The sequence below is a fragment of the Cryptomeria japonica genome, chromosome 5 (genome assembly GCF_030272615.1).
Source record: "Cryptomeria japonica chromosome 5, Sugi_1.0, whole genome shotgun sequence".
NCBI lineage: Eukaryota > Viridiplantae > Streptophyta > Pinopsida > Cupressales > Cupressaceae > Cryptomeria > Cryptomeria japonica.
The window spans coordinates 77625640-77756362 of NC_081409.1; the positions used below are offsets into that span (position 1 = coordinate 77625640).

At 36.5% G+C, this 130723-nt stretch overlaps 1 long non-coding RNA gene across 6 annotated transcripts; it reads left to right on the forward strand.

Moving 5' to 3' along the window:
• The first annotated feature begins 1472 nt into the window (after positions 1 to 1472).
• LOC131032752 (uncharacterized) lies at positions 1473 to 48069 on the forward strand. Of its 6 annotated transcripts, none has more exons than XR_009372529.1 (3): positions 1473 to 1734; positions 4803 to 4868; positions 47931 to 48069. It is a non-coding gene; the product is annotated as an uncharacterized LOC131032752 (long non-coding RNA). The 6 variants fall into 6 exon arrangements; XR_009372527.1 differs by lacking the exon at positions 47931 to 48069 and adding an exon at positions 46935 to 47483; XR_009372530.1 differs by lacking the exon at positions 47931 to 48069 and adding an exon at positions 30935 to 31271.
• Positions 48070 to 130723: the final 82654 nt, after the last annotated feature.

The window sequence follows — 130723 nt, forward strand, 5'->3', positions numbered from 1 at the left end:
CCACTGGTCACTCACTTTAAGTTTAACTCATTTTTCTATAACTTCATAATTATCTCAATATAATATTATTAATTATGGGAGATTGAAAGTGTCTCTATACTAGTATACCTATACTAGTATACCTATTTTTAGAGAAATATAGATAAAGTATGCTGAAAGATATCATATTTGTTCATTATTTCACTTAAAAATTATTATATTATAGTTAATATTATTATTAGTAGTATTTACTATGTTTTAGTTTTCTTTTCAAACTATTTTGAATCTCTAGGTATATAATTATATATTTAAGTTACAGTTTAAGATTTAAAAATAAATTGTTCTTAGTATTTAATACATTTTATTAATAATAATTAATCACCAAACCCTCTAAATATTGAATAAAATATCACTATCACATATTATCAAAATTATAATTACTCAAATGCATATTTTTCTTATTAATATAACTTTGAAATAATAAAAAATTTAAACTATGTAAAATTAATTCAATAAATATATCTAATTTAATGTTAACTATAAATGTAATTGAATCCTAAATTCAATTAATCCTAATTATTATTATATTATTATTATATTTATTTTCTCATCTAATAATATAAAGGATGTGATAATATAATAATAATAATTAGTCTTAATAGATTAGAGTTTAATAGAAATATAAAAAATATAGTAATATCTTAATAAAAATTTAATATTGGTTACAATATCATAATATAATAATAATTTAATATTAATTATAATATAATAATATAAAGGATGGAGATAGATTAAACTCTTAAAAAATCTATTAAGACTACTACTACTTATCATATTATTAATATGATGGAGATATAATAATAGTTTAATATGAATAGAATATCATAATATTATAATAATTTAATATTAATTATTATATAATAAAATTTTAAGTAGAAAAATGAACAGATATGATATTTTTAATCCATTTTACTTATATTCCAAAAAAAAAAATGGTAATTTATTATATTTAATTAATTTTGCATAATATTTAAAAGAAATGGTAATTTATTATATTTAATTAATTTTGCATAATATTTAAAAAAAAAGCTAATTTATTATATTTAATTAATTTTGCATAATATTTAAAAAAAAAGCTAATTCATTATATTTAATTAATTTTGCATAATATTTTTTAAAAAAAGCTAGTTTATTATATTTAATTAATTTTGCATAATATTAAAAAAAAAAATGCTAATTTATTATATTTAATTAATTTTGCATAATATTAAAAAAAAAAAGCTAATTTATTATATTTAATTAATTTTGTATAATATTTTTCAATGGGGAAGTAACTTAGGTAACTAGTGATCATTTTTTATAGAATGACATGCACATGGTGCATGTGAATGCTCTGTAGACCCGGCCAAGATAATTGAATCTTTTCTATTTTTATTCTGAAAAAATGTAATTAAAGCAGAGATTAGCACGTTCCCTATTATCCGGCAGTTAGGTCCTCAAGGTGGATGCCTTAAACACGAAGTTCTCAACCCTAAATTCCACTAAACATCAGTATATTTTAAAATGAAAAAGTACCATCGGCTTATCACAATTTTTTTCGGTAACTGTTTGCAGCCCCATAAAATCTAGATCTGGTTTGGTATGGATCCAATAGAAGTCTTTGCTGAATGTGATCTTTCTCAGAATCCGTATAGATGACATCGGCTTGCTTTTTCTGGAAATGGTCCTGCACAAGTCATGCTAGTTTCCATTCAGGTAAATAGAACTACCCAATATTATTTGGATTTTCCTTTTTAATGATGATGATGATTGACGACTGGAGGCTCTTTCCGGTATTATTTCTACATATAACTCTAATTGAAGGTCTCTTTAAGGTGGGTAAAGCACATGAAGCTCTTGGGTTAGGTGGCAGCTCAGTTATATTTCTTCTGAAATGCCCATATTTCATTTACTTTACCCACCTTGCAGAGACCATTAATTAGTTTTACATAGAGTCACAGCGAAAATAATATCAGGCGGTCGTTTTCTCAATACCCATGTCCTCATTTCATAGATTTCGAAGGGCTAAGGAATGAACGAAAGCTACAAAATTATATGATTGTTTTCCATACCCATGGCTGCAATGGCTTTTGTAAGGCCAAACTAATTAGATGAAGCCCATAGGCATAATCTATTGTTCTTGAAGGAGGGGACTATTGATGTGGACAAATTACTATCAGGAATATATCACTATAATATCGGAGGTGGGGAAGTTGCTGATACATCGGTAAGGGGCTTTTTTTGCAGCCAAAAACAAGCAAGGTGAGTATCAAAACGTTTTCTTTGGGCTGATTGATCATGCAGTGTGAACAGGAAGTCAATATCAAAATTTGAAATAGTGTCCTCAAATTTTGTTTTATTACTAAGAAAGGGAGTAGCAATGTATAATAGAATACAGTCATAAGTATATGCAACTGTACTACACGAGGGGGGAGGATGCTCATACATTGCCCAAGTGACTTGATGTCTACTTACAGAAAAGAGGAGAGTATTGATACAACTTTTTATTGTAAGCAAATGACATTGTAGTACTTGAGAGAGGTAGGATGCTAATACATTATTCAAGGGACTTGACTTGCTTGCAGTGCAGATTGGCAAAGCCTTGGTGTGCATGAAGTTATAACAGGAGAGTGGAGGGGATGCGAAGTCATACTGGGCCCTGGGGACCTGGTCCTGAAAACCTAGTTCTGACCATGCAAGAGGGAGGATGAGGCACACAAACCTTTAACTTGCAACCCAAAGCCAACTTTCGGAGTGGCAAGGCTTTCGGTTTGGTTAATGCTTAATAAATCACCCGTTGCTCACAATTGCCATCTCTATAGGAAGTTTTAAATTGGTGAAATGAAGATATAAGGCCCCCCTGCGCCTCAAAAACCACTGCAGAAACTGACACAGTGTGCAGGAAAATAGATAATAGATATCTTTCTGTTAAGGGATATAATCTGAGTACATAATGGTCTCATACTAGCTACCCACAACCTATATACTCAAGCTGGAAACTAACGTTACTGAAAAACAAACTAGACAACTAAAAACAAGCCTGAAGGCATACATGAGATCTTCTGATATACAAAGTGAGGCTAGCAGTTGTAAAGTTTTAAAAAATATTATTGAACATATCAGTTGTACTATAAAACTAAATACAATGTCCTAAGAGGGCTCCTCCTCAGCAGCCATCCTTTGGGCTCCCCTCAGCACCATTGGGGCCATTAAATCTGAGCCTGCCTCATGATGCTGCACCTGCAGTTGTAGCTCAGCCTGTTTCCCATCTCAAACACCAGCACTACTTTCAAGCTCAGAAAAGGAAAGGCCTTACTTCTTGTTCCAATCTTTCTAATTATCTCTGGTTCTTGAAGACATCTTGGATTTTATCCAGAATTGCTTTAGGTAGATTATGCAACCTTTTCAATTCTACTCACAGCTTTACAGGTACGCTCAGAATCACACTTAGGTCCTTGAGATTTAAATTACCAGCATCACCCTCAACATCATCAATTTAATCTTTCTAGTCCATCTCAAAGGTTTGCTTGACGTTTACTTTACACCATTTGTCCAACCCCTAACAACAGATAGTTAAACAGTTGAGTACGGGATGGGCAAAGACTCAGTGCTCAGTAGCTCAGGAGCATGATCAACCATTATAACCTTCAAACCTTTAAATATTCACCAGATTGGTGTACTGCTTTCTTGTTGCCTGAATTGGTCTGTCACTGTACACAAAGGCTTCTGGATGACAGGGACCTCCTTTCTGCGTAGGAAATTGATAGAACATTCCTCCATAGAAGCTTTGTCCTTCAATTTCTTCAACTTTTATATAAATATAATTTCCTTTCTGCAAAGTATCTTTTCTAAGATTGACTCTTAACAGTTGTTCATTAATGACACTCTGGGAAGAGGAAATGTGTCTAGGATGTCTGGCCATCCTCGCGATGGACAGATATGTCTGAGATGTTCCTTGACTGCCCCAGAGTCATGTCCCCCTTTTCTGAATTAAGATAATTAATAATATAATTTAAGTTGGGTTCAGTAATCTCTAAGTTTAAGGCAACCAAATAATATTATTATAATTAAAATAAAAAGTGTTTTTTTAAACATTAATTTTAAAATTCTTAAAAAAAATTAAAAAAGATAGATGAATAAAATAAAAGTTTATTTAAATACTTGGAGGGAAATTTAGGACCCAAGGTCCCAATTTGACAAGGTATATCGAGGAGGCACGAATCTTCACTTGATGATCATTGAAGGTATCATTTGCATACTACTTACAGATTTGAGCAGTTGTTCAATCTAGGGCTTCCAAGGATGAAAACCCTAGGCGTGTTAGAATTCTACAGGACAAAAACCCTTTTGGAATTCATCACATTGGATCAAGGATAAAATCCCTTGTTTCCAATCTGGATTGTTACAGATTCCCAGGTTTCAAGCATATTCCAGCAGTGATCTACTGTGAGTTGCAAACAAAATTCTTTTTGTTTGGTTGTTAAGCTATTCCAGCATTGCAAAACTCATACCAGCAAGAAAGGAGGGCATCAAATAGTCAGATCTGAGCATTTCCATCCTACCATACATTGTCCAAGTGGTTGTGCAACATAGTTGACCAGCACCATACAGTTATAGACAAGGATAAAATCTGAAAACTGCATTTTCTAAGGTTTAAACAGCAGCAAATTTTTTTTAAATTTTTTTCCAGCAACTGTATTGCAGCAGAAAAAATAATATTAATTTTTTCAGCAACTGTATTGCAGCAGAAAATAATATTAATTTTCTCAGCAACTGTATTGCAGCAGGAGCATTCACAGATGTTTATACAACAGAAAAAACTATACCCATAGAGCCATACGACTGCTACGGTGAGTGGTAATTTTGTAAAGTTCAGAAAATTGCATTTTGACATTGTAAACAGTTGTTCTTACTTTTCTAGAATAAAATAAATTATTTTGAAAGGGGTTCCAGCTATTTTCTATTCCTAGGGTTTATTGTAAATTTTCTACAGCACTCAGGGTTTACTCCAAAAATCATAAATTTAATTTCAGAAGCAAAAATAAGTCATTTTGAGAGGTTTCAAGCAAATTTCTGCTTATCTAGGGTTTACTCTTAAGTTTTGCAGTAGTTGGGGTTTAATTTGGAAATCAGAAAATTATATTTTTGAATTAAACACTTACTGTTTCATTCTAGTTTGATGAAAAATCATAAAGGAATAAGAAATTTATATTTTCAGAGTTAAATATTGGTTGGCACATTCCATTTTCATTTGAAAATTTAGAAACAAAAATCAGGGTTTGTCATTAAAATAATTAAGGGACATTGCAGGGATGGCCAGAGATCTTGAATGGCAAACAACATTCTTACATTGTTTAAAAATAAAAAGAGACCTTCATCTTATTAAAAAAGTGTCTGTTTCTTTCTCTTTTTCTTCCTGAAGAATCAGTCCTTTCTCCCATACCGATGGTCATACTCATATCTCCTGGAGCTTTGTTCATATTTATCTATGACTTTAGGGCTGCAGTTGCACTTCCACTTAACAGCGAAAGTGACAGCTGCAGCAGTAAGTTCAAGTTAGGGTCAGTGCCACTGATATTAATATTATTACCTGCATTAGTGTTGCTGTTGCAGTTGTTGGCCTTGCTGTTCATGTTAATATTATTACCGATGGGGTGTGTAAGCTGGTCAAACCAGTCAGCATGGTTGTGCTGGACTGACCATATTGAGGCATTCCCATGGATTCTCTGCCTTGCACTCGATACATACACAGAATTTCAAAATATATGCCCACAGCTATTACAATACTATGTTTCAGCTATATGATAACTTAAACAAAGAATGCCATTTTAGAGTTGCTTCGCTACTACATTTCAAAATAACATTTTTTGTTTTTTGATCGGTAAAATATTGATTTATTTTGTTAGAGATCATGATTTAAGCCTGGCCCAAACCAGGTGGGTTACATCCAGGGAGCCACCTCCCCGAAAAGACAAGGCACCAAAGTGCAAGAACCCATAAACAGGTTTACAGATCAAATCTGTGATTTAAATTTACCCGTCATGTGAACGAAGAAGCATATTGAACGACCCTTCTTCCTTAACTCTTTTGTCCCTCTTCCTCATCGCCACTTGCCAACCTTTCTCCTGATATCCTACTCCCTGCAACACCTCTTTCGATTCTCCCTTGGAAGATCTCTCCCCCACATCCATGCTCTGTGAACAAACTTGTTTGGCCTCTATCTTCTCCGCAGAGCATAAACCTGCACTATTTCTATTTTTACTTCTAGTCTCATCCCCTCTTGAAGCCTTAGTCATTTCCGGCTCCAAACCCTTCTGTACCTGAGTAGCATCTTTTCTTTTTACAACCTTGGAGGTTTCAGCTTCTTTCTCCTTTCCTTTAAGATTCTTTGGTGTTTCTACTTCTTTCTCCATCAAGTAATGATGGAGGGAAACCTCCCTCCACCAAGTTGCCTGTTTGTGCTGCATCCTCTTGGCCCACTTCACCGCCACATGCTCTGTTTGAAAGCAACTTCTGCATCTGAATGGTATTCCTTCGAAGTCTACAGGTTTCAGCCAGCATCCATTTGCAAACCCCAGGGTCTTGCCTGTGGGAGTCTTCTTATCATTGTAGCTTGTATTTATGCAAACGCATTGAGATAAAGTGCCATCATGCATTGTTTACATGGAATCTTGAGACCCCACTTTGATTGGAAAAAAACACAGTCAAACAGCAAAATTGGAAAAAATTATCAACAGGACAAACCTCCCCATAATGCTGAAAAGGGAGAGGGACAGGTACACTTAAAAGAATGGCCAACAAGAACTGCATGATGAAGAACCAGGAACAAGCAGCAACAGATGTAGGCTCTGATACCATGAAGAAGATTTTTTGGAGGGTTTCAAATTTGACAAATTTTATATGGAAATGGGGGTTTTGGGGCGTTCTAAGCTCAACGGTGAGATTCGTTTGAGCCCAAAATGATCAGAAACAAAACAGCTACCCCAGATCCAATAAAAAATTCTGAAAAAGCTGTTGCTGCTTGTTCCTGATTTTTCAGAAGATTTTTTGGAGGAGGGTTTCAAGTTTTTTCAGAATTTTTTATTGAATCTAGGGTAGCTGTTTTGTTTCTGATCATTTTGGGCTCAAACGGACCTCACCGTTGAGCTCAGAAAGCCCCAAAACCCCCATTTCCATATAAAATTTGTCAAATTTGAAACCCTCCTCCAAAAAATCTTCTTCATGGTATCAAAGCCTACATCTTTTGTTGCTTGTTGCTGTTTGACTATTTTTTTCCAGTACAAGAGGTGCAAGATTTCATGTAAACAATGCATGATGGCACTTTATCTCAGTGCGTTTGCATAAATACAAGCTACAATGATAAGAAGACTGGAAATAGAAACGAGAACCAAAATAGAGACATCCTACCTAGAGAAGAGATCCCAGGATCTGAAACAACCAAGATATCCATCAGAGTGCTGAAAAACAAAAAACTGAATAAAATATGCATGGAGCAGAATCTGGAAATAAAACTCATATGGCTGGAAAGTGCACAGAACAATCTTTCCAACGATATAAAGTGTTCAAAACGAAGTTCAGATGCTCATTTTATGGCTCCCGGAGTGCAAAAAAGAGACCCCACTTTGACTGGAAAAAAACACAGTCAAACAGCAAAATTGGAAAAAATTATCAACATGACGAGGTCCGGCTTGGAACCAGCTTTTCGACGCCTATTCGTTTTCAAAAAAACGACTTCGTATGCCCAAGATATGGCCAAAAGAAAAAAAACCTCTTTTTGGGCATAAAAAGGGTAAAAAAAAAAAATTTAATTTTTTTTGTTTTTTTGACGAAAATTTTCTGACGCATTTGCAGGTACGGCGGATTTTTGTGCCTTGTAAATCGTGCCAATGAAAAATTCATGGCATAGATGCACTTGTCATCGAAATAGGCATAAAAAGGGTAAACTTTTTTTTTTTAAAAAAATTATTTTATTTTTTGACGAAAATTTTCTGACGCATTTGCAGGTACAGCCGTACAGATTTTTGTGCCTTGTAAAGCGTGCCAATGAAAAAATCATGGCACAGATGCACTTGTCACCGAAATAGGTCGAATTATATATCAAAATGAATGGAAATGCCCTTCGGAAGCCAACGGTGAGGTCTGTTTTGGCCCAAACTGCTCTGATTTTTTAAAATAATTTTTTTGGACGAATTTCTCGAAATTCGTGCAAAAAAAGAGGGAAAACCAAAGAAAAAATTTCAGAACCCAAATATGACAAATTTTATATGGAAATGGGGGTTTTGGGGCGTTTTGAGCGCGACGGTGAGGCCCATTTGAGCTCAAAATGATCAGAAACAAAACAGCTACCCCAGATCCAATAAAAAATTTTGAAAAAACTTGAAACCCTCCAAAAAATCTTCTTATAAATCAGAAATTGTTTGGAATCACTATCTGGATAATTATTTGATTTAAATAATCAAAAATCTGCTTGGTACGATTCTGATTTGGCTGTGTCTGAACATTTATTTCCAGTACTCTTTTCATGTGTACTTGTTCTTCAATTATTACTTGTTGAAAAACTATCAAAAACACAAAAATAAACAAACCTTCTGCAATTTCTGTCTATTCTCTAAAACCATTAAAGGAAACATAGGAAAATATAGTTTATTAATTTAAAAACTATAGCAGATCAGCAAGGGGATCCATCAGGGATCTTTCAGTGGTATCAGAGCGATTCAAACTTATTTTGTGAATTTGCAAATTTATTATGTTCTAGAGAATTTGCAAATTCATGGTATCAGAGCCTACATCTGTTGCTGCTTGTTCCTGGTTCTTCGTCATGCAGTTCTTGTTGGCCGTTCTTTTAAGTGTACCTGTCCCTCTCCCTTTTCAGCATTATGGGGAGGTTTGTTCTGTTGGTAATTTTTTCCAATTTTGCTGTTTGATTGTGTTTTTTTCCAGTCAAAGTGGGGTCTCAAGATTCCATGTAAACAATGCATGATGGCACTTTATCTTGGTTGAGATGGACATGACGAACACTAGCGGAATTTGATAATTCCGCTAGTGTTCATCATGTCCATCTCAACCAAGATGCGAGTGTAGGTTGTATGAGAGAAATCTAATGTACCCTCATCCACCCCCAGAAATTTGCCTAAAGTATCATCAATAGCTTCAAAACAAGAAACAAACCAGTACTATAACAAGAGATTTGGGAGTCTTACCTGCTAGTGTGCGTTTTATCACCCACCGAACACAAAATAAAATGTCCAAGGACACTCTATCCTCTCTTGATCAAAATCACTACATATGCTAAGATTGCATGAAGATCATACGGCGACTCCAAGGTTTATATGTGCGAACAAGTGGCTTTATGTTGGATATAGCATACTTGGTGATGTTTGCTGAAACTGCAAGGGGACTTATGCTTAACTTATGTGATTCACAAATGAGGATGTAGACATATTTGACAATAGATTTTATCTTTTTTTTTGGAATTTCAATCGTGGATTTCGAAAAAAAACTGAAAAAAGGGGAAGGGTTATGAATATGTTGGGCTACCACATAGAGGTAGAGCTGGAAGAGGGCCCAGAGAGATAAAGGTTTGTGATTCTTATGAAATATTGCACCACCCACCTAAACGACACTATAGACTGGTCAACGATACTTTCACGATGCACATCACCAGGATTCTACAAGGTGGGATCCATCAAAGATTGTCCCTGGAGGCACAAGAACTTGTCAAACAATATGGTGCGTGGTTTATTCAATTTCCCAAATTCACATATATAAGGATCCAAGGATGTCCTTCTCCTCCTTATATGTTGCCACGTTATCCCATAGACAGGATAGTACTTCTCGAAGTGACAAGACAATTGTTAGCATGTACCAGATCCTTGAGGTGCATACATGGAGCTGTCATCACTAATTCCATTTCACTTGGGAATTCAATAGAAGTTTGCCCTTCCCTTCAAATAGCTGAAAGTGTTGAGCTAGAATTATCTCTCTATTTGTTTACACCATTTGCTTCTACAGATAACTTTGATCCCTATGGTATTGTAGAAGAAATGGCTGGAAGGAAGCATAGGCATGTGTTCCAAGTAGAAGATTTTTGGATGAATGCACAAGATGATTTCGAGATAAAGAAGAAGATGCACTCCCGACTGCCTCTTGAGAAGGAAGATAAAGAAATAAAGATTATTGGAATGAAAAGGAAGTCACAGTTATGAGGGAATTAATGAATCAAGTTTTAACTTGCACACGAAGATGGGTAGATATTCAACATCAGAAATTGAAGGAGCAAGATGTGACAATGACAGTCAATTTGGAGACAAGGACAAAAGAAGAAGAAAGTTCAAGTGTCAGTGAAAACACCTCTCATTCCAAAGGATCAAAAAGGAAGAATGAACAAGGAAAGAAGGAGACTTCCAAGAAGAAGCAAAAGACAAATTTTGATTAGCCTCCTAGTGCGCTTCTTCTAGACATGAGAAATAAAATCAAGGCAAAGATCAAAGGAAAGATGAAGGCAGGATTCACGAAGTAGATGAATCAATAGAGTCTACTATACAAAATGACAGAAATGATAGGCAAGATAAAAGAAAAATGCCACAAGAATCATCAAATCGAGCCCTTCATATCCAGATTTGTGATGATGAAGAACAAGGAGACAATAATGAAGTAACTTCCTCCCTAGGAATGAACTATTGCTCGAAGAAGTGCAAGTAAGAGAAGGAAGATATTCTATCTCTGGATGGCTCAAAGAGAGGCTTACCAAAGAAGTAATAGAGGAAGCAGAAGAACAAGCATTTGATTTAGAAAGTCTTCTAAACGGACGTCAAGAAGTCATTGAGAGAAGGAAAGCTCAAAAGATGTCTAAAATAATAAGAGATGATGCAGGCTCTAGAAAGATATAGATTGCCACTCCAGCGGTAGATAAATATGAAGATGAGATTATGGTAGAAGAATATGATTTGGAGACATTTGACTTAGGTCCACTCACTTCTGAGCAAGCCATGGAGGAAGCAACCGACTCAGTGAAGGTGGTCAATGAGAAGTTAAAGGCCGAAATAGAGAAGAACAAAAGGTTAGAAAAGGAGGTGAATGCATGGAGGAACTATGTTCAACAATTTCAGCAACCATTGACACATCAAAGTCCGGCAGCCACACCACCTCCGTTGCTTCTCGTAGAGTCAGTTGATCATATGGAGAAAATGAGGAACTCAACACAAGTTCTAGAGGCATGGATCAGCAAATCCTTCACAATGGCTAATGAGTTTGTAAGAAATATGATGAAAATACTTGGTAGAGCCATTCGAGTTCTTGAGATAGTTCATAACCTCATGGTGACAGTTGATGCCTTCACTGATACTAAGGACGTCACCGTTGCAGTATTGCAAGCAATAAGGAAAGCACCTAGATAGATACTGGCACAAGAAGGGGTAATTAGAAAAGAATCAACTCCTAATCTGTTATAGTGGTCGACATTGCTTCAAATGAAGAAACTCCTCTTTGAAGATGTGAGTAATAGATGTATTCAAGTCGAAGATACCGTTCATCCTTTTCATGACAAGATAATTGAGGTGATATGCATCATTCTTGACAAAAGGGCGGAAATTGAAACAGATGTGGACATTCATGAACTGGAGGGCAGGATAAAAGTTATCTTTCAGGGAGAAGGTGGACCAATCACAGAAAAATAGTTAGATCTTATGCATGCCACTATGTTCCTGTTGTCATTTTATGACACCCTTGGTCCATCAGTGAGAACCGATCAGAGATACTATCCATGGACCAACGCTGCCCCAGTTAATCAAAGAGAAAAGCAATGAAATTATGAAGTGTGAAGTGTTGTTTTGTCTGGAGGAAGTTCCTTAGTCATCAAACTCGGAACTCCGGAACCTCGAAGTTCTCAGGTTGCTAAGCCTCCATCTCTCTTCCCCTGGAACTTCGGAACCCTTCCTTTCCTTTCCTCCTCTTCAGCTCCCTGGAACTTTGGAACCCCAAGGTTCCGAAGTTCCTTTCCCTTGCCTTCTTCTAAACTCTGGAACCCCGAGGTTCCGAAGTTCTTTTCCAAAGTCTCTCGTCCCTCTTCTCCGGAACCCCAAGGTTCCGAAGTTCCTTACTTAGCCTTCCCTTTCTTTTCTCCGGAACTCCTGACCCTGAGGTTCCGAAGTTCCTCCCTTTCCTTAGCCCCTTTTTCCAGTTTTTTGGAACTTCGGAACCCCGAGGTTCCGAAGTTCCTTTGCTAAGTCTCGCCCTTACTTGTTGTCCTTCTTTGTTCTCCGGAACTTCGAGGTTCTGAAGTTCCCTTTCCTTGCCTTCTTCGGAACTCAGGAACCCCAAGGTTCCGAAGTTCCTTTCCCTTAGCCCCTTTCTTTTCTCGGAACTCTGGAACCCTGAGGTTCCGAAGTTCCTTCCTTAGCCTTTTTTCAGTTCCCCAAAACTCTGGAACCCCGAGGTTCCGAAGTTCCTTTGCTAGGTCTCCCCTTTTCCTTTTGCCTAGTCTTTTCTTCCCTTTACAGGAACCTCGAGGTTTCGAAGTTCCTTCCTTGTCTTCCCCACTTCGGGAACCCGAGTTTCTGAAGTCCTCGGACTTCCTTCCGACTTGCAACACTTCCGAATGGCGTGATCAACACTCAAAGCTTTAAATGCTCCGACGACTTTTGTGACTTGTGCACCTTATTTCGTGGAGCTACAAAGGTGCATTTAATGTTTTTGGCATGATTTCCATCAAAAGAGGTACGAGGCCATGCTTGTTGTGGTAACTTATGTCATGTCATGTCTGCATGCACTTCCCTACACTCCTAGACTAACGTTTTCCTGCACACACAAGGGTCATGATCATTCTTGTAACCAATTTTCTATATAAAGGCTGTTAAGCCTCATTGTAAAGGGTTCTCTCCCTGCTGGTTTGAGCTATTCTATGCTCTTTCACTTCTGTTGTATTTATCTTGCATTTTTGCAACTGTAAGTTTGGCCATTGGCCCTATAATGAATTGAAATCACCATTCTTGCCTTCCTTCAACTTATGTATGCTGTGTATGTTTCCTTACCTTCATCATAGGTGTATGTTTTGTGGCTCTTCTCTCATATATGTTGTGTTAATTTATTTCTGAGTGTGACTTGTGGGAGAAACCTTCTCCCCTCTTGACATTCAGCTAATTCTAACCTCCATACATGCATTGGGGTCACTCATACAACTGAAGTTTGTGCATCTCCTGGGTATTTCAGTTGATTCTTTGTGTCATTTCGGGTAGGGAGAGAAACAATCTCTTCTTGGTGCATCACCTCCTTTTATTTTAAGCATTTCTCTCTTCCCTTTTCCTCTGCAAGTTGTTAGGATAGGCTTAGGAGTAAGTTTTGAAGTGTTGGTTGGTTCAACACTTGCACCTGGATTGAGAAGGAAGCCGACCTTCTTCGGAGATTCAACCCCTTGCGCGAGGTCCCACACTTCGGGGTTGTTTCCATGTTTCACAAGGTTGCTGAGTTGATAGCTCAGCAAGGGTGCAAGCTTTTGTGATAACAATTCCTTCTTGCAGGTCACACTTCTTGCAGTCTTTGATGAAGTAATCCACCTAGAAGAACGTATGAAGAATCTATGTGAGATTCCAATTTCTGAAGTGGAAAGCATGGCATCCATATTCATTGACTATGCCAGAAAGGAGAAGGAGAAAGGAAACAAAATTCTAGAAGAAAGTTTGTTATGAGTCCACTTGGCATTTCATTTGGAGGATGCTTCCTCGATTTTTGTGTCAGCACATGTTGTCTTCTTATTGGTTGATTCATGATGATGATTATCTTGATAGGGTTTTCATTTGTATTAAACCCTAATTAGGGTTTAGGTGGGAAGATCTTGGCCCTTGATCTTCATTTGATCTCAGCCCTTCATTGTATTTGGGAGTCTTATATAAGCTCCACTCATTTCATTTGAATAGGTTAATAATAATAGCAATGTTAATGATGTTAGTAATAGCAATAGAGTAGAAGAGAGAGTAATAGTGCTAGAATATTGGCAAGAGAAAGACTTGAAGAATTGTTGTTGTTTGGCTATTGGATTAATGAAACATTGAAGTTATGGTGTTTTTGCTCAATCCTCGAAGCTTATTGCATGGTTCTTTTGTCATCTCAAGTCAATCTTTTATGTTAGTTTTAGTGTTTAGATTACATGACGGAATGTTGCATATGATATATTGTGAAGCTCGTTATCCATACCACTAGCTTTCTTGCTGATTGTAAGCGAGCCTTGTGTGGTCAACTAGAACATTTGAAAATGTTAAAGTTCGATTATTGCTCAATCATTGATATGCATTCAATTGATGGTGTCTATGGTTAGTAGTGATTTGAAAATCTTCAAACATCCTTAGAAGATTGCACTAGTTCTAGTGGAGTTGTTTGTGTATGGCAAAGCTATAACTAGTTGTGTTTCACTTGTGTCATTTCTTCATTCACTCATTTTAGAATAGCTTAGAATTCCTCTAAACCCTCATCTTTTGCCCTTTTTGGGGTAATCATTTAGTAGTCTTAAGAGAAAATCCCATTGCATGCCATCTGCCAATTACTTCATGAGATCTTTTCGAACCATAAATGCCCCTTGATGAAACAACAATCACAACGACCAACTAAGCTTATCCACACGTAGTGACCCTACATTCATGAACCTTGGAGTCGTCTTGAATGATCCTTGAGCTAATCTTCAGCATCCGAGAGATTTTGTTCAAGAGAGGATAAGATACTTAAGGTATTTTATTCTGTGTTCGCATGTGGCTAAAAAACACATCAACAAAATTCCCTAGTCCTTTTGAAGGTGTTGAATACGTTTTCTTATGTGAATCAGGTACAACAAAGATTGTCTTCACCTATCCCTAAGACCTTAGCTGACCATCTGACAAAAGATTTTTGAAACCTCTTCATCCCCAATGAGTACCATATCTTAGAAGAGCAACCCTGAGAAAGAGCCAAGGGCTTCCCATTGTAGTTAGCATTCCACCATATTGATTTGTTTGCCACACACAATGGAGGGGTTGTTCCCAGTGCATTTCCATTTATTACCAAGTATCTGACCTTACACCATGCCTTCCAAAGAGCAGTAAAAACAGTTGAGCCAAAGACCCTAACCTCAAACTGACCGAAAAGGATGTTGTGAATATGTATAGAATCCTAATGTCTACCCTTCTTTAGTTTGGATAGAGCCAAATTATTTCTTATCAACACTTTCCATGGTTCATCTCCATCAAGGGCATTAAAGTTCCATTTTGAGGCGAAAGCTTGACCTTGTATGTTTTATGTCCTTAAGATCCAAGCCTCCCTTATTCTTGGACAAAGAATACCAAGCCCAATTCACAAAATGTGTTTTTTTTAACCTTGCCATTGGACCATAAAAATTCTCTTAGAAGTTTTTACAGCTTATCAAACTGGTAGTTAGCAAAAAGCTAGGATGAGGAGAGATACATTGCATGTGAGGCAATGACCTTTTGTACCACCTACATCCTACTTGCAAGGACATAATGTTGAGCATCAACTGCAATGATAAATAGGGCAAGGGCAATGGGGCAGCCCTGTTTGATAGACCTTTGAAGAAGAATAGGTTCAGAGAGTTGACCATTCACATCCCACTTGGGTTGAAGAATCATTGAATAGAATATTTATCCATTTGTAGAAGTTGTATGGGAAGCCAAAAGCTTTCAACAATTCAAGCACAAAAGGCCATTCAATCCTATCAGAAGCTTTTTTAAAATTGAGGAGAATCATGGCCACGTTCTAATTGTCATGCTTATCCCAATTCATTCCTTCCCAACTTGTTATCAAATTTTCTAATACGTATCTCCCTTTTATTAATCCAGTTTGAGTAATTGAGACCACCCTCCCAAGAATATTTGTCAACCTGCGAGAGAATTTTTGCTAAGATCTTATTGGAGACATTTAACAAGGTGATGGGTCTCTAATTTTTCACCAGAGTTTTATCCCATATTTTTGGTATCAATTTTATAATCCCCCTATTCAAGTTTTGCCGCATTGAATTCTTAAGAAAAATAAAATTGAAAACCTTGAGCAGTTTAGACCCTAGCCACTCAATGCTTGCCTCATAAAATTCAGTAGTTAGCCCATTTGCACAGGAGATTTACCATTTGCAAGTGATATAATGGCGGTTTCAATTTTGGAGAATAAAATATCATTATCAATAATTCTAGCATCATCCTTATTGATCTTCTTGGGAATCATTTTAATGCAAAAGTCTCTAGCCTTGAGAGATTTGTCATTTTCTTCAGAGGAGAAGAGATTCAAAAAGAATGAATGAAAGGCTTGTTTCTTGAAAGATGGATCATCAGAGTTAGTACCATTATCTTCAATCGTTTCTATAGCGTCTTTACTCTGTTTATATTTATTCAAATTGAAGAAATATTTTGAGCCTCTGTCTCCTTCCTTAAGCCAATTCATCTTTAGTTCTAATCCTTTGGCCCTGAAACTTATAGTTTTGCAGCTTTTTGAGCAAAGATTTGGTCCTAATTAGCATGGCTTCCACTTGGATGTTAGGACTAGAGACTTGTAATTGCTCCTCAAGGAGAAACAACGTTTAATGTAACGGGTTATCCAATTTATTCCTATCCAATTTTATTTTTTTTCCAATTATTCCAAACAGATTTCTCCATCTAGACTCAAGAGAGTCCCACCTCTAAATAGGATCAAGATCAATTTTCAAGCTTTTGAAGGGAGAAGTTTCAAGTGACAATTTATGCCATGTAGGTAGTCTCGTCTTTCAACAGGGAGCAATTCAATTTAAAAAGGGAAGATCTGGCTTTTGACTGAGCAAAAGATGGAGGGCCAATAATTATGGTGGATTCAATAGGGGAGTGATCTGACATGGAGGTGGGGTAAACTAAGACCAAAGCACCATCAAAATTACAACTAAAGGAGACACTCTTTGTTTCCATAGAATATGTCAATTCTACAAAAAATCCTTTTATCCAATGTCTGATTGTTACCCCAGGTGAACCATATGGATCTAGAAGCTTCTCCTTGATTCTAGAGGATCAACTAAATTCAATGTCCTCTTCATTTTAGCTTAGGAAAAAAGTTCATCCCATTTCCACAGACTCTTTCCCCCACCTTTTGTCATGTTTGTTCTCTACCATATTAAAATCTCTTGTGCAGTCCCAAGGAATTCTAGGTAGATTTCCTGCCATCCAGTTACATAGTTTTGATCCTTTTGTATAGTCATTTGAAGTGTAGAGGGAGAAAATGCCCAAGAATTGAGAGCCTTGGCTTTAGATGATCCATATCAGTCTATTACAAGGGGATGAATACCATTGAGAAATATTGTCAACCCATTTGAGGTGAATTAAAATAGAGTTCCCCCTTTGCCTTTATCATGATCTGTGATGAATTTTTTTGCATTATTCCATATAAACCTAAGGACATTATCGGCTTGGAACCCAACAACTTTAACCTCTTGTGGGCAAAGAAGAACTAGTTAAGATCTGTTTCTGCAGAAAGCTCTAACCACATATTTCCTATCAGAGGATTCTAATCCCCTAACATTCGATCTGCAGATTTTCAAATTCATTGAGGATTTGGAGGGGGGATTCTTTTGATTCTTGCATAGTCTATTAGAACACTTCGGAATCTTTTCTTCGGAATCTTTGTTAGACACTTTTCTCTTTGAGCTAGAGTCAAAGGTCTTAGGTCTATCATTAAGTTTCCACTTTTTAGTATCCTCCTTCACAGATTTGGGCTTCTGAAGGGGGGCAAATGTATCAATATCAAATCATGAAAACAAGGGGTTAAAATGAGACACCACCAATTTGAGATTAAAGCCACTGACAAAATCTCCTTCTACCACTCTTTGGTCGGAGGAGATCAGATTCTGTCTGACTTTATTTGCTCTAGCTTGAATAGTTTCAAGGGCTAACTGTTGTACATTTTTGGGGCCGGAGGGTGGATTTTCCTTTTGTTTTTTGGCTTTAGTTGAGCTTTGCTTGGGAATAGAGGAATCCAAGGCTTTGATTACCTCTATTTCCCCATCCAAGAAGGGGTTTTCCAATGAAGTGCAAGTGTCATCTACCATATCATTACTAGCTTCATTCCCAGGATTGTAAGACAATACATTAGTCTCCACGTTATTCTTTTTTGCTTCATTTGTGTCCTCTTTCAGATCAAGATTGTCCTCCATGTTTGAAGGATTGGCCTCTCTAGGGCTATCATTCGAGTGGTTGAAGACCCTATTAGGGTTGACTTTGGCTATAGCGAAATTGAGATGCCCATTTCTTTTGCATAGAAAACATGAGTTTAGAGACCTAAGAAGTTCAATTTCACATATAATCATTTTGTTTTCAACTTGTACAAAAATTATCTTAGGAATTTCAGCCTCTGGGGTTAGAAAAATCAGAACTCTAGCATTAAGATGGGGGAGAGTCACGCTTGATTCCTCAATTTGCATAACATCACTAATAGGTTTCAAAATACAGGGGATGGATTTCTAGAGTTGTGGGGGAACATTTTTAATTTCCATCCAGTTAGGCAATGACCTGGCTACAACTTCGAAATTTTCCCTGACCAAGGGAGGGCTCAGAACATTGATTGCCTATGGTTCCAAAATTCTTTCTTTAGTACTCTATTTTGCATATTGTGGTTTTTGAAAAACACCACAAAGAAACCTCTCTGAATCATTCTACAGAAAGAAACATGAATACCCATCTTTTTTCCCCAAATTGAAGAAATCCATTCATCAAAGAATTTGTGGGATGGAAGGAAATTAGAGTCTAAATAGACAAAAAATATTGCAAAATTCTTAAGCCTAGATTCCTCTTCTTTTAGGGATTTTTGTGCATCTTCATTAGGTGAGAGAGAGAGGGCCCTAGGTTTCAGAGACAACTTACCATCTTCTCTTGCTCTGCCATCTCCTCTACCAAGGATGCCTCCATCTCCCAATCCATCTGTGGCGGACCCCAAAAATCCATCTCTTCCCATCTCTGTTGAGTCAGCAGTGTGAATTCCTCCATGTTTGGTCAGGAACACAGCACTAGGCGGACAAAGGTCGTTTGGAGAGTTGAGTTTATAATGTCTTGTTGAGACATTTTCACACATCACGCCATTGCAAATGGGGACCCCCTCTTTTTGCTGAATGAACCAAGCCTTTTGCAGTCTGTGTCATCTCCTGGCCCTAAAGAATGAGTTATAAGGTCTTGTTGGTCTGGATTCTAGCCTTTGCAGGTAATGAAATGACTAAGGAATGGATTCTTAAGGAATATACAACCTAGACAGGATCAGTCTTAATATTGTCATCAAGTCAAGAATTAGGGTTTTGATGTATTGAGAAATGCATTGTGCTTATTGCTCTATCCTTCAAATTGTGCATTTTGCTAACTATGAACTTGATTGATACTTGTACTTCACAATGTTTTCTTGTATTTTTAGGACTGATGCGAGAACAAGACTTTGGATGCCGAGAAGAGGACTTCTTTGAGTGGATGATATCATCGTCCAAGGAAAAGATTGCAATGATTGAACAAGGAATTCACTAGCAGAAGAAATGGAATGATGGATATTTGGCTAAGTGTCAAGATAACCCTAAGGTCTGCACGAAGGACTGAAATTGAATAGCCAAAATTTGGATAAGTATGGGAAAATCCTTCATAGAGATGGATTTGTGCTCATGGAAAATTCCTCCACCTCTAAATTGTGCCCAAGGACCTCCATAGGGTCTTATTTGGACTCAAGGAGGCAGTTTGTGGCAGCATCAAGATTCTCTCCCATTGACAACATTCTTTCTCAGCCTCTAATTTGCGCTCTGAAAGTCAGTGCAAGACAGGAAGCATGAATTTCTTCCAAGGCGAAGAGAATTCTTCAAGGGCCTACTAGTGAAATTTGAACGTTTTTTGAGAACTTACTATATTTAGTAAGTTTCACTATGGCCTCATGTGGCCTAATTTTGAGTTTGGACAAACTTACTATTTTTAGCTATGTCTACTTTTAGTAAGTTTCATTGTGTCCACGTTTCCCCTAATTTTGTGTTTGGAAGAACTTACTATTTTTATTAAGTCTATTTTTGGAAGGTGATACAGCCATAACCGGTAAGAACCCTCAAAAGAGTCAACCGACTTATGCAGCAAGAGAGGCACAACGAAAGCAACAAGGAAACATAACAAATTCACATAAACAGATCAGATTACAGCCTTTAGAACTTCCGGCAATCATCCGGCAATTTTCATATTATCATCAAAGAACATCCGGTAGTTAACTGGTTACATGCAGGCTTCAAGCTAGATACAATCCAACCGGGACTCTAAGAATCAACCGGATCACAACATGTGAAACTCAATCCTTATTCTCAGTTCTACTTCCTCTACCCCTACAAATGATTACATAACATTATATTTATACCCACCGGAACATATCCGAATCGGCCTCAAAGGATTACATTCACCAATGTTGGAAAATGAAACGTGTAATTAGGTTGGCAAGACCCAAGATGGATCCATGCCAAGAATCGTGCTGGTGATGAAGGAAAGCCAACCAGTAAGCACAAAAACTGTCCCGGGAACCCAGAAGCAGCCAACCGGAAGCGATAACTGACCGGAGAAGAACCCAAATGAACTAGAAATCTGGAATCAACCATATAAAACTGCCAGGAAACTATAAACAAGATCTGCCACGAAGAACAAGCAACTACCGGTACATACCGGTAAGAATACAAAAAACTGCACAAGGAACTAAACAATAACAAAACTGAAAGGAAATATTTTTGGTTGATGCAAGATTGCTCATCGACCGGGGATGCTCCTGCATCAGACAACCCAGGTAGAAAAAGATGTTCCATGAGAGGCAACTCATGAACATCTAAAAGGATTTGGAATGAAGATCCCATGCTCATTACTAATCCAAACATCTTTATCTGCCAACCTCTGTTTTAGCTCCTCCGGTGCCTCAACCAGCTTCTCTAACCTCCAATCCTCTTTGTTTCTCTTTCCTTTCTTTTGATCAACACATTGTCTCTTTTTCTGCAACTTTGATTTGGTTCTGCCACAAGACTTCATCCGGTTTGTCACCATCAGCTCTCTGTCGACTAGTTCCCTCTGTCCATCAAACTCATCTGTTAGATCCTTCTGCAAGCTCATGTCACCCTCTGGTATAACCTCTGCCACTAGTTCTTTCAAACCTTTCGGTATAACCTCTGCCACCGGTTCTGTCAAACCTTCCGGTATAACCTCTGCCAGTTTCCTGCAACTCTTCTCAGGACTTAGATTCTTCACCTCCTTCTCTTTCTCCTTCAAAGAAATCAATGTGAACTTCTGCCCATCCTTTTCAATAGTAACTAGGTTTCTTCTACAGTCATAAATAGCTCCTCTATCATACTGCCAAGGTTTCCCCAACAAGACATGACAAACACTCATTGACACAACATCACATAAAACTTCATCTCTGAAAGGCCCAATATTGAAACTCACCAAACACTGCTCCTTTATCTCTATCTTTTGATCATCTTGTAACCAACTTACCTCATAAGGACAAGGATGCTCAAGCCTCTTCAATCCAAGCTTCTCAACCATCTCCTTAGATACTAAATTATCAGTACTTCCACTATCTACAATGATCTTTCAATACTTCCACCTGATTTACATACCGTCCGGAAAAGACTCTTCCTCTGAGTAGATCCGGTATCCTTTCTTCTGAACATAAGGGATTCTCCTTGCTCCGGTGCACAGTCAGATCCGGTACCATCCGGTTCTTCCTTTGCCACACAACTTCTTGCCATTCCTTGCTTACATTCATAGGATCTATGTCCGGTTTCTCCACACTTGAAACATTTGCCAAGAAATTCTCTATCGGTACTGCTGCTACCCTTCCTTGGTGTCTTCTGTTCCGGTTCTTTACTCCACTTAGGTTTTGACTCCTCTTCTTCAACCGGTTTCTTCATACTATCATTCATCTTGAATTTCTCCTTTCCCTTATTCGGTTGTCTTCTTCTCACCTTCTCCTCAACCTTCAAAGCATACTGGTAAGCTTCTTCAACTATTAAAACCTTCAACATACTCATCTCATCTTGAATGTTAAAAGCAAGTCCATTGATGTACCTCGCCACCTTTCCCCTGTCCATCTCTCTATGTCCAGATCTGATTACCACCTTGTAGAATTCCTCAGTATATTCCTTCACAGTCATGTTTCTCTGTTTCAGGTTCTGCAATTTCTTGAACAACTCCAGTTCATAGTTTCCCAGTATGAACTTGGCCTTCAACCTTGCAACCTTCTGTCTCCACCGGGTGATCTTCAATTCACCATTCTCCACTCTGTCTTTCTGCAACTCTTTCCACCATAAGGCAGCATGCCCTTTCAACTTGGTCTGTGCCAACCGGACTCTCTGCGGGTATTTGGCATCCTCAAACTCAAAGTAGTCCTCCAACTCTCCGATCCAATCGATCAGATCCTCCGGGTTCAGCATTCCGAAAAAGTTAGAAACCTCAACTTTATGTACTTTACTTGCTTGCGCCACTGCTCTTAGGAATCTTTCCTCTCTCATCTTCCGGTCCTTCAGCTTCCTCAAGCTCTTCACCGACTTCCTCATACTCATCCTCAGAGTCAGGGTTTCTTCGCAAACCAGCCAAAGCATTCCGGATTTCATTCCTCACTTCATTCTTGAAGTCTTCCATCATCTGTTCTACCCTCTGGAGGTTTGTTCTCCTCAGCGGTATCTCTCCTTCCACTCTGGCAAACTGCCTCAACTCGGCGATCTGACTACTGGTTTCAATTGCCTCCCCTCGGCGATCTATTGAACACACATGCAGCCTGCCTCCAATCGACGATCTGTCCACCTCAAGGAATGCCTCAATGTTCGCAAACGATTCTTCCACCAGTCGGTCCATAACTAGCTCTGATACCAATTGATGCAACCATAACCAGTAAGAACCCTCAAAAGAGTCAACCGGCTTATGCAACAAGAGAGACACAACGAAAGCAATAAGGAAACATAACAAATTAACATAAACAGATCAGATTACAGCCTTAGAACTTCCGACAATCATCTGACAATCTTCATATTATCATCAAAGAACATCAGGTAGTTAACCGGTTACATGTAGGCATCAAGCCAGATACAATCCAACCGAGACTCTAAGATTCAACCGGATCACAACATGCGAATCTCAATCCTTATTCTCAGTTCTACTTCCTCTGCCCCTACAAATGATTACATAACATCATATTTATACCCACAGGAACATATCTGGGTCGGCCTCAAAGGATTACGTTCACCAATGTAGGAAAATGAAACATGTAATTAGGTTGGCCCTAAGATTTAAGAAATCTTTTCGGAAAATAACAACCAAGTGACGCAATTCAGCAAGAAGGTCGGCCACACGCCAAAGAACATTGGACAAGACCCAAGATGGATCCACACACCAAGAATCGCGCTGGTGATGAAGGAAAACCAACCGGTAAGCACAAGAATTGTCCCAGGAACCCAGAAGCAGCCAACTGGAAGCGATAACTGATCGGAGAAGAACCCAAATGAACTAGAAATCTGGAATCAACCATATGAAACTGCCAAGAACTGTAAACAAGATTTGCCACTAAGAACAAGCAACTATTGGTACATGCCGGTAAGAATACAGAAGAATACAGAAAACTGCATAAGGAACTAAACAATAACAAAACTGAAAGGAATTATTTTTGGTTGATGCAAGATTGTTCATCGACCGGGGATGCTCTTGCATCAGAAGGTCTATCCTTGGCAATGGGCGAAGCACCTACTGTAGAAAGATCCTGAGCATCTAGTTATAAATTCAGAAAGGCAAATGAGCAAGCAGGTGATCAAATTTTGACTAAGTTTGGAAATCCTCCTCAAAAAGATTGAGCATGACAAAATCTATTCTTGGGCGCAAATCCCAAGAAGAGGAATTTTCCAAAAATCCAAAAATCCTTCTCTGCCACTCCAATGCACCAAGAAGACCTCCTTGGGTGCAAATTCCAAGGAGAGGAGGAATTTTCCAAAAATCCTTCTTTGCCACTCCAATGTGCCAGGAAGACCTCCTTGGGTGCAAATTCCAAGGAGAGGAGGAATTTTCCGAAAATCCAAAAATCCTTCTCTGCCACTCCAATGCACTAGGAAGACCTCCTTGGGCACAAATTCTAAGGAGGAATTTTCCAAAAATCCTTCTTTGCCACTCCAATGTGCTAGGAAGACCTCCTTGGGTGCAAATTCCAAGGAGAGGAGGAATTTTCCAAAAATCCAAAAATCCTTCTCTACCACTTCAATGCGCTAGGAAGACCTCCTTGGGCGCAAATCACATGAAGTGGAGGAATTTTCCAAAATTCTTTGTCTGCCACTCCAATGCACTAGAAGACCTCCTTGGGTGCAAATTCCAAGTAGAGGAGGAATTTTCCAAAAATCCAAAAATCCTTCTCTGGGTCCAGAATGCGCCCAAGCATGCTAGGAGTCTTGGAAAGTATGAAAAATGGCTAAGTATTTCCTCCTTTGGACTCCAAAGGCACCCAAATCTTGGAAATGGCAAAAATTTGACTATGGGAAAATTCCTTCTTCCCCCTCCAAGTGTGCCCAAGCATTCATGAAGTTATGGAAATTGAAAATTTGGCCGTGTTTGAAAATTCTTCCTCCAGGCCTATTATGCGCTTAAGAATTCCTTGAGGCATGGAAACTCAAAAATTTGATTAAGTATGGAGAAATTCCTTCTCCAAGCTCCAAATGCGCCCATCTCCAAAATGTCAGAAAATGATAAAACACCAAGGATTCGTGTATCCAATCCAAAGGCAACATCAGGATGTCAAGATGCATGGAGGTCAAAGATGAGCAAATCAAGTTTATGACATTCAAGTTCAAGAAGAAATCTAGTCTTAGGAAGTTCATGAAGGAAGAATTCCAATTCCAAACGCCGAGGAGGATATTCAAATTCCAAACATTAAGGCTTCAAGGCAATCTAGGTCATTCCAACCCGATCCATTGATATCATTGTCCTTAGGATTAGAATTAGGTTTCTCTAATCCTTGATGTTACAAGTGCGGTTGTCGTTGCACCAAAAGATCGACTTGTTAATGCCCGATACAACCACTAGACTTATAGAAGTCCACAGGAGTTGGTTAAGCCATGTCACAAACCTGAGCGCTGCACTGCACATCACAAGGAGACCAAGGGTGCACACCTTGCAACAATCCCCCCCCCCCCCCCCCCAACGCAAGCAAGGGGTTTGAACTTTGTGATCAATCTCTGATACCACTTGTTAACTTGTTACAAGTGCGGTTGCCGTTGCACCAAAAGATCGACCTGTTAATGCCCAATACAATCACTAGACTTATACAATCCATAGGAGGTGGTTAAGCCATGTCAAAAACCCGAGTGCTGCGCTGGACAACACAAGGAGACCAAGGGTGCACACTTTGCAACACTTTCCCCTTTTAATTTCAGTTCATCCAGTTCAGTTCATTCGAAGAAAAAGCATCACAGAATCACTATATCCAATGATGAAGTTCCAGCCACAACAAAGAAGTGACAGAATTATCCAAACCTAAGTCCCTTTGTGTTACCAACATCTCACAACGACCATTGAGCTTATCAACATGTCAGAACCTGATAGAGAAGAAACTTGGAGTCACCTATATGATCTTTCACAATCTTAGCATACACGGGATTTTGCTCAAGAGAGGATAAGATACCTTGGTATTTTATTCTGTGTTGGTGTGGTCATAAAACACCCATCAACACATCTTTGTAGGATGACTTGACACAATTATGAGGATTTGGCTCCTTTTCATTAGTTTGCATCTGTGGGTGGTCATTAATTTCATTAATTGCAATACCTTGTTGTGTCTTATCGACTTTTCTCCAATTAGCTAGAAGGCCTAGGAGAGGCAATTGGCTATGGGGAGTACATGAAGACTACATGCTTGCTAAATGCAAAAACAAAGCAATATAAAAACACGGGCTCAAAAGGAATAGGGATGCGAGCCAAAAGCTTGGAGAGGCATATTAAAAATGAAATTTTACATTATCAAAAGAAGCTGAACAATTCATTCAACATTAACATTAACAATTAAACTAAAGAACTGAATCATCCAAGCAACAAAAAAGAACAAAAACTAAACAGGAGGAAATCACGAGGTCGACGAGATCCGAGTGTGGTGAACAACACCAATTTGAGCTCTTTGCAGTGAAAGCAAAGCTCTAGGAAGCAACAATGGCAGGAGACCATTCAACTTCCTCAGAGCTCTACACTCACCTATTTTTTCGTAATAGTTTGGTGACTTGATTTTAATACATGCATACCATATAATAGCAGAGTTAAATGGTGCATGGGAAATGGTAGAAGAAATTTGGAAAATGGATTTGAAACCCTGAACTAACAACATTCATTACAATTGTCAGTAGTCTTTGTTAGCTTGGCAATTTTTCTTGTCCACATGCACTGATGAATAACATGGCAGATGAAGGTTGAGCTCCTTATATGGCTATCTATGAATGTTTGATTAATGGTCATTGCAAGGCTGGTGAAATGAATAAGGATTTGAGTTTTTTCAAAAAATGTAGATGGTTGGTTTGGTATCATACAGATATGGAGATTTATGTAATGCTTATTGACTCTTTTTGCCTGGAAAATAAACTCACATTGCTTTTTCAAAGTTGACGAGACAAGAGCAAAGGACTTGATTCAAAATGTCGTTACTTATAAAATATTTTTTATGCTGCCTCTGCAATAAAGCTGCATTAATAAAAAAGCTTATTTGGTGATGGATCAAATGAAGAAAAAATACTTTGGTTCAGATTTTACAACTGGTTGGCTAGTTGGCAATAGGCTTTTTGAGTCAATGGTTATGCTTTTATGATCTTCTAAGTTCTAATTAAGTACAGTTCTTATACCTGGTTATTGTTAGACATATACATAATTCATGAATATGGATTCACTTATTTTACCAAATAGATTTTAAGTTGACATGTTATAGAGCGGTCACATCAATTTGGAGTCTTTTATAGTTGACACATTATATGTAGATTCTTACTTCTGTTTGTTTTAATACTTTCTACTTTCATAAATGCTTCTCATATATGATAGTTAAGAATGGAGCCTATTTAAATCCTTAATGAGTATTTTCTAAATTGACTGCTGCTCTTGGTAAAGCGTCCCAAAGGCACACAATCCCAGGATCATGAAAATTTAACTAAAAGTCTCACTTACATCATTTTGCATTATTGATATAATGCAATGATGTGCACTACAGTGCAGCTATACTTCTAGATAACTTCTACCATTACTGTTGTTTGATGTTGATCAACATGCAACATGGGGCATGATTTTTTGCAAGTGATTTGTAATTTCATCTAAAAACTTATTACAAACCAAATGTAGATCTTGAAACAATGCTTGCTGTTTCTGCTTTAATTAACTTCAAATGGAATTGATTTGAAGTATTGTTTAGAGTAGTAGATTGTGAATGGTTGATTAAACAATAACAAAATAGTAAATAAGTAATAGGGAATAAGCAAACCATGCAAGGGATTTTACTTTGGGAACCTCAATGTTGGGAAAACCAGTTGGTAGTGTGAATTAATCACAACCTCCTTCAATTATGGGGCTTTTATAAGTCAGTGGAGCATGAAATCTGTGCTGTAATGCTAATTATTCTCTCATCTCTTTTCTACCTCCTTTTCTTCCTTTTGCTTCTTATTTGTGGTCTAAGGCAAGCTCAATGGAGTATTCAATCAGTATCATACTGCTGATTATTTCTCTCAATTCTCTACTTGCTAAATCTCTTACTTATCCATCCCACTGCACTCGATTGCTTAACCTTTAACATTTGCCTTATATAAGTGTTAAGAGGTATCCACTTGTACACCAAAGGAGTCTGGGTTGTGTAGATGTTTGAAGAGACGATGTTTTGCAGTAATTACTGATTTGGATTGTTGCATTCAGGCAGGTCACTGTTGACATTTGCACAATTGCAAGTGACAATTGAGTGATTGCCATGGACAATTGTTCATCATCCGCATTGTGCAGGACCACTGATGACAATAATGCATTTGCATGTTTGCAGAGTAGGACCTTCCTTGGCAGCCCCGTCACTGTATTGACATTTCCCCTGTTTCAGTTAGAAAATGATGATTCAAGTATGACTATTTTTCTGATCCCATACAGATCGACTGAAACAAAAAAGTGAACAAGCAAAATTTAACTCTTTTCCACTTATCTCCTGTTCAACTACAAGCACTTTGAGAAAAGGGTACTTAAACGTCAATGCCACAAATAGATTTAAGCATTATACCACTATCCATTCTCTAAGTTGGGTTCCAAACATGTCAACTAATTAATTGAAATTCCCCATTGAGTTCATAATTTCAATAATGAATGTTTTAGGGCACTTAGGATCAAATTTGGCAGGTAGGAGGACATAGTTCTAAAGTTGATGAGACAAGCTGTACAATTGAAAAGAGTTTGTGACCTTATTTAAGAGGCAATTTCGTTTATAGGGAAGAATGCCAAGAATCCCTATATGTTTGGGCATTCACAAGATTTAAAATTAGAACTAAGAATTTGATCCCATTTGCAATCTAATACAACCCTAACACTGCAGAAATGGAATTACTTAAAGCAAACCACCTGGAACAGATATCTGTTTCTTTCTTCACACCACTTAAATGTGCATGACAAAACCAAAATATTTACGGTGAAAAGACCAATTAAGGCTATCAGCCCTCAACAGACATCACAGATAACATGGCCAGAGTTGGTCTATGATTTGTATCTTCATCATAAGGCTTCATGGTTTGTAACAAATGTGAAAAGAGCTTTTGAAATATTTTTTCATGTCTATTTTATTGGCTCCTAGTTTACTGAAACAGATATAGTCATAATATTTTACAGCCATTACAAAACAAATCCCATTCATGCTACAGTTGGAAATCATCAAAATGTCCCTGTAACATAACATCAGATAACAATGGCAGATTCTTATTAATCTTGGAATCATGGGAAAATGAACTCTATATGATTCAATTACCCACGTCAGAAATACTGACTATTTCGAATGATGTGCAGAGCGAGTTAAGATTTTAGCCATTGATAAACTAATTTGCAGGCCTTAAATTAAATCATTCTGTATAATATCAACTTGTCAAAATGTGAAAAAAAAGTTGAATTCCAACAATTTACATAGTAGTTTAATTTGTTCATTTGTTATACCAATCCAGACCCCAATGTACATATACACTATATACGATGAATATAACATGAAACCTACAAAATGAATTAATCCAAGAAACATACATTGGCCAAAATTGAATTCCAGAGCCTCAAATGAGGTCAATTTGTAGAAAATCAGATTTGGAATGCCTATCAATTACCCAAAAGCCAAAAGAAGATTGGGATCAATATGTGCATCCTCTATTTTCTCAAAAATAAATCTTTAAAAGAATGTAAATTGAAAATCTATATACACAACGAATATATTGAAGTCAACGTGCAATTCCTGTGACACATTTCTACGGAATTATATCTAGTGTTCTGAAGTATTGCATAAAAACCAGAATTTATTCTTTTCTCAGGGCAAAACTCAAAATTTTAGGTAGAAATCTTGTATAGGGTAAAGTTGGAAGGTAGTTTTTCTAATTACAAGGCCAATATGAGGTCCTTATGAGAAACAGATGCCTGTGTATGTGAATTTTAGTAATAAAAGAAATAGAATTGAAATCTCATGGTGATTGGTGAATATGTCAATACTTTATAATATGTGATTTCAAATTGTTAGTGTGTGGGAGAAGGTTATGCAAAACAAGTGGCTAAACAAGTTTAATGATAATCACATCTTCATATGATGAACAGTTTAGATTAGCAATGTAATGGTCTTATAAGATTTTGTGTGATATATCTGAACTAAATTATTTTAAGTCGTGTATATTTTGTTCTATTGTTCAAATTGTTGTAATTAATCTTGGCAAATTGATGCTTTGGCACTTTGTCATGCCCCCTTCTTGACACTGAAGACCTTTAGCTTATTTTTGTAATTTTTTCTGTAGGTTAATGGAATGATAGAAAAAAGGAAAATTTATTAAACAATTGAAGTTGTCAAAAAGTAAAAATTATTAAAGAATATTTGTTAAATAAATTATTACTATTTTATTTTTTTATAAAAATTATAAATAAAAGGAATGATTTCGAAAAAGTTGGTCTTGCTTTTTGGAAACAATCTCATTTTTCAAGAATGGCGTGTTCTTGTTTTCTTCTCAAGGACAAAAACTCTTCAAAAACCAAGTTTTTGAGTACAATTCCAAACAACCATTTTTTAAGTTTTCTTGTTTTCAGTGTGATGTGAGATTTTTATTATTTGTTTTTGATGTGATGTTTCTTGGGAATAATGAAATATTATATGAAGATTTGATTTGAAATCAGTATCGTGTTTGCTGAGTAATGCTTTGCAGGCCGTACCTCTTTTTTGAAAATATTATTGCTGCTATGTTAGTTTCCAGATCGTATTGTATTTGTGGAATTTTGAAACGATGAGTTGCCTTAGGTTTAAGGCTTAGCACTGGATGAACTACCTAAAAATGCAGTTTTGTTCTATTTACCAGACTGTACAAGTTGAATGGAAGGCATTTATGGTAGTCGCTCCCATTGAAAATCAAATTTATCCAGTGTTTTGTACCCTTCTGATATAAATTCATTGAGGAAGTTTGTTATAGTTGCTATGATCAATAATCTTTGTTTGGCATACATCTTATCCAGATAGGTTGTACTATTATTTCTGGGCATGATCCTCCATAGTTTGGGCGTTGGGTATTATTTCATTAATCAAATTTGTTGATGGAAATCACTTCTTATCTGCTTGTATGCAGAAACTTTTGGGTTGTTTGAGCTTAAGTAATACAACCATCCTACCAAATACTCTTACCTGCACTTTTCTAGGAATCTAATCTAATCACAAATTATGTTAATGTTTTATAATCGCACAGCCTTGATGAGGTTGCGTCTTATGCTGGAGATTGATCTCTTCCTTTCACATTGATTGCAGCTTCTAGTTGAAAGTATTCTGGGTTGTGTTAATCTCTTTGGGACTGTATAAGTCTCTTGATCGATAGTTTTTGAATTGTAGCAAACTATTATGATATTTTATGCCCGGTCTACACCTCACACAGGCTTTACGCTTTAGGTGCATTAATTCATAATCGATACTGGAGTATTTGGAAGCCATATCATTTCTTTTAAGAGGGGATCGAATCCTTTCCTTCAGTGATTTTAAGATCAACCATTATTCAGACACTTTCCTTTTTCCTTCATGGGTTCCCATGACAACATTATTAAAGTATTTGCAATGCTTTCTCTAGTCCATTTGGGTTTCAAAATATCCTGCAAGGTATTAGTTTGCTTTCAGTTTTCTAAGCATTGACTAATGCTCTTGGATTTATTGAGCAATCATTTGAAGTTCATTATTTTTTCAAGAGATCAAAATATTGTAATAGTGGATCACTGTTGAAACCTAGTTAATCATTTTAATGATCTTGGTTAGTTTATCAGCTAGATCCCTTCTTATTTTCAATACATTTCGTCTTGGATTACTTTACTTAAGACAGTTGGCTTGAATTTGGTCATAATTTAGCACTTTGGAGGAACAACCAAGACAAGCATTTTGGCTAACACAAGTCCAAGATAAGTGAAGCTTAAGGAGTTTGTAGTAACCCTGACAATTTTTTTTTTTCAATAAGATTACAATGCAAACACAATAACCCGTTAAAGTAAGAGAAATAAGCAAAAACAATTGAAAGAGAACCCTTCCACCTTTTGTTCACCAAGAGCCCAATCTGGGAGGGTGAGAGCATACGGTGTTCTAGGGATTGTTAGCATCATAAACTGAACTGAAATTACAATGCACGGGTGGCAAGCCAGCCCCTTTTGCTTACCCAACAAGGTAGAAACTAAACTTCTTGGCGGTGAACCAGCCAATGAAACAACAAGGAATTTCAACACAATCACTATCTCTACCAGTGAGAGGACAATACATAAAAACTATCTCTCCCGCGTATTTCAACGAGAGGACAATACATAAAAACTATCACTCTACAACATATTTCAACGAGAGGACAATATCACTCAACCACTTACTCAGTGGGGAGGACAAAAATTACAAAAAACTAAATTACAAAAAAAAAAGGCGGCTAAGCCAGCTTCTTCCACTTTGCAGTGGGCAAGCAACACTCTATAAATGGTTAGTAATACTACTACTTAACCTTATAATATATAATAAGAAGATTATAAATGTTGTCCAATACATATTACAATAATAAACAACTATCAATATAACTTCTAGTAAGCCAATATTGTTGAACCAAATCTGAAAGTCAATAATGCACAACTCCAGCTTCAACGAACAACACCAAATTGATCATAACACACTCAAAACTAAATGGAATCACGCCAAATCAAATGCAAATGATAGATAGAATCTGAACGATGGCACAATGATCACAAAATCTGCACTCCAGACACTTCAATACAACAACATGCATCCCAATGCAACAGGGAGGGGGTGCCACAATAGCAAAATTCGACCAGCAAGATAAAATTCATTTCAACACATTACCTCCTGCCCTTTGGAGGAATTCATTGCCCGAGATATAGCCATTGCATCAATACCCACAAAAAGTTATTCAATCAATAGGGAGCAATGAGCAAAAAATTGTTTTAGCCTGGACGCTAAACAACAACCCGATCACACCAAAAAGACTCAAACTAACAACAAACCAACAAAACCACACTCCAAAACACACACTAACAATATTGTGAATCCATAAAAACTACTAGTTACTGTCTCTCAAGTACAAAACTGCTACTTAGCAAGGCAGGCACACTTCGAAGCTCAGATTTTAGTCGTCAAATCGACAACATAACGGTATGTTTTCTCCAAGATAACTAAATGAAAGGCTAAGCACCTCTATTTATAGATTTTTCCCCTGAAATTCAAATGCAAATGGCGTCCAAACTCGTTTGAAACTCACTTCATTTCATATTCATGTCACCTCAAGACATGGCGCCCACTTTACCCAGTCTTCCTAGGCAAAAGTTCAAACTTTTCCTAGGTGAACACTTGCAACATAAAAAAAAATAATGCAACATGAAGTGTTATATTATTATCAACGCCATCGAACTTAGGATATAAGAATATTAACAATAGATATATATCTTTTTCCCTAAGTCACCCACAATAAAATTAATCAGTAATAAAATAATCAAATATTAAACCTTAGGATAAGAAAATAATATTTAATTAAATATCTTATAACTCCAATACAGATTATCATCAAAATCAAGGATGAAACTGAGTAATGAGAACCACTGAACTGAACTAGATCAGAGCCCTGCCCAAGTTTGCCAAAAATAGCAATGCTCAAACTGCCACTTACTAAAAATAGTAAGTCATGAGGGTAAGTGCACCAAGATGGTGAACAAAAAGTGGGGTATAAGTGGCCACTTTTTTTCTTCTGAAAACAGGTAAACCTGAACTTCAAAGAGATATTTGAAGGTCATGCACTCAAAACTAAGAGTTGAGAAAATAATAAGAATTGTAGTACTTTGAATTTAGTTAAACTACTAATTTTTTTTTATAAATTGAATAAAATTAAGAGGGTCAAACCTCTCACGCACGAAAAACTATTTCTAATTTTTTCAAAAAAATATAACATAGTTGTTTTCATGCGCTGCACAAAATATATAGTTAGATTTATTATTTTGCAAAACCTTTTGGTAGGATGATAGGTAAGAGTGAGATCCAGAAGTTGTGTATTTTTTTGTAATTTTCCGTTGAGTATTTTTTTTTATGATTTTTTGAAGTGACTGCATCCTGAAAATTTGGCACCTGTTCTGCGCTGGGCATCACTTGCATCAAAATAATCGAAAATCCAAACTTGTTTTTTTTGTAAGTGTATAGAATCTAGTGTAGAACAATAATATGCAATTTATTTTTAATTTGGTCAAGTATATGAAAAGTTATTAAAAAAATGGTAGGCATATCTCTGTGAGGACTGTCAAGGCGTTGGTAAAGAAAATTAAAATTTACTATGCTAATGTTGCCCAAAAATAGAAAAATTTATATGGTTAGAAAATTGAGAAGACGTGTGAGATTATGGTGGTAATTTTAGAGATACCCACTTGATCATTTGTAAACCTGATGACGACGAAGTCAAAAAATCACGTTGGAAGATGAAAAAATGTGTAAAGGGACAAAAATGGGGGGAAAATGGGCTTGCAAGCCTTAGAGTCGTTTTCCAACCCTCTTACCAAGCCAAAACCCGCATGGGTTTTGAAAAACAAAAAGTATTATTCACAGTTCTACATAACTCGTACAGGTTATGTAGAACTAAAACCATTATTTTGTGTTTCACAAAACCCGTACGGGTTATGAAGACATAATAATGTATGCTTGCAAACTTAGCATTTACTACACATATGTATAGACATACATATATAATATGTGTTTATATATATATATGTTTGTATACATGCACGTCTCTCTTCTTTTCCTCTCTCTCTCGTCTTCCTTCCCCCATCATCATCTTTGTCTATTTTGAGCCCTAATTATCCTCCTTGAGTTCTATCTCATCTCTCTCCCTCACACTTCTCTCTCTGTTGAGTCTCTCACCCTTTTCTCCTTTTCGTTCTCTCTCTACCTCATGTCTCTCTCTCTCTCTCTCTCTCTCTCTCTCTCTCTCTCTCTCCCTCCTTTTCCTAATCTCCCTCTCTCTCTCCCTCTCCATCCATCCCCTTCTCCTTATCCTATTCTCTCTCCCTCTCTCTCACTCCCTCTCCCTCTCTCTCCCTTCTCTTAACCCTATCCTCTCCCTCTCTCCCTTCTCTTTCTTTCCCAATCTCCCTCTCCCTCTCCCCCTCTCCTTTTCCCAATCTCCCTCTCTCTCGCTCTCCCTCTCCCCCTCTCCTTTTACCAATCTCCCTCTCTCTCGCTCTCCCTCTCCCCCTCTCCTTTTCCTAATCTCCCTCTCTCTCCCTCTCCATCCACCTCTCTCTCTCTCTCTCTCTCTCTCTCTCTCTCTCTCTCTCTCTCTCTCCCCACTTCCTATTTGGTTCCTAGTTATGCAAAACTAACGCCAAAACTTCTAGTTCTGCATAACCCATACAGGTTATTAGAAATTTTGAACGTTCACATTAGGTTTCCATAACCTGTATGGGTTATGGGAAAATATTAATATACAAAGTTCGTGAATTTGACCACAAGGCATTACTTGAGACACTAAGGGTTAGAGCTGATCCAAAAGGTTCACTTGATTGATTTTGGGCCATATAGAAGAATAATTCTACAATATGGTAGAATAATTTTGATAATTTTGTATATATCTTTTGCAAAACGTTGTAACTTCGCTTTTTTGGATGTGCTCTACATGCATATGAACTGTGATATGCATATGAGCTGTAATGTGCATATGTAGATGCCAAATTTTGTATATAAAAACATTAATAAGTTGTAATGTGCATATCTATTAGGATAACTGGTGAACAGCTGAGAGGGGGGGTGAATCAGTTGTTAACAGTTTATAACATTTAATCCACAATCCAACCTTAAACCGGAGCACATAAACATTCAAATACCGGTAAAGCAGAAATAGATGCCGGTAGACATCGATATCGGTAAACAATGTAAGTCAACAATTAAACAGATAATCAATGCAAAGCAACCATACCACATAACACCATAATTTGTATGTGGAAAACCTAGAAAGGGAAAAACCACGGTGGGAAGCCTACCCACAGTCAGATGATACTTATGCAGAAAGTATGTGATACAATGAGGGGCCTGCACATGTAGGAAGGCACACTGCCTAGAGCGTACTGCTCATTACAAAAGAGTCTCACTGACTATAGAGGTTAAAACCACCTCAAGATAAATGGACAACAATCCAATAAAGTGAACTACTAGAAATAACATCTACCATGCTTGATTACAGTCTCGGTTAAGCTCAATATCGGAGGCTTTTGACCTCTTCCTTAATCCCAATTCGATCACCTATGATCAACCTGATCCTTCGCATATGATATTATAATTCATGACCATGATACACTTTATATTTACTCACCACGATCTACAATGAGATCTTACATTCATTTATACCAATCCTAAGACCTAAACCAAATAGGTTGGCCACCTAAAAGATATTACAATAAGATCATTACATAATTCCATATTACAATGATATGCCATGTCGGTTTAAGACCAAAACAACAATAACAAATTCATAAATCCTCCCGAAACATCCCGGTAACGTGTAGAGTACACGTTAGCATGGTACTGGTCCATAACCTAGATAGGCACCAGACCCATTCTGGGTCCACCATGCCAAAGCAATGTCTTCAAGCAGTTGAAGCATGATCAAAGAACATCTTCAGCATCCTGAAATCCATCTAGAAGCCGCACCAACACCACTTATGCATCCTATCACGATTCCTCAATGAAAGCTCTACCGGTAAAGCCTTAAACCAATGTCGATAAGGGTTTACAAGAGTGTATGATAGTATCCAATACCAAGCTAATACCAACTGACCAAAACATGCTCCAGAAGCATGTATCACATATAACCAATCACATTCCATAGATCCAAACATGTCGGAAGTGTCCAATAGATAATCTCTTCTGCCGGTAACCATAACAGCTAGTGTTGACATCAATGACAAAACATCAATGCAACACATAATCAATTCATCCATAATGCTAACAATATCTAGATGCTACATTTTGTATAAAAACGACGAGTTGTAATGTACATATCTAGATGTTAAATTTTGTATAAAAAAACAACAATGGGTTGTAATTTGCATATTTAGATGCAAAATTTTGTTTATATAAACAATAATGAGCTTGATCATTTATATTAGATGCCAAATTTTATATATAAAAGTGCGCATGGGGCTGATTTGCAAATTTTGAGAGCCCAAATTTGTACCATTTGATTATAAATACATTTGCAATAAATTTGTACCATTTGATTATAAATACATTTGAAGGATTTTTTATGTATTGAAGGATATTCAATAAGAAACTTATCATTTCCTGCACTTTTCTTGTGATTCTCACATGTATCAACCTGATCACATGCTTAAATCTTGTTGATTCTTCTTTCATTTGGCTGGAAAACCAATTGGGAATGATTCACTGATGAGTTATATTCCATTTGCAATTTGTTTCACTTCATTTGGTTGTATATTGAGGAAGTTCTAATATTTTTTGTCAAAACTGTTATAACCTTGTCCTAGGGTAAACAGTGAACAAGAAAATGTAATAACTTTTATATTTATGGTCCAATAAGCCCACCAATGGGGACAACACGACCCTGTAGGTTCGAACGGTTCGTCCATAAGTGTCACGGTCTCCGAGTTACGCAATGTCAAAGTTTGACCTTTTTTTTTTTTCACTTTGAGTGCTCAAGGGAAAACGTCGCTATGAGGTGGCTCAGAATGATCAGACGTCTTGAGGAGCAAGACAAGGGCACACCTAGTGTAAACCCAACAACCTAGACGTGCTCGCGCTAACGGTTCATTCCCACGATGAGCAGAACGAAAGATGCACTATTTTGCCACCTTTCACTGACGGTTTTTTACGGTTTTCGATGCGACAGAAAAAATATCTTCACAAGAAAACATAATCGAGTTGTCTGAAACAAAGAGAGGTGTTTTTAGGCAGTGACAACACAATCGTATAAGTTTGAATGGCTCGTCCATAAGTGCCACGGTCTTCGAGTTACGCGACATCAAATTTTGACATTTTTTCCCACTTTGAGCGCTCAAGGGAAAACGTCGCTACGAGGTGGCTTAGAACGATTGGACGCCTTGGGGAGCGAGACAAGGGCACACCTAGCGTAAACCCGACCACCCGGATGTGCTCGTGTTGATGATTCATTCCCACGACGAGCAAAACGAAAGATGCACTATTCTGCCACCTTTCACTGACGGTTTTTTATGCGACAAAAAAAATATCACCACAAGAAAATGGAATCGAGTTGTCCTAAACCGAGAGAGGATTTTTTAGGCAGCGACAACACAACCCCGTAGGTTTGAACGACTTAGATGCCAAATCAATAATAGTTACAAAAATGTGGCATGTGCCATGTCTGTCAAAGTCGATATATACATATAAAAATGCCAAATATATAAAAAATTTGGTCCTTCAATGACCACAACTACAACTATATGTCTCTATCGGTATCTATGACTATGGCAGATCATCAAAATCGAGTCTCTTCGAAGCAGTACGTGGCTCTGCAGGTGGCTGCACAAGGACAATTCAAATGTCAAATCAAATATATTTTCTCAATATAACATCAAAATAACTAAATACTGAACTCTAAATTGTTTGAAGTTGAAATGTTGATTACCTCATCTCTGTCTTCTACAATTGGGTGAGGCTGAGGATCCGTGGGAAGTCCTTAAGGGGGCTATAACTGGTAAAAGAACATTAATACAAGTTAATAACATATATGTCAAATAACACATAATAACTAAAAATGAATAGACTAAAAAACTAAAGCATATCGAAGCCTCAAATGGATGTGCTATGGTCATAGGAGGCAAAGTCACAGATGAATCAGTTACGATAATTTCTTATATCCATGGTAAGTGATCCAAAAGGAGTTAACAAGAGGGTTTCAACTCCATTGTGCACTTAGTGAAAAGAAGTTGATCTAAGACAAACATACATACATTTTCCCTTTGTTGTGTTGGATCCCATATTATACGTGTAGGACTTCTAATGAAATGGAATGGTAGAACATTAGTAGGAAGTTTGGAAGGGGGTTGTAATAGGTTAAAGACAATTATACAAGTTAATAACCCAAAGTTGTTGACAAACTAGATAGAACAAATATTTTTAACATATGCAGAACAAATGCACATCGAAGCCTCGTATAGTTCTCCTGTAACCTTAGAAGGCATAGTCGAATATGATGCAGCTATTACCATTTCTTGTATGGAAAATAATAACATATGATATAGACATAAAAGGATTTAGTTATTTCGAACAAGCAAAAATGCAATCCAAAGTGAATATGAAGAGATCACCTCTTCCCTCTACTGAACCTCATCGACATTAGGTGCATTTATTAATTCCGTAAACCCCATATGTTTATTCATATAGAACAAATAAATCAAGAGCATTTATCAATATCTACATATACATGTTTAATCATAATACATTTCAACAAATGAATTTAAATTGTACTGAATTACCTTCTATCGTTTGGGTGTCTGGGAGGATAATTTTTTCTGCCTCTGAGTGCTAGAGGATGGCTTTCTCACACGAGATGTCCTCAAGGAAGGTGGGGTAAACTAATCGAAAAAAATAACATAAGGGAAAAGAGCATGTATTTAATATATCACCTAAGTCAAAAATATATAAATCTAAATGGTACCGCGTAGCTATCTAGGCCAAAGTCAATGGCCGAAAGCATGATATCATCAAGTTGGGACATCTCAACCCCTGATAAGCCCTGTAAAACACCAAGTAATAATATATATATAAACAAAAGATATTTTGAAACCAATGTATTATTAGATTTTTAACAAATTTACAAATCTTTACCTCCGGTGGCGAAACTACTCGTGACCGTGGAGTCAACTGAAAAGTATGTGGTGTACTCCCACCACCTGCTGCACCCTGCGATGCATTTTATTTATATCACCTTAAATTGTTCTAAAAATAAAATTTTATTTCTTTTTATAAGATTTAGTCACTTAATTGATAACATGTCATAAACAAAATTAAACGCACATGTGTCTGATAGCGAGGGAACAACATACTCATTAGGTCGTTGGTGAGGGCCACATCCTCTGTAGTGGTAGAATGACATCTAATCCCACTACATTTACACAGATGACATGTCAAACCGTCCTCATCTATATCAATGTCTACACCAGAACATACACCTTGGCAGGTGGCGCACATATGTTGAATGGGCTGGCTCGTGTCATATGATGCATGAGGTGCCGCTGATGAAGGAGGTGTCGCAGGTGCTGGTACATCCTCTGCTCCTTCAAGGATATAGGGACAGTGACATGAACCATGGGTTTAGGAGTTGTACACCTCCTGTGATGTGGTTGTACCACCCTATGGGCGCTAGGTCTATCCTGTGCAGAGCCTCTCCCTCTACCCTGAAATTGTCGGATGTCAAAGTAATTTGGCTTCTCGCTGAGGATAAACTCACAATACAACTTTTTCAAAAAATATAGAGGCACCTCCCAATTATTACTAGGTGGTTGGTCAAAGACCATATACCACCTATCCCAAAAAGCTTCTTTCAGCCTAGCATGAACACACCAATGTATAGGAAACCAAGTCGTATTTAGTTCTAGGTTGTTACTGGTAATAGGATCGATGAAAAGAGCACATATGTCAGCTTTAAGTATTGCCTTTTTTTCACTTGATCATATGACAACCCATCCGCATAAAATGTTCGACATCTATCCCTCCATGAACTTGATTTTGTAACCTCCCTAAATACCTCATTTGCACTATTGGCCATTGTTTCTAGCATTGTGGTGAGGGTTGAGTGGTGCTCAAGATTAGAGGACCTCAACCTATTCACCAATATAGAAATTTGGGCACTTTTTTGTGTAAGGCGATTGATAAGATCCTCTTGTGTGGCATCTACACGATCTAATGGAGGACGTGGAGGGTTTCGGGGTGGCGGTGGTTGTTGAGGAGCAACATTTTGAGGATTTTGTGGTTTTGGAGCAACATCTTGTAGGTTTTCTTGTTGCTCATGTGCAATGTTTACAGGGTTTGCTTGTGTTGCTTGTGCAGGATGAGGTCTTTGTTGTCTATTTCGTTTTTGGGGATTGCTTGTAGAATCTAACATCAAATTAATAAAATAAAACTTAAATCAGTTAAAAAACCCTACTTCAATTAAAATACAAACAAAAATAATCAAACCAATCAAATCTTACCTGTTTGACGAGGTGCCATTGTTGAAAATTGCTCTTAATGTTGAAAAAATCCAAAATGATACCAAACCCATGCGGGATCTATGTTTTTTTGGCTTCCTTTTGCTATTGTTCCACGGGTTACAAAAAAAATAAAATGTTCCTCAAATTTTGTACGGGTCTTAAGGAACTTTTGATTTTTTATTATAAAATATAATGTTCCTCAAAACCCATAACTTTTTTTTTTTAAAATTGTTTTTGGCTAGGCTTGGTGTTACCAAGCCTATTACATTTTTGAATTTTCAGGAACACGCACGAGTTATGACAAATTTCATTTTTTTTTGCATGTGGCCACTTTTTTGTTCACCATCTTGGTGCACTTACCCATGAAATACTGCTAAAAAAAACATGATCTTTGCACCCAGAGAAAAAGCTTGAAAAGATCAGTAAAACTGTACCATCTAGTCAGCCAAACCCTAACTTACTAAAAATAGTAAGTTCACACTTCATCGTAGAATCAAATGCATGTTATGCCACCCTGAAGTTCATGTAAAACCCAGAAGGAAACCATAAACAGAACTGAAGAATTCCCTCCTGACAAACCCTAAAAAGCTCGTGCAAAACTCCACAAAAGTAAGAAACCCTAATTCTCCTTTCCAAATACCCTATGAGTCTCCGGAATAGGCCACTGTATCACTAAATGAACCTCATTGAGAAGGGGACATTACAAAGTTGACATGAATTTATTTTGCTATGTATGTTTACAAAGTTCTTTGCCCAACCTAAATTTGGAAAGATTAATGAAAGGCTAAATCGAAGATATATTTTCTTATATCTTCAATTATCTAGTGATATAAGTTTAAAGGTATACGTGGGGGAATGCATTATAACAATAAAAAACTTTGACAAAGAAAATTGCCTTTGTTGTACTCTAAGGTGTTTTTATGGCTCTTCTCAAGTGGGATATTGAATCATTTTCTAGATTAGTGTGCACCTAACCAAATTAGCAAAAAAATCTAAATTTGATTGTCTATTGCAATTAGATGACTCTTTTGATTGGTCAAGTGTATTAGAATTCATCTATTGTGTGATATCACTAACCTTTTAACAATCTTTTCATATGAGAATCCTTGCCTAATTGTTTGTTCTTTTCTATATGCTATTTTCTTAGGAGTTGATTATAATCTTAACTTCTTCTCTGTATAATCTCTATCTAGCTTTCTTTGGCCTCCTATGTCTTGGCATTCTTGTGAGACTATTTTGGTACTTTCAAGCTTACAAAGTCTTATATACCCCCTTCATGGAAGCATGATTTTCTTGGGAGAAATCCTAGGTTTATTAAAATTTAATATCATTATTATTAAATTTTCAAATGGCCTCATTGGATTTTTTTGCTTCTTCTAGTCCATTTAATGACTAGCTATCACCATCTAGCTATAGTTGATGCCCAATTCCTTTTACACAAGATGTTATAGGAGGCACCCTTGATACTTCACTTTTTCATTTTTCAATATGGTTGTGGGTCATGGACACTCATCTCTTAACAATTATTATGTTTGCTCTTCCATTGTAACCCAGTGAAGCATGGTGTACAATTGTTGATCAAAGGGGATTGACCATACTCACTTTAGTATTAATTGCCTTGTTATTATGATTTGGTGTAGTTTGTTTTGATGTTGAACATCAAAGTTTAATATTTTTGAATAGTTGTTTTTGCATCGATACTTACGTTCCTTCTCCTTAAACAATTATTGTGTTTTCTCTTCCATTTTAGCACTCAATAGAGAAGCATGTTGTACAATTGTTGATCAAAGGGGATTGAACATTTTTCAATTTTTACATAAGTACTACAACATTGTTCATTCTCACTTTAGTATTAATTACCTCGTTATTATGATTTGGCGCAATTTGTTTTGATGCTCAACATTAAAGTTTAATGTTTTTGAATTGTTGTTTTTGCCTCAATACTTATCTTCCTTCTCCTTAAACCTCTTGATAAGATAAGTTCTCCATAAAAAAAATTGATTCGTTGTTGAAGAAACCTTATGTCCCTAGTCTCATTCTATATGTACTCCAAGTAGATTGAAGTATTATATTTGACTTTTGTCTCAACGTTCTTTCTCTTCATACATATCAAGTTTACAAAGAAATTATGGATATATTGCCAAATGGTGATGCTCCCATGATTTTTCAAGATTTACATGTATCTTTAACTCTCAGAGTTAGTGTGGTTTCTTTCTATGTTATCCTTTTTAATTATGACGAAAATGTAATTTAGATATTTTTGTTTCTCCTTGTGTTATGGTGTGCTTTTCATGTGGATGTTCTTAATTCTGTTTATTACATTATTTCTTGCATACTGGTACACTGTTATAATATGTAAAGTTGAATTTGCCATCAATGGTTGATAACTATTTGGTATGTGGTGTTGTAGTGTCATAAATTGTACACATCTAATTAGGGTGCCCAATTTTACGCTCTTCTAGCACTCATTTTAGTATTTCCCATTCTTCTATACATAATAGGACCTTTATTGATTTAAATTAATAATTAATTCAATATTATGAGTCCTATTTCATTTTAATATATCAACACTTTATCAATTGGGCCCTTATTTTAAGTGTTCTCTTTATCTTATTTCCTTTCATGCTTATATGGGTCCTATGCCATTTCAAAGTTCAATGCGCCCTTTCCCACATCTAAACGTTATAATTTCATATAACTCTTTATGATATTAGGATCTTATTATCTCGCATCCCTAAAAACTCGAGCCTAAAGTGTCAAGACAATTTTGGTCACGGCGACTCTTTGATGCTTTTTGGCTAAAATTTTGAGAGGATAATATGTCGGTCTTACCTTTTTCAAAACTATCCTTAATGCAAAAATATGATAATTCTAAGTCACCCAAAAGGTGATTTTATTTTGAGATCCCTATATAAGGCATCATTCCTAATTCATTTATCATCTATCATTATCATCTTCTATTATCACATTCTTACATCATCATTTCTCTTAAAGAGCAAATTTATGTCTAAGGAACAATAAGTTACATCGAGACATCTTCAATTATGTTTTCAATTATGATTTCATGATGGATTTAATGTGATTTATCATGTTATTGCATCAACACACGGAGGATTTATCCTAAGCACATTGCATCACTAATTGAAGGTATAATCAATTTAGTTAATAATTTCAATTAAGTATTTATATTCAAGCATTTTCATTTTGGTATCAATTCAATTATAGGGCTAATTCCCAAGTCGGGGTTTGACCTAGGAAAACCCCTATCAACCCAACAACTCCTCTTGTGTGTAGATTCAGGTTCAATTATAGGTGTTTGAGAGAGATAAAGGACAAAAATGTAATCATAACCTAGAGATATAAGACCCTTTGAAAACTCACCAGAAAACAATTAGAAAAGGGCATTTGGGGTGCCATTATCTTGGAAAAAGGGCATTCTAAGTGTCATTGTCCTCCCAGGTTTCAAATTTGATTGGGGACATAAATAGTGTTTCAGAGACCTAATTTTAGACATGTGCTTAGAAATTCATCTATTTGGACAAGGTTGCTTGGAGCACCATTGTCCCCATTAGTTTCAGCTTAGTTTTTAGGCACAAGTGCACTTTTGAATTCCCTTTCCATTCCTATACATATTTAAAAGTTTTTGTTTCATATATGTTATGAATGCATACATGTACCTTCTTACCCCAGATCATGCATTCAATTTATACATTTCCATAGCTCATTTTAAACTCCATCAAAATGGAGTGTAACTCAAGCTGCATTCAACCCTTTTCATATAATTGAGGTTGGATCTATTGAGTTCATTCTTCTTTTAATGTAATCATTGTGAAATAGGTTTTTTCCCTAGTTTGCAAGCATAAAGTAGTGAACCCTATTTCCATACATTACAAGTGTTTTTCAAGATATCTAATATTTCAACAATTGTTCAAGCTGGATAAGCTAGATAAAATTGTTGATCTTAATGATCAATTGGTTCACCTTATTGATCCTATTTACACTCCATTGTGTAGTTAAACCGCGACGTTCAAAAAGTAAATTTGTATGTCACTTTGCCAATTCAAGAAGGGTCAAAACAACTTTGAAGGGTTTCACCCAAGGTGCATGTGGATTGGAAAGACCTAATGATGATTCCTACTATGGAGATACAATCTAAAAATTGTAAATAACATCTTATGTAAAAATACAAGACTTGAACATAAAAACACATGAATATGCATAATACTAAAGGTGTTTATTAACTTCACAATAATGTGAATTGCATACATATTGAAAGGGCAAGAGAATAGTTGGAATCACTCCTTGCCTTCTTTGTTCTCCTAAACCTACATACAAAATATGAGATGCTTCCTCAACTCCATATCTATATCCTTATATTCTCATTAGATGTATGATTATGGAGATCTAAAATCCTCCTATTTTTTCAACAATTACTATTCTATAATTATCCACATGCACATTACTTCATGTGCAAGCAAGTCCACTCATATGCTTTCACTACACATGGAAATTTACAATGCTTTTGCATGCAAGCTCTTGCAAATCATCTCATAAATGTCAGATAATATTAAATACTTGTTATATATAATTTACAATTATTATTGTAAAGTCTTAGTGATAGTTTTTTTCCTTTCAAATGGGATATTTTTTGATGGTGCATTATTGTATATTTTCATTTTGTTAATAACTTTATTGTATATTTGTATTTAGGATGAGATAAGGTTGCTTACTTAGATTGTATTTGTATCATGTGACTTGTACTTTCTTAGTTTGATGGACATGTTGTGCACACATGTGATTTCATCTTCTGTTATCCCAAATTGGTTTTATATTCACATATCTTGATGGTATATCATATATACCTATGTGTAGCTCTCATTTAAGTAATCCAATCTAATCTAAATCTTTGTACATTTGCATATTTTGATAAAAAAATTATTCCCTCATTTTAAATCTCTTTACATTTTCACTAAAACTAAAAATTTAAATATGTGTTTAAAAACAAATTCATATTTACTTTGTATTATAAAAAATAGTCATGATTGCGTGTTGCAATAGTTGAGGGTGGAGAGGAAATTCCTTATAAATCTGCAATTTATATGCTTCTAGAAAGTGGAGGGGTAAATTTCAAAGATTTATAGTTGCAAAAACTATGTCGAGGACAAAACTAGACCAAAACTTCTTTATGAAACTCTTTTATGGTGATTTATTCCTTAGAGCAACTATTTAAGTGATGCTTTCCAACTACCTATATTTACCAAGGATGAGTTTTTTTGTGGTTTGTTAATTTGGAAGCTGATGATATCGTCACACAATATTGTAACTAGTAGGCTATCTCAGAATCTAGGTGGCAAAATATCAATTAACTTTTGGACTCTTATGCAAGGAATCCTCCTTTGGCTAATTGCTTTAATTTATGAAATTTGTGCCTTGTTACAACATTAGTGGGGTTTCAAAGTTAAGGATTTTTATGATGAGAAAGAAGTTATGAGACAAAGTAGAAACCTTGGAAGAAAGTATTGAGTTTTATGATCCCAATGATTATTGTGTAGCTTTGTTTGAATACTCAAAGTAGTTTGTTTGAATACTCTAATTAGATTTGTATTTCAACATTGGATTGGGAAAATTCTTTGTTGGATAGGTAATTCTAAAGGCGCTTATAATTAATGCTATCAAATTTTTACGATCTGTGTTATAATTGTGTTTGATACTTCTAGATTAGATCATGTATACTTTTTTTTACCATAAATATTTCGAGCCACTCTTCATGATTCATCATTAGGATGAAACGAGTATTAAGGAAATGAAAGAGTATTCATCATCAAGCTCTTATAATGTTAAATCTAGTTTTATGATCTTAAAATTGATTGAATAGAAGTAGATTGACTAGCCTTTTGTAATAATTTGGAGTAAATCGACACATCCTAAATGCAATACTTTTTCTTGGTTGACAATAGGAAATTATATTTTAACATATGATAATCTCATGAGGTGACTTTTGTATGACCCCTCTAGGTGTCCCTTGTGTGACAAAGATTTGAAATGTGTACCATTTTCTTTTGAAACTATGGAGAATAAAAATGGTGAAGACAATGCATCTTGGAGTCACTCAAACAATGAGATAGAATAGGAGAAACATTTGTTTGGGCTAAAGGTGGGATTAGTAGCTGAATATAGGCAAATTGAAGTGGAAGACAACTCTAAAATTATGATAACAATCAATAAAAGATATTGTCTAAGCTAAAAGATGAGAGTATATTTTTTATAAAGTTTTCTTCATCCTTTCTAAATTTACCCATATTTCCTCTTATATAAAAAAAGAACAAAACATGGCAAACAATTTTCTAGCAGATTATGCGGTCTCTCCCTAGCTTTATGCCTCTACGAAAGTAATGATATTCATGATTAGAGGAAGTTGTATGATCTCTTTATATTGGATCACCCTATTTATCATTCTCATTAAATGATGATATAAGGGGTATTGATTTTCCATTAAGCTTTGGAGCATCTAAGTGTTAATGATGCCTTTTATATGTGATATAGTAACCAACATCCTTTTTCTCATTGATGGAGTTAGTAAATGGCTTTTATGATGGTTGTGTAATTTTCTTGAATTTGTGACACAATTGTATGGTACTTTCTTATCGCGACAAGGACCAAAAGTGTCAAGGGAGTGTCTCAGATTATAGCCTAAATAAAACATCCAACTAGAGCTTAAAGAGGATGATAAAGGTGGTTAAAGAAATTATTGGGGTAAATGACTCATACAACACATGTTTAACATCACTCATTTTCAATACATTTATGAGTATATGGTGTTTCAATTTTATGATAAAATTGAGAGTTTTTTATTGACTTACGTTAGATGCAAAGTGTCATTTTAGCATATTTATCTATAATGTGAAATTATATTATCATGGTTAATTGATTAAGGTGAATATATGATCATATTTTTCTATCAATGCTTTTAAGGTATGAGTTGGAAGGTTCTGATGCATTGATGTGCAATAGGAACAAATATCAAGGAGAAAGAACAAGGTATTGGTGGTGAAGTATCTTGAAATAATTTAAGTGTATGGGAAAAGATTGTAGGAGTTGGTAGACACTCCGGGATCATTTGTAAAACAAAAATAACCTTCCACGAGAGAGAATGGAAAGAATAACTTGATTGATCATGGATACAAACTTGAATATGAAATGTACATGTGATGCCTTGCTTCCAAAGACAAGGTCGATCGATAGGATTAGACAAGATTGTGACATGTGCTTTAATCCTATGCAATGAGACAACTAACTCGACAATTATTAAATGACCTACGAACCAAAAATTAAATGCCAAGATAAGATAAGATATGATCACATGACACCTAATGAATCTAAAAATATTCCTAGGACCTAAGTAAACTTAATATGTGAATAAGATCCACTAGTAAATTAGTTAGGTAAAATACATTATTCCCACCAACACCCCCCTTAAGTGAAACTTAGTTAGTAGTTGATTATTATGCAAATGATGGGTGATCCCACAATACTGGGTTACACTTTTTGGTGCATTCTGATTTTTGCTGAAATCATACATTTTTAGAAAATATAATTATTTAAGTCTTGAGAGATCCCATTTGAAGTAATTAATTGATGAGAGTTAGATCAAAGCCTCATGGATCAAAATCCCTTGGATATAACCTTTCTACTCTTAAATCACACTTGCAATGGAGTCTCCTTCACACCTATCGAAATGCTAATAAAAAACCACTTTTACATTAGCTTTTGGGGGATAAAAAAATTCATTTAAAAGTTTTATTTTTTAAGTAGTTACTCCTTATTATAACCTTTCCAAATAGTATAATTTTTAATATATTCAATTTCAAAAAATATGTTTATGTTTTATTTCTTATGCATGTAGGTTTTTCATCGAATATTATGGATTATGTTCACACGTGGAAAAAAAAAAAAATAGAGAAAAAAAATTGTAAAAAAAATATTTTCCCTAGGTATTGATATTCTCATTTCAACACAAAAAGAAGAAATTAGTTCAAATGCTTACAAATTTTTTATGCATTACAGAATATACCTCTGTCCAAATTACAATTACTATGACTTCAAAAAACAACTAAAAAAAATGTAACAATTATGTATAAATATCCATCCACTAGATATTGGTGTGAGAAATCTGTATTTTAAAAATTAGAATTTCCTTCTTGCTATAAAAGTTATGCACTACAGAATAATGTCACTTTTGAAAAAACGTTGACTACTGTAAATATTAAGTTATTAAAAGTTACATAACAATATGGACAAATCATTTATAATTATTTTTAAAAAAAAATTAGAAAAAAATCTCATAAATCAGTAGTTTACTTTATCTTTAAATTCTTAATTTTAATGGTTTAGCTGCTATAATTTAGAAAGTAAAAATCTGGTGCAAAATACTGATTTCAGTGTCAAGTTTGGCCAAAAAGTGTAACTTGGAGTATTATGGGATCACTTTGATATAAAGATGATTATAATAATTATGGGTGCCAACTACAAGGCCATGTGAGGGACCCATTTACAATGCAATCTCTCACAAATGAAGAAAAGGGAAAAACCTAGTGGAACAAAAATCTTCTCCAAAAGAGAGAAATAATGCAAATAAACAAGTGATGAAATATGAGGGACTTAGTGATACCCCCGAAGGATTAAATGCATCATGAATATGTTAATGAATTATCCCTCCACAGGAAAGAAAAAGATAGGATATATAGTCTAGCACAATGATAATAATCCACTACAAACAAATATTGGAAGCTTTAATACCATTTAGGAGTTGATTGTGAACTCCCCACACCTTAGGATTACTTGTATAAGTAAAATAATCATCCACAAGAATGAATGGAATGAATAAATTTCTTGATTATGGATACAAAATTACATTGATTGCATATGAAATATTCATAAGATGCCTTGCTTATAACTTGACATGGTTGATAGGCAAGATTATGACACGTGTCTTAATCTTATGCAATTAGACAACTTTAACTTGACAATTATTAAATGACCTAGGAACCAAGAATTAAATTCCAAGATAAGAAAATATAAGTTCACATGAAACCTAAGACTTCTAGAAAGATTTCGAAGGCCTGAGTAGATTTAATATGTGAATAGGACCTACTAGTGAGCTAGTTAGGTAAAATACCTTATTCATACCAACAAAAAATAATTAGTTAATATAAGAATAATTAAAGTAATTTATAAATAAATAGACAATCAATGTAGATATTATATTAAATTACATATTTATTGAGGTAATTAATTTCTTTTGAGAAATAAATAAATAATTATTTTTTAAAAGTGTGGTAAACATTTTATCGCGATCGATGACATTGGCACAACATGCCCTCTAGCCCCACATGAAACACATTTGAGTTAGAGCTATGAACCAATGAGGTCACAAACAAGGGATCTCATCCTCAGTTATTAAAGTTTGGGCTCAAACCCATGAGCACCATGGATCAACGAAGGCACAAGCCTACGATCAGAATGGCCTAGCCGAGGTTTGAACCTTGTTGGCCACAACACAACCACCAATCAACCAACACGTTATGGGAAGAACCCCAAGAAAATAAATAATTTTAATTATTTAAGTTACATTACCTTTTACTTTACTGGTGAATAAGGAAAAAGGTAATTTTATGATAAAGACTTTTAAAAAAAGGAAGATAGTGTTTTAATATTATCAATTAAATATATATATATATATCATTAATCTTATCTACTTTGATAAGAATACATTTTAATCTTATCTTATTTTAATAAGATTTTCTATCTTTCTTTTCAAGTTTGGAAAAGGGAAAAAAGGATTTGTTAAAAGAAATTAAAAACAAATAGTTTTATTCTTCTTCTTCTTCTTCTTTTTGGGAATGATCAATTTTTCAATGCAATGGGGAGAATGAAATGACATAGGTTAAATATCGAAGAATTCATAATTGCTTTTTGTGGACGAAGTGGAAGTTTGTCTTTTCAATGGATTACTTGATTCTTCATTTTTCAAAAGTTTCTACAAGGTTGAGGTAGGATTATTTCTATTAAATGATGCAGGGGCATCGATTCCTTCGTTGTTTTTTGCCTTTGTGTTCTTTTGTTTGGTTTGAGTTTGTTATTAAGTTTTGGTTTGTAGATGTATTTTGGGTCAACTCATTTCCTTCAAAACGGTTTCTTCTTGCAACGTTCGAATACTGACAGTTATGAGGAAAACTAGTGGTGAACAAAGGGGATAAAGAAGGATAGAAGGCATCTAGAATGGAGGATGAGGAGGGCCTATTGACGATTTTTCTTGCAACCCTCAACCCTAAGAGAAATGATAGTACCTAAACCATGGGATCAATGATTTAGATCAATTATTTAAACCTATCCACAAGCCAAGGACAAGAAAACACATCAAGGCTTAGACAAGCCCTCTTCACTTTGAGCTCCACCAAATTCAAGAGGGTGTTCCCAAATTGCAAGGTTATGAAACGTTACTAATTCATCCATAAACAATAATTGTAGGCAGATAACAGTGGATAATTCTCAGACTTACAAACAATGGGTGTCCAAAATTTATCATTACCCAACTTTAATCCCATTTCTTCCATCAAATCACTGAGAACAAAATAGATATCTCCACTTTTATCGGAAGAAAAGATAAAACAACAATACTCTCATGACATGTTTCTTCATCCTTTAATTACCATGGGGATATCAGACTTGAAGTAACTTAAACAAGAAATAAAAAAAGACAGAGAGAAAGCGATTTTGAGTATTTTGAATTTTCTTAAGTCTGGTTGTGAGAAATCCATGGGCCAGTGTCTAATCCAGGACACAAAGTCAAAACCCTACCTGAATTTGAATATAAAACGATAATTCATCCTAGTTAGTGAGCTCTTGTAGCACTAATGCCTAACATCAATGCAACCCCTATTGTTACTACATAGATTATTCTTAGGAAATCCATACTATATTCCTAAAATTACTGCAACACGAATGAAAGAAATTAATCTCTTCCTTAAAGAAAACCCACAAGTAGTGCTACACATTCACAAGATTTTGTGAAGACAAATAAAAAAACCTTTAATATTATTATTCATGTAAGATAAGAAATACATTGTGGAGACAATTTTGCAAAATATCCATGATGGATCATAAACTAATTGACATTGCCCGTTAGAATATTTACATCCTTCCTTGTTTTAGACTTACTCGATGACTCAGACACTGCTACTACCATTTCCAGTTTTATTCCCTTCCCAAACTATACACTGACTAGAATCCCTAAACAACCATATTGGAATTCCTTTTATAGTAACAAGGAATGCAAAAAGCTTCAGACTGTGTACAACTGACATCCTTTCATTTGACAATATTTTTGTTTTATATGCGTGGAAAAGAAATGTCCCTAGAAGAAAATTTGAAACAGAAAATACAAAAGAAATAGACCGTGCATCAAAACCCTTGATGAATCACCGAAATGAAGTATAAAATACTATTGAAATCCAACTACTTGAGTCGTGCCACCATCGCATTAGTAATGATACAAAACTCACTAGACAAGCTAGTAGAGGAGCTTACCAAACTAGAAGAGGATCTCCACAAAACTAGAAGGGAAACATCCTAAAAACTAGAGGAGAAGATCATGGAACTGGAAGAGAATTTGGAGGAGCAATAGAACAAGCACAATGAGAGATCCATAGGCTTTCCCCCTTCCTCCATGTTCTCTTCCCCATTTCCTTTTCCTCCTGGTCATTCGATGATGAATGGATGAAGAAAGGTAGCCCTTGAAAGGCCTTTTGCAACCGAGACTGCCTTTCAATATCCCTTTAGCTACAAGGTAGTCTAGTAAAGGATTCTCCACCTAGTGTCATGGATCTTACATCTTGTGCATACACAGTCCATATCTGCATATGAGCACTCCATTTATGAAATTATTTTTTAACAAGCACAAATAGGGATATTTGAAATACCGCTTGACCAATCTATTTATCATCAACTTCAGAAAAAGGACAAAGTTCAAAATGTCTAAACATAGCCAAGCCAATTGTACCATGCATGTAAAAGATTTTTTTTGCCTTTTGTCTTTTTAGAGGATTAAAAATTATCCTCTATAATCACCTAACCGCCAGTTCAATTTTCTTCAATGACATCCATTATCTATACCTATGCATCTTTTCATGTCATCATTTTGAATTCCTTGGGTTTTCCACACATAAAGTCTTTTGATTATCCTATCAAGAGTTGATCTCATGCATGTGATTTGCCGTGATATTCTTGTTTTCCAATCATAAAACTCACATTCCCAGTTTCTTTTCTTTTTCAACTCTCCTATGTATTAATCTTCTCAATTCTTATCCATCGATCTCAATGGCACTAATGACCATCAACAAAATTCCCGAGTCTCCTTAATTTACCATTTGAACTTGACACGAGTTGTTTTGAGCTTTACCGAGTGTACATCTGTCTTCATCTTCATCATCACTAGTCTCTCTTTTCTTCACTCAGGGACTTGCTGAAATCTCCTAAGCCATCTTGTCGTGTCTTGAATTGACACACTAGATCCGTTTCATTTGTTGACAAAGCATTTTGTCTCCATTTTCTCATAAACTCACCCAAGAAAGGGAAAGCCTCTAAACTAATGTCGAGTCAATCTTTGCATCACCACACAACCACCTTCCTCAGACAATCACCAAGGCACCGATAAAGAATCCACTGAGCTTCGAGTACACAATCGCTTGCACCCCGTGGCACAAACTTGACACTTGACAAAAGCTTTGGAATAATTCGTCGAGCACCTGAGCTGCATAGTTGGAAACCTCATGGTCAATAATCATTACTTGGAACTCGGTGACAAGTCTTTTCTCCTCCCACCAAGTCTCAAGCTACCTTGCAGAACATGACCAAACTGCCACATCATATAAGAATCAAATCCTCGAAAAGGAGCACAAACCACTTCAACGCTTACTAAGAACTTTGAAGCACGTGCATATAATTCATGCTTCAAAGTCATCAAATGAATGGATCTATATACTTAGGGTAAATTAAATGTCAAAACTATCAGCTGGAAAGAAACACTAGGACATGGGGCCAGTGGTGAATAGTATAAAAACCCTCGAGGCAAGAATCTTAAACCATAAATGACCAGAAAATGAAGTCACTATTCAAACATAACATGCCTACCAAAAGGATATTTGAATGCACTTTATAACTATGGAAATATTCAAAACCAATCCCTAGGGCATCTTGCAAAGCTTCTAAAGGAACATATCGATGTGCACATGATTCTGGTTTTCATCTTGAGCACCAAATTTTTCCTAATAATTTTAAGGGTGCTAACAGTGCCAATAGAGGATAAAATGAATTGAGATAAAGAGCAAGACAATAAGGAGGGGCCGATTAGGGAAGAAAAATCACGAAGAAATTAGAGAGTAGAAAGAATTGAACTCTGAGAAAACAAAGAAGGCGAAACACTTGCAAAGTAAGGAAGATATAACAAGATGAACTATTGATGAGCAGGTGTGCAACATGTAGAGATCAAGGACATAAGGAGAGATACATTTTTGCCTTGACCGACAATGCTGGATAAATTTGATGTGTTGTAATCGATTTGACTTTCATTGTAGATTTTGGTATAAGCATTTGATGTGTTTGTTAAAATACTTTTGCCTCTAATTTGGGAATTTCATTATGTTTAACTAATCAGTCATGATGGTGTTTATCTTTGTTTTAAGTTACTATAACTTCATGTCAAATAAAGTTGTTATGTGTCAATTATAATCGATGTGATACAAGTAGCCTAATATTGTTTTTAGAACTTTGGGGTTTTGAAATCAACTTTCATCAAATTGGTATCAGAGCTAAAGACCTTGAGTGTGTAGGTAGAGTGCTAGATAACAGGCAACCTATGCCAAGACCTGCAGGTAGCAGAAAGAAGAAGTGTGAGTGAAGATTGTTGAGTAAGTGCAACAGATTGCAATAGTAAGAAGGGCGAGGATTAATGTAAGAAAAACTGTAATAATCCCATCTTGGGAAAAGTATTGGTACAAAGTGGATAAAATAACGCTCCATGAGAAATTGGAGATGATTGCAAGAAGAATGGATGCATTGAAAAATAATTATTTTCCTAATCAAGTTGTGATTACAAGAAATATAAAAGAGGAAGAAGATAGCGCGTATGTAGTAGGGACATGTCTCTTGGAAGCATGGAAGAAAAAAATGCAGATAAGGATATAAGTGCAACAGGGGAAAAAAGTGAAGGAGAAAAGAATGAGATTGCAGTAATTCAACGAGAATCAAATGTGGGTGCCATAGTAAAGAATGAGGAGATGATGAAGGCTATAAATTTTTTGTAGATGTTTAATAAGAAGATTACCAAGTGACAGAAAATGACAAAAATAATTTTTAAAATTTTGAAAGCTCAAATTTTGATTGCCTTGAGGATTTGATGAAAGATGATGTTGAAAGTGATTAGTCGTTTGATGATGGAGAAAATTGTGTTCATGTTTTCATTGTAAATGAGATTGCAACAGAGAAAGAAAGTGTAGAAGATTCACTTGACTTTGTAGTGGTAGAACATAAGGATGTTACCATGAATGATAAAGATGTAGATTTCAATGAGGATTTTACCATAGACGAATGGGTCAAGAGAACAATGAACAATGAAGAGATAAAACTGTGGAGATTTGTAGTTAATAAGGAACTCAAAATTGAAAAATATAAAAAGAAAGAGGAAATCAAACAAGTGCAAATGGAGAAATTTAGAAAGAGAAAATACAAGAATACAATGAATTTGGAAGAGGCGTGTCCAAGGATGCGAAAGCAGAGCAATTGGAAGATGAGGAAAAAACAAATGGCGTTGAAAGATATTGTGTCAATTCATAGTTGACTTCATGTGTAGGGGCCCATGATTTTTTTTAGTCACTCCGGGGTCTAATGCAAGGGCATCGATTCCTCTATTGTTTTTTGCCTATGTTCTATTTTTTGGTTTGAGTTCGTTGTTAAGTTTTGGTTTGTAGATGTATTTTGGGTCGAATCATTTCCTTCAAAATGATTCTTCTTGCAATGTTTGAATACTAATAGTTATGGGGAAAACCGATGGTGAACGAAGGGGATAAAGAATAGTAGAAGGCGACTAGAATGGATGGCGAGGGGGGCCAATAGAGGACAAAACGAACTGAGATAAAGAGAAAGACGATAAGGGAAGAAAAATCATAAAGAAATTAGAGAGTAGAAATAATTGAAAGCTGACAAAAAGCAAGAAGATGAAACGCTGGCAAAGCAAGGAAGATATAAAAAGAACTATTGATGAGTGGGTGTGCAACATGTAGAGATCGAGGACATACGTAGAGATACATCTTTACCTTGGCCAAAGATGTTGGATAAATTTGATGTTTTCTAATTGATTTGACTTTCATTGTAAACTTTAGTATAAGCATTTGATGTCGTTGTTAAAATACTTTCACCTCTAATTTGGGAATCTTGTTATATTAAACTAATCGGTTGTGATGGTATTTATTTTTGTTCTAAGTTACTATAACTTCCTATCAAATAAAGTTGCTTTGTGTCAATTCTTGTCGTTGTCGATATAGGAAGCTTGATATTGTTTGTAGAAATTTGGGGTTTTGAAATAAAATTTCATCATTAAATCATTTGAAAATATATTTATTTATTTTTTGGATTAATAATGAATATAACTTTTGTGGTGACGGTAAAAGCGAGACCGAGTGACTAGGACCTTATCCCACTTTTGCCAACACATCGGGAATATGAAAGAGCCTAGGGAGATTGATCACTTTGGCTACTTCTTGTGAGAAAGAGAGAGCCAAGGATTACCTCTTAGGGTTTCTATTCCTCTTGTTGCAAATGTTGAGAAAAACTAGGGTTTGAATGATCAACTAGACTAGGAGATAAAGAATGAAGCACACATGAACTTGAAATTGAACAAACTTGCAGATCTGAAACTAAGATACTGAAAGCATGAAAGGAGGAGGATTCTGGATGTGTACCTGATGCTACAAATTGAACAAAATTGACCTGGACCAGGGTGCCAGACCACTGTCTTGTTTCTGTAGACAGGAGGTTGCAACTGAAACACTGCAAACTGGAGGTCTTGAGTCTGTAACTTGTTAAACTTGATTGGAAAATGGAGGGACCAGGGTGCCACGCCCCCGTACTGGGAAGGACTAGGGTTCCACACCCCTGTCCTTGACATATTTATGCACTTTTTAGACTTATGAGTGGTGTTGATGCCTTTTCCAGATCTGAAACTGCCTTTGGATACTTGTTTTTGCACCTGCAACTGAAAAGGGAAGGTTTGGGTGGCTATATAGGGTTTTGCCTTATTCAAACCCCTGTGTTGGTTATTTCTACCTCCACAAATAGCCGATAATGTACTGAAAATGTGTGTGCTAGAACCTTGTGTGTATGCAAGATCCTAAAATGAAAGAAACTAGAGCTACCCTATGCATGAGAGTAAACCCTAAATGTAAATGTGAATGTAAATAAAAATGCTTCAAACCAAATATGCTAAATGATCTAAATCATGAATGTAAATATGAAAATTGATGTAAAGAAGCTCACACAAAGACATGAAAATAACATGAAATCATACAATCCCCAAGGGAGAGATATTGCCACTAGATCTCCTATTATTTTTCAATGTCTTCAAGGCTCCTAATTGATGATGAATTATTGACAAATACTTGATGAAAGTTGGTGAATGTTATTGAAGACTCCACATAGGCTTCTCTTTCACTACATAAGGCTCCTTATGCTTGCTTTGCTGAAAACTCCCTTAGATTAGATAGATCTTAGTTGCCTTCAAATGAAGAAAGATAGCTCTTATGTATGAAACCCTAGATCTTAATTTCGACTTGATTCCACCTTTAGGCCGACCTAGGAACTGAATTTCCCGCCAATCTTTTGGGGTTAAGCATTATAATATCATAAAATTGTGCTCTCGAAATTTCGGGAAAAAACAGAGGACCATGTGCACTCCTGCCATGGTCCGACCAAATTTTCACCAAATTTTTAGGGTCGTTAGATATGATGATATTAGAGAGAATCCTAAAGTTATAGCTGATTTCGAGGTGTTTTGATATGCGAAATCGGGCCTTAAAGGTCGAAATAGGACATAATTAGGGTTTATGATTAAATGATTTATTGGAGAAATAAAATAAAAAGCGACACACTTAGGTAAAGGGACCAATTTTATAATGTATGAAGTGATGAAACATGACTTTAGATTTAATTAAATTAATTAATTAAATGCTTAAAGGGAAATAACAATGCAAGATGCAAACACACTAAGGCGGGTGCTAGCCTAAGTGTTAAATTGTACCACCCTAGAAAGGGTGTACAATTTACGACACTACAACTTTATTTTGAGAGAGGTTTTATTTGGTTTCTTGTTGTTGCCCCATATTTGAAATACCCAAAATTTGATGTTCCTCGCTCTAAAACAATTAAAATACCTCACCCTAGGTATTGTCATGAGGAATAAATGATGGTATTTGCTCATCCTTCTACCTTGAAGGCGTGTTTCAAATTTCAGAGCCTAACTCCTTACCAATTGAAAGTTGTGGTCATTTTTCCTAAATCAAGGCATTAAAGTCTAATGGGAAATATTTGAATTAAATTCTTTTGAAAATAATTCAAATATTTTAAATTGTTTTCAATATATTTCTCATTTTGTTCTTTTAGAGAGGAAGTGCAATCAAAAGTCTTTATGTAGGTTCTGATGGAGTAGTTGCAAATGATCCTTTACTCAACGCCCTTTGTTGCTCAAACATTTCAATTTTATAACCTCAAAGGTTAAAAATGCTCAAAAAGTGAGCAATCCTAATCTATTGCTTTGAAAAGTCAAAATCCTAACCTTAGGAGGTTAGATATGCTGAAAATTTGAGCAACCCTAACCTATATGCTCAGTTGCTCAAAAATCCTAACTTTCTAACCTCTATTCGATCATTGAAAGAAAGATAGATATGTTCATCCACCAAGCAGGAGTAATATAAGGGTTTATCAAATGGGTTGTTGTTGTGCTAGCAAACAAAGCTACTGGTTTGAACAAATCCTTTAAAGAGATGTAAAATCATAGATAGAGTGCATCGACCTGACAAAATGTTTATGAAATATCATCCTACAACATAATTATGTTATAGATTTGATAAAATTTTCCAAGAGATACCGATAAAAAGATAAATGGAAATAATCCCAAGTTACATAGGAAATGGATCGGCTGAAAATGGTTTCAGAGACTTTCAAGTCTGATAATAATGCACTCAAATGTAAAAGCGTAGACAGAACACAAGAATTATTTTGCTGAATGCTCCAAAGAAATATCATCACATGGTTATAGACATCTCTTAGAGCATAATCGTGAAGCAAGATTTTTATCAGATATTATAGTTGCAAATACTCTGGTAGATATGCTCTACATAATGTGGAAAAGTAGACAAAGCAAATGAACTGTTTGTTGAATGTCTCAAAGGCACGCCATCATATAGAATGCAATGATTCCAAAGTTTGCACAAAATAAATTTCTTGAAAATGCTTTAGAAACTTCTAAGCAAATGCAAGTGTTAGGTGTAATCGTGAAATCTTCAACATTTCGATGCCCTCGCAACAAGCATGCAAAATGTGAAAGCACGAACAAGGTGTCTAATTGTTTTTTGACAAAACTCCTCGAGGATTTCATCTCATGGAATGAAATGAATTACAATGGTTGCAAGATGTTCACAACACCATGTGAACTATTTAACACAATACCACAATTGAGATTTCATTTCATGGAGTGTGTAGGTTGTGGGATAGTCAGAGACCGGAATTGTTGAAAATGCTTTAGAAAACCCAAGCAAAGTTATTGTGGAAACAAAGACAACGCATTTGATCTATTTGACCAAATGTCCCAAAGAAATGTCATCATTGTAGATGTAATTATTTGTTGAATACGCTACAAAGTAACAACGCCATGTCAAGGTGATATGTTTGGATAGGGCTACTAATGAAAAATGTGGAAACATAGATAATGACGCGGGTTGTTTCGCAAAATGCCTCGCTGAAATGTGGTCTCATGGTATTGTGGGAGCTTTAGAACAGGTTCTGGATATCCGTCAAAGCATGATGTAGGGAGATTTTTGTCAGATTTATGGTTTGAAATGCTATGATAGATGCGTTTGCAAACTATGGAAGCGTATTCAACGTGGGTGAATAGTTTAACAAAATATATTATGGTTATCACGAATGTAGGATATACACATAATAGATTTTTTGTAAAGGTCTTAGAAACTTGTAGCAAATGCGGATTTGCAGATGTAAAACCATATCCCACAATCTTTGCGGTTATGGAAGTGAAAGCATCATGATGCACACAAAATCGTTTGACATTGCATTTGCTTTAGTAGACGATATGCAGAATGTGGAATCATAGAACAAGCATCCGAATTGTTTGATAAGCTACCTCAAAAAAACGTTATCTACATCGAATGACATGATTGCATCATTTGTACAAAATGAGTTCGATGTGAAAGCTTTGGAAACTTTCAAGCAACTACAATTGCCATGGTATGAAGTCGAAATCCACAAACATTGTTAGCATTATTCTTGACTACGTAAGCCAAAATGGGCAGTTTTGAACTCCATTAAAGCAAAAGGATTAAGGTGAAATTGTCATATGTTTATATTGTAACTATTCTGGCAGATTTGTATGTATGTGGAGGTATAGAAAAGACATGTGAATTGTTTAATGCCTCAAAGAGAAAATCATGTATTATTTGTAGATTGAGTATAAAAGATTTTGTAAAAATGTTGCGAGCGGCTGTGACAAGATGGAAGCTTCAAACAGGGTATAGACACTCATCAAAATACTTATATGTAAGGTTTTACCAAATGTGGTAATTGCAAATATTCAACTGGGCTCACAAACTATTTTCTAAAGATGAATGTAGAATCATTGATAGAGCACTTGAATTATTTGATAAAATGCCACAAAGAAATGAGGTTTTATCAAAATAAATGATTGCACGGTTCGCATAGGAAATGTTTGTTGATCAAGGCTTTAGAACCATTCAAGCTGGTGCAAGTGGGAGAATCCATCAAAGCATAAAGAAGCTGCATTAAATATTGAAGCCACTACCATGCTTGCAAACCATGGAAACATACAAATTGGCCTTAAAAAGAATTGCAGTCTCAAGACATGGATGTAAAGGGTCACCGGTAATACATGTGTTGGTAGTATCTTTGTAATTGTAACCTTTGGCCAAAGCTTTTGTCAAATTTAGGATTTTGAATTTTATTTTGTAAAAGTTAGAGTTGGTTGTAAAAGCATGAATAACTTCCATGCTCTAATTTATTTGGTTACTAACTCAAAAAGTAGTTATGGCAAAAGGTCTATAAATATAAGACTAATGGAATTGAAAGGGGGAGACTTTTTACAAAGGGGAAACTCTACAAAATTTTGTAGAGAAACTTTAAAGAACTTTTGGTTTTCACATTTGGTACTCAAAGCTTTTGGACTTGCATATTTTTAAAACAATAACAAAGAATGCATTTGATTCATATGTATTGGATGTGTTTATGTGTTATGATTATCTCTTTCTCATATGTTAAATTGATAATCCTTTTGTGGATTGGTGGAATCCATTGATTCTTTATTCCAAAATTTATGTAATTGATGAATCCCATCATTTCTTGGTATTTGGAATTGTATGTGTTAGTACAACTTATTCCTTTGTTTGTTGAGGTTGGTTGTCTTGCTTTCATCATCCTTGCATATCTAAAACTTGTTTTGTGCTTTATCTTGCTTTGTATCTGTCATCATTTGTGAAATTCTATATGGTGTTTGTATGTCTACCATTGGGTTTTCTATTATTCACCTTTCTTTAGTTTTGTCTCCTTTTTGTACTTTCAGGTAAAAAGTACACAAAAATCCCAAATACCCCCATCATACGAGGGAGCTGCCCCTCTCAAATGTAGAGGAAGATTGCAGTTTGATTGCAATCTCTCCAACTATTGGAACGATTGTCACTTCTCTTTGGGAAAATAAGGTCAATTTTGAAGGAGATTTCACAGTGAGAAATCTGTTTACCAACAGATTTTTGGCAACTCTGTTGGGGAGCGAAATACCAGTGTGTTTTGTTCCTTAGAAATTTTAAGGTACCTTTTTTTCAGAATGAAGGTTGGTGACTCTGTTTGAAAGATCAAATTCAGAAGAATGGTTTGGTACAAAGGAAAGTTGGAAAGTGATGGTGAAAGTGACGATGAAGACTATTTATATCAAAAGAAGAAAGTTCCTGATGAGCCCATACAAGTTGAATTCTTGAAGAACTTTAATGGTGATGTGATAACCCACTATACTTAACCCAACAAAATTTTGACCTCTTTTTTTTTTAATATTTAATTTAATCATTTGTGTTTGATTCAATCGCATACTTTGGGCATCCATCCATTTGGATTAGGCATTCATCCATCCGGGATGAGCATCTAACCATACGGGTTAGGCATCTATCCATACGGAACATAAGGTTTCATCTATCCAATACGGGATAGGCATCTACCCATACAGGGTAGGCATCTATCCAATTGGGATAGGAGGTGCTCTGGCCAGAGACTTAGACTCATCGGGACCATTCGGGTCCTGAGCCACTCACTAAGCACTACACTCCTCTAATAGGAGTGCACCGAGGTCATCGTCCTTAGGAGAAATCAAAATAACATAATGCAAGCTTGAATTTCGCCTCGGAATTTGGCTTAAAGCCTCAAGAAGTCAAGTGAATCCATACGAGATTCCTTTCGAGTATGATTTGATTTACTTTTTCTTTTATTACACTTATATTTCAAATTAGGATTCTTCGCAATCCTTCTTCTTACCAAACCTAGACCCCATCCACGAACGCCTGAGTAATAGGGACAACTTCGTCCCTAGATTGCCTACATACCTGTTTCGGCACGGGATCAAGGCGTAAAGTATGTAGTTCTATTTTCTAATCTATGGTTTAATGTAAACCGTTTGGTCGGTACGCAACCCTTTCTAGGGTCAATGTCCCAGACAGTTTCTCTGTGGTTGCTACCCACGATGGTAGCACTTAAGCAAAGGCTCAAGATGGCCTATTGCTTGTGGCCTAAAACAACTAGATCCTAATACCTATCATAAGCGTCACCCTTGACCCAATTGTCAATCGTCAACAACTCTTCGAGATTAAATCAAATTTATAAAAGCATTTCACTTAATCAACCCTAAAGGGGTTTACTATGGTTTAACTCAGTGGATGTAAAATCATTTAAGGATTATCTTATTAGATTATCGATCCAAGGGGGATTACCCTCCCCTTGGATTTTAACTTCCAAGTGTCCCTTATTACTCCCCGACGATTTATAGGGATGATGTCACAGACGTCGTTGATGCAGCTTTATTAGGCGTTAAGTCCAGTACTTCAACACGACGGCATTACCCGTAAGCGTGACCCAGAGGCACCGTAAATACCGAACGCTGCTAGGTTTTAGTTTTCCAACTCCCTTTGTTTAGTTTTCTAACTAAATGGCTATGAAAACTTTTAAATTAGCATCATGCTTGAAACAATTATGAAATGAACATGCATAATTAGACATTGCAAAGCTTAAATAATTGAAATAGCTACTTCTATGGGATTCATTAACCACTTGATAAAAAATACCATCCTCCTACAACTAAACTATTTAATATTCCAAACTTGAAATATAACTTGCACAATAATGACAATTATGAAACTCGCATATTGATAATTAAACGCGTAACTTGCATGAAGATGATGAAAATGTAACTTGCTCATCAAAAAATGCAAATAATTTATAAGTAATTCGCATGATGCAAGAATAGTGTAATTTACATGCAAGATTAAGCAATGCTTTATTTCTATCACGAGAATAATTAATTATAGAGTCACTAGTTCAAAAATAGCAATTAGTTTAGACATTAGACAAATTTTGGATCAAATCATAATAATATGAATTAATTGTTTTTTAATTAATCTAAAATACCAACTAAGTAACCGAATAAATCTCAAATAGATTGAAAGATTCCAATTATAAAATTAGATATATTTTAGTTTACAATTATAAATTTACTAAACAATGATCCAAATTATTTATAAATTTTTCTAAGTTTTAACCTTACTAAACTAAAAATTAAATTAAAGACATTATTAGCATATTCCAATTTGTAAATTAATATGAAAAAAAAAAGAAGATACGAAACTATGCTTTTATTGTAAGTGGGGAGTGGGGGCCACGGGTCCCATCACCACTACGGACCTGCGGGTGTAGGCCCGCAATGATGAGGGGACGACCGTGGGCCCCTCCACTCCCCCTGCGGCCACTGCCATAACAGTGACCGCAGGGGTAGTCGAGAGTACCACTCCCCGACGGTGATATTAACTCTGCCCCCCTCCCTACGTTGACCATTAAATTTATTTAATGCAACAAAAGGTATTTTTCGAAATTACTTTGTTTTATTTTATATTTTTTTTCGTATAAGTTTAATATTGCAAAATATAAATGTATATATATGGTCTTATTCCAGTTTATTTAACAATTTAAGAGGGATATATATATATATATATATATATATATATATATATATATATATATATATATATATATATATATATGTTATTATAAAAATAAGAATCTACTCACATGCATGAAAGGTAATAGAGAAAATTATTTCAGATGATTTCACGGGAGCCCAGAAAAAAAGATACAATGTGCTTGAATTTGAGGCAGCAATACAACAGAGATCTAAATTACCTCAGAGATAGATAGATGTATAAATTTCGATTTCACAGTGATCATATTCAACAAATTTGCCTTATATTGAGATAAACATAAATTTTATGATGAAATTTTCAGGAAATTAATATTCACAGAGGAAGAGAGATTTCTGAAAAAAATAATAAAAGATAATATTTTCACAGGGAGTTCATACAACAATATTGAGAAGAAAGAAAAATTCATATTTGAATTACTATTTCACTTAGCACAGAGAAAGAAACTATTTACAGAGATAAAAGAATTTTGAGTTTTTCAAAAAAGTAGAGATGTTGAAAAGCACGATTTTTCCAGATTCAAGATTTTCTCTAGATTTCAAAAAAACAGAAAAAGTAGAAATCTGATTTCTTTCTTTTAAACAGATTAACAAATAAAAGAGAAATCTGCATTTGCATGTTTGAAAAGTACTTTTTATCAATGCATTTCTTTAATGAAAAATACATTTTCCTTTCTAATTAATCTATCTAACAATTAAGAAATAATTTCCTTCATAAAATTATATTCAAATAAAAGAATCTAAGAGGAGATATTTCCTTTTGAAAATATTAAAATTTACATAAGCAATTAGCAAATGCAAAAAAGGGAGGGAACCTGGAGAAGCCTTTTGATGTTGAATCCTCTCCAAATCTTCAAGCCTAGCCTTCCTTGATCCTTCCTTGCAAGCTTGGAAAAATTTCTTCAAAACAAACTTAACAATTCTCCAAATGAAGAATGTGACTACCAGAAAAAAAAAACAACTTGAGAAAACTTTTCTTCAAAAAAAAATAATCAACCCCCTTTCTTTTGAAAATTGCATACAATATATATAGGAAAAACCCCTTAACCCCACTATCTAGAGGAATTAATTGAAAATGAGATTCTTTTTCCAATATTGGATCCATGCAAAATTGATTAATATCCTAGTGGAGGAGTTACATGCAAGGGGAATTAAGGAATGAAGATTCCTCTAGAAGCTTCTAATTTCTCCTACAACATGTGCCATAATTGGGAATGGAAAAAAAAAATGCCTATTTAAATTATATTCTCCAAGTGTGTATGTGGGTCCATTATTAAACCTTTTATAATATTTATTCACTTTATTGCTAATAAGATTCACCCTACCTTACGTCAAGTGTTGCAAAGCATTGAAGAAAAGGATTGAAAGGAGATCAGTTTTCTTGTTTGTGATCATTTACCCAAGTCAACAATCAAGAGAGATGAAGACAACAATGATCTTTCTCTTGTACCAGTTGCTCAACACAATCGAAGTCTTGATAATCCAGAACAAGTCAACTTCTTGAAAAGTTTCTACAGTGGAAAGAAACTTGATTCTCATAAAATTAATCCTTCTCTACTCCAGACTCTGCAAAAGATTGATGAAAAAGATGGAAGAGAGAACCAATTTTTTGCTCGTAATTGTATTCTTGAATCAACAATGGATAATAATGTTGATGCTCATTCTCCTCCACCTATTTCTCAAGAAAATCAGATTCTCAATGATTCACATATCAAGTTTTTGAAAAGATTCTATGGAAATAGGAAACTTGATCATGACAAAGTGCATCCTTCTCTACTTCAAACATTGCGAGAGATTGAACAAAAAGAAGAGGGAGAAAATTATTTTCTTGAAGATGTGCACATTCTTGATGAGATGTCTTGTGATCCAAGTTTTGAAAAAGATCCATCACATTATGCATGTGTTGTGGAAGATGAAGCCATATCGGTTCACAAGGATACATGTCAAAAGAAAGATCAAAAGAAAGTGTGTGAAGAAGAAAAAGAAGATGGTGTTGGAGCATGTCATAAGTATTACACTGAAAAAATATTCCATCAACCTAAGAACAAGGAACTTGAAGAAGAGGTATCAAGTGATTTCAAGTCTTGTTTGCAGCCCAACTTGGAAATAATGATGAAGACATGCATGAAGAATAATGCCCTATAGTTTTCATTCCAACTTGGTGTCTCAATTCTTCTGACGATGACTCTATGTGGAGAAGATATTTTCATCCATCCATCACTAATAGTTGATGATGAAAACTTTTCCGAGGAAATCAAAGGTATGATACCTAGTGGACAACCTTGTATGGATATGACCAATGGAGAAGCAACCATAAGTAAAATTTTGCAGACATATTCTTTATCTTAAAAAATGGAGACCTTTATTGAACTTCTAGATCAGCCCCGAGTGAAAGAAGATGAACCATCAAGCATCCAATTTTTATCATACATGCCACCTGAGTATGAAGTTTTCAAATTTCATGAAGAGTGTGATGAAGAGGAATCATTGGAACAAGAGAACACAAAAAGTAATGCAGATGCCTATGAGCAGGTTGAAAATGAAATCTATGAAGGTATATCAACATATCTCCCTATCTTGATGGAATTACAATCTATGCCTTATGGAGTATTCAAGGTTCAAAGCAATCCTCTTTTTGAATCTTTATATCAAGAAGACATCCCTATACAAGATGATAGTTTTGGGAACTGTACCAAAAATGCAGAGATAAATGAGGTAATGGATGATCTAATGAAAGAGTCCAATGAAGTCACCCCTCACAATGTTTGTATCCTAGATTGGTTTTTAAAGGCTTCAAATGATGACTTCTCCTATGGTGAAAGTGTGTACCTCAATCCTTTGTTTTTAGATGAGTTTATTTCTACAGGTGATTTTCAAGTTGATATTCAAGAACATGATTCAATGGTTATGTCTACTCAAGTTTCTCACATCACAAATTATATGAAGGTTGTCCAATTCGTGGGTTAATGTCTTCTAATCCAAATCATCAAAAAGATCTTCAGATGTCGAAATTTGATATACTTAATAAGATTCCAGACCACATAATCAATATCACAGAAAGTGGTACCCAAATCTTTCAAGAGAGCCTGAAGATTTATGATGAGATATGGTTGTTTGGTTCGTTGGTCAAAGATATTTCTCATCTTATACATGTTGATCTTTCCAACCTACTGAGCTTACATGTGTCACATGGATGCACGCCACTTTTTTAAAAAGGTGCCTATTTCTCTTAGCCTGTGAATGGTTTTGTATGACAATCTTGGAGAAGTTTGAGGTGGGCTTTGCCTACCATGTACATATTTAGGTAGAAGTTTTTGTTGTGTTCATCCCATTTTTGGTTTGTGTTTGGTCTCTCCAGTTAGTCCCTTTTGTAGTCCACTCTTTTTGTGACTCTGTTCCCAATGGATAGTGTACTAGCCGACAAAATCTGAGATTTTGGATTCATCCTGCGTCCTTTGCAGTCCTTGTCCCCAGTCAGAGCCAATTGTTGCCCCATATTTGAAATACCCAAAATTTGATTTTCCTTGCTCTAAAACAATTAAAATCCCTCACCCTAGGTATCATCATGAGGAATAAATGATGGTATTTTCTCATCCTCCTACCTTAAAGGCGTGTTTCGAATTTCGGAGCCTAACTCCTTACCAATTGAAAGTTGTGGTCATTTTTCCTAAATCAAGGCATTAAAGTCTAATGGGAAATATATGAATTATTCTTTTGAAAATCATTCAAATATTTTAAATTGTTTTCAATATATTTCCCATTTTGTTCTTTTAGAGAGGAAGTGCAATCAAAAGTCTTTATGTAGGTTCTGATGGAGTAGTTGCAAATGATCCTTTACTCAATGCCCTTTGTTTCTCAAAAATTTCAAATTTCTAACCTCAAAGGTTAAAAATGCTCAAAAAGTGAGCAATCCTAAGCTATTGCTTTGAAAAGTCAAAATCCTAACCTTAGGAGGTTAGATATGCTAAAAAATTGAGTAATCCTAACCTAATGCTCAATTGCTAAAAAATCCTAACTTTATAACCTCTATTCGAGCATTGAAAGAAAGTTAGTTATGATCATCCATTGAGCGGGAGTAATATAAGGGTTTATCGGATGGGTTGTTGTTGTGCTGGCAAACAAAGCTACTGGTTTGAACAAATCCTTTAAAGAGATGTAAAATCATAGAGAGAGTGTATTGACCTGACAAAATGCCTATGAAATATCATCCTACAACATAAGCATGTTATAGGTTTGATAAAATTTTCCAAGAGATACCGATAAAAATATAAACGACAATAATCCCAAGCTATGCAGGAAATGGATCGGCTGAAAATGGTTTTAGAGACTTTCAAGTCCGATAATGATGCACTCAAATGTAAAAGCCTAGACAGATACAAGAATTGTTTTGCTGAACACTCCAAAGAAATATCATCACATGGTTATAGACATCTCTTAGAGCATAATGGTGAAGCGAGATTTTTATTAGATATTATCGTTGCAAATGATCTGGTAGTTATGCTCTACGTAATGTGGAAAAGTAGACAAATAATGAATTGTTTGTTGAATGTCTCAAAGACATGACATCATATAGAATGCAATGATTCCAAAGTTTGCACAGAATAAATTCCTTGAAAATGCTTTAGAAACTTCTAAGAAAATGCAAGTGTCAGGTGTAATTGCGAAATCTTCAACATTTCGATGCCCTCGCAACAAGCATGCAAAATGTGAAAGCACAAACAAGGCATCTAAATCTTTTTTGACAAAACTCCTCGAGGATTTCATCTCATGGAATGTAAAGAATTGCAATGGCTGCAAGATGTTCACAACACCGTGTGAACTATTTAACACAATACCACAATTGAGATTTCATTTCATGGAGTGTGTAGGTTGTGGGATAGTCAGAGAGTGGAATTATTGAAAATGATTTAGAAAACCCAAGCAAAGGTATTGTGGAAACAGAGACAAGGCATTTGATATGTTTGACCGAATGTCCCAAAGAAATGGCATCATTGTAGATGTAATGATTTGTTGAATACACTGCAAAGTAACGACACCATGTCAAGGTGATATGTTTGGACAAGGCAACTAATGAAAAATGTGGAAACATAGATAATGGTGTGGGTTATTTCGCAAAATGCCTCGCTGAAATGTGGTCTCATGGTATCATGGGAGCTTTAGAACAACTTTTGGATATCCGTCAAAGCATGATGTAGGGAGATTTTTGTTAGATTTATGGTTTGAAATGCTATGATAGATGTGTTTGAAAACTATGGAAGCGTATTCAATGTGGGTGAATAGTTTGACAAAATGTCTCATGGTTGTCATGAATGTAGGGTATACACATAATAGATTTGTTGTAAAGGTCTTAGAAACTTGTAGCAAATGCGGATTTGCAGATGTAAAACCAAATCCCACAATCTTTGTGGTTATGGAAGTGAAAGCATCGCGAGGCACACAAAATAATTTGACATTGCATCTTCTTTGGTAGACGATATGAGGAATGTGGAATCATAGAACAAGCATCTGAATTGTTTGATTTGCTACCTCAAAAGAACGTTATCTACATGGAATGCCATGATTGCATCATTTGTACAAAATGAGTTTGATGTGAAAGCTTTGGAAATTTTCAAGCAACTGCAATTGCCATGGTATGAAGTCGAAATCCACAAACATTGCCATCATTCTTCTTGACTACGTAAGCTAAAATGAGCGGTTTTGAAATCCATTAAAGCAAAAGGATTTAGGTCAAATTGTCATATGTCTATATTGTAACTATTATGGCAGATTTGTATTATGTGGAGGTATAGAAAATACATGTGAACTGTTTAATGCCTCAAAGAGAAAATCATTTATTATATGCAGATTGAGTATAAAAGATTTTGTGGAAATGTTGCGAGCAGCTGTGACAGGATGGAAGCTTCAAACAGGGTATAGACACTCATCAAAACACTTATATGTAAGGCTTTACGAAATATGGTAATTGCAAATGTTCAAGTGGGCTCACGAATTGTTTTCTAAAGACAAATGTAGAATCATTGATAGAGCACTTGAATTATTCGACAAAATAACACAAAGAAATGAGGTTTTATCAACATAAATGATTGCACGGTTTGCATAGGAAATATTTGTTGATCAAGGCTTTAGAACCATTCAAGCAGGTGCAAGTTGCAGAATCCATCAAAGCATAAAGAAGCTGCATTAAATATTGAAGCCGTTGCCATGCTTGCAAACCATGGAAACATACAAATTGGCCTTAAAAAGAATTGCAGTCTCAAGAAATGGATTTAAAGGGTCATCGGTAATACATTTGTTGTTAAGGAATATAAATCTCATATAGAGAAATAATAGTCTTCTATAGTATTACTGTCTAATCTTTTATATGAATCAATTATGTTATGTTATTATTAAATTTATTGACTTCTTGTTGGATCACGAGATTTCCCTTGTTATTGATTTCGATCCCTAGCAAGCATCAATGTCGGGCATATATAGAACCGTGAGGAGTCATGTCCCCGTAGAGGCATGACTTCTACGTGGCTTATGCCACATATAGTCATGTCTCTACGTGAACATGACTCTTCGTAAGTGTTGCCATTACTTATACACTAACAGCGGTTACAATGCATTCGTAAGAGTCATGTATGTCGTGTTAGACTTTGACAGCCACAACACATTGACTTTGACACCCTTTGGTTTAATATGTTAAGCAGACGATTACTATTGTAAAGTAATCAATGTATATAATGTGGTATATATATATATATATATATATATATATATATATATATATATATATTGTTTTTCTTTAATCCGAGAGAGGCTACATACTTAACACTCCCTCTTAGCAAAAGAGGATTAAGTCTAAGAAACCACACACACACACACACACACATATATATACATATATTCACTTGGCATGATCATATACATTTAATCAGTAATGTGTACTAGTGAAATTCTTCGTATCTTAGAGAGATATGAATTATTTGATATCCAGCACTCTGGGACAACAACTACATGAAATCTTATTAGATAACATCCTTGACCCTAGTGACAACTGTAAAATTGTCATTATCATAGATGCAATAATTTTTGTATCATGATATCCGACACATTCTGGGACAACAATTAATGTAGTCAATCATGATATGATTGTTATCATAATTTCTGACATATTTCAGAACAACACTTAATGATAACGAATCACTAACTCAACATAGTAATTTAGTATCAAGATTTCTGGCACATTTTGGGACAACAACTTAATGTAGTCAATCTTGATAATAGATCAAGCCATTGTGAAGGTCGTCACCTTACAATAGTGATCTAACACATACATCTCATGAAAGATCGTCACCTTACATGACATAACACATACATGCAATATTGCATACAAGATATTCATGAATATATCAAATTACATATAATTATAACTCAATTTATAATTTAGTCATACCAAGTTTACCTCTAAAGTACTCCACTTTCAACTTTGCAAGAGGTTTGGTAAATATGTCGACACTTTGCTCTTCAGTGCTGATGTAGATGAATTTGATGACATCTCTTTCTACCATATCTCGTATGTAATGGTAAGGGATTTCTATATGCTTGGATCGATTATGAAAAATTGGATTTATAGAAATTTTGATGCAACTTTGATTATCACAGTGAATTACAGTGGGATTTAGGGGCTTCCCAAATAGTCCAACTAGTAATTACCTTAACCAAACTACTTCATGAGCTCCCATGGAGGCAGCCATATATTCAGCTTCAGTGGAACTCTGGGCTACTGCTGACTGTTTTCTACTAAACCAGGATATCATGGCTGATCCAAGGCTAAAACAACACCATGTTGTACTTTTCCGATCAATGGAACTGCTTGCCCAGTCGGAATCAAAGTATCCTTGGAGTTGTATCTCAACATTTTTATACTTCAAGCCAAATCCAATAGTACCATGCAAGTATCTCATAATATGCTTAGCAGTCATTAGGTGAATCTTCTTAGGTTCGCACATGAATTGACTTAATACATTAGTAGCATAGAAAATATCAGGGCGAGTGTTTACCAGGTACATAAGTGATCCAATAATTTGTCTGTAGTATGTGGGATCTATAGATTCTAAATGTACGACTTCACTTTTGAGCTTATGAAGATTTGTTTCCATTGGAATAGATAGAGGTTTACAATCTATCATACCAAATTTGGTCAGGATATCAGTGGTGTATTTTCCTTGATTTAGGAAAATATAATTCTCCTTTTGCCATACTTCTAAACCCAAAAAATAGTGTAGTAGACCTAGATCCTTCATATCGAATTCAACCACAAGATCTTGTTTGCATTTTGTAATGAAATGATCTTCTCCTGTTATTAGTAAGTCATCAACATAGAGAACAAGTATTAACATGTCACCATTTGATATTTTGAAGTATATGTTAGAATTTGCTTCATTTTTGGAATATCCTAGTTTGGAGAGATAACTATCTATCCTTTTGTACCATGTCAGGTTGGGTATGTGCACCAAATTGTGGTACCAAAAGGGGGTCTTAAGATGCCACTTTTTTTTTTTTTTTTTTTTTTTTCTGAAATTAGCAAATTCTGAACTTCAACGACAAATTGAAGATGGTTACACACCAAATTTGAAGATGCAACAAGAACAAGAGTCAGAGTGCTTCGAGTCTACTTTCTAAACTACTAATTTTTTTTGAAAATGGTGGAGATTAAGGGCTTCAAAAAGGGGGGCCACAAAAAGTGGTCCTGTTTTTATGCAAAAAACATAACATAGCGTCTGTTGTGCCCCCCCTAAAATGTTAACTTTTTTTTTGAATTTTTAAAATCGCTTCGGTGAGAAATTAGCTAACACCTTGTAGTTTATGCCAGAATTTTCAGCTAATTTTTTAATGAGTATATGATGTTTTACTAATTTTTGAAGTGGACACATCTTGAAAAATAGAAATTTCAGCGTGCTCCCCCCTAAAATCATTGAAAACAAATAAAAAATCAAAACTTAAAAAAAAAAAATTGTGTAGAATGGAGTCTAGTTTCTAAAAATGTATTTTTTTTCAAAATTTGATGAACGTGTAAAAATCTATACCCAAAATAGTGCATGTTGGTTTTTGACAAAAAACAGATACACTAACAAAATAAATTATAGATGAAAAACTTAACGAAATAAAAATTTGAAATAAATTACATTTTTGGATAGCTAAGAGGGAGCTCAAGTTTACCACGGTATTTTTTTTAACTTCATGGTAACACGTGCAAACCTTATGGAGAGAACGACCAAAAATATGTCAAAGTTTTTAATGTTCTGACAAAAACACGTCTCTAGCCTGAAATGGTCGTCCAAACCTTTGGGTTGGATGCCCAAGAAAATCTAAACCATAGGTTTGGTGTTTCCCAAAGCGGGCCATTTGGCACTCGCCAAATATGGTGAGCGCCCTATTTGGCGTGCACCAAATGTGATGAATGGATATTCCATTTGGCATGCCCCAAATGTGGTCCATATTCCACATTTGGCACGCGCCAAATAAGGATGAAGAGGGAGATAGCTCGAGGGATAGGAGAATAAGGGAATTGTGAGAGCTAGAAAGGGGAGGGACAAAGAAGAGTATGTATCTATAAGAATGAAGAACCCGAGAAGAGGTAAGGGGAGAAAGAGAATATGAGATCTAGTTCATAGAGAGAGCTGGAACTACGAGGGAAGGGAGAAAAAGAAGGGAGAGGTGAGATGGGGGTTTCTATGTACACATTTGGAACTCTCCCTATTTGACGCGCGCTAAATATGGAATAGATACATACTCTTCTTTGTCCCTCCCCTCTCTAGCTCTCACAATTCCCTTATTCTCCTATCCCTTAAGCTATCTCCCTCTTCATCCTTACACCTATCTAATTACCTCTCTCACCTCTTTCCCTCGGTTTCTTCCTCACTCCCTCCTCTCTCTACGTCCTAAGGGGTCATAGGACAGCATATGACCCCTCAAGACACAAAATGACCCCTAACAACACCTAAGGGGTCATATGGTGTTCTAAGGGGTCATAGGACACCATATGACCTCTTGGGTTACCATAGGACCCATAACGACACCATATTTTGTCCTAAGTGGTCATAGGACACCATATGACCCCTTAGGACACCATACAACCCATAACGACACCATATGGTGTCTTAATGGGTCATAGGACACCATATGACCCCTTAGGTGTCGTTAGGGGTCATATTGTGTCCTAAGGGGTTATATGGTGTCCTATGACCCCTTAGGACACCATATGACCTCTTAGGACACCATACGACCCATAACGACACCATATTGTGTCCTAAGGGGTCATATGGTGTCTTAAGGGATCATAACACACCATATGACTCGTTAAGACACAATATGATCCCTAACGACACCTAAGGGGTCATATGGTGTCCTAAGGGGTCAAAGGACACCATATGACCCCTTAGGTGTCCATACGACCCATAACAACACCATATTGTGTCCTAAGGGGTCATAGGACACCATATGACCCCTTAGGACACCATACGACCCATAACAACACCATATTGTGTCCTAAGTGGTCATATGGTGTCCTAAGGGGTCATAAGACACCATATGACCCCTTAGGACACCATACGACCCATAACGACACCATATTGTGTTCTAGGGGGTCATATGGTGTCCTAGGGGGTCATAGGACACCATATGGCCCCTTACGACGCCATACGACACCGTATTGTGTCCTAAGGGGTCATAAGACACCATATGACCCCTTAGGACACCATACGACCCATAACGACTCCTAAGGGGTCATATGGTGTCCTATGGCCCCATAGGACACCATATGACCCCTTAGGTGTCCATACGACCCATAACGACACCATATTGTGTCCTAATGGGTCATATGGTGTCCTAAGGTGTCATAGGACACCATATAACCCCTTAGGACACCATACGACCCATAATGACACCATATTGTGTCCTAAGGGGTCATATGGTGTCCTAAGGGGTCACAAGACACCATATGACCCCTTACGACACCATACGACCTATAATGACATCGTATTGTGTCTTAAGGGGTCATAGGATACCATATGACCCCTTACGACACCATATGACACCTAACAACACCATATTGTGTCCTAAGGGGTCATATGGTGTCTTAAGGGGTCATAACACACCATATGACCCGTTAAGACGCAATATGATTCGTAACGACACCTAAGGGTCATATGGTGTCCTATGGCCCCATAGGACACCATATGACCCCTTAGGTGTCCATACAACCCATAACGACACCATATTCTGTCCTCAGGGGTCATATGGTGTCCTAAGGGATCATAGGACACCATATGACCCCTTAGGACACCATATGACCCCTTAGGACACCATACAACCCATAACAACACCATAATGTGTCCTAAGGGGTCATAAGACACCATATGACCCCTTAGGACACCATACGACCCATAACGACATCGTATTGTGTCCTAAGGGGTCATATGGTGTCCTAAGGGGTCACAGGACACCATATGACCCCTTAGGATACCATACAACCCATAGCGACACCATATTATGTCCTAAGGGGTCATATGGTGTCCTAAGGGGTCATAAGACACCATATGACCCCTTAGGACACCATACAACCCATAACGACACCTAAGGGGTCATATGGTGTCTTATGGCCCCATAGGACACCATATAACCCCTTAGGTGTCCATACGACCCATAATGACACCATATTGTGTCCTAAGGGGTCATAGGACACCATATGACCCCTCGGGATACCATACAACCCATAACGACATCATATTGTGTCCTAAGCGGTTATATGGTGTCCTAAGGGGTCATAAGACACCATATGACCCCTTAGGACACCATACGACCCATAACGACACCGTATTGTGTCCTAAGGGGTCATATGGTGTCCTAAGGGGTCACAGGACACCATATGGCCCCTTAGGACACCATACGACCCATAACGATGTTGGAATTATGTGAACCGGTATGTGGATATAATGACATTGTATAATGTCATTGATGTCAATATGTTGAAGAGGTATGAACCGGCATATGTGAGAATCAATATAACACTGTGAACCGACATTTGTGGCAAAATGAAGTGGTGTGCTTGTTCAAGATGAACCGGCATATGGTTATGGGAACCGACACATGGAAGCAGTGTATGACTATCAGTTGGTAGTCTCAACTTCAGGGTTTCGGGTTGAAGTGCTTCAATCCTGTATGGCTCAACCGGTGATCTTTGTGTAATGAGTAAGCAGTATAACAAAGAATAGATTGTGTTGCCACGTCAGCCTTGCGCGCGTGAAGAATCTTGCATGAAGAAAACTATCCCTATCTACCTCGAGAATGTGCGAAGTTTGTAAACGGTGAAAACGCGTGATGGATTATCAGTCGCCATGAAATCGGTGGATAATGAACGATGGAGAATGTCTTGAGATTTATTCAAGATCTGCTGCATTTAATACAGTATGATCAACAATCAAGATTGAACTGTTTGAATTCCTTAACCTAACAGGTCTAGGGTTTAGGGCTTATGCTACAGACTTGTCTGTTGTCCTATAAGGTCGATGTTGTGATTCTTTCAGAGGTTTTTGGCAAAAGCTGTGTGTGAGTATCCAAGAGAAGGGATATGAGATCCTTGCCAGACCAGAGGAGAGAAGTGACACCTGCAGAGTGTGAGTGCAGAAGGTGAAGAGGAGCTTAAGCAGATCTGCATTGGCATTGAGTGTTGTTACTAGATCATTGTAATACCTATTGATCTCTAACCACCTCAACAGTTGGAAAATCCCCTAACAAGGTAGCCTTAACCGGCTTGCTGTAAATCCCTTAATAGGGTAACTCAAAGTTATTGAGATCTAGAAAGCTAGAGAGCTCTGGAAATCCTTTAGCTATTGAGTTCTTGAAATCCTCTAACAAGGTACCCTTAACAGGGTTTAACCCTTAACAGGGTTTAACCCTTAACCGGGTATTGTAGCCATCCCTTAATTGGGTGTTCTCTAACAGGATCGGTTCCTAGCAGAACCTTTTGTAATGTCTTTAACTGGACACGGCTTCTAACAGAGCGGACTTCCAAAGAGTTCAACAACAAGCTTGTGGGTATTCATCCCCACCGTGGTTTTTCCCAGTTGGGTTTCCACGTGAAAAATATGCGTGTCATGTGTGATGCTTTTATCTTGTGATGCTTTGTTATTACTTGTTAAGCATATGATGGTTCTGTGTTTTATGCATATCAATAAAACATGTTGAACTAGCTGTTGTGAAGATATGATGATAGATTACCTGGTCATACATAAGGGTGAAATGGTAGTGTAGTTCTGAGCTGAGTGGAAAGCTCAATGAGCAACCGGTTTATGATTGTTTTAGTTGTTTTGAGTTTTACCTGTTGCACTCTGTTTCAAACCGGTGTCACTATTTGCTGGTCATTTGGAGTGATTGTTGCTGAACCGGTTTAGGTCTGTATTTTGTCTGTACTGATTCACCCCCCCCCTCTCAGTACCGGTTTGGTACTATTTGTTCATCATTGAGTTATCAATTGGTATCATAGCTCTCTAGGTCCTCTGTGTTGTAAGCTTAACCACTTGAGATAAAGTTCCCAGTCAAATGATGAAGAGGGAAGGTCCAAAGTTTAACAGGGAAAATTTTGTTATATGGAAAGATAGGATGAAGATATTCATCAGAAGCATGGGTGCTCAACATTGGAGTTATGTTGAGAATGTCTATGTTGTCCCTACCGGTACTCTCACCGATGACCAAAAGAGAGAGATACAAGAAAATGGGCAAGTCATGGAAGCCCTTATTAGTAGTCTATCTGACATTGAGTTTATTGATGTTCAGGACAACGTAAATCCCAAAGAGGTATGGGATGCTCTTGAAAATATCTATGGTGGTGATGAACATGTAAAACAGGCTAAGGAAGAAAGCCTGAGAGGGAAGTTTGAAGATATGCGGATGTTGAAGGTGAGACCATTCAACAGTATGGAATAAGAATCAAAACAATTGTTGGAGAAATCAAAAGTGCAGGTGGTAAAATAAAAGATTCCACTGTGGTAAGCAAAGTCCTGAGATCCCTATTGCCGGTCTATGCAATAAGGGTTGCTGCTATTCAGTGGTTGAGATCAATAGACAAGACTAAGGTATCCTTGGACTCCATCATAGCCAAGTTGACAGCCTATGAGCTAAATAGTTTTGATGGCAGTGTTCAAAAGACTGAATCAGCTTTTAAAGCCTCTGCTATACCATCCAGAAAAGGAAAAGAAGCTAGCACTAGTGGTGAACCTAGACAGAGCAGAGAAATGGATGATGAGGAGATTCTGATGGCATTTGAAGCTCTCTTTGCCAGGAAGCTTCCTAAAGGAACCGGTAAATACAAAGGTAAGCTACCTTTGAAATGCTTTTCTTGTAACCGGATACGACATATTGCTATAAACTGTCCTAATGGCAATAACAAGGACAAACCAGAAAGGTTCAGGAAACTCAAAGGAGGAAAACAGAGAAACCTATTTTGTGGCAGTTGATGAAGGTGTCACAGATGAAGAATCAGAGGATGAAGAAAATGAAGATATTATGTTTGTTGCTATCAAAGAAGATGTGTCAGACAAGAAGGCTCTTGTCTCTCGGTTTGATAATTCCAATGAGTGGATCATTGACAGTGGCTATTCTCACCATATGATTGGTGACCGGAGCAAGTTTCTATCCTTGGAGGAGTATGATGGAGGTGTGGTTCACTTTGGCAATGATGCATCATGCATGCTTAAAGGCAGAGGGTCCATCTCTCTGAATGGAAAGAGCAGTGCTGACAATGTGTACTGGGTTGATGGTCTCAGACATAACCTTCTGAGTGTTGCCCAGCTGAATGATAGTGGCCTCACTCTGGAATTCAAGAATGAAGTTTGCAGAATCAAAGGAAAAGATGGTGAATTGGTGGCCACCGGCATGCAGACCAAAGGTACCCTATTTCATCTGAATGCAAATATAAGTACATGTCTTATGGCTAAGTTTGATGATAGCTGGATATGGCATAGGAGACTCTGCCATGTAAACTTTGATAACATTGTGAAGGCTAGTAAGATCAAGGTAGTTAGAGGATTGCCGATGCTAAGCAAACCGGATAATACCTTGTGCAGAGAGTGTCAATTGGGGAAAATGTCTTCCTCAACCTTTAAAGGTAAATCTTTCACTGCTGACAACTTGCTTGATCTTGTGCATACTGATTTGTGTGGTCCTATGAAAACTAGAAGTGTGCAGGGTGATAGGTACTTCATGATTCTCATTGATGACTACTCAAGAATGATGTGGGTCACATTATTGAAAGACAAGTCTGAAGCCTTTGTGAATTTCAAAGCTTTTAGAGCATTAGTGGAGAAGGAAAGCAGTAAAAGGATCAAGCGTCTTAGAACTGATCAAGGAGGGGAATTCACTTCCGGTGAATTCAACAAGTATTGTGAAGAATTTGGCATCAAGAGGCAACTGTCTACCCCCTGAACTCCACAACAGAATGGCCTAGCAGAGAGGAATAATTAGACTGTGGTTGAAGCAATTAGAACCATGTTGATTCAAGGAAAGGTAGCTCACACCTTTTGGAGAGAAGCGGTGAGCACTGCAGTCTACACAATGAAGCAGGTACTCATCAAGAAAGGTAAGGACAAAACTCATTATGAGTATTGGACCGGTAAGACACCCGTGGTTAGCTACTTTAGGGTATTTGGTAGCAAATTTTACATCAAGAGGAGTGAACATCAGGGCAAATTTGAACCTAAATGCGATGAGGGAATATTCCTAGGATATTCCACCAAGAGTAAAGCTCTCAAGTGTTACAACAATAGGACTCAGAGAATTATGGAAAGTATCAATGTAAGAGTTGATGAATCCTCTGAGAAAACTGAGGAAACCGGCAGTGAGCAAGCTGTAAATGAACCGGTTGCAACCTTCTGGGAACCGGTTGTTAGTCAACCAAGTACCAGTAACAGTGTTCCTGAACTGGTGAATGCTGATACTGATGAAGATGAGGATGAAGAGGAAAAGCAAGAAGAACCAGTCAAGACCATTCCTAGGTCAGTCAAGCTGAATCATGACCCTAAGCAAATCATAGGAGATAAGGATGCAGTAATCCTTACAAGAAGAAAGATCAGAGAAAACTCATGTATGATCTCTGAATTTGAGCCTAAATCATTCAAAGAGGCTCATAAAGATGAAGATTGGATCAAGGCAATGGAAGAGGAACTTGACTAAATAGACAAAAATGGTACATGGTCCTTGGTACCCAGACCAGAGCATAAAAATGTCATTGGCACCAAATGGGTGTTCAAAAACAAGCTAAATGAGGATGGCACAATGATTAGGAATAAAGCCAGATTGGTGTGCAAAGGATATGCTCAAGAAGAAGGAGAAGACTATGGAGAAACCTTTGCTCCTGTAGTTAGATTGGAAGGAGTTCGTATGCTTCTTGCATATGCAGCTTTTAAAGGCTTCAAAGTATATCAAATGGATGTAAAGTCTGCATTCCTAAATGGTGTACTTGAAGAGGAGGTGTATATTGAGCAACCAGATGGGTTTGCCCTATCTGAAGACAGTGACATGGTATGTAGGCTACATAAAGCCTTATATGGTCTAAAGCAAGCACCTAGGGCATGGTATGAGTGCCTACATTCCCATCTTGTGAAGATTGGATTTGAGAGAACAAGTGAAGAGAGCAATATCTACTTGAAGTCTGAAGGAGATCAGATCTTGATCTGTGAGGTATTTGTTGATGACATTATCTTTGGTGGTGATGACAAGATGAGTCATGAGTTTGTTGTTGAGATGAAGGAAGAGTTTGAGATGTCACTCATAGGGGAGATTAAGTTCTTCATTGGACTACAGATTCAACAGATGAAGGATGGAATCTTTATCACTCAGTCCAAATATGTCAAAGAGGTGTTGAAGACCTTTGGCATGGAAGATAGCAAACTGGTCAGTACACCGATGGTGACCAGTTGTAAACTATCCAAAGAGGATGATTCTGCATTGGTTGATGAGAAGGAATACCGATCAATGATTGGTAAGTTGCATTATGTAATACATAGCAGACCGGATATTGCACATGCAGTTGGCATTACTGCAAGGTTCCTAGAAAAGTCCAAGAGAATCCCACTTGGTTGCAGTCAAGCGGATTCTTAGGTATCTGAAGGGAACTGTTGACTATGGATTGTGGTATCCATATAGCAAGGACTTCAACTTGAAAGTGTTCACAGATGCTGATTGGGCTGGTAATGTAGATGACCGGAAGAGCACAACCGGTGGTGCATTCTTCCTTGGTGGTAGACTGGTCTCATGGATGAGTAAAAAACAGAGTTGTATCTCTCTGTCTACAGCAGAAGCAGAGTATGTTGCAGCTTTCATGAACTGCACTCAGACAATTTGGATGAAGTATGTACTGAAAGGCTTCAAAATCCTTGTACCTGAACCGGTAAGTATATTCTGTGATAACACAAGTGCTATCAATATTTCAAAGAATCCAGTTTTACATTCTATAACCAAGCACTTTGAGCTTAAGTATCATTTCTTAAGGGAAAAGGTTCAGAACAAAGAGATTGCACTGGAGCATGTGTCCAATAAGGAGCAGTTAGTAGACATATTCACCAAGCCTCTTCCAAAGACTACATTTACACACTTAAGAGGTGAATTAGGGGTACTACCCCTTCAAGAGGTGAACTAAAGGTATATTCTCCACATCAGTCATGTATTGCATAGTCAAATATTTTTTCAGGATTGATGTGTTGAAGGATGCTACTCCTCGGCGGGAGCAACATAATGGAACCGAGAAGCTTGTGTAGACACCCAAAATTGTCATGTCTAATTAAATAAATATTTTATTTATTTAATTATCTAAGCCTAATTCTTCTATTAATTAAATAAATTTATATTTATTTAATTAATTCATTTATCCTCTTCTAGCCTTATTTCTCATTTAAATAAATACATTTATTTATTTAAATTAGCCCTTTCCTAAATTAAATAAATATTTGATTTATTTAATTGTCCTACTTCTTCTATTAATTAAATAAATCTTTATTTATTTAATTAATTCATTATCTTTTTCTACACATGACACATGTCATTCATCTCTTATTTCCTACACTACCTACCTCTTTCATTATTTTGGTATTTCTTATACCTACCCTCTAATCCTAGCCGACCTCTCTTTTTACACCTCTCAATCTTAACCCTCCATTTCTTATTGTGTCTTCTATTTAAGGAGATGCTTTCTTCATTGACAAACCCTAATTGCTAATGACACATGCTAATGACTGATTTTGGAGGACTTGGCTACACTACAATTCTACTTGCAACCACATTCCGTTCTTTATTGAGCTCTTGTGCACATAAAAATCTGAGAGCAAGCATATCAAACAAGATCAATGGAGATAGGAAGAATGGAGATCAAAACCCTAGTGGACATGTGATGGTATAATCTTTGTGATTTTGAGTTATTTGCATTGTCTTAGGTTATCCTCATATGTTATGGTGGATCTTTGTTCATTGTTAGGCTAGGGTTTGGTGGTTGAATCCATTTTAGTCTTTCAATATTGTTGTTTATTGCTATCCATTTTCACCATATACAGCTTGTGCCTCCACTTTGGCATTGTTGTCAAAGGGGGAGAAAATGTGAAGTGGAGAGATATCTTTGTATATTGCCATCAATGCCAAAGGGGGAGATTGTTGGCATTATGCGAACCGGTATGTGGACATAATGACATTGTATGTTGTCATTGATGTCAATATGTTGAAGAGGTATGAACCGACATATGTGAGAACCGGTATAACACTGTGAACCGGCATTTGTGCCAAAGTGAAGTGGTGTGCTTGTTCAAGATGAACTGACATATGGTTATGGGAATCGACACATGGAAGCGGTGTATGACTACAGGTTGGTAGTCTCAACTTCAGGGTTTCCGGTTGAAGTGCTTCAAGCCTGTATGGCTCAACCAGTGATCTTTGTGTAATGAGTAAGCAGTATAACAAAGAACAGATCGTGTTGCCATGTCAGCCTTGCGCACTTGAATAATCTTGCATGAAGAAGACTATCCCTATCTACCTCGGGAATGTGCGAAGTTTGTAAACGGTGAAAACGCGTGATGGATTATCAGCTGCCATGAAATCAGTGGATAATGAATGATGGAGAATGTCTTGAGATTTATTCAAGATCTGTTGCATTTAATACAGTATGATCAACGATCAGGATTGAACTATTTGAATTCCTTAACCTAATAGGTCTAGGGTTTAGGGTTTATGCTACCGACCTGTCTGTTGTCCTATAAGGTCGATGTTGTGATTCTTTCAGAGGTTGTTGGCAAAAGTTGTGTGTGAGTATCCAAGAGAAGGGATTCGAGATCCTTGCCAGACCAGAGGAGAGAAGTGACACTCGCAGAGTGTAAGTGCAGAAGGTGAAGAGGAGCTTAAGAGGATTTGCATTGGCATTGAGTGTTGTTACCAGATCATTGTAATACCTGTTGATCTCTAACCACCTCAATAGTTGGAAAATCCCCTAACAGGGTAGCCTTAACCGGCTTGCTGTAAATCCCTTAATAGGGTAACTCAAAGTTATTGAGATCTGGAAAGCTAGAGAGCTCTGGAAATCCTTTAGCTATTGAGTTCTTGAAATCCTCTAACAAGGTACCCTTAACAGGGTTTAACCCTTAACCGGGTATTGTAGCCATCCCTTAACCGGGTGATCTCTAACAGGATCGGTTCCTAGCAGAAACCTTTTGTAATGTCTTTAACCGGACAAGGCTTCTAACAGAGCAGACTTCCAAAGAGTTCAACAACAAGCTTGTGGGTATTCATCCCCACCATGGTTTTTCCCAGTTGGGTTTCCACGTGAAAAATATGTGTGTCATGTGTGATGCGTTTAGCTTGTGATTCTTTGTTATTATCTGTTAAGCATATGATGGTTCTGTGTTTTATGCCTGTCAATAAAACATGTTGAACTAGCTGTTGTGAAGATATGATGATAGATTACCTATTCATACATAAGGATGAAATGGTAGTGTAGTTCTAAGTTGAGTGGAAAGCTTAGTGAGCAACCGGTTTATGATTGTTTTAGTTGTTCTGAGTTTTATCGGTTGCACTCTGTTTCAAACCGGTGTCACTGTTTGCCAGTCATTTGGAGTGATTGTTGTTGAACCGGTTTAGGTCTGTATTTTGTCTATACTGATTCACCCCCCCTCTCAGTACTAGTTTGGTACTATTCGTTCATCATTGAGTTATCAAACGACACCATATTGTGTCCTAAGGGATCATATGGTGTCCTAAGGGGTCATAAGACACCATATGACCCCTTAGGCCACCATACAACCCATAACGACACCGTATTGTGTCCTAAGGGGTCATATGGTGTCCTAAGAGGTCATAGGACACCATATGACCCCTTAGGACACCATACGACCCATAACGACACCATATTATGTCCTGAGGGGTCATATGGTATCCTAAGGGGTCATAAGACACCATATGACCCCTTAGGATGCCATACGACCATTAACAACACCTTATTGTGTCCTAAGGGGTCATATGGTGTCCTAAGGGGTCATATGGTGTCCTAAGGGGTCACAGGACACCATATGACCCCTTAGGACACCATACGATGTATAACGACACCATATTGTGTCCTAAGGGGTCATAAGACACCATATGACCCCTTAGGACACCATATGACCCATAACGACACCTAAGGGGTCATATGGTGTCCTATGGACCCATAGGACACCATATGACCCCTTAGGTGTTCATACGACCCATACCGACACCATATTGTGTCCTAAGGGGTCATAAGACACCATATGACCCCTTAGGACACCATACAACCCATAACGACACCTAAGGGATCATATGGTGTCCTATGGCCCCATAGGACACCATATGACCCCTTAGGTGTCCATACGACCCATAACAACACCATATTGTTTCCTAAGGGGTCATATGGTGTCCTAAGGGATCATAGGACACCATATGACCCCTTAGGACACCATACAACCCATAACAACACCATATTGTGTCCTAAGGGGTCATAAGACACCATATGACCCCTTAGGACACCATACGACCCATAACGACACTGTATTGTGTCCTAAGGGGTCATAGGGTGTCCTAAGGGGTCATAAGAAACCATATTACTCCTTAGGACACCATACGACCCATAACGACACAGTATTGTGTCCTAAGGGGTCATATGGTGTCCTAAGGGGTCAGAAGACACCATATGACCCCTTAGGACACTATACGACCCATAACAACACCATATTGTGTCCTAAGGGGTCATAGGACACCATATGACCCCTTAGGACACCATACGACCCATAATGACACCATATTGTGTCCTAAGGGGTCATAAGACACCATATGACCCATAACAACACTTAAGGGGTCATATGGTGTCCTATGGCCCCATAGGACACCATATGACCCCTTAGGTGTCCATACGACCCATAACGACACCATATTGTGTCCTAAGGGGTCATATGGTGTCCTAAGGGGTCATAAAACACCATATGACCCATAACGACACCTAAAGGGTCATATGGTGTCCTATGGCCCCATAGGACACCATATGACCCCTTAGATGTTCATACGACCCATAACGAAACCATAATGTGTCCTAAGGGGTCATAGGACACCATATGACCCCTTAGGAGACAATACGACCCATAACGACACCATATTGTGTCCTAAGGGGTCATATGGTGTCCTAAGGGGTCATAAGACACCATATGACCCCTTAGGACACCATATGACCCATAACGACACCGTATTGTATCCTAAGGGGTCACGAGACACCATATGACCCCTTAGGACACCATACAACCCATAATGACACCATATTGTATCCTAAGAGGTCATAAGACACCATATTGTATCCTAAGGGGTCATAAGACACCATATGACCCCTTAGGACACCATACGACCCATAACGACACCTAAGGGGTCATATGGTGTCCTATGGCCCCACAGGACACCATATGACCCCTTAGGACACCATACGACCCATGACGACACCATATTGTGTCCTAAGGGGTCATATGGTGTCCTAAGGGGTCATAGGACACCATATGACCCCTTAGGACACCATACGACCCATAACGACATTGTATTGTGTCCTAAGGGGTCATATGGTGTCCTAAGGGGTCAAAGGACACCATATGACCCCTTAGGACACCATACGACCCATAACGACACCATATTGTGTCCTAAGGGGTCATATGATGTCCTAAGGGGTCACATGACACCATATGACCCCTTAGGACACCATACAACCCATAACGACACCTAAGGGGTCATATGATGTCCTATGGCCCCATAGGACACCATATGACCCCTTAGGGGTCCATACGACCCATAATGACACCATATTGTGTCCTAAGGGGTCATATGGTGTCCTAAGGGGTCATAGGACACCATATGACCCCTTAGGACACCATACGACCCATAACGACACCGTATTGTGTCTTAAGGGGTCATAGGTTACCATATGACCCCTTACGACACCATACGACACCTAACGGCACCATATTGTGTCCTATGGGGTCATCTGGCATCTTAAGGGGTCATAACACACCATATGACCTGTTAAGTCACAATATGATCCCTGATGACACCTAAGGGGTCATATGGTGTCCTATGGCCCCATAGGACACCATATGACCCCTTAGGTGTCCATATGATCCATTACGACGCCATATTGTGTCCTAAGGGGTCATATGGTGTCCTATGACACCATATTATGTCCTAAAGAGTCATATGGTTTAATTTTTATGGTTGTGGCTATCAAACTATAGGGTATAGAGTATAGATTATAGGGTATAGAGTAGAAATTTATCAAAGTTTAAAAAATTTCAATGGAAGTCATTTGGCTAGCGCCAAATGAGCTGCACAAAAAAAAGTTATAGGGTATAGAGTAGAAATTTTCTCAAAGGTAAAAAAACTTCAATGGAAGTCATTTGGCGCTAGCCAAATGAGCTGCACTAAAAAACGGTTATATGGGGACCCTTGACCCATGATCCAAGCCCACATTCTCTCATTTTGTCTTCTTTCTGTGCATGATCAGACAAAAAAATGCTTTTTGCATGGTGTTGACATTTTGTGCAAGGTTATTTTATACATTCCATTAGCTCTCCACCACCTTTTTTTCATTTGGCAACGTCAAAGAGGAAGAACATGGTTTTTTTTATCGAATTTGAATAATTGAGGTAATATTTTCTTGTTTTTAGAATTCAAATACTTATTAAGTGTTATTTTGTTTAAATGTTAGAATAAAAGTGTGAGTCAAAATTGATTATAATCCTATTAGATTTACATTAGATTTTACAATGCATTTGAAGGAAGTTGCATAAGAAAATTATTTGTTTAGTGGTTTAAAACAAAATTTGCAATTTCATACATCCTTTTTAAGATCTTATGAAATAATTTAGAAAATGAATACATGAAATAATTTTAATTTAATATATCCATTTTAACATATGCATAATTAGGACAGTCATAAATGCATAATTAAGACAGTCATAGATGCTTAATTTCACTTTATTCTCTTTTATGTGCATGTACATGTAGAAATCATCATCATGCTGAGGAAACGACCAAAAAATATAACACCAGAAGAGCGTGAAGCTAAGAATGCAAAAAAAAAAGAAGTGTAGGATTTTGCCAAGATCAAGGGCACAATGAAAAGCATAAAAAGAGACAATAGAATGACAAGAACAAACTGTATTCTCATCAATATGCAAAAATGATCAACTGGATTAACCAATACAATGAATATAGGCCTACTTATATAGGCAAGGCCATATGGATGTATGAGCACACAAATATGACATGTGGCTCAATGAGAAACAAGGGTAGGTAAGAAATACTAGGGGTAGGTAGGAGAAATAATATAATATTCCACAAGAGGTGGATGACCCACCAAATGTGGACTGTAACAGCAAAATAAGACCACAAAAGGTGGAATTTCTCCTACAAGCTCTATCCCTATGTGCACACTTCCCTAAGTGTCTCAAATCCAAACTACAAAGAGATGCATTATCCTAAGTTAACTTAAGTAAAGTGTAATAATATCCAAAATGAATATTTATTTACACCAACACCCCCCCTTAAGTGCAACTTAGGGGAATGAAGACTCAAGTCAACAATGCAAGATGGGTCCCAGCTACTAGGCCATGATAGGTACCCATGTACAATATGCAAATGCAAGCAAAACTATGCACTGCAATCTCTCACAAACGGAGAAAGGGAGAAAACCCAATGGGAAAAAACTCCCCCCCAAAAGAGAGATGAATGTACAAAAGACTCTCAAAGAAGAAGGACAAAACCTCAAAGAGGAAAAAGTCCCCCCCATAAGAGAGGAAGGAGAAGTCAGTTGACCCCCCCTAATGACACATCCCGCACCCCCAAGAGAGCTCGCAACTGTTGGAACTTACTCTCGTTGAAAGGTTTGGTGAATATGTTAGCAACCTGCTCTACTGTAGGACAATACTGCAAATCAATGACCTGCTCCTGGATGAGCTCTCAGATATAGTGCATATGGATCTCGGTGTGTTTGGTCTGCTGGTGCTGGACTGGGTTCTTCGAGATTGCAATAGCACTCTGATTGTTGCAATGTAGAACTTTCGGTCGTGGAGTGGTGAATCAAAACTCTGTGAGAATCTGCTGGAGCCAAATGGTCTCAGTCGTTGTATTAACAGCGCCTCGATACTCAGCCTCAGTCGAAGAGAGAGCAATAGCATGTTGCCTCTTGCTCTGCCAACAAATGGGGCCCGAACCAAGGTGAAAACTGTAACTAGAAGTAGACTTACGATCATCAAGATCGCCAGCCCAATCGGAGTCTGTGTAACCAACCAAGCAAAGTCCTGTGCCTGTTGCATAGTGAATCCCATAGTGATGTGTACCCTAGATGTAATGAAGGATGCATTTGGCGGCTTTCCAATGAAGCTCATGTGGTTCCTGCATGAAGCAGGAAACCATGCCAACTACAAATGAAATATTAGGGCATGTATGAGTCAAGTAGATGAGACTACCCACAAGCTGACGATACAAAGTGGCATCAACTGGTGGAGAAGAACACTGAGCCTCAAGCTTGACTCCTGAAAGAAAGGGAGTCGGGGCAGGCTTACAATCAGCCATATGAAAGCGTGCAAGTAGATCAAGAGCATACTTGGGCTGCGATAATGTAATCTCGGATGGTGACTGTGAAATCTCTATCCTGAGAAAGTAGTGCAAAAGACCCAAGTCAGTCATAGCAAATCTGTCATGCAAAGCAGATTTGACCCTGCTAATGATGGATGAAGTACTCCCTGTAATGATCAAGTCATCAACATAGAGCACAAGTATCAAGTGAGAGTCATCCTGTCGCAAAATGTAGACATTCGGATCCGAATGACACTTGGTGAAACCTGCGGAGAGAAGAAAGGAATCCATCTTGGCGTACCAAGCCTTGGGTGCCTGCTTAAGGCCATAGAGAGATTTCCTTAGTCTGCAAATCAAGGAAGTATCCTGGATGAAACCCTATGGCTGCTCCATATAAATCTTCTCATCAAGATTACCATGAAGAAAAGCACTCTTCACATCCATCTGATGTACAGCCCAACCATGAGCTGCAGCAATAGCAAGTGTCAAATGAATGGAGTTCATCTTGGCTATGGGTGCAAAGGTCTCAGTATAGTTAACACTTGCAACCTGAGAAAAACCTTTCGCAACAAGCTGAGCCTTATACTTATCCACACTACCATCTGCTGCAAACTTGGTCCGATAGATCCACTTACATCGAACTGTCTTTCTCCCCTTAGGGAGATGGACTAAATCCCATGTGTTGTTCCTCATCAAGGAACTATACTCTTCCTTCATAGCTTGGTCCCACTAAGGAACCCCTGATGCTTCCCTAAATGTCTGTGGATCGGAAGCGGTAGCAATGAATGCATGTGGAAGATCCTGATGTTGTGATCGAGTTCTCCGTGTATCTGAAGGATCCCCAACAAGAGAACCCGCAGACTCAAGTGTCTGTCGAGCCCAACGAGGCCTAGGTGGAGGTGGAGAACGAGGCTCCTCAATTGCAAGTGGACCCTGCAGAGGTGTAACCCTGCGAGTCGGAGTTGTAGGAGTCTCATCATCTGAATCACTAACATCACTATCCACAATGGAGGAAGGTGGAGGAGGTAGAGAGGCTAAGCTAGGAGAGCTTTCCTAAAAGTGAACACTCCTCTCAATGAACACCTCATGTGTCTCTGGATCCATCAATCTGTATGCCTTAACACCCTCAGGATATCCAACAAATATGCAAGGCCGACTCTAAGGTTCCAATGCCTTGCGTTTCTGTGGAGGTATGCGAGCCCATGCTGGACACCCAAAGACTCTGAAATGTCTCACAATCAATTTCCTACCAGCCCAAGCTTCAAAAGGAGTAATACCTTGCAAAGCTTTGTGAGGAACCCGATTTTGGATGTGTGTGGCACAACTGATAGCCTCTGCCCAAAAGGCAGGATCAAGAGAACGTGCATGTATCATACAACTAGCCATTTCTTTGAGAGTTCTATTCTTGCGTTCTACAACCCCATTCTGCTGTGGAGTGTATGCAACAAAATGTTGAAGATCAATCCCCTCAAATGTACAAAAATCCTCAAGTCTTTTGTTCACATATTCCCTTCCATTATCTGTGCGAAGAATCTTGACCACTTTCCCTAATTGCTTCTCCACACGAGTCTTGAAGTCCTGAAATCTGTCAAATACTTCACTCTTATGAATGAGAAAGTAGACCCAAGTGAAGCGGGAGTAGTCATCAATGAAGGTAAGAACATAGCGGGCCTTACTAAATGAAGGTGCTGGAAATGGACCTGTTACATCGTTGTGAACAAGTTGAAGAACTTCCAAAGCTCTCCATGCTTTCCCTTTATCAAACTTCTCTTCGGGATGCTTGCCCATGGAACAACCTGAACATACACCCTCTGAAAAACTGATTTGAGGTAGACCTGTGACCATGTCTTTAGTGTTGAGCTGCTGAAGATAGCGGTAGTTGAGGTGACCAAACCGCTCATGCCATAGCTTACTTTCTCAATTTGAATGAGTAAGCAAGGCCCTAGAAGGTGAACTTGGCACAAAGTGGGAGAATGAATAAAGCCTTGAGTTGTCATTGACTTGTCCCACTGCTACCAAGGCATCATCATCAAGTTCCTTTACCACAACTGAATCTGGTGTAAACTCAACCTTTTTCCCATTCCCATAGTGAGTGATTTGGTAGATGGAGAGAAGATTGGTAGACAAGTTAGGAACATAGAGAACATTCTCAAATGTTCCATTATCCATGTCAACTGAACCTTTCCCTTCAACCTCTACTTGTGTATCATCACCTATGTAAATGTGAGGTACCTTAGATGGCTCCAATGAAGAAAACTGCTCCTTTGTAGAACCCATGTGATATGAGGCACCCGAGTCAAGTATCCATTGCTGTGAAGAACCTGTTGTAGCCACAAATGCTTGCCCTTTTCCCTTAGACTGTGAGGAAGAGGAAGGAGATGAATCCTTCTTTGTGTAGGTAGATGGCAAGTTGATGTTGTTTTTCTTAAGAAGATTGGTTAACTCATCAACTTGCTTTGCATGGCATCGATGCTCATCATGACCATACTTCTTGCAATATGCACAAGTTGGTTTATCCTTCTTAGGTGGTGTCCCTTTCTTGGAAGAGGATGAAAAATCGCCTTGTGATGGAGAGGATGATTGGCCTTTTTCCTGGTATGGCTTAGACTTAGAGTGCTTCTTCTTCTTGTTGGAATCTTTGCCTTGACTTCCTTGATTCCCTTGATTAGCCACCAAAGCCTTGGACTTTGAAGACTTGAGAAGCCCCATGTTCAACAACTTAGATTGTTCCAATATCAACATTTCTATGAAAGCATCAAATGAAGGCATAACTTAAGAACTCCCCACTGTCAAACGATGAGTTTGGAAGCTAGACACAAATGCTGCATATTCTGGTGCAAGCTTGTCCAACAAGTTGAATATCAACTGAGCATCCTTTTTGTCAATTCCACAATCCTTAAGCTTTGCTCTTAGCTCATTTGCTTTGGTGACATAGTCTTGGATTGTATCAAAACTCTTGGGATCCAAGTTAGTGAGCTCATTGTCAATCTGATAGCCTCTGATTTTATCAACTTGACCATACAATTTTTGAAACATATCCCAAGCCTCTTTGATTGTTTTACACTTCTCAATGTGAAAAATGAGGTCATCTGATACATACTTGCGCAAAGTTCCAAGAGCCATGCAATTCTTTGTGAGCCATTCTAATTGAGCATTTGGATCAGCCTTAGGATCAGGTGGTGCTGTTATTGTTCCATCTATGTAATGTGTGAGACCCTTTTCCATTAATTTACTCCATACTTTAATTTTTCATGATGCATAATTATGTGGAGTTAAAGGTGGAAATTTATTAGGACTCATTGCAACAAAAAATGGAAAGAGCACAAAGAGAGGCACAATCACACAAGACACCCCCCCAAATTCACTCAATCAAAGAACCCCCCCCCCAAAAAAAAGTGATGATTTGACACTTTATAATTAGTGCGTATACAATAGGCCTCTTGCAAAAAATGGCAAAGTGGACTTCTGATTACAATTTTACAACTGCCTCAATAAGGCCAAAAGAGACTCAAACTGATAATGCAAGAGATCTAACTAAGATCCAAGCAATTTACAAGTACCTAATAGGCCAAATAAGACCAATATCTTAAAGTACAATTTCTACTCAAAATCTCTGAAATCTGATCATAAATTATGAAAGTAGACGAAAAAATATGCACTTTCAAAAAAAATGGCACCTGAAAAGGAGGTCGTATGAGCTCAAACGAGGCCTTTGAAGTTGCAGAATTGAGGATTGGACAGGTACAGCTGAGAGAATCCAAAAATTCCAAAAAACCTGTGCACCAAAATCAGAAAATAACCACACCAATGCGAAGATCATGAAATTTTAGCACATTTCAAAACAAATTGCACCAAAAAAGGAGCAAAAATGAGCAAGATATGGCCTTTCAAAGCTGGACTGCAAAACTGAAAAAGCTCAATGGAGAGGGGTCAAAAAATTTCAAAAAGTTGCTGATGTGGCGCTGACGTCAGCAATTCACTGTCTTAAATTTGACGGCCATATGACTGTCGCGAAAACTTCGCCTCCTTGCTAACTGGGCGTCCGTACTGGACGGACTACTGACTGTGCGGTTGACTGGGCTATCGTACGGATGTTGATGTGGCACTGTGCAGGGTGTACGGTGGTCGACCGCAGGCCAGTGGTCGCTTGCCACGTGGTGGACGTGGGTTCGTCGGTTTAGTGACCGCCGGCGGAGGATGGCGTCGCCGGAGGCGGGAGAGACCGACGGGCCCGATGCCGAGGAGGCCGATGGCAGGCTGGGAGCCGAGGCGGTCAGCGGGAGAGGTGAGTTGCCGGCGGTGGTGGCGGCAGGAGACTCCGGCTCGGCAGCGGCGGGCGACATGGACCGACGGCGGCAGGCAACGTGGACCTGCAAGCTACAGAACACGCAGGGTACGGAGGGGGGGGGGGGTCTGTGGACCCCTAAACAATGCAAAAAAAAAAAAATTTGATTTTTTTTTTTTTTTTTGATTTTTTTTTTAATCGCTTTTTTTTTTTTTTCAATTTTTTTTTTGAAAAATAAATTTTTGAAATTTTTTTTCGAAATCCGTACGATAATAGCCAAAATGGGGAAAAAAAATTTCTCACCAAAATAGGTCGACTTTATAGTCAAAATTTATGGAAACGGCCTCCCGGATTCAACGGTGATGTCCAAATCGTTGTATGACGCCCCCAAAAAATGAAGATCTCCAAATCCGAAAATAGAAGCCTTCCACGATGTCTCCAAAAACCAATCAATGAAGCCCCAATAGCTCTGATACCATGTAGGATTTTGCCAAGATCAAGGGCACAATGAAAAGCATAAAAAGAGATAATAGAATGACAATAACAAACTGTATTCTCATCAATATGCAAAAATGATCAACTGGATTAACCAATACAATGAATATAGGCCTACTTATATAGGCAAGGCCATATGGATGTATGAGCACACAAATATGACATGTGGCTCAATGAGAAACAAGGGTAGGTAAGAAATACTAAAGGTAGGTAGGAGAAATAATATAATATTCCACAAGAGGTGGATGACCCATCGAATGTGGACTGTAACAGCAAAATAAGACCACAAAAGGTGGAATTTCTCCTACAAGCTCTATCCCTATGTGCACACTTCCCTAAGTGTCTCAAATCCAAACTACGAAGAGATGCATTATCCTAAGTTAACTTAAGTAAAGTGTAATAATATCCAAAATGAATATTTATTTACACCAACAAGAAGGAATGAAGCAACTTTGTGAACAAAGGAAATTGAATACCATAGAAGAAGAGGTGCCAATTGAAGAGGTGCCAATTGAAGAGGAACACTAAATATCCATCCAATCTAAGAGAGAGACAAAATTGGCCACACAAAGGCAACATATGCAAAACCTTCGTGCAATGAGACAATTGAATCTCGAGGTTGAGAGCATGTCTACCACAATTCAAGTTGAAGGCACCCCATCTCTTACATCTCAAGTTGAAGGCACGCCATCTCTTATTGGCACACCGTTGGTGTCTACAACATCTCATATTGAATGCACTCCCTCTATGACATTTGATGTTGCAAGTACTTCATGACTGACATCAAGTATTGGAGCTACACCATCTTGTACACCTCAATTTCAAGGTATATCATCATTTTCATCTCCGGTTGAAGGTATGCCACCTATCCCTAATGTTGTTGACATTCCTAATCTTGAGGTAACTCAAAGTTTGAGAACACCTCCTAGAGTTTTGCATAGAAAGCCTAAGTATTTGGTTGATATTGATGCTAATGTTTTGAAACCAATGGTTGACAAGATTCCGAAGCATACTTGTCAAAGACATGCTCACCGGATATGGAAAATATTTTTTGAGCATTTAAATAAGATAGGAAGATGTCAACTATTTGTTGAAATGATGAGAAATCTGAAATTTAGGCCTATAATGAAGATTCTTGGGCTAAGAACATCGATTGAATCAAGCGACAAATCTATTGTGAAGAATCCGATGAATGCATATGATACTGTTGGTTCTAACTCACTCACAAAAGATAGTAATGCCACACGACGTGTCATTACATCAACAATTGTAACAAACTAAGAAAGCTCGCCTCCTTAGAAAGACAAGTAAACAATTGAAGATAAGTAGACAAACTCTAATGAGAGCTATGGGAAGGCGACAAAGAGCGAAGGATCCATATAACAATGAGTTATGGGCATTTTCCGGTAGATTACCACAAAAAGATAAAGCAATTGTTGAAGCCTTGAGATCCCTAATTGAAGTTTTTTGGAAGAATAACACAAGGGTCTCTTCAAATCAAAGAGATGTTGTAAGAAGGAGGATTGGTAGTAAAATCCATGATCCACATCCGAAACATTTTTTGGATATGACTCAAACAGAATTTTTTGCCAAGTTTCAACATATGTATCCTCAAATAAAAATTAGTCAAAGATTATTTGAAATGGTAAAGCCTTTTTATGTCAAAATAAATCACACACGCACAACTTGTTGTTGTAGAGTACATATTGAATTTTCTAACCATTATGATGTTTATCAATGCATATGTATATATTTGCATGCTAACAATGTTTTGCAGGAATGCAACATAAATGGTCCACCGACATCTTCAAGGGAATTCATATCTAGCATCTTATGTGAAAGAGTAGATGGTCAAGTATATTACAATAAGTGTTGCTTGGATGGCACATGTGTTGATTGTGGTGGATTGCGACATTTACAAATTTGTCAACATATGGATATTGGACAAGAAATTGGTCATGAATTAGTAGAATTTGGAAAATATAAGACAGTGGCCTACATGCTAAAAGATGGAAAAGAAGCAAAAATGTATGAATTGGTTAGTGAGAAGATTCCAGTGTATCAATTTATGGGCATCTTTCATGAGAATATAGTGTATGAGTATGCAAGGCATAACCATCGAGCTCGTTGGTTGGACTCACAATTTAAGCTATGCAAGGACACATTTCCACTTCATACAATTGTTGACTTTGGAGAGAACTACACACTACAACCACAGAACGAGGTGCAATCACAATATTACAACTCCAAACAAGTTTCCATATTTGTGCATATAGCATTCATTCATGCACATGATAGTATGGAAGAGGATAGGAAGATATTGAGGGAGTATCATTTTTACATAACTGATGATCGCTCACACTCTACAGAGTTTGTGCAAGGTTGTTTTCAGATATTCTATGATGATTTGGCTAGCCGAGGCATATCATTCCATCAACATATCATATGGTCAGATAATTGTGCATCGCAATTTAAGAACTCTCAGATGTTTTATTGGTTGAGTAGGATGCATAAGTTGACTCATATTCAACATATGTGGAATTTCTCTGAGGCTAGGCATGGAAAAGGGGAGCATGATGGTGCAGGAGCATGTATTAAAAGAGCTTTAGCATGAGAAGAGTTAAAGTACAAAGGGAATGCAAACTTGAAAGATGCAAAATCAATTTTTCAATGGTGCAATGGTACAATTGGTCCAGGTAATCAAGGTAAGTCTTCAGTTCATAGATTTTTTTGGTTGGTAGATGATACTAACATTGCAAAATTAGAAGATTGTTGTACATTGATAGGATCGAGTGAGCTACACTCTTTCAAAAGCTCTAATGCAGGTTCATGGACTATCCATACGCGGCAGATGGCATGTTATTGTTCTTCATGTAGAGATGGTGCCTATAATGACTGTGAGTCAAAGGAGTGGGTGGACGAATGGTGTATGGGGCCTCTAATCCCACTTCAGACATACCGACCTCTGAGTGCACTACAACTCACACAGATGGAAGCATCAATTGACTTTGACCATGTGTCAGATTTAGTCCAACCAGGTAAATTATCCACATGCAATTTTTTGTACTTTAATATTTTACCTTAGTTGTTTGCTAAATTCTTCTCACTTTATCATTGCAGGGCATGTTTATGCAGTAATTGCAGCTGAAGACAATGAAGAAGGAACAAATTCTTACCTGTGTCGTTGTGTGGACGCAAAAAAGAAACTGGATTGCCCTGTGGTAGATGGAGAAAATATTGAGTACCCCACAGGATCAGTAGTTGTTACTGGTACATGGCTTAGAAGGTACCCAGTGAAGAAGTCTAACTTGTGGTTGTTCGAGGACTTCGGGACACATAGGAAGATTCTTCATTATTCTAACCTTGTTGTAGCTTCAAATGTTCATTTGATCAGATATGGGGTAGACCACTAAATAAGAACCTATGGAAGGTTCATGAGTCTGACCATGAGGCCATACCAGACACGATAAAGAGTAGAGCAGATCCAGATGGTTCATTGGATTAAATGTAAATGTAAAAAATTGTAATGTCAATCTTATTTGGATATATGTACATGACTTGTATTTTTGACTACTCAAGGCATTGTAATATAAAAAATTGTGTTTTTGTCTTGTTTTGTGTGATTTTATGTAAATAATGTCATTTTGGACCATTAAAGATCACATGGGATCATTTCGTGAAGTATACCCTGCTAATATGGTAAAAGATGTAAAAATTGCTCATTTGTTGTCAATCACTCAAAGCGTGAAAAAATTGTCAAAATTTGGCATGGTTTTTCTCAATGTTAGTGACATGTAAGAACGATCAATCTGATCCTGCGGGGTCATGTTATGGTGCTCTAAAAAAGCCTCTCTCGATTTTGATAGACTCGTAACCAGTTGCTCGTGGCGACTCTTTCTCGATTGCGACAAAAAGCGTCAGATGAATTCAATGAAAAGTTGCACAATGCCTCATCTTTCAATCCGCTCGTCGCAACACCGAACCGTCAGCTCGTACACGTCGGGGTGGCCGAGTTTACGCTAGGAATGCCTTCTTTTTTCTCTCCAACTCGCCCGATCGTTGCGGGCCACACCCAAGTGCTCAAATTGCTCAAAGTTGTCAATATTCGGCATCGCGTTTCTCGGTGCCCATTAATCATAAGAACAATCCGTCTGATCGTGCAGGGTCGTGTTTTGGCACTCTCAAAAAGCCTCTCTCGGTTTCAGTAGACTCGGATCCAATTGCTCGTGGAGACACTTTCTCAGTTGCGACAAAAAGCGTTAGATGAGTTCAATGAAAAGTTGCACAATGCCCCATCTTTCAATCCGCTCGTCGCAAGACTGAACCATCAGCTCATACACATCGAGGTGGTTGGGTTTACGCTAGGACTGCCTTCTTTTTGCTCTCCAACTCGCCTGATCGTTGTGGGCCACACCCTAGTAGCGAAATCGCCTAAGTGCTCAAGTTGCTCAAAGTTGTCAATATTCGACATTGCGTTTCTCGGCACCCGTTAATCATAAGAATGATTCGTCTAATCCTGTGGGGTCATGTTATGGCACTCTAAAAAATCCTCTCTCAGTTTCAATATACTCGGATCTAGTTGCTCGTGGCGACACTTTCTCGGTTGTGATAAAAAGCATTAGATGAGTTAAATGAAAAGTTGCACAATGCCCCATCTTTCAATCCGCTCGTCGTGGCACCAAACCGTCAGCTCATATGCATCGGGGTGATCGGGTTTACGCTAGGAATGCCTTCTTTTTTCTCTCCAACTCTCCCGATCGTTGCGAGCCACACCCTAGCAGCGAAATCGCCTAAGTGCTCAAGTTGCTCAAAGTTGTCAATATTCGACATCGCGTTTCTGGGTGCTCGTTAATCATAAGAATGATCCATCTAATCCTACGGGGTCGTGTTGTGGCACTCTAAAAAAGCCTCTCTCGGTTTCGGTAGACTTAGATCCAGTTGCTCGTGGCGACAAAAAGCGTCAGATGAGTTCAATGAAAAGTTGCACAATGCCCCATCTTTCAATCCGCTCGTCGCGACACCAAACCGTCAGCTCATACGTGTTGGGGTGGCCGGGTTTACACTAGGAATGCTTTCTTTTTGCTCTCCAACTCGCCTGATCGTTGCGGGACACACCCTAGCAGCGAAATTGCCTAAGTGCTCAAGTTGCTCAAAGTTGTCAATATTCGACATCGCGTTTCTCAGCGCCTGTTAATCATAAGAATGATCCATCTGATCCTACGGGGTCATGTTGTGACACTCTAAAAAATCCTCTCTCGGTTTCAGTAGACTCAGATCCAGTTGCTTGTGGTGACACTTTCTCGATTGTGACAAAAAACGTCAGATGAGTTCAATGAAAAGTTGCACAATGCCCCATCTTTCAATCTGCTTGTCATGGTACCGAACCATCAGCTCGTACGCGTTGGGGTGGTCGGGTTTACGCTAGGAATGCCTTCTTTTTTCTCTCCAACTCACCCGATCGTTGCAGGACACACCCTAGCAGCGAAATCGCCTAAGTGCTCAAATTGCTCAAAGTTGTCAATATTCGGCATCGTATTTCTCGGCGCACGTTAATCATAAGAATGATTTGTCTGATCCTGCGGGGTCATGTTATGGCACTCTAAAAAAGCCTCTCTTGGTTTTGGTAGACTCGGATCCAGTTGCTCGTGGCGACACTTTCTCGGTTGCGACAAAAAGCATCAGATGAGTTCAATGAAAAGTTGCACAATGCCCCATCTTTCAATCCACTCGTCGCGACACCGCACCGTCAGCTTGTACGCATCGAGGTGGTCAGGTTTACGCTAGGAATTCTTTCTTTTTGCTCTCCAACTCGCCCGATCGTTGCGGGCCACACCCTAGCAGCAAAATCGCCTAAGTGCTCAAGTTGCTCAAAGTTGTCAATATTCAGAATCGTGTTTCTCGACGCCCGTTAATCATAAGAACGATATGTCTGATCATGCGGGGTTGTGTTGTAGCACTCTAAAAAAGCCTCTCTCAGTTTTGGTAGACTCGGATCCAGTTGCTCGTGGCGACACTTTCTCGGTTCCAAAAAAAAGCGTCAGATGAGTTTAATGAAAAGTTGCACAATGCCTTATCTTTCAATCCGCTTGTCGCGGAACCGAACCGTCAGCTCATACGTGTTGGGGTGGTTGGTTTTATGCTAGGAATGCTTTCTTTTATGCTCTCCAACTCGCCCGATTGTTGCGGGACACACCCTAGCAACGAAATCCCCTAAGTGCTCAAGTTGCTCAAAGTTGTCAATATTCGGCATCACGTTTCTCGGTGCCCGTTAATCATAAGAATGATCCATCTAATCCTACGGGGTCGTGTTGTGGCACTCTAAAAAAGCCTCTCTCGATTTCGGTAGACTCGGATCCAGTTGTTTGTGGTGACACTTTCTCGGTTGCGACAAAAAGCGTCAGATGAGTTCAATGAAAAGTTGCACAATGCCCCATCTTTCAATCCACTTGTCGCAACACCGCATCGTCAGCTTGTACACGTCGGGGTGGCCAGGTTTACACTAGGAATGCCTTCTTTTTTCTCTCCAACTCGCCTGATCGTTGCGGGCCACCCCTTAGCAGCGAAATCGCCTAAGTGCTCAAGTTGCTCAAAGTTGTCAATATTCAGCATCGCGTTTCTCGGCGCCCGTTAGTCATTAGAATGATCCGTCTGATCCTGTGGGGTTGTGTTGTGGCACTCTAAAAAAGCCTCTCTCAGTTTCGGTAGACTCGGATCTAGTTTCTCGTGGCGACACTTTCTTGGTTGCGACAAAAAGCATCAGATGAATTCAATGAAAGTTGCACAATGCCCCATCTTTCAATCCGCTCATTGTGACACCGAACTATCGGCTTATACGCATCGGGGTGGCCGGGTTTACTCTAGGAATGCCTTCTTTTTTCTCTCCAACTCGCCCGATCATTGCGAGCCACACCCTAGCAACGAAATCACCTAAGTTCTCAAGTTGCTCAAAGTTGTCAATATTCGGCATCGCGTTTCTCGGTGCCAGTTAATCATAAGAACGATCCGTCTGATCCTGCGAGGTCATGCTATGGCACTCTAAAAAAACCTCTCTCGGTTTCGATAGACTCGGATCCAGTTGCTCGTGGCAACTCTTTCTCGGTTGCGACAAAAAGCGTCAGATGAGTTCAATGAAAAGTGGCACAATGCCCCATCTTTCAATCCGCTCGTCGCGACACCGAAACGTCAACTTGTATGCGTTGGGGTGGTCGGGTTTACGCTAGGAATGCCTTCTTTTTTCTCTTTAATTCGCCCGATCATTACGGGCCACACGCTAGCAGCGAAATCGCCCAAGTGCTCAAATTGCTCAAAGTTGTCAATATTTGACATCGCATTTCTCGACATCCATTAGTCATAAGAGCAATCCATCTGATCCTGCGGGGTCGTGTTGCGGCACCGAACCGTCAGCTCATATGCATCGGGGTGACCAAGTTTACGCTAGGAATGCCTTCTTTTTGCTCTCCAACTCGCCTGATCATTGCGGGCCACACCCTAGCAGCGAAATCGCCTAAGTGGATGCATTAGATGAATATAAGTTTATGGGCTATGCAATTTTTTTAGAATGGGTATTGGTACAATGGTGTCTTACATTGTCTAATTTTGGTTCTTTCCATGTTTCCTTTATATAGTCTTATTTCGACTATAACTATTGAATTTGTGTTGATCTCCATAAGCTTGTGTCTTGGATTACAAACACATATTTAGGTTCAAAGCTTAAGTAACAATAAACTTTATGCAATTATTCATCTAATCATTTGTACTGCAATTATGGATAACCATGATAAATGATTTGCATTAACCAAAAAGCTACAAATCCATGCAACATTGTATACCGTGAAAACTATCAAATATATCCAATACAAACAAATAGGCTTGCCAAAAGCCATATGGACTTAGAATTTCACATATTCATAAAACAAAACATATGTTCAAAATTGCTATAAAGGCATACAACATGATATCCAATAAAGTCAAATAGGGGCTTGCCAAAAGCCATATGGACATAGTATGTCACATATTCGTAATACAAAACATATGTTCAAATTTGCCATATAGGCATACAACATGGTATCCAATAAAGTCAAATTGGAGCTTGCCAAAAGCCATATGGAGATAAAATGTCACATATCCGTAATACAAAACATATGTTCAAAATTTCCATATAGGCATACAACATAGGATCCTATTCATATCATTTCCCTCTAGGGGAAGGAAACAGATCACGAGATATCTTTGCCTATCGAGGGGATGGAGATGTATATGATGCAGGTGTCTTTCAAGTATGTCCACTCGACCTCCTCTCTAGACTTTTTTGTAACTCCACCTGATACAATGAAAAGAATGATGTTAGCATATACACAAATTGAATTTTAGAATGACATATAATAGAATAGTCACTTACCGCATACAAATAATCATGATGTTCATCCACAACAGGTGCACGTTCATGATCTAAAGTGACATGCCCCTTTTGTAAGCATCACAATATAAATTAAACTAAATACAAGGGTTGTTAAAATTTTCAATAACATATTATTAAGATAACAAATGTAATGCTAAATTTACTAAATTTACAAATATGTCTCATACTTCTGTTAAAGCAGTTGAACTTTCTACTGCTGCAGCAACACTGCGCTCCATCGACGCGCGGACATTAGGAGGAGTCTCTGATGTCAACATCTGAAAATTAAACAATGTATATTGATTAATCACCAAAACTATCTATATTATTTAATAACAACATTAAAGATAAATTGTTTACCTGGGTGAAAGATTGTCGATGAAATACACTACGAGGTGTTGATGTTGAAGCTCTAGCATCAAACTATTTGACATCCAAAATGAGTAATTAGAAAATCATTCACATAAGGTTCAACTATCTACATATAATAATTATATTTCTTCACTCGTTGTATACCTGTGGAGTTGACGAAGTAGTGAAAAAGGGTGCTGCAGGAATGTTGCTAGTATTGTGAACACTTTGACCCTGATTTTTTATCATAATAATTTACTAATTTAGATATATTCTCAAATTTACATATAAGATTTAATAAAAAGAATGAAATGAACTTGTAATGAAATTCACCTGCGTATCAATGCCAAATGTTTCGTTCAACAAGGATTTTGTCATGACAATGTTCTCTGTAGCAAACTCCGCTTGTGCACGTGCATTCTTAGAACTATTAGGATCATAAGTGCAAAGAGAACCACAAGATCAACAAAAATGAGCTGGAACTCGATGCCTAGAAGAATCAACATCATCACTCGCATCATCCTCTACTAGAGGCCTAGCATATTGTATAAGGGTCTGAGTGAGTGAGCTAATCGAGTCTAGAGTTTCGACCTCAATACTCTCCTTCACAATGGAAGGAATAATAACATGCTCCACCATAGGTCTGGCCAAGGGTCTTGGTGGGAGATTTGGATCATGACGTGCACCCTCTCTATCATGCGAGGAACCCCCACCTCTACCTTGGAAATCTAGAAAATCAAAATAGTTTGGGATCTCATTAAGGACAAACTCACAATACAGTTTTCTCAAAAAGTATTGGGGTACCTCATGATTATTGCATGGGGGCTGATCAAATACCATCCACCACCTATCCCAAAAATTGTTCTTAATCCCTTCACGATGACACCAATGAATAGGGAATCTCCTACATCCAGGGTGTAAAGGTTGATTCATTAGGGGGTCCATAAAAAGAGCACACAAGTCAAATTTATTAATTTTCTTTTTCTTCACTGTCGCATATGATAATTTGTTAGCATAAAATTGCTTTTGTTCTTCCTTCTTACGGGACCAAAAATTTATTTGCCCACTCACAGATTGTATGTGAGATACAATAGATTGCAAAGAATTGGCAAGGTTTTTCCTATGGGAGTTTGTTCCAGTGGGATCTTTTAGCCTTGTGATTAAACCTTCAAGTTCTTTTTGGCTATTTTCTATTTGACCTAATAGGTTTTCTTGTGTACCTATGGGATGTCTAGGGATTGTAGGAGGTTCTTGATGTGCTTCTTCTTCAATGTGGTCTTCATGAGGAGGTGATTGATGTGCTTCTTCTTCAATATGGTCTTCATGAGGAGGTGATTGAGTGTTTTCAACATTTTCTTGTCTAATCTCATTTCTTGATAATGAAAATAAATTTAAATCAATAAACCTAGTTTAATCTTCAAATTAATAAAAAAATTACAATAAGAAAATAAAAATACATACCTCTTTGAGCTCTTCGATGGCGTGGCAGCATTTTGATGAGAGATGGACAACTTAGTGCCCAATTTCAAGCTTTTACAAAGGGTGAGCGCAAGAAAATGACACCCGAAATCACCAAAATGTTGGTTTGGAATGCAGAATGCATCCAAAATGCAGAGCAGGGTTTTTTTGAAGTTTAAAATGCACATAAGGCGCACGCCTTATAAGGCGCAATAAGGCATGTGCACTATAGGGCGCACGCCCTATAGGCTTGGTGTGCCAAGTCTAAGGCTTGGCATACCAAGCCTATAGGGCGCGCACCCTATAGTGTGTGCGCCTTATAAGGCGTGCGCCTTATGCGCATTTTTCATTTTTTTTGAAGTGTGGCACCTTTTTGGTGCCACAACTTCGTGCATATACCCCCCTGGGAGCTTTCTTAAGGCCATAAAGAGCTTTTCTTAGTCTGCACACATAGAGATTTCTATCGTGTGTAGCAAAGCCTTCAGGTTGTTCTATATATACTTCTTCCTCGATTACACCATTCAAAAATGCGGTTTTTACGTCCATTGGATGTACCTTCCACCCTTTAGACACTGCAATGGCAATAATGGTTCTTACGGAAGTATATCGGGCAAATGGAGCAAATGTCTCTTCGTAGTCAATTCCAGCCTTTTGAGAAAACACCCTGGCAACGAATCTGGCTTTGAGTTTTTCAATACTACCATTTGGTGCATATTTGATTTTGAATAATCACTTTGAAGAGACAACTGATTTGTCTTTCGGTCTAGATACAATACCTTAGACATCATTCTTTAATATAGATTGGTATTCCTCAATCATTGCATCTTTCCAAGCTTGACATGTTAAGGCTTCTTCAACATTTGATGGTTCAGATTTTGTAAGTTCAGTCACGAGTGCAACATAGCATGATTGACTTCTAGTTTTCTTATTCTCTTTGAAGATTTCATCAGGTTCCACATTGTTTTCTTCAATCATCTTTCTTGACCATAGTGGTCTTTTCTTGTTGTTAGGATTTTCCGCATTCTCGAAATTAGGTGATTGAAGCTCATTATTTTCTATGCTATTCTCCCTCTGAATCTCAACTGTGAGATTTTCATCTGATTCTATGGTTTGATCATCTTCTGCATGTAGGGAGAGTTTATACGCAACATCTTCTTCAAATTTGACATCTCTACTGATTTCAATGGATCTTCACCCTGGAATGTAGACTCTATATCCTTTAGTGGTTTCATTGTAGCCAACAAATATGCCTTTCTTCCCAGAGGGTTCTAGTTTGGTTCTCTTTTCTTTAGGAACGTGAATATACATGTGGCAACCAACGATTCTTAGATGGGTTAAGTCTAGTTTATTTCCTGTAAAGGCTTCTTCAAGTGTTATATTCTCTAGAATTGAATGAGGGCATCTGTTTTGAATATACACAATTGTATTTGAGGCTTCAACCCAAAATGAGATATGTAGATCCTGATCATGCATCATGGCTTTAGTGGCTTCGATGATGGTTCTATTTTTCCTTTTTGCGACTCCATTATGTTGAGGATTATAAGGTACAGTACACTCCCTCTTAATCCCAACAGAAATGCAGAATTCTTTAAAAATTTTCAAGATGTATTCACCCCCATTATTTGATCTTCGAGTCTTTATTTTCTTCCTAGTTTGATTTTCCACTAGGGATTTAAATTCTTTGAATTTTGATAGCACTTCATTTGATTCCTTGAGTTTTATGAAATAGATCCAAGTTTTCCTAGAGTAATCATCAACAAATATCACATAATACAAGAAACCCCCTAGTGATGGTAATGACATTGGAACACACAAATCGGTGTGGACAAGTTCTAGTACAACTTTTGATTTGTGTTCACTTGAGGGAAAGGATCCTTTTGAGTTCTTCCCTAGAGAACATCCTTTACAAGGTCCAACATGATCAGATTTTAGATTGGGTAATCCTGTGGTAATCTTTCCTATAGAAGGTAGGGCACTGAATCGAAGATGTCCTAATCTTCTATGCAAAATTTCATTAGAGTTTGATACTTCATGATTTAGAGCTTGTTTTTGAATATTACATAATTTGTATAAACTACCATCTCTAGATCTTATATGAATAGAATTCTTTATATTAGAATTTTTAGGCCAGAGTAGAACTTTATCTTCATGGAAGGTGACACGATATCCTTGATCAGCTAGTCCTGAAATAGAGACCAAATTCCTTTTGATGCCTGGTACAAAAAGAACATCTTTCAATTGTAGTGTGACTCCTGTTCTTAATTGAATTGAGTAGGTCCCAATTCCTTTCACTGGATACATAGAATTGTCTCCTATGTAACTTCTTCAGTTGAGTGGCCTTTAAAGGTTTCGAATTGATCTCTAAATCTGGTTATGTGTCGAGATGCTCCACTGTCGATTATCCACATATGCTTGTTTGAGTTTAGTTCACTTGATAAGGCTAAGAAAAATAGAGGATTTTCTACTTCCTTGACTTCAGCTATGGTTGCTTGAGCTTTCTTCCTTTCTGGACAGAATCTGTGAGTGTGACCAAATTTATCACACTTGTAGCATTGAATTTTGGTGAAGTCTCTTCTTTTGTGGTTACTTCCTCTCTTCCGTTTGAACTTCCTTTTCTTCCCTTTGTTGCTTGTGTTATCATGTAGTGCTTGAATTTCTCCCTCTTTGTTTGGACCCAACCCTCTTGTGATTAGCCGAGATTCTTCTTGAGTGCAATCATTCTTGAGTTGATCAAATTTTGGTAGTGTCGGACGAGCACTAATGCCTTGAATAAAGGATTCCCAACTGGATGGTAATCCCTTAAGTGCTATTAGAGATAGCTCCATATCATCTACATTATTTCCAATAGTTGATAATTGGTCTTTCAACTCAGAGATCCTCATGAAGTAGGATGTAATTGATTCTGCTTTGTTCATGTAGATATGCATTAACTGTTGCTTTAAGGTGAGTAATCTGCTTGCATTATTTATTTCATATGAGTTTTGAATGGTCTTGAACATATCATAAGTTGTAGTAAGTTTTGAGATGGTTGGGAGAATGTGATCTTTAACAACATCAATTATGATTTTCTTAGCCTTGTTGTTGTGTCTTTTCTAGGTTGTTTTCTCTGGCTCGTCTTCAGGCATCTTAGTGTCTTCTTCTATGTATTCATCTAATTCGAGTTCTCGAAGAATTGTTGTTATTCGAATTCTCCATGAGACAAAGTTTGATGCGACTTCAAGTCTATCCTCCACTCTAACACTATTCACCACGATTGTTTGTTCTTCTTTTGATTCTGGATGAGTTGTATTTTAGTTTAAAAAATGTCACTGTCTTTTTATTTTCTCTACCAACTTGGCTCTCATACCATGTTAAGGAATATAAATCTCAGATAGAGAAACAATAGTCTTCTATAGTATTATTGTCTAATCTTTTATATGAATCAATTCTGTTATGTTATTATTAAATTTATTGACTGCTTGCTGGATCACGAGATTTTTGTTGTTATTGATGTCGATCCCCAACAAGCATTGATGTCGGGCATATATAGAACCGCGAGGAGTCATGTCTCTACGTGAACATGACTCTTCGTAAGAGTTGCCATTAGTTATATACTGACAGCGGTTACAATGCATTTGTAAGAGTCATGTCTGTCAGGTTAGACTTCGATAGTCACAACACATTGACTTCGACACCCTTTGGTTTAATAATTTTGAATTTTATTTTGTAAAAGTTAGAATTGGTTGTAAAAGCATGAATAACTTCCATGCTCTAATTTAGTTGGTTACTAACTCGAAAAGTAGTTATGGCAAAAGGTCTATAAATATGAAACTAATGGCATTGCAAGGGGGAGACTTTTTACAAAAGGGGAAACTTTGCAGAATTTTGTAGAGAAACTTTAAAGAACTTTTGGTGTTCACATTTGGTACTCAAAACTTTTGGACATGTATATTTTCAAAAGAATAACAAAGAATGCATTTGATTCGTATGTATTGGATGTGTTTATGTGTTATGATTATCTCTTTCTCGTATGTTAAATTGATAATCCTTTTGTGTATTGGTGGAATCCGTTCAATCTCTATTCCAAAATTAATGTAAATGATGAATCCCATCATTTCTCGGTATCTGGAATTGTATGTGTTAATACAACTTATTCCTTCGTATGTTGAGGTTGGTTGTCTTTCTTTCATCATCCTTGCATATCAAAAACTTGTTTTGTGCTTAAACTCCCTTTGTATCTGTCATCATTTGTGAAATCCTATTTGGTGTTTGTATGTCTACCATTGGGGTTTCTATTATTCACCTTTCTTTAGTTTTGTCTCCTTTTTGTACTTTCAGGTAAAAAGTACACAAAAATCCCAAATACCCCCATCATACGAAGGAGTTGCCCCTCTCAAACACAAAGGAAGATTGCAGTTTTATTGCAATCTCTCCAGCTGTTGGAACGATTGTCACTGCTCTTTGGGAAAATAGGGTCAATTTTGAAGGAGAATTCACAATGACAAATCTGTTTACCAACACTTGTGAAAGAAGAAAACTATGAAAAGATTCAATGGGGATCTAAGTTTTTCTCTTTTTGGTGTATGTGGATTGAGACTATCAAACAAGTATTTTCACCAAAATATTTTGATGTGTAATGTTTTATTATTTATTTTTAAAACAAGTTAGTGTGTTTTTTTTTAATTAAAAATCGGTTTACTTGACGTGAGAAAAATCGGCCTATTCTTTATTTATTAATTTTTTAGGAACTATGTTTCTAAAAGTTAGTCATAACCAATTTACAAATAATTAGATATTAATTATTTAGTGACTATCTATCTGTATTGACAATACTGAAATTAAGTATTATCAATTAAAATTTACAATAATTGGGTGTTTGTGTGACCTTATATATGAATGGTCTTGAGTCAATTGATTATATGTTTAAAATTTTATTGAACTTTTATGTTAATGTTAATCTAACTCATCTTGGTGATATTTTGTTCCCTTAAAAAATTAAATCTATTGATTTGTGACATATTGTCAAGGTTTATTTATATTGAATTATGTTATTCTTTGTGTTGGAATTGATTTATATGGATGTGTGACGTCTGCTATGCCATTTTTTATCTATATTTATTTGTGACATCATTTGTGTTATAATTTATGTATGACATTTGTTATGTCATGGATGTTTCTACTAAGGAGAGTAGGGTGCTATATGAAAGGATGGAGTATGTGGGAAGTTTTTCTTATGGATTCCATTATAAAGGATGGAGTGCAATTTTATGAGATATTGTAGTGAGAGAGGGAAGAACGATGGGAATTAGTGGACATCGGCTAAGGTATAAAAATGTGTGGTTGACTATGTGGAAGTTAAGTAATATGGAGGAGAGGTTGGTTATTGAATTGAATCAACTAAGGAAGAAATAGAATGTGAGGGATTGAGTTCTACGCAGGTTAGAGGAATGTATTGTGCGTGAGAAGAAAGTGAAACGGTGGAGGAACTGATCTAAAGGAATGGTGTGAAGGCAACACTATAACTAAAGGAAGAAGAGGGCATTGATTGGATTTGGTCCATGAAGGGAGAATCTTAAAAAAAAAAAGGGGTCTTAGTGTGGGAATACAAGTGAAAGGAAAACATGTGCAGAAAGGAATCTACATCAGGTATATGGTGTGGAAAAGAGGAGCTAGTAAATCCAATGTGTATTCCCAAAATGATCTTGTCGGTAAATCCTCTCTTTGGTCTCATATCACATTTGTGAGATCTCTTGCTCCTTACCTCACTTGGATTCTAGCAAGGGATTTTAATGTTGTCTCTTGTTTAATGTTGGTAGACATTAAACTTAGTAATAGCACGCTTAATTCAAATGATAGGAGATGTGGGGAAGATGCTATATCGAACAAGTTAGACAGGTTCCATGCATTCAGCTTTTGGGTCGATGATAGTTGGTCTCCCAATTAGGTATTCTGGATTGGCATAGTTTTGTTCATTAGTCGATCAAACTCTTAGAAAATTGGTTTAGATTCACTAAAAAGCCCTCTTTCAAATTCAACTTATGTAGCTTAGAGACTCTTCTCTTTAGGTTCTTATATCAAAATGGTGGAGCACGGGGAAGCTTTCTTTTGGCATGAAAATGTATTCCGTTATTAAGGAACTACAATTTGTTAGATATATATTGAAATGATGGAATCACCAGTGCTTTGGCAATTTTTTTCTTGCAAAATCCTCTGTTTGAGCTCATTTAGACTCTATATCTCGTCAGATTATAGATAATGCTTTAACTAAAGATCACCTTAATTTGGAGGTTGAAGTTGTGAATGAATTGGAGGAATGGGAGTAATGTGAAGAATTTGTTTAGAAGCAAAAATACATATCAATTAGCTTCAAGAAGGGGATAAGAACATGACATTATTTCACAATTTTGTCAAAGATAGATGACACATGAATCTCATTTCCTCTCCAAGGTCCTATGAAGGGAATCAAGTTTCTTATTTTTATGACATTTCACAAGAGATAGTTTGGTTCTAGTCCTCTCTGTTTGCTGAGGTTTCTCCCCTAGCTAGAGATGAAAAAAATCTCATTTTGGATTGCATTCCTTAGCTAGTGTCGATTGAGATGAATGATTCATTGATCAGACCTATAATTTATATGGCCTAATTGGAGGAGATCATGTTCCAAATGAAAAAGGGAAAGCTCTAGGTCTAGATAGATTTCCTATAGATTTTTATTAGGAATTATGGGAGAAAATCTGTCATGATCTTCTGGAGGTGATGCAAGAATCACAAGGGAACAAACAAATGTTAAACACCATGAATGCTACTTTTGTTGCCCTCATTCCAAAAAGAAAAGGAGCTAATTCTTTCCAGATATTTTTAGACTAGTAGCTCTATGCAATGCAATTTATAAAATCATCACTTAGTTGATTGTCAAACATCTCACGCCGTGGCTTAGTTGTTTAATCTCAGACGAGTAAGGTGGCTTTATTGCTAATAAACATATTCTAGATAGAATTGTCGTGACTATTGAGGTTGTTAATTTGATGTCAATCTTGAAAAGAAGTCAATTTTCATCAAGTAGACATGACCAAAGCTTATGAATAGGTTAAATGGTCCTTTGTTAAGAAGATTATAGTGCTTTCGGGTTTTGGAAATTATTCAATTGAGTGTGTTATGAACCATGTTACCTCCTCATCCTTTTTGGTTCTTATCAATAGCATGTCCTCCGAGATTTTTGAAGCCTTTAGGGGTCTACGATAGGGCGAGCTTTCTCAACATATTTTTTTTATCATTATGGCTAAAGGTTTAGGGAGATTATTGTGTCTCAAGTGAGGCAAGGTTTGATTTAGGGTTCGATTTGGGGTAATAGCTTACCTCCTCTCTCATTTAAAATTTTTCGATAACACAATTTTGATGGGCATGGCTAGAGTTGAAGAAGTAGTTAACTTTAGAAAGGCCTTGGAGATATATTTGGTAGCTTTTGGACAAAGAATTGATGAGGATAAGTCCTCCATTTTCATCTTTAATACTCTAAAGATTATTTAGGTCATAATTGCTCTAATCCTTAGATTTCAGAATGGTTCTCTTCCTTTTGGTTACCTTGGTATTCTCTTTGTTGTGGACCCCTTTCCTAGAAGATTCTAGGAGGATGTTTTGGATAAGTTTTGTAAGAGAGTTAGCCACTGGACTTGCAAGTGGTTGTCAACTATTGGGAGAGTCTCTTTTGAAGTCCGTGGTTTAGGCTCTCCCTATATACAAATGTTTTGTGTTGATGACTCCTTCAAGATTCATTCAAGATTATGAAACCCTCTCTCAACAATTCTTATGGGCTAGTAACATGCTTTCAAATAAGTGGAGTTTGGTTAAGTGGAGATTGATTTGTAGGGTGAAGAAAGAAGGTGGATTTATATGCCATAGTTTCAACAATATACCTAATCTCATTGTGACATTGAGGAGGGTCAACAACCTGCACATGGGGAATCCTCTTATGTCATTGGACACGATAGTCCTGGCTAAGGTGACTATAATTCCTACAATTAGTGTAGTAGATATGAGCATTCTTATATTCTATGGGATGTAGCATATAGCCCATCTTAGATTTTGTTACCCTGGTTTTTGAACTTGGAAATTTTACAAAATTTTCACTTCCTCAAGTCGTAGCTTTTTTATTGAAAAATATCATAACTTTAGTCTTTAGGTTCGCCTAATTCTGTAATTTTGAACCTTCTGATTGAACCTCATGGTTCAAAGGTTGCTGTCAAAATTTTGTGGGAAATGGAGTTTTCAACTGAAAGTTATGAATTTTGGTTTTTTGCATTGAACCTTCGAACGAATATAAAAAGGTTCAACGGCTCAAGTGGTTCAATGGTCCAGTCTGTGACAATCCAATTCTTGCACATATATCCACCAGTCAAAAAATGTAGCAAAAAAAAAAAGTTGCAGATTATTTTAATCTGAGGACAACCCACATAATATTTTAGCCTTAAATGCTCCCAAATTTAATTTTATGTTAATACAAGCTCATATGATGTATTATTTTAATATTTTCTCAATGCAACAATATGGTTGGCAGGGTCAATTTACAAAGGAAGTACCTTGATTTGGCGAGCTGTTAAAAAATGGTTAAAAACCCATATGTAATTTTGAATTTCATACTAGCTCACAAATTTCCACGGCCCCAGGATGCTCGATTAATCCGTGGTGAATTTAATAAAAAGTGATTGTAGGAAAAATTAAAACTTTCTCAGTCATTTATGTGCAACAATTTAAAACATTTAAAAAGAATGTTTTAAATCAGTTTTAAGAGCAACAATTTCACTGTAAGGTAAAAAGCTACAAAAAGAAGAAATCCAAGGTCACAAAAGAAAATTTAATCTTTTCTTCTATTTTCAAGAATTAGTTACATAACTGAAAAAACTACTGAAAAACTGAGAAGTTTCTTGGAGAAAAAACTATTAATTGTAATTTCTTACCAAGAAAGAGGGGGAATTCTTTTTCTGTTGTAAAAAAAAAGAGGGCAAAATAGTTTTCTGGACTACACAATTTTATTTTACAGAGGTGTTGAGTCTGTGAGCCCACATTTTGGCATTGGTGAAATAAAGAAGATTTTGTTGATTTATGCATCTGTCAATATTTTCTTTTGATTACCATGAGCTTTGTTTCTCTTGTAATTACCTTTCATTGTCTTTTATGTTATATTAAACTGTGTGTATGCATTTAATTTTGAAACTTTGATTTCAGAAATAACTTGTATATTGGAAAGAAATCTGTTGTTAGCTCTTTGTCTGGGCATTCTGATCCCCCTTGTCCTTTGAGGCATGAGTGAGACTCGATCAGAGTCCAGGGCATTTTGATTCTATTGGAAAGGATAATTTTCGTGGGTGTGGGTAATTAAACTGTGTTTCACTTATCTTCATTCACTTCATTTTAAATCAGTTTTTCACATCTACTTTCATGGTTATGGGTATGTTAGCTTGCCTTTATTACTTTCTTGTTAAAAGCATATTAAGAAAACATACATTTTATCCAACGAAGGGAGTTGTACCTTCATATCAAAATACAGAGAGCACTTGCAATTGCCATTAAAAGTGACTCAACTGTTGGTTCTTTTTGTGTTTCAATTTGGGCATTTGTGAGTCATTTTTTAAAGGTATTTAAGAAGGAAAAATTTATTAACCAACAGATTTCAATAAAACTTAACTAGGGAGCATAGTATTAATCAACACATTAACACAAAGTCTGGCAAAGAGTAGCTTAGACTTTTGTTGTGTGATTCTGTCAATTCCTAGGAGATGCCCAAAAGAGTTAGCAATCCCCCAAAAAACATTGATATTTCAAAATTTTAATAGAAGGGTTAAGAGGTAGATCCAAGTTGGAGCCACAGAACCCAGATCCATCGTATGATCAAAACTAGGTTTTTGTTTGCATATAGGGAAAAAAAGTTATGAGAACTTCTAAAGGACCACAACCCTCCAGTTAAAATTTTAATCAAATCTTCTTCAACCACAAAGCTAAACAAGAATAAACCATGCACATAAAAAATATCTTAATACTAGCCTTTAAAGACCAAGCAGAGTTAACCCATTTCCTAACTTGGTCAATAGAAGGGCGAAAGGCCAAAATCTTACAAATCAATGAGAGTCTCATCTCAACAATAGTTGCATTTAGAGTTTCATCAAGAACCTCCACTTCAAACCCCTGAACTTTATAGGAAGGCTCAAGTACATCCAAAGAAGCGAAAACACCCATTTTGGTAGGGCTACTACCAATAAGATTTTCAACAAAGGAGACAAGCTCCTCCTCTGTAAAGAATGACCCCAAAGAGTATGGTAGAGAGGAAGGAGCTCCCCTTGGGTATTGAAAACAAGAACACCTTTATCATTTTGAGGAATATTTGCATTGCTTGGGGAGACATGTGTGCCCCCCCCGCCCCCGTCCCCCCCCCCCCCCCCCCCTTACAAGACCATTATAAAGTACAACAACCAACAAATAGTAGACCAAAACCCTAAACCCTAACATTTCACCCAAAAATGTTGAAGGACCATGTGTTACTTGTCATAGAGGAAAATTCCCCAACAATGTTGACATCAAAAAATTGAATATTATATGAGAAAATGAAATATTTCTTGGATCATAAAAAAAAAAGCTTGGTCACTAGAAATGTGACCTAGTATTCCTATAAGGATGAAATATGCTTGAAAGCTAGAAAAAATGCCAAAAGGTGTGAAGATATTGAAAAAGTTGCCAAAAAGGCATGCAAAAAGCTGAAAAGTTTTCATTGGTTGACGAAGTAAAAAGTAGATTAGAGAAGGAGGAAGATTATGGTGGTCATGAGATTCTCCAATGAAGCTGGTAAGTGCAATTTGTTTTGTCCTTGTCGATTGCAATTGAAGATCCATTGTTAACAAGAAAGTTGTCAAGATATGAGAGAGTTAAACTACAAAAGTTGCAATGAATGCTAGTAGGATATAAAATTATGTGTATAAAACCCTTCATCTTCGGTTATCAATCTGAAATAAATTAACAAAAAAGTCCCAAAACACTCTAAAAACATAGAGGATGCTAGCAACAAAAAACATGCGAAAATCTTTTAAAAAACTAAAAAACTTGGGATTGCAAAAAAATTACTTGTCATAAATTTTTTTTGTTGAAATTTATACATAGGCATGTAGATCATTGTCATAGAGGTTGTACAAGGTCATAAAATTGAATAGAATATGTATAATATACATATTTATTATGCCTCAAAATTTGTGCTAATTATTTTTTTTACAAAATTTTTAATTGTTCCAATTTTGATGTTTGGATAAGTAATTTTAGATTTTCTAGGCCTTCCAGACATAATTGTAAGTTCTATTTGGCTACATAATGCACCGAAATTCATCCCAAGTCTAAATATATAAAAATTATGACAAAGAATTATAGATCTTGAGCTTTGGTATCATGTTGGAGTTGATCCCTCAAAGGATCACTTGTAATTAAACACCTAAAAAAAAGAACAAAAAACTATGGATAAACCAAGAGATGAGATGCAAAATATGAATCATCATTAATGTACAAAGCTCACTCTATGAGAATAATAAATGATAATCCTTATAAAATGGAAAAAAAAACCCTGGAGAAACCTTAGGTGAGGATAAAAGGAGAATGACATATGTCCTCACCATATGAATTAAGACATAAAAAACACATGATCTATGTAAGTTTAAGTAGTAGAGTGAAAAGAGACCAAGTAAATAAGAAATCAAATACCCTTTTACTCTAACATGAATATATCAGAGTAAGAAATATATTTTTCAAAGATTTAGACAAAGAATAAAATGATGTTATACACTTATGCCCCTTATCTATCTTAACATCCATGTATCTTGATTGACTTAGAAAAATTAAATAAATTTATTTTTCGCAACATAGTCTCCACCCTTTATTTTCAAAGATTACAATTTTTTCTCCAAATAGAGTTTATTTACTAGACTTTTAGTGTAGTGTCTCTCATAGACTTATCTTTTGATTTATGCCTCGATAGGCTTGATTAGACATTTATGTAATGTTTTGATTTATATTTGTCACTATCTATATTTGATATGCTTATGGATGATACTAGACATTTATATGGATAGTTGATACATGATGACTTATGTGGATGATTGATATATCATGGACTATTATGATGATGGACTTACATTGATGATCTATATTGTCTTTATTATTATCATTGGATGGTTCATATTGTTACGAGTTTATGGTGGCATCTTGATTATGCTAACCCTATTTCATGATTATGATGATTGAGTTGATGATATAATGATTGTGATTGCCTTCTAGTGTATTCGTGTTAGAGATGATGTCATACCACTCATTATGAGCATGATATGATGTGATTCTCTATAACTTGCCTGATCATTTATGATATGTAGATGTTATTGTATATGTTGTGTCGTGGCTATTGGTGGTTGCAAGATTGCAGGTACTAGACATCGACTCCACCTGGTCTCACATGTATGAGTGTGTCCCTATCCCAATGGCAAGTTGTTGGAGATGACATAAGTTTCCTTCCTTGGGTAAAAGTACAATACTATGTCACATTTTAGGCCAACTTATCAACAAAAGTGAATTTAAGTTTTTCTAACTAAAAATTAATTTTAGTCAAACATATGGTCTATATAGATTCATTATAGATAATTTATATATGGACCACAAATTTTCTAATTGGAAGTGTTTACTAAATGTACATTTTATATCACTCTGCATCCAATTACCAAAAAAATATGTTTTTTGAAAAACTCGATGCTTAAAAAACTCCCACTCTTATAAATAATATTTTTTTTGAAATGTAAAAATACCTTTTTATAGATCTAAAATTGAATATTCCAAATTATATCTCTTTTCATATTTTAATTATTTATTGTATTTTATATTTTATTTTTATTTAAAGTAGGTCATCAACACTTAATATAAGAATGATTATCTAACAAGAAAAAATACTAAAGTTTATTTAAATTTTTTGAAAAAAATATGATGCACTAGAGAAAAGTATCTATAACAAGATGATATAATTCTTTTGTAATTTGGATAAATTATAAATAAAAAAGGTGGCAACAAATAGAAAGAGTTATATTTCAGTACACACAACTTTTCAAATTTATTGAAAAATATATATTTATAAAAAATAGTAAAAATTATATCCATGCACTAAAGTTTCAAGTTATCAATATACACAAAAAAAATAAAGAAAAAAAAGTAAAATTTATTAAATAAAGTTTGGCGGCTTGTCTAACTTTAGTTTCAACATTTTTTCAGCAACTGAATTATAGTATTTACTTTATACAAAACTATATTCAAATAAATTTTTATATTTTTATAAAATTTACAAACATAAAATACACAAAAGAATATAAATTTTATTAGTTTACATCATTTCAAAATTCAAAACATACATTTCACTTTCTATTGATTCAATTTAAAAAGTTGAATTTGTTGGAGTTGAGAAAATACAACACCACAGGGGCCCAAATAATCTCTGCAAGTTGAAAAACTTGTTACAAGGAGAAGCAATGAAGCAAATCATAGAAGGAACAAAAACACAAGAAAAATATGCTCAAAAAGATGAGAGCTCAATAATCTCCAAAAATGCATTGTCAATAATAATCCTTCTTACAATGAAAAGAAAGAACTTAACCTTTAATAGGTCAAGAAACCCTAAAAGGGAAAACCTAGGTTTGCACATAATAATTAATAAAAGAATTAATTATTATGCACCTAAAGTTAGCTTAAGTGTAAAAGAGATAAAGGGAACTTAAATAATTAAACAAATACTGTTTAATTAATCAAGTAAATACCCGAATACTCTAACACCTCCCCTTAAGCTAGACTTAGGGAGAAGCTAAAACCTAGAACAACTACTGAAAGCAGGAAATATGGGTCCCGACGACAAGGCCTGATCAGGTACCTAAATACAATGAAATCTCTATAAACTAGAGAAATAGAGAAAACCACGTGGGAACAAAACTCTACTCCAAAAAGAGATGGAAAAGAACACCACTAAAGCATGAAGAATCTGCAAACTCTATCGAAAAATAACTGCTGATCTGAAGAACCTCCACTGAAATAGAACATGACCAGGTAGAGAAGACTATAATCTGTATGAGTGCCCTCAAATGACACTACTCGAATCAGAAGACAAACAAGGCAAACAGCTGAAATCGAAGATACAGATGACATGAAAACACCAAAGCCTGAAGAGCTAATCAATCGAACCATGGAAGAATTAGAACCAATGGGACAAACCTCCCCATAATACTGAAGAGGGAGAGGGATGGGTACACTGAAAAGAACAACCAACAAGAACTGTATGACGAACCAAGAACATCAAAGGTGCTGAGAAAAGTACAAGGTGTCGTGGAAGGAACACTCACTTGACACACATCATGAGGTGAATGTCGTGGAAGGAACACTCACTGGAAAAAGGAAGATGGCAAACAACAGGCAAACATTAACCCCCTCATGGCACTTTATCAATAGTGCATGTACAACAAGGCACAAGATGTGCATGATCCCAAGTAAACAATGCATGATGGCACTTTATCTCAGTGCGTTTGCATAAATACAATGCTACAATGATAAGAAGACTAGAAATATAAACGTGAACCAAAATAGAGACATCCTACTCAGAGAAGAGATCCCAGGACCTAAAACAACCACGATATCCACCAAAGTGCTGAAAAGAAAAAAAAACTGAATAAAATATGCATAGAGCAGAATCTGGAAATAAAAATTAGATGGTTGGAAAGTACACAGCACACGCTTTCCAAAAATATAAACTTTTCAAAAAACGGAGTTCGAATGCTCATTTGATGGCTCCTGGAGTGCAAAAACATGACCCCACTTTGACTGGAAAAAAAACACAGTCAAATAGAAAAATTGAAAAAAATTATCAACACCATGAGGTCCGGCTCAGAACTAGCTTTCCGACGCCTATTCGTTTTCAAAAAAATGACTCCGTATGCCCAAGATAAGGCCAAAAAACCAAACCCCCCTTGAAAGAGGCAAAAAAGGTAGTCTGGTGGCTTTGGCAGGCGGAGGTGGCCAATGAGTGGCGCACTGGTGGCGGGATGGTGGCGGCCGGGTGGAGCTCTGGTGGCTGGGCAGTGGGTTCCGATGATCAGGCGGCCGACGACAAGGGTCGGGCAGCGGTGGCCGAGGAAGTAGTGGTGGCCAGGGAGAAGGCAGGGCCGCAGGCGAGAGGTGGGCTGGGGACTGAGCGCGGCGGTGGGGTGCGGAGTGGCGGCCAAGGTTGCAGCGGCCGGGGAGCGCAGTTCCAATGGCGGTCAGGGAGAGCAGCAACGTCGGTGGTTTTGCAGGCACTGGGGGTTGGGAAGAGGTGGCGACCGGCGGGAACGAAGGCAGGGGCCAGAACCTAAGAAGGCACAGGGCCCGAGGTCCGCTTGCAGGGTCAGCGTGTTGGCAGGGGGCCCCACGGTACCCTGCGTAACGTGGGAATCCCTCCCAAAACTTTGCCAAAAACAATTTTTTTTTTTCAAACCCTATTTGCCTTTTTTTGATTTTTTGATAAAAAATCAAAATCCGACCTGCATGTCATAAAAAGGCAAAATATATATATTTTTTTGAATTTTTTTCTCGAACTGCGTGCAAGGGTCGTACGGCCTGGATTTGGAGAAAAAATACTCCTCGAGGCTCAAGAACCAAAATAGGTCAAATTTGATATGACCATAGGGGTTTTCGGGCCTTCTGAGCACGATGGTGAGGTCCGTTTAGGCCCAAAGTGCTCAAAAAAAAAGGCCTATCCCTAGGTGCATAAAAAAACTTTCTGAAACCTCAGATCTGGTTCCAATGCAAAAAATCTCAAAACAAGAATAGATAGCTGCAGATCCGAAACTCTGATACCATGTTGGAGTTGAGAAAATACAACACCACAGGATCCCAAATGATCTCTGCAGGCTGAAAAACCTATTACAAGGAGAAGCAATGAAGCGAATCATAGAAGGAACAAAAACACATGAAAAATATGCTCCAAAAGATGAGAGCTCAATAATCTCCAAAAATTTATTGTCAATAATAATCCTTCTTACAATGAAAAGAAAGAACTTAACCTTTAATAGGTCAAGAAACCCTAAAAGGGAAAACCTAGGTTTGCACATAATAATTAATAAAAGAATTAATTATTATGCACCTAAAGTTAGCGTAAGTGTAAAAGAGATAAAATGAACTTAAATAATTAAACAAATATTGTTTAATTAATCAAGTAAATATCCGAATACTCTAACAGAATCAACATTAGCCATTTCCTTTATAAAAGTGTGACACAACTTTGCTTGATCATTTATGATATATAGATGTTATTATACCGAGATGCATCTACAATGACATCAAAATGTTCGTAAACAAAAATCCATTTTTAGAACAATTTGACATGCAAATGGTGGGTAAATGCATGAAATATGCCATGTTTCAACTTTTGTGGAGGTGTTATTTTTTGCCACTTGTCTCCATTTGCATGCAAGACTTTAACGGATTTGTAGTTTTAGTGTTTAGTTTTTTAAAAGAAAAATTATTTTTTACAGATGATTCTCTTTTATTATAAGATATCTCTCGGCATATTTACATATATTTTTTTAAATATAGGTATACCAGTTGTATATGTTGTTTCGTGGCTATTGGTGGTTGCAAGATTGCAGGTACTAGACATCGACTCCACTTGGTCTCACAGGTCTGAGTGTGTCCCTATCCCAATGGCAAGTTGTTGGAGATGGCATACGTTTCCTTCCTTACACTCTAGGTCTAAGTTGGTAGCCTTCTTAGTTGTGTTGTGGTTTAGATCACCTTGTGGCGCCTTGTAGTATGTTGTTCAACCCTTGTGTCAGGTTGTCTTGAGGTGTTGTGAGTATTTGATTATGCGATTAATTAATATTGGATTTGTATAGTTTATTAATGTTAAATTTAAATCAAATTATGGTATAGTTTGGATATTTAATTATTATTGGTAATTTATTGTTGAGGTTTAATATTCATTTATTTGGTTAATGATTTGTTAATTTATCGGTTTATATTTAATTGGTGCTTTGATAGTTATTAAATTAGTTTAGTGATTTATTGTTTAGTTGATTATTTATTATTTAATATTTATTTATTGTTTAATTGTTGTTTCTAAATGTTGGCCATGCTTTTATATTTATTTAAATTGGTTTTGATTTATTTAATAGAGCTTTGATTATTATTTATTAATGAATATTATATTATTATATCCTCTTTTTACTAATTGGGTAAATAAATATTATAGAGTGTACCTAGCCTCTCATCTTATTGGTTAATTTATGGGGGGTATGTAAATAATATTATTTTATATTATTTACCTCATATTCATGCATCGTAGGTATAGAATATAGTTTTTGGGAATATTTTGATTGGTTGGATTTTCTTATAGTCTGGGTTCAAATTTTATTTATTGTTTTTCTCCGATGCATTTTCATAAAGTCTGCTATGGGTACTGGCATCCTGATTGCTACTCGCTCTTTCACAAAAGTCACTATAAGAGCCCTGAACTGCTATGGAGATGGATGCAAATGACCTTGTTTTTACCCCTTCACCCCCATATATATACCCTCAGACCGTCGTGGTCCTCGTGAACTTCCAACGCCTCCCATTTCTCTGTTTTACTCCGATTTCTTCTATTCTTTCACAGTTATGGCTATTTTTTTCTTTTCTACTTCCCTGCCAATTCTCGTTCTTTTTCGAGAGATCACCCAATTTTTTGAAATTTTTCGGCCCATCTCTCGAAGGGGCATACCACCCACTAAATTAACATTTATGGGGCATATTTCTTCACACCTATTTTTCTTTCTTTGAAACTACGCGATAAACCACACCGTCTCAAAGAGGGGCAAATGTAGTCACATAAATCTATCCATTTAATTAAATGAATATTTACTATTTATTTGATTAATAAACCTAGTAGCCAACAGTTAATTAAATTAACATTTAATTAATTTAATTAATTCATCCTCAAACCATTCTCCTATTAATTAAATAAATTATTCAATTTATTTCAATTAATTCATTAAACCAAATTCACAATTAATTAAATGAATAAATTATATTTATTTAATTTAATCCCCTTTTCTCTTTTAAATAAATAATTAAAACATTTAATCCCCCCCACTTGCATTCTCCTACAAATGCAAGTTGCAACCACAATTGAAATAAATAAATTTTTATTTTAATTAAAATCCTATTTTTCCTCACCTACCAAACCCACTTGCAATCCTAAATCCCTTTCTGGACCCTTCTAACCACTTTCTAATCATTCCTAATTAGCCTAATCCATCTCCTAAATATTGTCACATTCCTAAGCAACTTTGAGTCACTTCTCAAAGCCTTCAAAGTCTTTGAAAAACATTTAATGCTTTATGTGTTCAACAAGCTAACCTCTAAAGTCTTCCAAACCACTAATGGCTCTTACATGACCATTAATGGCTCTTACATAACCATTTATGGTTAAATCCACTTGCCCCCATGGTTAGAGACTTTACCTCTAACTCAACCTCCATTTGACTCATGGGGTCTCTTCAAGCATTTATTGCTTTGACCATGGTTATCCTCACTAACACTTGCACAAGAGTTTATCCATTGGATACATACATTATTTATTGGATAATAGCTTTATTCTTTCAACTCAATATTAACCTTACCTCCCAAGTTAACCCTCAGGTCATGTTAAACATTTAATGCTTCTTCCCTCTCCCCTCAACCCATCTCATGTTGACATTTGTCATCCTGGGATTGGATTGAAAGCTCTCACATGGATCATAAACCCTTCAATCCTGACCCTTGTTGAGATTACTCAATCTCAACCATCCATTGCTCCATTTTACCTATAAATAGAGCTCATTTCTTCATAATCCAGATCTTAAAAACTTTTATGCATCTAACTTATAGTGAATTTTAGAGAGCATTTAACATAATCACTCACATTGTCATTTTGGGCTAAAATTAATCTTAGTTAATTACATAATATTTCATATTTAGTTTGTTTTACACTTTGCATTGCATAGTTTAAATCATTTACAATCTTGAACCTCCATAAGACATCCAGAATAGTGCAAAAAGCTACTGAGAGCTACACTCATTTGGGAACTTGGAGAGGAGAGGAACAAGGGAGGAGAAGCTACAAGCATGGTGGAAGGCATTTGGAGATGTCTTAGAGAATTTGTTTTCTTTGTTAAGCTCTCTATTTTGCTTTTAGTGTCTCTCTTGATATGCTTGCTTAGGATAGTGTTTGATTTCTGATTTTCTAACACTAACACTTGTTTGTGTTTGTCATTCTAACCATTCCTTTTTGCAGAGCATCATTTGGTCTCTGGCTTCAATGCATTGTAGAATGGCATCAATGTGATACAAAATGGTATGGATGCGCTAAACTACACCATGGATGCGCTAAACTGCACCATGGTTGCGCCAAACTGCCCCGTTTTGCTAGTTTGACAATTTTGGTCCTTTTGAGGTCATTTTTTGGATTTTGGCTTATACCAAAGTCTTATTGGTGAATGTCATGAGTTTCTCTGTGATGATTTTGGTTCAGTAATGATATTTTATTGTTGATTTTGGCTCCAACAAGTTGGATAATGCCTTGCTATTGAGGGTTGTGCATATATGTTATTATAGCTCCAACAATGCCTTGACTTTGAGGATGATTTATGTAAGCTCTAGCATGATGGATATGCTCTGTTGTTGAGGATTTGATGTTATTTGTGACTGATTAAGATATACTCATGGCTTACTCTTGTTTATTGTTGTGTTATTTGTGACTGAGGCTCTTATTTTTATATGTTGGCTTAATGACCCTGGTTATGCTTTAAATTTGTATCAGTATGTTGATATTATTTGTGAACTCTCTTTGTATGAGCCTCCTTGTGATGTGGTTATTTGTGTTTCACCCTAAGGTCTTGGTCCATGGTTAGGGGGACTGGACTCTTGCATGTGTGGATTGGGGTCATGAGCAATAGATTTCTAGGAGGTTCCTTGTAAGGATATTTAGGGTCTAGACCTATCTAGGAACCGCATGAGGAGTTTACCTTAAATTTACAAGTGATAACCATAATAATTTAATTAGTGGGTTGGGTAATTAGGATTCACTTAATCAAGATAATAATTTAGTTTTGGCCCAACATCATGGCCTTTGAGTAGAGACTCGAGACGAGCTTAGGAAGACTGTAGAGATGGTAAAAAGAACTCCCTTGATTGGCTCCAAGGTTGAGACGGTTCCACTTGTCTATCAGGGTGTGGCTCGACCCCTTCTATTGCAAGGATAACATGTGATGATACTCTTTCCCTACATGTGTCTGTGATCCTTATGCCTTGACGGTTGGTACGCTTTTGGGAGCTCATTACATGTCGATGTAGCCTTGCATAGAGATTTGGTTTATCCTTTATGTGGATGCCTTTCTATGATTGTGAGTTCTTGTCCTTTGGTTTTTAGGTGTCATCCTAGGTCTAGAGTGTTAGTTGGAACCTTGTGTCATCTCCTAGCATGGGGGTGGTTCCTTATTGGTTCCACATGGTTGAGTGGATTGATGCCTTCTTCCATTGAGATATTCTTCATTGGTTGCTAGCATGTGTAGATGTGGATTTGTGCCTCTTATTCATTTGGATGGATTCTTGGAGCTTATTCCATGCATTTGAGATTGTAATCATGTATTTTATATCATGAGAAAGATGTAATTGTAAAAGAAAGATTATGTAATTAGTATCTCGTGATCATATGTAATAGGACTTGTAGTAGGTTGAGATCATGATAAGTCGTAATAGATTATGATTGTTTTAATTGGATAATCATTATGTATGTAATTCCAAATTGGAAAGAGAAAAAATGTTTAAGTAATGTGATTGAAATATCTTGTATGTATATATGGATAGTAGTGGGAATGTTAAATTATCATGTATGTCTATGAGAGAAAGTACTAAATTGAAAAGATAATATTCCTTAATGTTGGTTATCTTTAGAAAATGATTATATATAAGTAGCTTGTAGGTAGGTGATGTTTTATGTGGAAGATGATATTATCATGTTAGATGGTTTGAAAGGGAATTAAGAACATTTGATTTGGTGCCTTAAAATGAATCCAAGAGTTAACGGGGTTATGTAGGATTTGATTTCGATAGTTCATAATTCTCATGTTAGGATGGAAGTAATTGATTACGAAGTAAATGCAATGGATGTTAATGGTATCATGATTATGGATGTGTTTATGTGCTATTGTTAGTTAAGTAATGGCGCTGAGATAACCTAGTGATGGATAGTTGTTGTATTGTTATTCCACTTGCATATTATGTTGTTAAGAATAAGATTATGTTTAAGTTGTTTATACATTTGTGTAATGTTATGATTAATGTATATGAGTACTTATAGCATAATATGTTGCATTAGTAGATGTTTTTTTTAAAAAAATATCTCTATTTGTTAGTTAGATTAGTTGTTTTCTCTAGGGTATTTTGGCGGGCATTACACTTAGTGTAATAGATATCATCAATCATCTCCCATAGGATATATGAGATGACCTGTTAAAAAATATTCAACAAGACAAAATTACAAGACACAACTCAATGATTCCTTGTGTGTTTTGTCTAATTTCTCTCAATTATCTTTAGATACAACATCTAACATTTCTTTTCGTTTATGATAGCATTCCATTGATCTCAAGGATATAGCTTCCATAGATTGTAATTGATTTCATTGAATATCTAAATCTTTGAACAAATGGTAGATGTTGTAGTTTCCAAACATAAATATACTAAAGTGGTTTTATTGAATTTCTCAATCTTCAAACAAAATTAGATTTCATAAGTTCAAAACATAAATATATAAAAGTATTCAAACAAAAAACTCCCATTGTAGCCAAGAAACCTAAACAATTCAAAAAATATGTCTACTTCTCAAGAAAATTGAGGCTATAATACCAAAAGTTGTTAATTCAAGAAGTATCACAAATGTTAATTCTCTAAAGAGTATGGAAATCTATTTTTTATAATCCAACATTGGATTACTCACTAATATATAATGTGAAGGCTCAATAAACAAATAGAAACCAACGAACCATGATAAAACATCACATGACATTGTATGTGCATGGATAAATTTTATTAGAAAAATATCCACCATCAAAGATATGCACTAATATATATTAATCTTAAAAATAAAAGTACATATATAGCATGTTGTCACCCTTAAATCTAAGAATATCTTGGAAACACCCATGACCTTGTAATATAACTCAAAACCTCTATCGATTACATCCAATTTATATAAGAGAGTCAAGAGGAACCATAATTGGATTTTCAAAATCATGTTCCAATAAAATGGTGGTATCGAAAAAAGTTGAATCCCTTATCTACACCTATACCTATACCTATACCTATACCTATAGGAATAGAAACATAACTTATTTAAATAAATAAGGTACATTTAATGCAAAACTACCAACAAATCACTTCTCCAATTGTAGTGGCTTGAATGAGGAAAATATCATAAATGAGTTTGAATTGATTTTTAAACACTCTCATTATGCTCCACCTTCTTCATGAATAACATTTTTCCTAATTCTCATGTTAAATGACTTTTTTTTGATAACAAAGAGGAATTGGTAGGGGCAACCTAATGACTCGGAGTGTCGTTCTATACAAGATGAGACCCTACCATCCCCTTGCCCCCACTCCCATATTAAATGCCATTACAATTACATAGAGAAAAAAAAAAATTAGATAACATCCAATTTCACTCTCTCCATATTTGTTGAAGTACATACATTATTTATAGTCTACAGTTTTAACAAGACTTTTAGGATTGCAACAGGAATGACACTTATACTTTTTATAAAATAAACTAAAAACCACAATAAATGTGGATGTCTACTACTTTAAGCACACAATATATTGTGTTTGGTTTTGTTGGTGATTTAGTGAATATGGGTAGATAGTGGTAATTTGTTATGTAATTTGTAATTAGCTATATTTTTAGGATATTGGTATTACATATGTTTTTTTATTTGTGGAACATAAAACAAAATATCAACAAGCATATGTAATTATGGGTATTAGAAGGGGTAATACAATTCCAACGTTGAGACAAGTTTCTAGCTAGAACTTGTTATAAAATATAGCTATCAACTAAAATGAATATTAAATTTTATTTATGCATATCTTAATGTATAGATTTAGTGACATTACAAATGTCACTTAGAAAGACAAAATAATTTTAAAGTCAACAATTTACTTTTATTAAAGCTAAAAAATCATTTTCATATTAATTTACCCTCCATCTCACCATAGAAAATGACTATTATGACATATATAATAGTGCTCATATTATTCAAGCCATTAATAAAATTGAAATCCGATTGAACAAATTAAATGCATTAGACATGTAATTTACAAAAAAAAGATAAATACAAATTTGATTTTTGCACTTACTATTACTAACATGAATTGATATAAAAAAAGATAGATAACCTTTTTACAATTATTTAAAATAAAAAATTGATAGTAGAATATAAAATTGTTATTCAATTTTTTTAATTCCTTAATACTCATTAACTAAACTAATAAAAACCACTAGATGCAACAAATACATTAATATCATTATCCTAACAAAACTAATAACAATCTATAACAATGATGACAAGAAAATGGCAAGTAAACAAAACCTAGACTTTATCAAGCTTGCTAAATATGTAGGGGAAAGGACCCAGTAGTTGAGCATGTTCCAATTGTTGTGAGGGTTGTTGATACCTTTTGTTCCAAAAATTGAACAAATAAAACCTATTGTTTGAAACAAAAAATATCAATTTTTGTTAGGAAATGTACCAACAGTTGTTAGGAAATGTACCAATAGTTGTTAAGAAATGTACTAATATTGTAAAAAGTAACCAATTAGGTGATGCCACATCGGCTGCACAACTATTGGGGTCTCTTTTGCACGCCTATTGGTCTTACTTTTTTTGGGGGCTGTTTTGGACACCTTGGCAAAAAGCATGCTGATGTGGCATCATATTTGATGATGTGGCCCTAAAACCTTAGTTATAAGCAGGGGACTTGCCAAGTAAGCTGCTGTAAAAAAATCGGAGTGATTCGAAATTTCCAAGTAGGATTTTGATAAGCGTGAAGTTAGGGTGCACGACTACTGGGTCCTTTCCCCTATATGAGTGCGGGCCCAAACAAAATTTAAATTATGCATATAAATTTTAATTTACAAAACTAAAAATCAATGTGAAGTATAAATTTCAAATTCATTTCATCTCTTTAAATGTATAAATTTTGTGTCAGTGTCGATTAAATACACTAACAAAAAGACAACGAAATTATTAAAATGTAAAAGTTACAAATTTTGTCCATTAAAATATTAAAGTCAGAATTAGCAAATTTTATGGATGGAGACATGGCTTTAGACGATCGTGATCTACACTTCGATTTGTTAAGTATATGCAGATATATTCGGTTATAAATTATATAAACAATAATTTTTGTTTTTTTTTAAACAATTAAGAAAGTCAGCATGATGTTACACTCTTAATATATAATGTTTAGTTTGAGCGCACTAGAAGTTTTCTCGACTAAGTTTTCTTTCATTGTAAAAGTTAACTTGTCAAAACAGCAATGTATAATTAGTTTAATAATAATGTGGTTTTTTTAACTAATAAAAAATTAGATTTGGATTTGGAGTGAATCTTTTTATTATTTTTATATAAAAATATAGAATCATGTTTATATTAAAAATAATTTTATAGGAATATTTTAAGTTTACCTTACTTAAATATCACATTTTTTGATGGTCAAATAATCGATAGTAATTTTACACCCCATCTTTATCAAAATGTGGTAAATAATTGTCTTTTTTATTAGCCAAAATTTATTCTTTGACCATTCAATTAGGTGATGCTTAAGAACAACCCTCCAAATTTATTCAAATCTTACCAAATAAATTGGTAATATCCAATCACCAACTAAAGGTATTGGAAAATAACCTACAACCTCTCTATAATTGAATCCACTCCATATAATGAAGCTAATAAAACCAATTACAAATATATAAAAAAACATCCATCTATCAATTAAATAATTATATATATAGTGAGGATGGTCACAACCCAATAATTATTGATTTGTTTCTCCCCTAGCTTATTGGTGGTGAGATTGTTGGTTGATCAAACTTTGTCAAGTTCTCTTGGTTGGCTCTTGCTATTTCTATTGTTCGAATTGCTATTGAAGATAAACAAGATGCTAATGATAATTGGAACCCTTGTGAACACTTTGGACCTCATAGTTGCATGAAGCGAATTGGATGATTGAGACCCATTGACTCTCCTCTTTGTTATTGCTCTTGTTGCTTAACAATCACCTTTCATAATTGTGTTGTTTTACTCTTTAGACCATAACTTAATGTTCAAACTCTTAGGTACAACAATATTCAATGAGGATAGTCACAATCTACTAATTGTTGTTTTGCTTCTCCCTTAGCTTTTGGTGGTGGGAATGTTGGCTGGCCAAACTCTAGCAAGTTGCTTCAATTGACCCTTACTATTTTTCTTGTTCGAGTTGCTATTGAAGATAAACAAGATGACAATAAATATGGTAACGTTAGTTGGGACGGATGACCAAATACCACTACATCTCCTCTTTGTTGTTGCTCTCATTGCTTAGTGACCACATTTCATAATTGTGTTGTTTTACGCTTTGGACCGTAGCACTATTTGAAGTCTCATGTATGACGATATTTAGTGAGGATGATCACAATCCAATAATTGCCATTTTGTTTCTCCCTTGGCTTTTAGTGGTGGACTTTTGGTTGGGTGAATTTTGACAAGTTCCTTTGATTGTCTCTTACTATTTCTCTTGTTTGAGTTGCTATTGAAGATAAACTAGATGATAATAAAGATGGTAATGATAATTGAAACCTCTATGAATACTTTAGACCTCATTGTTGTATGGAGAAAATTAGATAACTAAGACCCCTCCTCTCGTCTTTATTATTGCTTTATTGAATCATACCACCTTTCATAACTATATTGTTTTATGCTTCAAACTATAACACTATTTGACCTCTCAAATAAAACTATGTATCATCTTTTATTGAA